General features: G+C 48.1%; 9 protein-coding genes across 11 annotated transcripts; 1 reads left to right on the plus strand and 8 right to left on the minus strand.

Annotated features, from left to right (window-relative positions):
• The first annotated feature begins 46,855 nt into the window (after positions 1-46,855).
• On the plus strand, positions 46,856-50,746 carry LOC109743485 (GDSL esterase/lipase At5g22810). Its single transcript, XM_020302578.4, has 5 exons — positions 46,856-47,147; positions 47,235-47,432; positions 48,193-48,317; positions 48,760-49,228; positions 49,317-50,746. The coding sequence occupies exons 1-5, from the start codon at positions 46,940-46,942 to the stop codon at positions 49,520-49,522; spliced, it is 1,206 nt and encodes a 401-aa protein (XP_020158167.3). The 5' UTR covers positions 46,856-46,939; the 3' UTR covers positions 49,523-50,746.
• LOC109743492 (upstream activation factor subunit spp27) lies at positions 50,548-52,442 on the minus strand. Its single transcript, XM_020302584.4, has 2 exons — positions 52,101-52,442; positions 50,548-50,909 (listed from the first exon to the last, which is right to left on the minus strand). The coding sequence occupies exons 1-2, from the start codon at positions 52,392-52,394 to the stop codon at positions 50,784-50,786; spliced, it is 420 nt and encodes a 139-aa protein (XP_020158173.1). The 5' UTR covers positions 52,395-52,442; the 3' UTR covers positions 50,548-50,783.
• A 2,823-nt stretch (positions 52,443-55,265) lies between these two features.
• Positions 55,266-67,462, minus strand: LOC109743477 (probable protein phosphatase 2C 34). 2 transcript variants are annotated; one of them, XM_020302569.4, is made up of 5 exons: positions 67,413-67,462; positions 57,486-57,903; positions 57,022-57,389; positions 55,930-56,166; positions 55,266-55,821 (listed from the first exon to the last, which is right to left on the minus strand). In XM_020302569.4, the coding sequence occupies exons 2-5, from the start codon at positions 57,742-57,744 to the stop codon at positions 55,567-55,569; spliced, it is 1,119 nt and encodes a 372-aa protein (XP_020158158.1). In that variant the 5' UTR covers positions 57,745-57,903; positions 67,413-67,462; the 3' UTR covers positions 55,266-55,566. The 2 variants fall into 2 exon arrangements, with proteins under 2 accessions (XP_020158158.1, XP_073354328.1); XM_073498227.1 differs by having other exon boundaries at positions 67,392-67,462.
• On the minus strand, positions 66,852-74,394 carry LOC109743493 (protein arginine N-methyltransferase 2). Its single transcript, XM_020302585.3, has 2 exons — positions 73,619-74,394; positions 66,852-67,320 (listed from the first exon to the last, which is right to left on the minus strand). Exons 1-2 carry the CDS (start codon positions 74,325-74,327, stop codon positions 67,007-67,009), a joined length of 1,023 nt encoding a protein of 340 aa, XP_020158174.1. The 5' UTR covers positions 74,328-74,394; the 3' UTR covers positions 66,852-67,006.
• A 10,178-nt stretch (positions 74,395-84,572) lies between these two features.
• Positions 84,573-85,856, minus strand: LOC141023056 (protein FAR1-RELATED SEQUENCE 5-like). Its single transcript, XM_073499362.1, has one exon. It carries the CDS (start codon positions 85,854-85,856, stop codon positions 84,573-84,575), a length of 1,284 nt encoding a protein of 427 aa, XP_073355463.1.
• Positions 85,857-94,180: 8,324 nt separating this feature from the next.
• LOC109743490 (peroxidase 57-like) lies at positions 94,181-97,334 on the minus strand. The gene is made up of 2 exons (XM_020302583.4): positions 95,813-97,334; positions 94,181-95,121 (listed from the first exon to the last, which is right to left on the minus strand). The coding sequence occupies exons 1-2, from the start codon at positions 96,035-96,037 to the stop codon at positions 94,363-94,365; spliced, it is 984 nt and encodes a 327-aa protein (XP_020158172.1). The 5' UTR covers positions 96,038-97,334; the 3' UTR covers positions 94,181-94,362.
• Positions 97,335-104,543: 7,209 nt separating this feature from the next.
• LOC109743488 (peroxidase 57) lies at positions 104,544-106,889 on the minus strand. Its single transcript, XM_020302581.3, has 2 exons — positions 106,622-106,889; positions 104,544-106,470 (listed from the first exon to the last, which is right to left on the minus strand). The coding sequence occupies exons 1-2, from the start codon at positions 106,844-106,846 to the stop codon at positions 105,712-105,714; spliced, it is 984 nt and encodes a 327-aa protein (XP_020158170.1). The 5' UTR covers positions 106,847-106,889; the 3' UTR covers positions 104,544-105,711.
• A 1,705-nt stretch (positions 106,890-108,594) lies between these two features.
• LOC109743469 (uncharacterized) lies at positions 108,595-112,066 on the minus strand. Of its 2 annotated transcripts, none has more exons than XM_040390916.3 (5): positions 111,465-112,066; positions 111,191-111,359; positions 110,212-110,452; positions 109,382-109,645; positions 108,595-108,824 (listed from the first exon to the last, which is right to left on the minus strand). In XM_040390916.3, the coding sequence occupies exons 1-4, from the start codon at positions 111,598-111,600 to the stop codon at positions 109,505-109,507; spliced, it is 687 nt and encodes a 228-aa protein (XP_040246850.1). In that variant the 5' UTR covers positions 111,601-112,066; the 3' UTR covers positions 108,595-108,824; positions 109,382-109,504. The 2 variants fall into 2 exon arrangements, with proteins under 2 accessions (XP_040246850.1, XP_073354329.1); XM_073498228.1 differs by having other exon boundaries at positions 109,387-109,645; positions 111,465-111,828.
• Positions 112,067-116,943: 4,877 nt separating this feature from the next.
• Positions 116,944-118,412, minus strand: LOC109743486 (peroxidase 57). The gene is made up of 2 exons (XM_020302579.3): positions 118,134-118,412; positions 116,944-118,017 (listed from the first exon to the last, which is right to left on the minus strand). Exons 1-2 carry the CDS (start codon positions 118,356-118,358, stop codon positions 117,259-117,261), a joined length of 984 nt encoding a protein of 327 aa, XP_020158168.1. The 5' UTR covers positions 118,359-118,412; the 3' UTR covers positions 116,944-117,258.
• Between the last annotated feature and the right edge of the window lie 23,999 nt (positions 118,413-142,411).

Consider the following 142,411-nt stretch of genomic DNA (forward strand, 5'->3'; position numbering starts at 1 on the left):
CACCGCACCAAGGGCCACGACCTCCAGAACTGCCGACAAGTCGAGCTGCTTGCTGAGAAGTAAAAGGCTGAGTACGAGAGGCGGGACAAGGAGAAGGACCAGGACGGTGCTGAGGGATCTGGCAAGAAGCGTGGCAGCCAAGGAGGCCGCCCCGGCAAGGACAACCAGCAAGAGAGGCCCGCCCGGGGCCGCGACAAGAAACAAGAAGACGATGATCACGACGAGGACAACGAGTCTGGTGAGCAAGGGTTCCAGAAGGCTACGGAGGCCATGTGCGTCAATGGCGGCGCCTCGCTGCATACCTCTCACCGCCAGCTCAAGCAGTGGGCGCGTGAGATTACAGCAGCAGAGCCGTCGTGCGATGCTCAGAAGCCGCTGAAGTGGTCCAGCACGCCCCTCATCTTTGACGCCGAGGACCACCCTGACTGCACTACCGCGGTCGGGTGTTTGCCATTGTTGGTCGCGCCAACGATATGCAACCTCAGGGTGAACAAGATGTTGGTTGACAGCAGGGCCGGCCTGAACCTGATCTCGCCCGTCGTGATCAAAAGGTTGCAAATCCCTGATGGAGACCTCGAAGAAACGGGCATGTTTCAAGGGGTCAATCCGGGGAGGAGCTACCCGAAGGGAAAGGTCACACTGCCTGTGACATTTGGAGGAGAGTTGAACTATAGGACGGAGAGGATCGTCTTCGACGTGGCCGAGATCCCCTTGCCCTACAATGGGATCCTCGGCTGCCCGGCACTAGCCAAGTTCATGGCGGCGTCACACTACGCCTACAACATGCTAAAGATGCCCGGGCCGTTGGCCATCATCTCCGTCCCCTCCGACAAGAAGGACGCGCTGATCTGCGCCAACCAACTCTACTGGAGAGCAGTTGCAGCAGCTGTCGTCAAGGCACCTGCTCCTGCCGCTGAAGGCCCGGGAGGGAAGAAGAAGCCCGGCAAGACCTCTCGCACCCACTCCGGCAAGCGCACCTCCTCGGAGTGTTGTGCTACCATCGAGGACGTGCCAGAGAGCTCTACCGACAAGATCAAGAGATCCAGAGTCGAGCCGTCGCAGACCAAGAAGGTGCCCGTCAGGGAGGATGGCACGGGAGGGGCCTTCACCATAGGCTCCACCCTCGACAGCAAATAGGAAGGCGCGCTCGTCACCTTCCTGCGGGCGAATGTCGACGTGTTTGCGTGGCAAGCATCTGACATCCCCGGTGTTCCCAGGGAGTTGATTGAGCACCACCTTGCTGTCTGCCCCCACGCGCGGCCCGTCAAGCAGAAGGTCAGAAAGCAGGCTCTGGAGAGGCAGGAGTTCATCACAGAGGAGATCAGGAAGCTGGAAGCAGCAGGTTTGGTGAGAGGAGGGCTCCACCCGACGTGGTTGGCCAATCCGGTAGTGGTGCGCAAGGCGAATGGGAAGTGGAGGCTGTGTATTGATTACACAGATATCAATAAGGCTTGTCCTAAGGACCCCTTCCCGTTGTCGCGCATCGACCAGATTGTTGACTCCACAGCCGGGTGTGATCTGTTATCATTCCTCGATGCCTACTCAGGCTACCACCAGATCTTCATGACAAGAGAGGATGAAGAGAGGACAACATTCATCACCCCATGTGGTACGCATTGCTTTTTACGGATGCCTTTCGGGTTGAAGAGTGTTGGCTCAACGTTCGCAAGAGCAGTCCACATTGGTTTTGAACCTCAGCTCCATAGAAATATGGAGGCATACATGGATGACATAGTGGTCAAAGCCAAGGACGGGCCAACTCTTGTGCAAGATCTGGAAGAGACATTTGCCAACTTGTGCAAGATCAACCTCAAGCTGAACCCTGAGAAGTGTGTCTTCGATGTTCCATCCGGCAAGCTTCTCGGGTTCTTTGTGTCGCAGCGCGGGATCGAGGCAAACCCAGACAAGATCAAGGCTATTGAGCAGATTGAGGCGCCCAAGCGGATCAAAGATGTGCGTCGGCTCACCGGCTGCGTTGCCGCCATGAGCCGATTCATCTCCAAGTCCGCCGAGCGCGCCCTTCCCTTCTTCAAAATCTTGAAAAAGGCAGGCCCAATGGAGTGGACTCCAGAAGCCGAGGCAGCATTGCAGGATCTAAAGAAATACCTCTCCTCCACGCCAATACTGGTTGCGCCTAAACCACAAGAGTCGTTGCTGCTGTATCTGGCGGCAACGAATCAAGTGGTCAGCGTCGCGCTGGTGGCATAGAGGGAGGTCAATGAGGATGCAGTGACGGCGGCAGAACCAGTGGATGGCAAGCCCAAAATTCCCCCGGCAGGGCCTGGTGTCGGCAAGGCGAGGCCCCCGGCAGAGTCTGATGCCACCGAGGCAGTGCCCGCACAGTCAAGTGAGGTGGTGCAGAAGAAGAAGATGATGCAGCACCCGGTTTACTTTGTCAGCTCCCTCTTGCAGGAAGCTAGATCGAGGTACTCCGGTGTGCAGAAATTGATCTTCAGCCTCCTTATGGCCTCGAGGAAGCTGCATCATTACTTCCAAGCCCACGAGATCACTGTCGTCACCCGCCTCCCATTGCAACGGATACTGCACAACCCAGATGCGACTGGAAGGATTGTGGAATGGGCCTTGGAGCTATCAAGTTTCGGTTTGAAGTTTGAAAGTACCTCGACAATCCAGAGCAGAGTCTTGGCGGAGTTCATTGCAGAATGGACCTCAACGCCTGACGAAGAAATCCAGGAGACCACTCTCCCCGGCAAGGAAGCAGACCGCGACTGGATCATGTACTTTGATGGGGCTTTCTCGCTGCAAGGCGCTGGTGCCGGTGTGCTGCTCGTCGCGCCCACCGGAGAGCACCTCAAGTACGTGATCCAGATGCACTTCCCCAGGGAGATGTCCACCAACAACACTGTTGAGTACGAGGGATTGCTCGCCGGTCTTAGAATCGCGGCAGACCTCGGGGTTAAGAAGCTCATCGTCAGGGGTGACTCACAGCTTGTTGTTAGGCAGGTCAACAAGGATTACCAGAGCCCATTGATGGAGGCCTACGTAGATGAGGTGAGGAAGCTGGAGGAACGCTTTGACGGTATCCAAGCGGAGCACGTCCCCCGAATGGAGAACGACATCGCCGATTACCTATCAAAGCGTGCTACATTCAAGCTACCTATGGAACTAGGTACCTTTTTACTCCGGTTGACTCAACCATCCGTCGAGCCATCAACGGGGCAGAACAAGCGGAGGAAGTCAGGTCCCGGCAGGTACTTTCCTACCGAGCCCCCTGGGGCCGCCGGCAAGGGTGCTGCCGCGAACGCTGGGCCTGCCCAAGAGCAACTGGCTCCGGCTAGGCGTCAAGCCCTGGCCGTAGAGACAGCCACTCCCATGGCGGAAGAGATGCCTTTGGTCCTTGCCGTCGAGCCCCAGGCTCCGGCATGGGCGCAGCATACCGTCAATTCCTCCAAACAGGGGAGCTTCCTGAGGAGCAGGAAGAAGCGGAAAAAGTAGCCCGTCGGTCTGCCCTGTACCAGTTCGTCGATGACGTCCTGTACAGGAGAAGGCCAAACGGTGTGAAATTGAAGTGCATCCCCCGGGAGGAAGGACTGGAGCTATTGGCGGAGATACACGAAGGCATATGTGGCTCCCACATAGGGTCAAGGGCCCTTGCCGGGAAGGCGTTCCGGCAAGGTTTCTTCTAGCCCACCGCCCTCCAGGATGCGACGGCACTAGTAACCAAGTGTGAAGCGTGTCAGTTCCATTCAAAGAAGCTTCACCAACCAGCTCAAGCCCTTCAAACAATCCCTCTCTCCTGGCCATTCTCGGTCTGGGGGCTCGATATACTGGGCCCTTTCCCCCGCGCTGTCGGGGGCTTTGAGTACTTGTACGTTGCAATCGACAAGTTCACAAAGTGGACGGAAGTGGAAGCAGTTAGAAAGGTGACTGCTCAGTCAGCCATCAAGTTCTTCAAGGGACTGGTCTACCGTTTTGGTGTGCCAAACAGAGTCATCACCGACAATGGCACGCAGTTTACAAGCCACACCTTCATGCAATACATTCAAGACCTCGGTAGCAAGGTCTGTTTTGCTTCCGTGGCACACCCACGGAGCAACGGCCAAGCGGAGAGGGCAAATGCTGAAGTGTTGCTAGGCCTGAGAACGAAGACCTTTGACAAGCTGCACAAGAGTGGAAGGCGCTGGATTGATGAGTTGCCGGCGGTTCTTTGGTCGATCAGGACGACGCCAAATCGAGCCACCGGCCAAACACCTTTTGCCCTGGTATACGGGGCAGAAGCAGTTCTCCCCATAGAACTCATATACGAGTCACCTCGAGTGCTTGCTTATGATGAGCTTGAGCAAGAGCAGTTGCGCCACGATGACGCAATGCTCCTTGAGGAAGATCGTCTTCGGGCGGCTGTGAGAGCAGCGCGCTACCAGCAAGCCTTGCACCGCTACCATAGCCGCAAGGTTCATGCCCGAAGCTTTGAGGAAGGCGACCTTGTTCTTCGGCGCGTTCAGTCGGCCAAGAATTCCAACAAGTTGACGCCAAAGTGGGAAGGCCCTTATCGGGTAATACGAGTCACCAGGCCCGACGCAGTCCGCCTGGAGACCAAAGATGCCGTCCCAGTGAGCAACTCCTGGAACATCGAGCATCTTCGCAAGTTTTACCCATAAGGCGCGGCTTGCCGGGCCTCCCGGCAAGCCACCTTTTGTACAAGCTTTGCCGGCAAGGCATGTGACCCTTTGTACAAAGCCAGGCGCAGACCCTGAGCGTAAATAAATGAAGCGTTGGCGCCCTAAGTCATAGCATGCATGCTAGGTCGAGTCTCTTCCTTGGTTAGGGTTGATAGTGCTCAGCAGGGACTAACCCCTAGGTTAGAGGTCGAGTGCGCGTCTATCTGTTTCTTCTCTGTCCTCCTTTGGTTCGCAGGACACATGAGCACTTCTGCTGAGCTACTTGGAAGAAGGGAAACGGAACGGTGTCCCGACCCCGGCAAACCAGAGTTGCCGGGGGCTGCAAGCACGAGGATCCAACCACGGCAAGACAAGGTTGCCGGGGGCTGCAGATCCAGATAAGTCTTTTATCCTCTGTCATGCATTTCGGAACAGGACAGGGGCATGTGAAACCTCGTTTTTATCTCTAGGCTGTCGTGCTCCCCTTTTTCCTATACCTAAGGATTATTTCCTGGGTCCGGATTTGGTTGTAGCCGCGGCGGCAAGGAGGTAAAATGAGGAGCCTAAAGCCCACTTCATCCCTGCCTCCGCCAAGAGCGTGAGAACGGTCGAGTGGAGTGGGGGACGGCAAGGCCTGTTGCCGGGCGAAAAACGTTTATCTTAAACAATAACAAGGATTCGCTCCTTGTCGTGGGATTTACCCACGAACGAGAAACCCGGCAAGCATCCCTTTTTCATTAAAAACATCCCATACAGGTACACTTCGTACGGAATGAAAAACATGAGCAAGGGGATTACAAGTTCTAAATTTAACAAAGGCCCGCAGGCTTACAAACTAAAGAAGAAGGATAAGATGCATGTAATCCCTTTCTTGTCCCTCTCCTCAGGAGGCAGGTCAAGGAGGCGAGAGGGCAAAAGGGGCACCCAGGCGAGCTACGAGCGGCAGAAAGCACCAAGAGAACACCTCGGTGACCGCCCAGGGGTGGGCCGGTGATGACGGTGTCGGGAAAGGAGCTGGAAGACGAGGCGGCAGGACCGGCAGTACGCGACGAAGGCGTCGGCGCCAGCGTACTCCGAGTTGATGGCCTTGCCGCCCGCCCTCTTCCTCTTCCACAGCCTCCCGACGCCAGCCGCCCAAGGAGACGGCCCCGAGAAGTTCAAGGAGCTGGCCCCACCCCCGGCAAAACCCTTCCGGAGGAGCGGCCAGGTGCAGATGCTGCTGCTGCCGCACCCGCCCAGGCGCGGGGCGTCCGACGCCTAGTCGGACTCATCCCCGTCATCTGCCCCGCTGTCCTCCTCATCACTTTCGCTCGAGGAAGAGCTTCCATCATCGGAATCTCCATCGGAGGAGCTCTCCACGCAGCACTTCAGGCGAGTCCCGAAGTCTCCGAAGACCTTGACGGAGAGCAGGCCGTCCTCCATCAATTTGAAGTAGAGGACGAGCCCCGCCGTCAGGCTGTGGATGCGAGCGAACGTCTTCCACCCACGACGAAGGTACATGACCCGAGGAGCCGGGAAGTCGACGTTGACCCGCGTGCCCCAATTCCCACAACCCCTCATGTGCAATATGAGGGATTGGGGCCGGTCACGCTCCATCTCCTGAGCAAACGGGGTGGGGAGACGGAGACGACTAACGCGAAGGCCGGCGCAGCCTAATGAAGAACTCGCGGGGCTGGTCTCCGACATGGCCTTCCATCGGGAAAGGCACCATTGGCGGGGGCGAAGCCGGCGCGCCGCCCCGTCCTCCTCTTCCCCGAGCACTACGACCTCTGCCCCGGCCTCGCCCATGGCCTCGCCCCCTCCCCCTTCCCCTCACGGCCGGTTCCACCACCAAGGGCTCAGGAGGAGGAGGGATGCGCTGTCGAGCGGCAACCCTCGCCGCCACCGTTGAGGGACCCGGGTTCCCTTTCTCCATGGCGAGTGAAAGGAAGAAGCAGAAGTGTTGAGGATATAGACCTTAGAGTCACCCGCCAGGAGGGGCCGGGTTACTCATAATGGTCATTGCTAGAAGCCCGGCGTCAAGCAAGAAGACGGTGGGCCAAAGATGGGCTTAAGACCCGGATACGGCTTAAGGCCCGTAGTTACAATCATCATTATGGTAGAACTTGTAGGTAAGGAAAGAATAGTTGAGAGTCCGAGCCGGGCACTCTTATGAGCCGGCCGGGACCCTGATAGCTGCGGGACGTCTGCCTCTCTATATAAAGGGACGACCCGGCAGCGGTTTAGGGACAAGAAAGATCTGATCGAGGGCCAGGCATAGCAGTTAAGCTCCCTGGTCATCGAAACCCTAATCAATACCACCTCAACTGGACGTAGGCTTTTACCTTCACCGTAAGGGGCCGAACCAGTATAAACCCTCGTGTTCCTTGTCCCGCTTAACCCCTTCAAGCTTCCTAGCGGCGATGGCTCCACGACTAAGTCCTAGCTCGAGGACATCTGCCGTGACAATTCCACGACAGTTGGCGCCCACCGTGGGGCCAGCGCACGGTGGATTTGAGTTCTTGAAGGGCAACTTCGAAGGGCTCAAGGGATACGCTGTGGGCCGGATGACCAAGAGTGGTCGCGGCAAGCTCTACATCGACGATGCAAACTGGGGCCCCGATGCCGGCTCAATTGAGTACGGGTACCGGGTCCCCTTCGGCGGAATTCATGTTTTCATTGGCAAGATTGGTGAGCCGGGCCCTGAGCCGGATCTCTGCGCCGATCTCATCGAGACGGCTCAGCGTGCACGACCCGCCCGGGCCCGGCCTGCCTTAAAGCATGCTTTTGTGGGATGTATCCATGGAGGACTCTCTGATCGATCTAGATCTGGTGATGAGACGGCCGCCGGCTCTGACGGCGAGTCGACCACCGATGAGTCAAACTCGTTGTATCAACTTCAAGATGGCAGGCTCATGGGTTGTTCCGATGGTGACAGTATTCCGAACCCGTTTGAGCCGCCAAGCCGGGTTGGAATCTTCATGGCCGGTGCGCAGCCTGTTCAGAACCCTGCTGCTGGAGCGGGAAACCCGGTGCCCTCGCCGGCTCAGGTGCTAATGGATCTCACGGACAAGATGACGGCCCTGCTAAACGCCATGGTTGACCCGGCGGATCAAGCTCGGCATGATGCGGAGGTAGCACAGCTAAAGTTAGATCTAGTGAAAGCTAAGGAGGATCTGGCAGCAGAAGGGATCAGGATGGCTGCGGAGAGGGCGGCTCTCGACGCCCAAACCCAGTTGATTCAAGCGCAGTCCTTCCGGCTCACGATGGATCAAAACGCGTCCAATGAGGTCCTGAGAAGGAGGCATCAAAAGGCCCAATCTCGACTCCCTCCGGTTTACGATCCGCGAAACCTCTTCAACACACCAGGTGCAGGGTCTAGTAACCCGCCAGGGGTCATAGTGCCCGGAGCTGGGACCCCTATTCAGCCGCAAGTGATGGGGCCTCCCCAGATGCCCCCTGCCCTGCCTCAGTATGTGCCAATACCACGGGTCATTATGCCAACCCGCTGGAAAACATGGTCGCCGCGGCAGCACGGCTGGCGGCTCTCCCAATTGACGGCGACTCTCCGACGGCTATCGAAACCCGCCGGGTCAGGGAACTCCTTCAGACAGCACTGGCGCAGCAAGAGGCGTACTCCTACAACCGGGACAGGATCCACTCGACCCCTCGTCCAGGCCGGAGCCCGAGTTACAGCAGACACATGGCCTCAGCGACCGGCTCAAGTAACGTCCGACGCCATGACCCGCCCCCTGGCCATGGCCCGGCTCATAACGGAGCCTTTCACGCAGCAGACCAAGACAGAGTGCGACAAGAGGTGGAGCAGGTGCCTCAGTTGACGGCTTACCAGACTCCCCCGGCTTATCCGACGACTTCCGTCGACGTGGGTATCCCCGCCAGGGCTGGGGGTGTCCCTTGTTTAGTGCCAGCTATCCGCAATGAACGTCTGCCCAAGGACTTCAAAGTCCCTAGGAAGGTGCCTAATTACACGGCAGACTTACAACCCGCAGCCTGGATCGAGAGTTATGAGATGACTATGGAACTGCTGGAGGTCAGTGAGGCGGCCATGGCTAAGTACTTCACCACGATGTTAGATGGGACTGCCCGCACTTGGTTGAAAGGGCTACCACCGAATTCCATCGGGTCTTGGGCTGAGTTGAAGGCCCGGTTCATCCAAAACTTCAAGGATACCTGTAGGCAGTCTATGTCAATTGTGGATTTGACTAACTGTAAACAGCAGGAGGGTGAGTCCACGACACACTGGGTTCGCCGGGTCAAGGAGATCATACATTCATCAGATAAGATGGATGCCGGCTCTGCAGTCTTAATGTTGGAGCAGAATTGTCGTTTCGTGCCCCTGAAGATGAAACTCGGGCGGCTTAAGCGTGACTGCAATGATATGGGTACACTGATGGCGGCTCTTGTCAAATACGCCGATTCTGATGGTACCAAGGACCCCGCTTCAGATGATGAAAGGACAGTGAAGGGAAAGAAGAACGGCAATGGCAAGGGTCCTCAGCATAACCCGGGGAACCAAGGAGGAGGCAAGCGCAAGGCCGAGGGCAGCCTAGAGTTTGTAGCCAACGCCAGCTCACAAGGTAATAACCAGCGACGCAAGGGGAGGCCCCCTCCCCGAGGCGGCGGGTCAGGCCCGACGCTGGAGCAATTGTTGAATGAGCCTTGCCCAAGGCATGGCTCTAGAGAGAAGCCAGCAACTCATCTATGGAAGGATTGTGCAATCATGAAGGCCTTTAAGAATTACAATGGCCCGGGCGGCGGCTCAGGCGCCGGCGGCTTTCATGGCCCGGGCGGCGGCTCAAATTCTAATCCTCAGAACGGTCAAGGGGGCTTTAATCAGCAGTCTGGCCAGGGTCATCAACAGCAGCAGGGAGGTTATCAGACCAATCCAAAGCAGCTTAGCGGTGGACAGTATCATGTGTTTACCACCAGTCTGTGTAAGCGAGATCAGAAGCTTCATAAGAGGGTTGTGAATGCTGTTGAGCTGGCGGTCCCACGCTACTTGCGGTGGTCTGAGCAGCCTATAGTATGGAGTAGGGAGGATCACCCTCCCCGGGTGGATAATCCGGGTCACTTGGCCCTGGTGGTGGCTCCTCAGGTGGGAGGATATAAGTTCACTAAGGTGCTCATGGATGGAGGCAGCAGCATCAACATCCTCTATTATGAGACATTTCGTCGTATGGGGTTGATTGATAAGAATCTCAGCCAATCAAACACTATTTTCCATGGTGTGGTACCTGGTAAGTCGGCTTATCCAGTCAGCAAGATCGAGTTGGAAGTGGCCTTTGGAGATGAGAACAACTACAGGGTGGAAAAATTGACCTTTGAGGTGGTCAAGATAAGAAGTCCGTACCATGCCATATTTGGGCGGCCAGCTTACGCCAAGTTCATGCCACGGCCGTGTTACGTATATTTACAGCTCAAGATGCCGGGTCATAATGGGACCATTACGGTTCACGGCAGCCGGAAGGTGGCCTTGGAATGTGAGGAAGGCGATGCAGCTTATGCAGAATCTGTTTGTGCAACAGAAGAGTTGAAATTTTACAAAGACAATGTTGACCCAACTGATATGACCTCTCTGAAAAAGCCGACTACGGAGCAGGAGCCGGCAATGAAATTTAAGTCGGCTGATGAGACTAAACTTGTTGATTTTGTTCCAGGTGATTCATCTCAGCAGTTTAGCATCAGTGCCAATCTGGATCCAAAATAGGAAAGCGCGCTCATCGAGTTCATCCGTGAGAATAGGGACATTTTTGCATGGAATCCGTCTGACATGCCAGGTGTGCCTAGAGAACTCGCTGAGCACACTCTCAATGTTGATCCGAAATTTAAGCCGGTCCGGCAGTTCCTTCGGCGGTTTAATGAAGAGAGAAGGAAAGCTATTGGTGAAGAGGTGGCCCGGCTCTTGGCGGCCGGGTTTATTGTTGAAGTTTTTCACCCAGAATGGTTAGCTAACCCGGTGCTCGTGCTCAAGAAGAATGGCACTTGGCGGATGTGTGTGGACTACACGGACTTAAACAAGGCGTGTCCGGCTGATCCTTTTGCCCTCCCCTGTATTGATCAAATCATTGATGCTACGGCAGGTTGTGCGCGCTTAAGTTTCTTGGATGCTTATTCTAGATATCATCAGATTAAAATGGCAGTTAAGGACCAGGAGAAGACGGCATTCATCACTCCCTTTGGAGCCTTCTTCTATGTGTCTATGCCCTTTGGACTCAAGTGTGCACAGGCGACTTATCAGCGTTGTGTACAGAACTGTCTTCATAACCAGATTGGGCGCAATGTTCATGCTTATGTAGACGATATTGTGGTTAAGTCCATAAAGGAGGAAACCCTGATAGATGATTTAAGGGAAACCTTTGATAATCTCCGGGTTTACAAGATGATGCTTAACCCGGCCAAGTGTGTTTTTGGTGTTCCTGCAGGCAAGCTCTTGGGTTTTTTGGTTTCTGACAGAGGCATTGAAGCTAACCCGGAGAAGATCAAGGCCATCACCTCCCTAGCTAAGCCGGCGTGTATAAATGATGTTCAGCGCTTGGCGGGTCGCATCGCTGCTTTAAGCCGGTTTATAAGCCGTTTGGGTGAGAAGGCCATACCATTATATCAGTTGATGAAGAAAACTGATAACTTTGTCTGGAATGATGCAGCTAATACCGCTTTTGAGGACTTGAAGAAGCGGCTGGCAGAGCCCCCAGTCCTTGCTGCTCCAGTTGACAAGGAGCCTTTATTGCTGTATGTGGCTGCTAATACACGAGCTGTCAGTGTGGCCGTGGTGGTGGAGCGCAAGGAAGAGGGTAAGGAGCATCCGGTTCAGCGGCCGGTTTATTATGTCAGCGAAGTGCTCATCGAGTCCAAACAGCGGTATCCACATTGGCAGAAGCTTGTTTATGGTGTGTTCATGGCGAGACGGAAGCTTAAGCATTATTTCCAGGGTCATCCCATCACTGTGGTCAGTTCTGCCCCTCTTGGTGATATCATTCAAAACAGAGAGGCCATAGGGAGAGTGGCTAAGTGGGCTATAGAGCTCGGACCCCATGGTCTGAAATACGTGCCACGCACTGCTGTTAAATCTCAGGCCTTGGTGGATTTCATCAATGATTGGACAGAGTCACAAGTGCCCGAGCAAAAGCCGGATAACACATACTGGACTATTCACTTTGATGGGTCCAGGCAGTTGGAGGGCTCAGGGGCTGGAGTCGTGTTGGCTTCCCCTAAAGGTGATAAGTTCCATTATGTGCTACAGTTGATGTTTCCTTGCACTAACAACGCGGCTGAGTACGAGGCCTTGCTCCATGGTCTTCGGATGGCTAAGGAGATGAGCTTGAGCCGGGTAAGGTGCTTCGGCGACTCATACTTGGTGGCTCAACAAGTATCAGGAAAGTGGGATTCCAAGGACCCTCTCATGGCGGCTTATCGCCGCGAAGTTGATGCCATTGCTGGGCACTTTCAGGGTTACCAAGTGGAACACATCGATCGCAGGAAGAACGAGGCGGCTGATGCTTTAAGCCGGCTGGGCTCTCAGCGAAAGCCGGTGCCACCTAACACTTTCCTGGATATCCTGTATAACCCTTCTGTTAAGTTGCCTACAGAGGAAGACTTGGTTGTCCCTGACCCGGAGGCACGATTGGTGGCGGCTCTCCATATCATACCGGACTGGACAGTGCCCTATTTGGCTTACATGACCCGGGGAGAGTTGCCTGAGGATGAAACGTTGGCCAGACAAATAAGCCGGCGGTCTAAGTCAATGGTTGTCATCAATGGTGAGTTGCATCGCCGCAGTGTTTTGGGAGCGTTCCAGTGTTGTGTCTCCCCTGAGGAGGGTCAAGAGATCTTGCGTGAGATTCATGAAGGGGATTGTGGCCATCACGCCGGTTCAAAGTCTCTTGTGGCCAAGGCTTTCCATCATGGGTTTTATTGGCTGACGGCTCATGCTGATGCGGAGGACTTGGTCAGTAAATGTGATGGTTGCCAAAGGTTCTCGCGACAGGCTCATGTGCCGGCTCAGGAGCTGAGGATGATCCCAATTACTTGGCCCTTTGCGGTCTGGGGGCTTGATATGGTTGGGCCTTTTAAAAGGTCCAAGGATAAGAAGACCCACCTCTTGGTGGCAGTTGATAAATTTACCAAGTGGGTTGAAGCAGAGCCAGTTAGCAAGTGTGATGCAGCCACGGCGGTTCAGTTTATGAAAAAGGTGATCTTTCGCTTTGGTTTTCCACACAGCATTATAACTGACAATGGCACCAATTTATCCAAAGGCGCCATGGAGGAGTTTTGTCAACGAGAGCATATCCGGCTTGATGTCTCCTCAGTGGCTCATCCTCAATCCAATGGTCAAGCTGAGAGAGCTAATCAGGAGATTCTGAAGGGCATTAAGCCCCGGCTTTTGGTCCCGTTGCAACGGACGCCGGGTTGTTGGGTAGAGGAGTTGCCCTCCGTGTTATGGAGCATCAACACTACTCCTAACAGGTCTACAGGTTTCACGCCTTTCTTCATGGTTTATGGGGCAGAAGCAGTCCTCCCCAGTGACATCCGTCATGACTCACCTCGAGTGGCGGCTTACGTTGAGGCGGATAATGAACAGGCGCGCCAAGATGCTCTTGACTTGTTGGACGAACAGCGTGATGTGGCAGCAGCTCGCTCAGCAATTTACCAACAGGACCTGCGCCGTTATCATAGTCGCCGGGTTAAATCCCGGGTCTTCCAGGAAGGCGATCTGGTGCTCCGGCTCATCCAAGATCAAACAGACGCGCACAAGCTATCCCCGCCTTGGGAAGGGCCCTTTGTGGTCAGCAAGAATTTGCACAACGGGTCATATTACCTCATTGACATTCGGGAGCACAAAGATTCACGTAAGTCGGAGGAAGAGACCCGTCGGCCGTGGAACATAGCTCAGCTTCGGCCTTACTACACTTGAGCCACCGGCTCTCATAATGTACATATTTCTCTAAGCCATGTATATATTATGATAAGCAATAAAGCAGGACCTCTCTCCTTTTTTCTCCTCCGAAAGTGCACGTGTTGTTTTCATTGCACGATTACATGATAACTTGAAGGAGGATCCGGCTTATGATCGTATTCGAATCTAGCCGTAAGCAATAAGGTCACTTGGGGGCTTCCTGTTCAAACATAGGTCGTATTCGAACCAAAGAGAACATAGCTGTCGATACCCATTTGATTGGCAAAGTGCCGAGCTCATTGGGGAATTTTCTTTGATCATATTTGAATCTTAGTTTAAACCCCTTTGAGAACCGACGTGGATCGTATTCGAATCAGCGTCGTTAAACAATTCTTAAAAGTCATTTGGGGGCTTCTGTTCAAACATGGGTCGTATTCGAACCAAAGAGAACATAGCTGTCGGTACCCTCTTGATTGGCATCGCCACACCCACTGGGGGCTATATGATCGTATTCGAATCCTAGCATAAACCCTTTGGGCCGGGTCTCTAGTCGTATTCGAACCGGAAGCCCCTAAGTTCTTCTGCTTTATAGTAAGTTTCTTCTGATTATTTCAAAGTGTACGGCCGGGTCTCACTTTGCCGGCTTAACTTTGGTTTACAGTATTAGTTGAACACAATGGGTGTTATTAAGACAGGTAAACCGGAATTGAGGTACCAACCTTATTACCCGGGTTATCTAAACCGGAAGTATGCTTGCAGGCCGCTAAGTGTGTTATTACGGCTGTATTAAGGATATAATTGAGGACCAGTCTTTTTTGATTCATATTCCGGGTTATATATCTAACACCTATGATTCTCAGGGCGGTAAGGCACCTCGAGGCTTGTGATTTGTCCTTCTATGCAGGATAGTTAAAGGCAACTATTTTGAGCTTAAGGAAAACAAATGATTGATTACGACCCGGAGAAATATAAAGGAGACAACTTCAATAGACTTCAGCATTCAAGGCGTGCACGATGGCACAGCAAAGATAAAGTGTTGGTCCTACTCTATTACAAGACTCATTGAGTCCAAAAGGGTGAGGCATTGTTTGATAAGCCGCCAGCAAAGTTACGATGGTTGCTGGGTTGACGTCTCCGGCTCGTCCCTCTCTTCTCCTCCAGCTGTTCCCAAAGCCTGGAAAGTCAACGACTTCCAGTCGATGCCGCTCAGAGCTTCGAATTGAGCCTCCTCGTCAATTAACCCCGCCGGGTCAATCTCCGGGGCGAAGGTGTGCTGACGAGCCGGCGGGATTAAGCTGAGGGCTTCATAGCGCGGGGTCGGGATCCTCTGATTTTCCGCATTGTAACCCGGCTGGTACTTGGTCAGATCTGTGTCGTTTCCGATGAGAGTGGCCACCGGGCGCACGACCTTCACGTAGGCGGCAAAGTCCCTTTGGTCGAAGGCTGTGCCGTCTTCCTTCAAACTTGGATAGCCGAGGGCGATGTCCGCCGGGTCTAGCTCTGGAAGGAACGCCTTGGCCCGGCTCAGCGCGGCGATCGCTCCGGCTCTTGCGGAGGCCCGTCGCAGCTCTTGGATCCGTTGAGGCAGAACGGCGAGCCGGCGAAGAACTTCCGCCAGGTGAGTCGGCACCTCGTTGGATAGGGCCACCACAGCCAAGGCACGCTGTGACCCGGTGTAGAGTTGCTCCACCAGGGTGTACACGGCCTTCAGCTTGGTTACCACACTCTGGTTGAGGTTGGCACTTCTGGGACCTGTTTAACAGAATCAGATAAGCCGCCGACAAGGATGAGTTATGAGATATAAAGATTCTAAACTTAATGAAAGCCGGTGAGATGACTTACCGAAGATTGCAGCAACCATCTGGGACACTTGGCGCTTTAAGCCGGAGAGTTCGGCGGTCTTCTCGGAGAGAGCCTTCTCCGCCTGTTCAGCCCGGTTCACCAGCGCGGCCTTTTCTTCGGCCCAAGCCTTCCGTTCAGAGTCAAACTCCGTCTTCAGCTTTTCTTGCGCAGCAATGCTGGACACAAATTTGGCGTTTGCTTTCCGGGTCTCCGTCTCTTGCGTCTTCAGACAGGTCTTGAGATCAGCGATGTCAGCCTCAAACTTCTTGCCAGCAGCCTGCATAATTTCCGGGTTATAGCATGAACAGTTATTATGCAAATTTAAAAGTCCCAAGCGTTTTCCTAGCAAAGACACTTGGCACTTGGGGGCTAATGCATATTGAACGTTTCTATCTACAAAATTGCCGGTTCAATTGGATAAGCCGGAACTTAAGTCTACAACATATTCAGTCATAAGTCGTCGACTTGGGGGCTAGCATGGTAAAGGTAACTATGCAGTAAGTAAGAAGACAGAAGAATAATACCTCAGACTTCTGCTGAATCTGGTTCACCATCGCAATCTCTGTATCCCGGCTCTTGTGCACTTGGCTGACGTAGCCAGAGACGAGCTCTCCGATGCTCAGGTTGGTGTAGTCAGTAAGGTCCAGATTAACCCGGCGGGGCTGTAGCAGCTCCCCCTTGGCGGAGCACTTGGCCAACGCAGTAGGTCTCCCCGGCTCAACAAATTCCGTCCGGGTGATTACCACGTCCGGGTCATCTGCTGGTTGAGCCGAGCTGGAGGCCTCCGGGTTAACAGAAGCTTCTGCAGTTGCCTTGTCGATGGGAGCAGTGGCTTCGAGAGCGGAGGCAGCTGGCGGTTCTTGATCTGCTACCTCCGGCTCATGCCGATCCGGCTCTTCGACCGGCTTGGTCTTCTTTGCTCTCTTGGTGAGCTTGGCCTGGGCACTGAAAAGACAGAAGGTTAAGCACAAAAATGTAAGTAAAAGACAAGTACAACATGAGATAATCATCATTACCCAGGCACGGTCTTGAAAGCCGGTAGGCTTGACTGCATAGAGTCGCCGGAAGAGGGGGAAGTTTCCTGATAATTTGAGTTAGAAAAGTTGAGCAGTTGACGTATAACACCCGCCGAAGGATGAAAAGGGTACAAGTTTGAGATCACCTCGGTCCGGCGTTTCCTCGACGCGTCCGGTAAGCCGGAAGAGAGGTCGGCGTCCTTGTTGGTCCGGGTGTTCCGCCGGCTCTCATGAGTCCGTCGCTTCAAAATAAATTGAGGATCTTGATAAGCTAAAGGATGAGAAAAGCTTACTTTCTGGGTTACCCTGCGGATTTTCAGCCTTGGCAAGGGCTCCGAGTCGGAGGAAAGTATCATTACCTCTTCAACCACCGGGTTACTAGCTCCGGTGTCATCCTGTTGATGAACAAGTGTTGGTAAGGCGGACAGAAATAAACAATAAACATAACAAATAGCTTACAGGTTCAGGGGTTACCTCTGACTCGGAGCTGTCGCTTAGTTGCATCAGCTCCGAAGCAGTAGGCCTACTTCCCTTCTTACAGGGAGCGGCTTTCTTGGCGGCTTTCTTCGCTTTCCTGGCCTTCTTGGCCGCCTCATGGTCATATTTGACCCGCCAGAATTTGTCATCAGCCTAAAAAATACAATGATGATGTCTTAAGGATTCAGATGAAGGTTATTCGCAGACGAAGATAAAATGTTCAAATCAGTGGCTTACCGCTGGGGCTGGGTTGGTCTTGCAGAAGGGGGCTAACCCGGTCCTTCCATAATCTGCCAGGCTCTCATTCAAGAGAGCCTTGGTCATATCCTCTGCAACATCTTCAGGAAGATCGTTGCGGCTGTGTCTCTGGGGGTCATCCTTTCGGCCCGTGTACTCGCACATTAAGCCGGGGCGGCGGCTCAATGGGATCACCCGCCAGGAGATCCAGACCCGGACTAGATCGATTCCGTTGAGACCATTGCCCAGGAGAGCCTTGATCTTGTTGATGGTGGGGAGCAGAGGTTGGCGTTCTGCCTGAGTTAACTTGTCAGACAGCGGGTGAGTTGGCTCCAGACGTGAAGGGCGAAAGCCGGGCAGCGGGCTCTCGTCAGCCGGTGACGTGTCTTGGCAATAGAACCACATCAGATTCCAGTCCTTTGGGTGACTCGGCGGCTCGGCATAAGGGAAAAGACAGTCTCTCCGTCTCTGAATGGAGATGCCGCCTAGTTCCAAACTTGGCCCGTTGGCGCACTCGTTCTGGCGGTTCAAGTAGAAAAGCTCTCTGAAGAGCAGCAGACTGGGCTCTTCTCCAAGGTAAACCTCACAGAACACTTGGAAATTGCATATGTTGGACACCGAGTTGGGTCCTATATCTTGTGGCCGCAGGTCAAAGAAGTTCAGCACGTCTCTAAAAAACTTTGAGCCGGGCGGTGCGAAGCCCCGGCTCATGTGATCCGCAAAAATGACCACCTCCCCGTCCCGTGGCTGTGGCCTCTCTTCTGATGGGTCGGGGGCACGGTAGGACATGACGTCCTTCTTGGGCAGGTAGCCTGACTTGACAAAATCTGCTAACGTCTCGTTGGTGACATTGGACCTCATCCAATTGCAAGTGATGGATGCTTTAGGAGCTTTGGGAGGCATGGTGAAAGTCGGCAGCCTATGATAAAAGGAAATGGCCGGTTTAATTATAAGCCGGAGGAAATTGACAGTTCAATGTTAAAGTGGCGGCTTACGGAGGGGACTAATGACATATATCTAAGTGCACCAGGTTATTTAAGCCGCCCAAGGTATTGAGAGTAATTCGATTGTCTACGGCCTTATCACAGATGAGCCGGAAAATTCTATGGCGCATGGTCTCCTTTAAGTCGGAAGGTTCTACGGCGCGTGTTTTCTTTAAGCCAGAAATGTAAACCGCCATGACTCAATGAGTGCAGTTTTTTACTAAGTATGGTGAAAACAGGTTTCACACATTGCGGTAAATATTTTGGATCAAAATGGTCGGGCAAAAGGAAAGTTTCTAGACCTAAAAAACAGACGCAGGGGAGTTCTTGAGCTCGAACGAGGCCTTTATGCAGTGAAAAGAGGTCTACTTGCGTGTAAAATGGGTGCTAAAACATCTACCGCAGTGGTTCTATACAGGGCTAAGATCAAAAAAGGGCAGTAAAAATGAAAACCACCGGAGCTTGTGGGCGACGACGAACATGGACGAACACGGACGAACCCTACTGCAGATCTGTTCTACTGGGTAGCGAGGACTTACCGGTGCTGAAGAAATGCGGAGGTTGCCGCCGTTTGTCTGGACCGAATCAGGGTGATGCAGCGGCCAAGGTTGACGAAGACCGAGGGTGCGGCGGCGGCGGCGGAGCTCGAGCAGCACGGGGGCAGTGAGAGGAAGAAGACGAAGAAGAAGAGTGGTTGAAGGCCCGTCGGGCCGGGCTATTTATAAGGGCGAGCTCATAAGTGGGCGCGAGAAACGAGGAGACCGCGGCGTGGTTATCTCCCACTGAAACGCCTCGATTTTCGGGATGGCAGTAAAGATAAGATCCGTTGTGGATCTGGTGGAGTAAAAAACGGATTTAATGGAAGATGACGTCACGGCGGATTACCCGGAGTCCAGAGGATGACGTCACGCCGGGTTACGACGTTCACACAATTGTAAGCCGGAGATTTTCTGTCGAAAGGATTAAAGATTGACATGAGCCGGCTCAAATCAATCTGGGGCCTAATGTTGAGGATATAGACCTTAGAGTCACCCGCCAGGAGGGGCCGGGTTACTCATAATGGTCATTGCTAGAAGCCCGGCGTCAAGCAAGAAGACGGTGGGCCAAAGATGGGCTTAAGACCCGGATACGGCTTAAGGCCCGTAGTTACAATCATCATTATGGTAGAACTTGTAGCGTGAGGAAAGAATAGTTGAGAGTCCGAGCCGGACACTCTTATGAGCCGGTCGGGACCCTGATAGCTGCGGGACGTCTGCCTCTCTATATAAAGGGACGACCCGGCAGCGGTTTAGGGACAAGAAAGATCTGATCGAGAGCCAGGCATAGCAGTTAAGCTCCCTGGTCATCGAAACCCTAATCAATACCACCTCAACTGGACGTAGGCTTTTACCTTCACCGTAAGGGGCCGAACCAGTATAAACCCTCGTGTTCCTTGTCCCGCTTAACCCCTTCAAGCTTCCTAGCGGCGATGGCTCCACGACTAAGTCCTAGCTCGAGGACATCTGCCGTGACAATTCCACGACAAGAAGCAAGAGGAGATAGATGACAGAAGAATGCGGGACACCATCCCCCTTCCCCCTCTTTATAAAGGGGCGGGGTCGGGGCTCGGCCGCCCCGCTCGGCCAATCCAGCCACCGGAGGCGCAGGGAATCAGGACCGACCCGCTGCCCCAACCAGCGACGGCCCGGTTTCCCGCCTCCACCGCTTGCCACCCCAGGCGCATGAAGGACGTGTGGCCGACGTGCAGAACTGAGGCGACGGGTGAAGCGACATCTCCCCACCACCCCTTGATCGTGGGGAGTGGACGCCTTGAGGACCGCGACCCAGCCCCGTTCAGTATATGAGCCGCGCCTCCACACCTCCCTCTTTTTACGGGGAAGGCGCGAGCCGCCTCTTTACTGCGATATGACGCATGCATGTGGAAACCGCGCCACGCATGCTGCCCACGTCATGCACACCCCTCCACGCCGGGCCACGCGCGCAGGTCGTGGGAAGCGCCACGCGCGAAAAGTCTTACCGCGGTAAAAACCGCCCCGCCTGCCCGTGCACCGTTTTGGGCCTGGCCCAACAACGTGTCGCGCTTATGTGTAGCCCAGGCCCGGGGGCTCCTGTCGGTGTACAAAAAGAGGGGTGCATTTTTGTACCCCTATACTTGTGCACGGGCAGTCGGAGCCGCGCCTACGGTCACGCCAAGCAGAGCAGGGGAGGTGAGCCAAGGTAAGACCAAAGCCCAAGATAAGAAGAGCAATGCCAAGGCCAAGACCACAAAGAGCAGAGGGACGAAGCAGGTTCCCCCAGCAAGACCCTTGCCGGGGCAGCCGCAGCAGCCCCGGCAAGATCCTTGCCGGGGCAGCTCGCCGCACACCAACAGAGCGAGCCACCCTTGAGCCCACGGTCCCCAACGCCATTAGCCACGTGGGGCCAGGGCTCGGGAAGGCACCTCTGTGGTGGCATGCAGATCTTTGTGAAGACATATTCAAGATCAGATGAGGATTAGAAGACGACGATCCTCGGCAAGATCCCTGCCGAGGAAGGCCACCAGACCCCCGGCAAGGCCCTTGCCGGGGACGATAGCGCGCCACGGCAAGACCCTTGCCGGGCCACACGGCAAGACCCTTGCCGGGCCACCCGGCAAGGCCCTCACCAAGGACGCCAGCAGGGCCACCGCCAGGCCCACGCCAACCAAGCTTCCACCACCGTTCACATGCAGTTGCCAGCCCAACCAGCTGGGCGGGCACCTGCATGGCAACATGCAGCTTCCAGGCCAACTCATCGAGCGTCTGCGTGGCGGCATGCAGATCTTTGTGAAGGCTCTACCACCGCGCCACCTCAGCTACCTGCCTGCCTACATGGCACCGCACGCATCGCTGGCCAAGGCGCGTGTCGAAGCGAGGAGGAGCGGCGATGGACGGGACGGGCCTCGCCCCCGTCCCCGATAAAGCAAGGGGACACCTAGGCTACGCATTAAATGCGTCTTGTCCTGTTGAAAGGATCGATATAGTTGACTAGAGGGGGGTGAATAGGCAACTAACAATTTTTAGCTTTTCTTTACCAATTTAAACTTTGCATCAAAGTAGGTTGTCTAGATATGCAACTAAGTGAGCAACCTATATGATGCAATGACAACAAGCACACCAGCAAGCAAGGGATATAACACAAGTAAGCTTGCGAAAGTAAAGGGACGAGATAACCAAGAGTGGAGCCGGTGAAGACGAGGATGTACGTGTGTTACCGAAGTTCCTTCCTTTTGAGGGGAAGTACGTCTCCGTTGGAGCGGTGTGGAGGCACAATGCTCCCCAAGAAGCCACTAGGGCCACCGTATTCTCCTCGCGCCCTCACACAATGCGAGATGTCGTGATTCCACTATTGGTGCCCTTGAAGGCGGCGACTGGACCTTTACAAACAAGGTTGGGGCAATCTCCACAACTTAATTGGAGGCTCCCAACGACACCACAAAGCTTCACCACAATGTACTATGGCTCCGCGGTGACCTCAACCGTCTAGGGTGCTCAAACACCCAAGAGTAACAAGATCCGCTAGGGATTAGTGGGGGGGATCAAATTTCTCTTGGTGGAAGTGTAGATCGGGGCCTTCTCAACCAATCCCGAGCAAATCAACAAGTTTGATTGGCTAGGGAGAGAGATTGGGCGAAAATGGAGCTGGGAGCAACAATGGAGCTTTTGGGGGGAAGAGATAGGTCAACTTTGGGGAAGAAGACCTCCTTATATAGTGGGGGGAATAATCCAACCGTTACCCCCCAAAACAGCCCCGCAGAGGGCGGTACTACCGCAGGAGGCAATGGCACTACCGCTGTGCACAGCGGTACTACCGCTCCCACAGGCGGTACTGTCGTGCAGTTTGGAGGGCAGGAGAGAGAGGGACCCGAGCGGTACTGCTGCGGTGGTAGGGCGGTACTACCGCTCATGAATGGCACTGCCGCTCTACTGCCGCTGCATAGTACCGCACAATCTGACACGAGAATCGACCCCCTCGAATCGACGCGGTAGGGGCCTGGTACCGCAGTGGTACTACGGCAGAGGACCCACCGGTGGTACTACCGCTGCGGAGCGGTACTGCCGCCTGTGACCCCTAAGCGGTACTACCGCTGGGTACCGCGGTACTACCGCTGGGACCAGACAAAGCCCAAAGAAGGGGGAAATAGCTCTCCATTGAAGCGGAAAGGCTCAGAGGGTGTGAAAAGGATGTGTACGTGTTGATTCCACCCTAGCCTTACCAAAACGGACCCCCTCTTGATAGTACGGTGACTCCTACGGAACTAGTCCACCAAAATAGAAGCGAAATAGCTACACCGTCTTAAATGACACTCCGAAGGGAAAGAAATCGTCTCGTGCCAAAGGATGAATCTTTGAAATGCTCAAAGCACACGATTAGTCTGCAAACATGTTGTCATCAATCACCAAAACTACATCTAGAGAGATATGCCTTAACAATCTCCCCCTTTTTGGTGGATTGATGACAAGCAGGGATTTGCAGAAGGATATATCATAAAAGTAAAGATACTTAGAACTACAAATATAGACGGGCTCCCCCTGAATGTGTGCACCTAGTTAGTAGTGCCTTTGGAATGTAAGACACACACATTAGGATCAACACTCCCCCTATATTTTATAGTCCAACAACCTAAGCATAGGAAACATGAGACCAGGTAATATAACAGGATAGACAAGCAACTCATAAGATACCAAAGTACTAGAAAGACATAGATAAAGATAAGGTAGCATATGTCTTACACCATATGTCTGGAACTTAGGTCTCACTGGCACAAAACCAAACAAAGCAAATGGAGAGAAAACACAACGACACTACAAAGAAACGACGGGAAACGACGACACCACAAAGCACAAATCCCTAAGCTCTCTCCCCCTTTGGCATCGAGACACCAAAAGGGCAAAGAGCGACGCTACGGCTCCAGGTGAAAGCAAACTGAGGAGCTCTCTCATCACATCCTGGCAGGGTCATCTGCACTGCCATCCTCAGTCGAAAACTGCTCGGTGTCGGAATCGGTCCACGGACAGTGCTGCTGAATCCACTCCTCTTCCTCAGTGATCTGGCCCTCAGACCCACTGACAACGGTCGCACCCAGCTGACGCATGAGTTCCTTGTGACGCCCCCTGGCCTTCTTCTCAGCCACATGAGTCAAGTACTGACCATGAGACTCCATGCAGAAGAGCTTCTTCATCTTGCGCTTGAGCTTCTTTACCCAAGAGGGCTCTGTCCCAGAAGGATCATAGTCCTCATCGTCATCATCGGCCTCAGCCCCGCCCTCGGTCTCCATGTCAGCAGCAGTAGATGGACCCCCAGATTTAGGGGCTGGGGTGCCCCAATTGTCCTTCTTCCTCAGACGCTTGATCTCATGAGAAACCAATTCTCCAATTTCCAGCATAACCTTGGGATAGACACGTGCCCAGGCCTTCTCAATGAGCAGCATGATGAACGGACCATAGATCGGGCACTTGCGCTCAGAAATGACAGTAAGAAGTTCAGACCACATAACATGAGAAATGTCCAGGGACTCGCCAGTGTTTGCTTCCTTCTCATGCTGGCAGAAGAGAAGCATATCCACGAGATAGGAGTGGACCATATCCAGATTCCTGATGCGAGGGAAGAGGGTCTCTCAAAAGACACGATGAAGGATGTCCAGAAAGGTAGACAGCTCATAGGTTTCCTTCTTAGTCACAGGGTTAACCTTCACAGTGCAGTAGGGCCAGAGGGCTTTCTTGTGAGTGGAGTTGGCATTGCGGTGAGGGCGAAAGCCAACAGGAGTCTCAAGCCCATGATCTTCCACCTCAAGTAACTCCATGAAGGCCTTCCACTTGACAGAAAGCAACTTGCCATTTGTCATCCAGGTCAGAGTCCTTTCTTCATTAGTTCCAAGATGGACAGTAGCATAGAATTGAGCCACCAAATCTGCATCAAAGTCCTTGTTGAACTGCATGATTCTGAGAATGTTTAGCTGAGAACACATCTGAAGAGCTTCACCAAAGTACTCAGGATCCTTTTCCATGGCATCCGTGTCGATGGAGCGAACATCAACATAGAGATTCTTCTTGGCCTTGATCACATCAAAGTAGATGGCAAACTGAAAGCGATTCCAGAACAGGCGGTTGGCAAAATTGGGTTCTTGGGCTTCCGCATAGGGGTTGCGGTGACGCCTTTCCCAGAACTCCTTGGCAGTCAACTCAGTCACAGTCTTGCCCCTTGGCTTCGGCCTGTTGGCAGGTTTCTTCTGGAGTTGAGGCGGAGGTGGCGCACTTGAGGAAGCACCTGCTGACTCAGAGGTGCGGTAGCGCTTTGATGTTGCACGTCCGGGGTTGACACGGCGGACTTGCTGCTCAGGATGTTCATCACCTGGAACCAAACACACGAACAAAAGGACCAACACGAAAGAAAGAGCATAAGCCTCCAAACAAAACAACATGGATCAAACAGTGGTAGGAAAATGATGGAATCGGGCAAGCAGCGGTAGTACCGCTGGCCATAGGCGGCAGTACCGCACAAGCGGTAGTACCGCTCAAGTGGGAGCGGTAGTACCGCTCAAGACTGGGAAACGGCGGTTCCTACTGCCGTGGTCAGATCCAGCACTACCGGACTGCCAAATTCAAAAATACTCCTACCAAAACTTAATCCACACAGTCTAGACGCCTTCTCCAAACTACTCAAGCCGAGATTTAGCCAAAAATCGAGAGATGCAACCACTATTGTCCCAAACACGCTAGATCTGAGAACTAGACAAAAAGAGAGGAGGAACGGGGGCAATACCGGCATCCATGGCAAGAGGACGGGGTGGGGATCGACTCCACCAAAGGGAATGGAGAGGGATGGCCCGGAGACGGCGGCCCGCCGGAGCCATCCCGCGGCGAGGCGACGCTGGAGAGAAGAAGAGGAACGAGGGGGCGGTGCGAATGGGTATGGGAGAGACGAAACCTCCCCCTGCCCCGACATAACCCCCTGGTCCCGCCCCCCAACGGTAGTACCGCTCGGGTGGGCGGTAGTACCGCTTGTCAACATAAGCGGTAGTACCGCGCACCACCAGCAGTAGTACCGCCCAGCGAGACGCAACTACTAGACAAGAAGGGTTGGCTCAAAAGGAACAGAAAAAACAAATGGTAAGAGGAGGAAACTAAGACAAGGCAGAGAGAAAGAAAGGCAAGAGACAACGAGGACCAACCACAAGACACAACCTCTCCAAGGAGAGGGCGGTGGCCGGAGCCATCTATGTTTGAGTCAATTGGTATGGCACCGCGAAGAATTATCCTTGGGCCCATGACCAAAACTCGTCTTTGAAGCACAAGTACCATCAAAAATGGCTAATGTGAAAGAGTTGATCAATTTATGCATAATGGGGGAGGGAGAGTTCATTGAGAGAACAACACTCCCCCTATGTCCATGCCTACACCTAAACAAGATAACAAGTTGAGTATGGTGGGGAGTGCAAGTGTTCAAGCAACATTGCTCGAATCAATGATATTTAGCTCATGCCTTAACTCGCGAAATCTTGCTTCATCCCAAGGCTTCGTGAAAATATCTACAAGGTTATCATGAGTGTTGACATAGTTGAGCTCGATCTCCCCTCACCTAATATGATCCCGGATGAAGTGATACCGAATCTCAATATGCTTCGTCTTGAAGTATTGCACCGGGTTGAGAGAAATCTTGATGGCACTTTCATTGTCACACCAAAGAGGCACTTTGTCACAAATGACACTGTAATCCTTTAAAGTTTGCCTCATCCATAAGAGTTGTGCACAACAACTACCGGCCGCCACATACTCCGCTTCGATGGACGAGAGAGACACACAACTTTGCTTCTTGGAAGACCAACTCACCAAAGAGCAACCAAGGAATTGGCACCCTCCGGAAGTGGACTTCCTATCCACTTTGTCTCCCGCCCAATCGGAGTCCGAATATCCTACAAGCTTGAAGTTTGCTCCTCTGGGGTACCATAAGCCAAAGTTTGGGTTATGAGCCAAATATCGAAAGATTCGCTTGACAGCCACAAAGTGGCTTTCCTTAGGTGCGGCTTGAAACCGTGCACAAATTCCCACACACAACATGATATCCGGTCTAGATGCACAAAGGTAAAGCAAGGATCCAATCATGGAGTGATATACCTTTTGATCCACCGCTTTACCATTGGGATCAATGTCAAGTTGCCACTTGGTGGGCATTGGAGTGGAAGCCGGCTTGACATCATTTAGCTTGAATCTCTTAAGCATGTCTTGAGTGTATTTAGCTTGGTTGATGAAGGTTCCTTCTCTTCTTTGCTTCACTTCGAACCCGAGGAAGAACTTCAACTCTCCCATGGAAGACATCTTGAACTTTGAGGTCATGAGAGTGGCAAATTCCTCATTGAAAGCTTTGTTAGGGGAACCAAAGATAATATCATCAACATATAGTTGGCACACAAATAACTCCCCTTTGACCTTCTTAGTAAAAAGAGTGGGGTCGATTAGCCCAACTTCAAATCCACGATCTTGTAACAACTCGGTAAGGTGGTCATACCACGCACGTGGGGCTTGTTTAAGGCCATAGAGTGCCTTATCGAGTTGATACACATGATCCGGGAAGTAGGGATCCTCGAACCCGGGGGTTGTTTGACATAGACCAACTCATTAATGGGACCATTAAGAAAAGCACTCTTCACATCCATTTGTTGCAACTTAAAGTTATGATGAGAAGCATAGGCTATTAGCATGTGAATGGACTCAAGGCGAGCAACGGGAGCAAAGGTTTCACCGTAGTCGATACCCTCGACTTGGGAGTAGCCTTGTGCCACCAAACGAGTCTTGTTGCGAATGATACTTCCATGAGCATCTTGCTTGTATTTGAATATCCACTTGGTCCCAATGACATTATGGTTCCCCGTTGGCCTTGGCACCAATCTCCACACCTTGTTGTGCTCGAAGTTGTTAAGTTCTTCATGCATTGCATTAAGCCAATCCGGATCCTCGAGCGCTTCATAAACCTTTTGGGGTTCCACACAAGAGACAAATGCATGATGTTCACAATAGTTTGCTAATTGTCTACGAGTGCTTACCCCCTTTTTTAAGCTTCCAAGCACATTCTCCATGATGTGCCCTTTGGTGGTGAGCTTGGAAGCAATCTTGGCGGCACGACGCTCCAATTCCTCCTCGGAAGTGAGATGAGGAGAGGAATTTGATCATCTTGAGCGCCGTCTTGAGCTTGTTCTTGATCTTGAGCTTGCTCTTGATCTTGGACTTGCTCGGTGGTGAGAACTTGACCTTGGGCATCATGTGGTGGTTCACCACCATCTTGAGGGTGATCTTGCCCTTGATCTTGTTCATTTGGTTGAGGGCCTTCACTATGTTCTTCGGAAGCGTGTGGGTCTTGGGTTGGTGATGGTTCCACTCGAGTGGAACATTGTCCTTCTCCTTCAGCCACAAGGGGTTCCTCAATGGGTAGGATATGACCAACACCCCTTCTTCTTATGGCTTGGGGAGGAATTTCATCACCTACATCACAAGTACCACTTTGCTCCACTTGGGAGCCGTTATTCTCATCAAACTCCACGTTACACGTTTCCTCAATAAGTCCCGTGGACTTATTGAGAACACGGTAAGCATGAGAGTTTGTAGCATAACCAACAAATATGCCCTCATAAGCTCTAGCCTCAAATTTAGACAAACGGACACCTTTCTTGAGAATGAAACACTTACACCCGAACACCCGGAGGTACTTGAGGTTGGGCTTGTTGCCGGTGAGTATCTCATATGGAGTCTTGTTCAAGCCTTTGCGGAGGTAGAGACGGTTAGATGCATGACACGTGGTGTTGATGGCTTCGGCCCAAAAGTTGTAGGGAGACTTGAACTCCGCCATCATGGTCCTTGCCGCATCCATCAATGTCTGGTTCTTCCTCTCCGCTACACCATTTTGTTGAGGGGTGTATGGTGCGGAATATTGATGCTTGATCCCCTCATCACTAAGAAACTCATCCAATGTGTAGTTCTTGAACTCGGTGCCGTTGTCACTTCTTATAGTCAAGATCTTTGCATTGTGTTGACATTGGGCTTCATTTGCAAAGTCAATGACGGTTTGTTGGGTCTCGCTCTTCCTCTTGAAGAAGTACACCCAAGTGTATCTTGAATAGTCATCCACAATCACCAAGCAATACTTCCTACCCCCAAGACTATCAAAGGATGGAGGCCCAAAGAAATCCAAATGAAGGAGCTCCAAAGGCCTCTTCGAGTAAATGATTGTCATGGGAGGGTGAGCCTTCTCATGTAGCTTTCCTTTGATACAAGCACTGCAAGCACGATCTTTAGCAAAACTAACATTCGTTAGTCCACGGACATGGTCCCCCTTGAGAAGACTTTGCAAAGATCTCATATTGACATGGGCTAAACGGCGATGCCAAAGCCATCCCACGTCAACTTTTGCCATTAGGCATGTCGCGGTCTTAGTGGGTCGCTCCGAAAAGTTAATCACATATAGACCGTTCTCGACATGCCCAACAAAGGCTACTTTAATATTCTTGCTCCACAAGAGGGCCACGGTATCGATATCAAAGAAAGTGGCAAAGCCCATGATTGCAAGTTGACGAACGGAAAGTAAATTGTATGCAAGGGACTCAACAAGCATGACTTTCTCGATCGTGAGATCATGAGAAATGACAACCTTGCCAAGTCCCAATACCTTAGAAGACGAGGCATTACCCCACTCGACATTGGTGGGCATAGATGAAATCTTGTGCACGTCCACCACCAAGTCCTTGCTTCCGGTCATATGATTTGTAGCTCCACTATCGAGCAACCATGATCCCCCACCGGAAGCAAACACCTACAAGAGATCAATGCTTGGTTTTAGGTACCCATTTTGTAATGGGTCCTTTGATGTTAGTAACAAGGGTCTTAGGAACCCAAATAGACCATTCAATATACTCATGAGGAGAACCAACAAATTTGGCATAAACATGCCCATCACTAGCACGGAATAACACATAAGAAGGGTTAAAGTCGCCGGCTTTGTTGGGAGGGGTGGCATTGCCCTTCTTGACACTGCCACCCTTCGCATTGTTCTTCTTCTCCTTAGAAGCACCCTCTCTCTCCTTCACAAAAGTTTGCTTGAGAGGAGGAGGTCGTTTGGTCTTGTCATTCTTCTTCTTGTTCTTGGGCTTGGGTGCGAACCCAATCCCCTCCTTGGCTACAACTTCCTTTTGATTGCTCAAAAGGTCATTGAGGTTCTTCTCACCTTGTATGCATGACACAAGGCCTTTCTCAAGTTGCTCCTTCAACTTAGCATTCTCCTCAACAAGATGCACATGCTCACAACAAGGGTTAGTAGCATTTGCATTATCAATTAACACCATATGAGGAAAGGTGGCTTTATCCTTGGTTAGCTTCACTTGAAGTTGATCATGAGACTCCTTGAGGCTAGCATGAACACCCTTCAAGACTTTGTGAGCCTTGTCGAGAATGTCAAACTCCTCTTTGAGTCTAGCTAGATCAACCCCAAGCTTTGCCTTCTCAGAGTTTAGCACACGAGAAACAACAAGAGCATGATCAAGATCTTTCTTGAACTTAGCATGATCATCGTTGTGTGACTCCTCAAGAGCCAAACGAAGACCACGCACTTCCTCAAGAGCATTGGAAAGATCCGAGATCTCATCGGCATAGTCACGACTATGCCCCTCCATCCTAGAGATGGTATCTTCGTGAGCCTCAATCATGTCATTGGCTTCACCAAGCTGTTCCAAGAGAGCAACGAAGTGCTTCTTGGATTTACCCTTGAGTGTACTCATAAAGGTCTCAAACTCATTCTCCTCCACATTTGTTCCCTCATGTTCATCAATGCTATCCGTCAAAGAAGGATGATTAATGATGGTAGTTTTGATGTTGGGGGTTACCTTGTTGGTGGCTTTAGCCATGAGGCACTTGGCGGTGATGCTCTCATTGGGTGAGTCGAAGAGAGACACCCGCGGAGTCGTCGCAATGGCAACGGAGGCCATGGAAATTGACTCACCAACTTCATCATCATCATCCTCATTGTACTCTTCTTGTACCACCAAAGCCTTGGGAGGAGTCTTCTTGGTGAAGTTGCTTTTGTTGGGGAAAGACTTGGCCTTGTCCTTTCGGATGAGCTTGCCACCATTGTCTTCCCTCTTCTCATAAGGGCACTCCGCAACAAAGTGGCTCACATTGCCACAATTGAAGCAAGTCCTCACTCGTTGCTTGCCCTTTGCGCCACTTGAATTGTTCTTGTTGAAGTTGGGCCTTGAGTTCTTCTTGCTCCAAAATTGCCTTGAAGCAAGGGCCATGTGTTCATGATAGGCATACTTCGTATCTTCGAGGTTGCTCTCCTCTTCTTCCTCTTCATCCTCTTCCTCCATACTAACCTTGGCCCTTAGAGCAAGGTTGGGCTTCTTTACTCTTTGAGAGCGAAGTATCGCATTGTCGGCGGTCTTGTCCAAGATGCTCATAGCAACGAACTCATCCAACACATCACTTGAGGACAAGGTGTGGAAGTCCGGCCTTTGACGAATGACAGAGGACATGGCTTTGTGGTAGGGCATCATTGCCTTGAGGAATTTGCGCTTGATCCAATTGTCATCCGTGTCCTTACTTCCATGATCTCGGAGAGACACCGCGAGTTTGGTTACCCTCCGATAAAGGTCACGAGGTTCTTTATCTTCTTTCATTGCAAACTCATCGGCTTCATCTTGCACCACTTCATAGTTGGAGCGTTGAATGCTTGCGCTTCCCCGATAGAGGGAAACCACTTGGTGCCAAGCATCTTTGGCCAAGGAGTAGGGCCGGAGATGAGGAAGATCTTCGGGTGGGATTGCTTCTTGGATGATGAAGAGAGCATTCTCATTGAATTGATTGTCCATGGCTTCTCTAGGAGTGAAGTTGCTTTGGTCATGCGGATAGAAACCTTCTTCAATGATTCTCCAAAGGTTAGTGTTCACATGATTTAAATGACGCTTAAAATGATAGACCCAAGAATCAAATTCCACATTCTTCTCAATCTTAGGGGCCGGGCCGGCATGATTCAAATGAGTGGAAGGAAGCGGTCCACCATAGACAAGTGGAGGTTCCACATGGGCAAAGATGTCGGTGCCATTTTTACCACTAGAAGAAGGAGCTTTCTCGCTAGTAGCATCCCCCTTGTCGGAGGTAGCATCCGTCACCTTGTTAGCGGGATCACCCACTTTCAACGGTGTGGTGGAAAGTTTAAGCCCTTCGAGAAATTTATTAAACATGCTTTCGACCTCGGTCGTCATGGAGGTTTTCAATATGTCCAACGCCATATTGAATTCCTCACGAGAGACCGCGGTACCCCCATCTCCCGTAGACGATACCAGATTCGCACCGGAGTGCTCCTCCACACCGTCTACGACGTCAACCATACTCTCCGGATGGTAAAGTCCTTAATAAAGAGACGAGGCTCTGATACCAATTGAAAGGATCGATATAGTTGACTAGAGGGGGGGTGAATAGGCAACTAACAATTTTTAGCTTTTCTTTACCAATTTAAACTTTGCATCAAAGTAGGTTGTCTATATATGCAACTAAGTGAGCAACCTATATGATGCAATGACAACAAGCACACAAGCAAGCAAGAGATTTAACACAATTAAGCTTGCGAAAGTAAAGGGACGAGATAACCAAGAGTGGAGACGGTGAAGACGAGGATGTACGTGTGTTACCGAAGTTCCTTCCTTTTGAGGGGAAGTACGTCTCCGTTGGAGCGGTGTGGAGGCACAATGCTCCCCAAGAAGCCACTAGGGCCACCGTATTCTCCTCACGCCCTCACACAATGCAAGATGCCGTGATTCCACCATTGGTGCCCTTGAAGGCGGCGACCGGACCTTTACAAACAAGGTTGGGGCAATCTCCACAACTTAATTGGAGGCTCCCAACGACACCACAAAGCTTCACCACAATGGACTATGGCTCCGCGGTGACCTCAACCGTCTAGGGTGCTCAACCACCCAAGAGTAACAAGATCCGCTAGGGATTAGTGGGGGGAATCAAATTTCTCTTGGTGGAAGTGTAGATCGGGGCCTTCTCAACCAACCCCGAGCAAATCAACAAGTTTGATTGGCTAGGGAGAGAGATCGGGCGAAAATGGAGCTTGGAGCAACAATGGAGCTTTTGGGGGAAGAGATAGGTCAACTTTGGGGAAGAAGACCTCCTTATATAGTGGGGGGAACAATCCAACCGTTACCCCCCAAAACAGCCCCGCAGAGGGCGGTACTACCGCAGGAGGCAACGGCACTACCGCTATGCACAGCGGTACTACCGCTCCCACAGGTGGTACTGTCGTGCAGTTTGGAGGGCAGGAGAGAGAGGGACCCGAGCGGTACTGCCGCGGTGGTAGGGCGGTACTACCGCTCATGAACGACACTGCCGCTCTACTGCCGCTGCATAGTACCGCACAATCCGACACGAGAATCGACCCCCTCGAATCGACGCGGTAGGGGCCTGGTACCGCAGCGGTACTACGGCTGAGGACCCACCGGCGGTACTACCGCTGCGGAGCGGTACTGCCGCCTGTGACCCCTAAGCGGTACTACCGCTGGGTACCGCGGTACTACCGCTGCGGAGCGGTACTGCCGCCTGTGACCCCTAAGCGGTACTACCGCTGGGTACCGCGGTACTGCCGCCTGTGACCCCTAAGCGGTACTACCGCTGGGTACCGCGGTACTACCGCTGGGACCAGACAAAGCCCGAATAAGGGGGAAAGAGCTCTCCATTGAAGCGGAAAGGCTCAGAGGGTGTGAAAAGGATGTGTACGTGTTGATTCCACCCTAGCCTTACCAAAACGGACCCCCTCTTGATAGTACGGTGACTCCTACGGAACTAGTCCACCAAAATAGAAGCGAAAGAGCTACACCGTCTTGAATGACACTCCGAAGGGAAAGAAATCGTCTCGTGCCAAAGGATGAATCTCTGAAATGCTCAAAGCACACGATTAGTCCGCAAACATGTTGTCATCAATCACCAAAACTACATCTAGAGAGATATGCCTTAACACCTGTAATACGAGCGATAAGCTCAGGGCACTGTACGCCTTTCCACCTCCTGTGTGCCACTGTGGCAGCCCCTTCCGACTATAAAAGGAGGCCCATGGCATACTGGAGAAGGATTCGGCTCTTTCGAACCACGCACTGACCATAGCTAGTTCGAGAGCTCAAGAACTCTCTGAAATACACCCACCAAAGCAGGACTAGGGTTTTACGCATCCTCGCGGCCCGAACTTGGGTAAACGATCCTTGTGCTGTCTACTAGCCCTGCTCTTCTCGCAACCCCGTGCCCCGGCAACCGTAGTAGGGATTCTTGTGATCCCATAGGTGTCGTTCCACACCGACATCGTGCGTCTTCACGATCCGACCGATCCAAGTGCCGAACGCACGGCACCTCCGAGTTCAGCACATGTTCAGCTCGATGACGTCCCACGAACTCACGATCCAGCAGAGTGTTGAGGGAGAGTTTCGTTAGCACGACAGCGTGATGACGGTGATGATGATGCTACCGACGCAGGGCTTCGCCTAAGCACCGCTACGATATGATCGAGGTGGATTATGGTGGAGGGGGCACCGCACACGGCTAAAAGATCAATGATCAACTTTGTGTGTCTTAGGGTGCCCCCCCCCCCCGCCCCCGTATATAAAGGAGCAAGGGGGAGGGCGGCCGGCCTTGGTGCGCCCCAAGGAGAGGAGGGATCCTCCTCCTAGTAGGAGTACGATTCATCCTTTCCTAGTCCTACTAGGAAGGGGGAAGGGGGAAGGAAAGAGAGGGAGAGGGAGAGGGAAAGAGGGGCCGCGCCCCCCTCCCCTAGTCCAATTCGGACTCCCCATGGGAGGGGCGCGCGCCACCTCCTGGGTTGCTGCCCTCTCTCTCCCCTAAGGCCCACTAAGGCCCAATACTTCCCCGGGGGGTTCCGGTAACCCGTCCAGCACTCCGGTTTTCTCCGAAACCACCCGGAACACTTTCGGTGTCCGAATATAGCCGTCCAATATATCAATCTTTATGTCTCGACCATTTCGAGACTCCTCGTCATGTCCATGATCACATCCGGGACTCAGAACTACCTTCGGTACATCAAAACACATAAACTCATAATACCGATCGTCACCGAACGTTAAGCGTGCGGACCCTACAGGTTCGAGAACTATGTAGACATGACCGAGACATGTCTCCGGTCAATAACCAATAGCGGAACCTGGATGCTCATATTGGCTCCCACATATTCTACAAAGATTTTATCGGTCAAACCGCATAACTACATACGTTGTTCCCTTTGTCATCGGTATGTTACTTTCCCGAGATTCGATCGTCGGTATCTCAATACCTAGTTCAATCTCGTTACCGGCAAGTCTCTTTACTCGTTCCGTAATGCATCATCCCGCAACTAACTCATTAGTCACATTGCTTGCAAGGCTTATAGTGATGTGCATTACCGAGAGGGCCCAGAGATACCTCTTCGAAACACGGAGTGACAAATCCTAATCTCGATCTATGCCAACCCAACAAACACCATCGGAGACACATGTAGAGCATCTTTATAATCACCCAGTTACGTTGTGACGTCTGATAGCACACAAGGTGTTCCTACGGTATTCGGGAGTTGCATAATCTCATAGTCTGAGGAACATGTATAAGTCATGAAGAAAGCAGTAGCAATGAAACGGTAACGATCATAATGCTAAGCTAATGAATGGGCCTTGTCCATCACATCATTCTCCTAATGATGTGATCTCGTTCATCAAATGACAACACATGTCTATGGTTAGGAAACATAACCATCTTTGATAAACGGGCTAGTCTAGTAGAGGCGTACTAGGGACACTTATGTTTTGTCTATGTATTCACACATGTACTAAGTTTCCGGTTAGTACAATTCTAGCATGAATAATAAACATTTATCATGAAATAAGGAAATAATTAATAACTTTATTATTGCCTCTAGGGCATATTTCCTTCATTGGGTACTTATGTGTTTTGGCATTTGAAATGTGTACCTTTTGTGCGTTCAGTATGCACCATTCAAAGCCACGTCATCAACTTTCAACCCTTTCTAACATCATTTGCTATTTTTCATGCATTTACTGATTTTTTGAGCTAAATGACCCTGAAATTGAAAAGCACTACAAATGAACTCTGAAAAGGTTGAAAGTTGGCATGGTATCATCATTTCACCCACATATCATGTGCAAAAAAGTAGAGAGGGTTACGGCAAAAACTAGATGCACTTCGTGTACAAAATGGACAATCTCTTTCGAAGTATCAGGGTTTCGGAGGAAAACTCATCTGTTACAAAGGCATTTCAATTTTTTAACTTATTGCAACTCGAGTCTTTTTGTGCGTTCAATATGCATCATTCGAAGCCACGTCATCAATTTTCAACACTTTCTGACTTCATTTGTTATTTTTCATGCATTTACTGATTTTTTGAGCTATATGACCCTAAATTGAAAACACTACAAATGCACTCTGAAAAGGTTCAAAGTCGTCATGGTATCATCATTTCACCCACATCGCATGTGCTAAAAAGTTGAGAGGGTTACGACAAAAACTGGATGCACTTCATGTACAAAATGGACAATCTCTTTCGAAGTATCAGGGTTTCAGAAAAAAAAACTCATCTGTTACAAAGGCACTTCATTTTTTTAAATAACCTAAGTATTACCAAATTGAATATAATGATAAAACACACTAATATTAAACATAAGAAAAAAGAATCACTAAAAAATCTATTTTTAAAGTAAAGTTATTCACAAACTAGTGATTCACACAAATTTCAAATAATTCAAATTTAAACTATTCAAATTTGAAAACTACTGGCACTAATAGAAAGTTTGTAATTTTTTGTACCTAAAGCAAAAAAATTCACAAAGAAACTCTAAATACAACAAAAAACAACTCACAAATGAATAAAAGAAAATAAATAAAGGAAAAAAATAAAAAAGCCCGCCTACTGGGCCACAACGGCCTGCATACGACTAGAAACCCAACCTGTAGTTGCGCCAGGATGCAGGCCCGCAAGGCCAAGTAGGCCCACAGGGTAGACACGCAGTTTAGGCCCAGAAGCCTGCTTTAGAGAAGAGCTCAAAGGAGCAGCTACGACTGGGTTTATAAACCAGTGCGGCTGCCCTTCGCTCAGCGAGGTGGGACTAAACTTTGTGCACCGTGGGGTGGCAGCGCACCCCCTTTAGTACCGGGTCGTGGCTCCAACCGGTACTAAAGGGGGGTCTTTAGTACCGGTCGCAGCCACGACCCGGTACTAAAGGGAGTCGCTTCCCGCCGCTTGGGCTGGCCAAATTTGACTTTTAGTACCGGTTGGTGGCTCCAACCGGTACTAAAGGCCCCTCCTATATAAACAACACTTACGAATTTCGTCAGTTCTCATCTCTTCCTCTGCTTCTTCTCCTCTGCCCCGTCGTCGCTGCCCCCCGTCGAAGCCCAGAACACTTCCGGTGTCCAAATACTATCGTCCTATATATGAATATTTATGTCTCGGCCATCTCGAGACTCCTCGTCATGTCCATGATCTCATCCGGGACTCCGAACAACCTTCAGTACATCAAAACACATAAACTCCTAATACCGATCGTCATCGAACGTTAAGCGTGCGGACCCTACGGGTTCGAGAACTATGTAGACATGACCCAGACTCATCTCCGGTCAATAACCAATAGCGGAAGCTGGATGCTCATATTGGCTCCCACATATTGTACGAAGATCTTTATCGGTCAAACCGCATAACCATATACGTTGTTCCCTTTGTCATCGATATGTTACTCGCCTGAGATTCGATCGTCGGTATCTCAATACCTAGTTCAATCTCATTACCGACAAGTCTCTTTACTCGTTCCGTAATGCATCATCCAGCAACTAATTCATTAGTCACATTGCTTGCAAGGCTTATAGTGATGTGCATTATCGAGAGGGCCCAGAGATAGCTCTCCGACAATCGGAGTGACAAATCCTAATCTCGATCTATGCCAACTCAACAAACACCATCGGAGACACCTGTAGAGCACCTTTATAACCACCCAGTTACGTTGTGACGTTTGGTAGCACACAAAGTGTTCCTCCGGTATTCGGGAGTTGCATAATCTCATAGTCATAGGAACATGTATAAGTCATGAAGAAAGCAATAGCAAAAAACTAAATGATCATCGTGCTAAGCTAATGGATGGGTCAAGTCAATCACATCATTCTCTAATGATGTGATCCCGTTCATCAAATGACAACTCATGTCTATGGCTAGGAAACTTAACCATCTTTGATTAACGAGCTAGTCAAGTAGAGGCATACTAGTGACACTCTGTATGTCTATGTATTCACACATGTACTAAGTTTCCGGTTAATACAATTCTAGCATGAATAATAAACATTTATCATGAAATAAGGAAATAAATAATAACTTTATTATTGCCTCTAGGGCATATTTCCTTCAGTCTCCCACTTGCACTAGAGTCAATAATCTAGTTCACATCGCCATGTGATTTAACACCAATAGTTCAAATCTTTATGTGATTAACACCCATAGTTCACATCGCCATATGACCAACACTCAAAAGGTTTACTAGAGTCAATAATCTAGTTCACATCGCTATGTGATTAACACCCAAGAGCAATAAGGTATGATCATGTTTGCCTGTGAGAGACATTTTTAGTCTACGGGTCTGCAACATTCAGATCCGTATGTATTTTGCAAATTTCTATGTCTACATAAACTCTGCACGGAGCTACTCTAGCTAATTGCTCCCACTTTCAATATGTATCCAGATCGAGACTCAGATTCATCCAGATCGGTGTCAAAGCTTGCATCAACGTAACTCTTTACGACAAACTCTTTATCACCTCCATAACCGAGAAATATTTCCTTAGTCCTCTAAGGATAATTTTGACCAATGTCCAGTGATCTACTCCTAGATCACTATTGTACTCCCTTGCCAAACACAGGGCAGGGTATACAATAGGTCTGGTACATAGCATGGCATACTTTATAGAACCTATGACTAGGGCATAGGGAATGACTTTTCATTCTCTTTCTATTTTCTGACGTGATCGGGTTTTGAGTCTTACTCAACTTCACACCTAGCAACACAGGCAAGAACTCTTTCTTTGACTGTTCCATTTTGAACTACTTCAAAATCTTGTCAATGTATGTACTCATTGAAAAAACTTATCAAGCGTCTTGATCTATCTCTATAGATCTTGATGCTCAATATGTAAGCAGCTTCACCGAGGTCTTTCTTTGAAAAACTCCTTTCAAATACTCCTTTATGCTTTCCAGAAAATTCTACATTATTTCCGATCAATAATATGTCATTCACATATACTTATTAGAAAGGCTGTAGTGCTCCCACTCACTTTTGTAAATACAGGCTTCACCGTAAGTCTGTATAAAACTATATGCTTTAATCAACTTATTAAAGCATATATTCCAACTCCGAGATGCTTGCACTAGTCCATAGATGGATCGCTGGAGCTTGCACATTTTGTTAGCACCTTTAGGATTGATAAAACCTTCTGGTTGCATCATCTACAACTCTACTTTAATAAATCTATTAAGGAATGCAGTTTTGTTATTCATTTGCCAGATTTCATAAAATGCGGCAATTGCTAACATGATTCGGGCAGACTTAAGCATCGCTACGAGTGAGAAAATTTCATCGTAGTCAACACCTTGAACTTGTCGAAAACTTTTCGCGACAATTCGAGCTTTGTAGATAGTAACACTACTATCAGCGTCCGTCTTCCTCTTGAAGATCCATTTATTCTCAATGGCTTGCCGATCATCGGGCAAGTCAACCAAAGTCCATACTTTGTTCTCATACATGGATCCCATCTCAGATTTCATGGCCTTAAACCATTTTGCGGAATCTGGACTCATCATCGCTTCCTCATAGTTCGTAGGTTCGTCATGGTCAAGTAACATGACCTCCAGAACATGATTACCGTACCACTCTGATGTGCACCGTACTCTGGTTGACCTACGAGGTTCGGTAGTAACTTGATCTGAAGTTTCATGATCATCATCATTAATCTTCCTCACTAATTGGTGTAGGCATCACTGGAACTGATTTCTGTGATGAACTATTTTCCAATTCGGGAGAAGGTACAATTACCTCATCAAGTTCTACGTTCCTCCCACTCACTTCTTTCGAGAGAAACTCCTTCTCTAGAAAGGATCCATTCTTAGCAACAAAGATCTTGCCTTCGGATCTGTGATACAAGGTGTACCCAATAGTTTCTTTTTGGGTATCCTATGAAGATTTACTTCTCCGATTTGGGTTCGAGCTTATCAGGTTGAAACTTTTTCACATAAGCATCGCAGTCCCAAATTTTTAAGAAACGACAGCTTAGGTTTCTCGCCAAACCACAGTTCATACGGTGTCATCTCCACGGATTTAGATGGTGCCCTATTTAACGTGAATGTAACTGACTCTAATGCATAACCCCAAAACGATAGTGGTAGATCGGTAAGAGACATCATAGATCACACCATATCTAATAAACTACGGTTATGATGTTCGGACACACCATTACACTATGGTGTTCCAGGTGGCGTGAGTAGTGAAACTATTTCACATTGTTTTAACTGAAGGCCAAACTCGTAACTCAAATATTTTACCTCTGCGATCATATCGTAGAAACTTTTATTTTCTTGTCACGATGATTCTCCACTTCACGCTGAAGTTCTTTGAACTTTTCAAATGTTTCAGACTTGTGTTTCATCAAGTAGATATACCCATATCTGCTCAAATCATCTGTGAAGGTCAGAAAATAACGATAACCGCCGCGAGCCTCAACACTCATCGGACCGCATACATTGGTATGTATTATTTCCAATAAGTCAGTGGCTCGCTCCATTGTTCCGGAGAATGGAGTCTTAGTCATCTTGCCCATGAGGCATGGTTCGCAAGCATCAAGTGATTCCAAAAACCCATCAGCATGGAGTTTCTTCATGCGCTTTACACCAATATGACCTAAACGGCAGTGCCGAAAATATGTTGCACTATCATTATCAACTTTGCATCTTTTGGCATCAATATTATGAATATGTGTATCAACACGATCGAGATCCAACAAACCATTTTCATTGGGTGTATGACCATAGAAGGTTTTATTCATGTAAACAGAACAACAATTATTCTCTAATTTAAATGAATAATCGTATTGCAATAAACATGATCAAATCATATTCATGCTCAACGCAAACACCAAATAACATTTATTTAGGTTCAACACTAATCCCGAAAGTATAGGGAGTGTGCGATGATGATCATATCAATCTTGGAACTACTTCCAACACACATCGTCACTTCACCCTTAACTAGTTTCTGTTCATTCTGCAACTCCCATTTCGAGTTACTACTCTTAGCAACTGAACTAGTATCAAATACTGAGGGGTTGCTATAAACACTAGTAAAGTACAGATCAATAACATATATATCAAATATACCTTTGTTCACTTTGCCATCCTTCTTATCCGCCAAATACTTGGGGTAGTTCCGCTTCCAGTGACTAGTCTCTTTGCAGTAGAAGCACTTAGTCCCAGGCTTAGGTCCAGACTTGGGCTTCTTCACTTGAGCAGTAACTTGCTTGCCGTTCTTCTTGAAGTTCCCCTTCTTCCCTTTGCCCTTTTTCTTGAAACTAGTGGTCTTGTCAACCATCAACACTTGATGTTTTTTCTTGATTTCTACCTTCGTCGATTTCAGCATCGCGAAGAGCTCGGGAATTACCTTCGTCATCCCTTGCATATTATAGTTCATCACGAAGTTCTAGTAACTTGGATATAGTGACTAGAGAACTTTGTCAATTATTATCTTATCTGCAAGATAACTCCCGCTTGATTCAAGCAATTGTAGTACCCAGACAATATGAGCACATGCTCACTAGTTGAGCTATTCTCCTCCATCTTGTAGGCAAAGTACTGTCAGAGGTCTCATACCTCTCGACACGGGCATGAGTATGAAATACCAATTTCAACTCTTGGAACATCTTATATGCTCCATGGCGTTCAAAACATTTTTGAAGTCCCAGTTCTAAGCCGTAAAGCATGGTGCACTAAACTATCAAGTAGTCATCATATCGAGCTTGCCAAACGTTCATAATGTTTGCATCTGCTCCTGCAATTGGTCTATCACCTAGCGGTGCATCAAGGACATAATTCTTCTGTGCAGCAATGAGGATAATTCTCAGATCACGGATCCAATCCGCATCATTGCTACTAACATCTTTCAACTTAGTTTTCTCTAGGAACATAATAAAACAGGGGAGCTAAACGTGAGCTATTGATCTACAACATAGATATGCAAATACTATCACGACTAAGTTCATGATAAATTAAAGTTCAATTAATCATATTACTTAAGAACTCCCACTTAGATAGATATCCCTCTAATTATCTAAGTGATCACGTGATCCAAATCAACTAAACCATGACCGATCATCACGTGAAACGGAGTAGTTTTCAATGGTGAACATCACTATGTTGATCATATCTACTATATGATTCACGCTCGACCTTTCGGTCTCAGTGTTCCGAGGCCATATCTGCATATGCTAGGCTCGTCAAGTTTAACCCGAGTATTTCTGCGTGTGCAAAACTGGCTTGCACCCGTTGTATGTGAACGTAGAGCTTATCACACCCGATCATCACGTGGTGTCTCGGCACGACGAACTTTGGCGACGGTGCATACTCAGGGAGAACACTTGTACCTTGAAATTTAGTGAGAGATCATCTTATAATGCTACCGTCAATCAAAGCAGAATAAGATGTATAAAAGATAAACATCACATGCAATCAATATAAGTGATATGATATGGCCATCATCATCTTGTGCCTTTGATCTCCATCTCCAAAGCACCGTCATGATCACCATCGTCACCGGCGCGACACCTTGATCTCCATCGTAGCATCATTGTCGTCTTGCCAACTATTGTTTCTACGACTATCGCTACCGCTTAGTGATAAAGTAAAAACAATTACAGGGCGATTGCATTGCATGCAATAAAGCGACAACCATATGGCTCCTGCCAGTTGCCGATAACTCCGTTACAAAACATGATCATCTCATACAATAAAATTTAGCATCATGTCTTGACCATATCACATCACAGCATGCCCTGCAAAAACAAGTTAGACGTCCTCTACTTTGTTGTTGCAAGTTTTACGTGGCTGCTATGGGCTGAGCAAGAACCGTTCTTACCTACGCATCAAAACCACAACGATATTTCGTCAAGTTAGTGTTGTTTTAACCTTCACAAGGACCGGGCGTAGCCACACTTGGTTCAACTAAAGTTGGAGAAACTGACACCCGCCAGCCACCTGTGTGCAAAGCACGTCGGTAGAACCAGTCTCGCGTAAGCGTACGCGTAATGTCTGTCCGGGCCGCTTCATCCAACAATACCGCCGAACCAAAGTATGACATGCTGGTAAGCAGTATGACTTGTATCGCCCACAACTCACTTGTGTTTTACTCGTGCATATAACATCTACGCATAAACCTGGCTCGGATGCCACTGTTGGGGGAACGTAGTAATTTCAAAAAAAATCCTACGCACACGCAAGATCATGGTGATGCATAGCAACGAGCGGGAGAGTATTGTCCACGTACCCTCGTAGACCGTAAGCGGAAGCGTTTTATGAACGCGGTTGATGTAGTCGTATGTCTTCACGATCCGACCGATCCAAGTACCGAACGCACGGCACCTCCGAGTTCAGCACACGTTCAGCTCGATGACGTCCCACGAACTCACGATCCAGCAGAGTGTCGAGGGAGAGTTTCGTCAGCACGACGGCGTGATGACAGTGATGATGATGCTACCGACGCAGGGCTTCGCCTAAGCACCGCTACGATATGACCGAGGTGGATTATGGTGGAGGGGGCACCGCACACGGCGTAAAGATCAATGATCAACTTGTGTGTCTTAGGGTTCCCACCCCCCCCCCCCCCCCCGCTCCCGTATATAAAGGAGCAAGGGGGGAGGCCGGCCGGGCTTGGTGCGCCCCGAGGAGAGGAGGAATCCTCCTCCTAGTAGGAGTAGGATTCATCCTTTCCTAGTCCTACTAGGAAGGGGGAAGGAGGAAGGAAAGAGAGGGAGAGGGAGAGGGAAAGAGGGGCCGCGCCCCCCTCCCCTAGTCCAATTCGGACTCCCCATGGGAGGGGGCGCGCCACCTCCTGGGCTGCTGCCCTCTCTCTCCCCTAAGGCCCACTAAGGCCCAATACTTCCCCGGGGGGTTCCGATAACCCCTCCGGCACTTGTTTTCTTCGAAACCACCCGGAACACTTCCGGTGTCCGAATATAGCCGTCCAATATATCAATCTTTATGTCTCAGCCATTTCGAGACTCCTCGTCATGTCCGTGATCACATCCGGGACTCCGAACTACCTTTGGTACATCAAAACACATAAACTCATAATACCGATTGTCACCGAATGTTAAGCGTGCGGAGCCTACGGGTTCGAGAACTATGTAGACATGACCGAGACATGTCTCCGGTCAATAACCAATAGCGGAACCTGGATGCTCATATTGGCTCCCACATATTCTATGAAGATCTTTATCGGTCAAACCGCATAACAACATACGTTGTTCCCTTTGTCATCGATATGTTACTCGTCTGAGATTCGATCATCGGTATCTCAATACCTAGTTCAGTCTCGTTACCGGCAAGTCTCTTTACTCGTTCCGTAATGCATCATCCCGCAACTAATTCATTAGTCACATTGCTTGCAAGGCTTATAGTGATGTGCATTACCGAGAGGGCCCAAAGATACCTCTCCGACAATCGGAGTGACAAATCCTAATCTCGATCTATGCCAACCCAACAAACACCATCGGAGACACCTGTAGAGCACCTTTATAACCACCCAGTTACGTTGTGACGTTTGGTAGCACACAAAGTGTTCCTCCGGTATTCGGGAGTTGCATAATCTCATAGTCATAGGAACATGTATAAGTCATGAAGAAAGCAATAGCAACAAACTAAACGATCATCGTGCTAAGCTAATGGATGGGTCAAGTCAATCACATCATTCTCTCATGATGTGATCCCGTTCATCAAATGACAACTCATGTCTATGGCTAGGAAACTTAACCATCTTTGATTAACGAGCTAGTCAAGTAGAGGCATACTAGTGACACTCTGTATGTCTATGTATTCACACATGTACTAAGTTTCCGGTTAATACAATTCTAGCATGAATAATAAACATTTATCATGAAATAAGGAAATAAATAATAACTTTATTATTGCCTCTAGGGCATATTTCCTTCACCTTCAACGGTAAGAAGTGAGTACAATACTCTCATGGTCTAAGGAGAAAAATTACACGTTAACACTCCATGTTATTAGAATTGAATACAAACGATATTAACTCAATTCATAACACACAATTTTGGGTCGATTCAATATGATCATTCTTCCAACGTCATAATCTCAATATTGTTTTAGGACTATCATTACATTTAATGATATCCTAAGACCCAGAAAACGTGATCATCAACAACACTTGAGCTAGTCAAAGAAGCAAGACTAGGAACGTTTTATTTTACCGTTTATCATTCCACACGTGCATACGAGTTTTCCACTGAACTGCATATTCCAGGATCATAACAGTTAAAGCATAGAATATAAACTCTATAATTATGAATATGAAAATATAATAATACAAATATTATTGCCTCTAGGTCATATTTCCAACATTTGCTCCATCACAACATGACCAATAAGTGCAAGTTCCTACGACCAGGACCTGGAGCGTTGCATGACATAACCAAATATGACGATATGAGACTTGTCACGCTTAGATTCCAGAACACAACACCTGCTATTTTTTCTCAAAATGGAAGTAAAAGATATATCTCAACCATTAATTAAAACATAAAAGAGTTACCCAACAAATTAGAAAAAAAAAAGATTATAAACTTGCTCAGGACAGCTGAATAAGCTCACACCTACAAGCATGCCAACGACTCTCAATTCATGGAGGCACACCACCACAGATGTGGGCTGACGAACACACCCAACATGACACTACTGCCACCCCCAACACGTGTGGGTCTCAACATCGCAAATGAAATCCCATCGAGTCACTACAACTTGAAAGGAACACATCGACAAATTTAACATGCACAACCGAGCCCATGCTTGCATCCTAGAAATCTGAAAAACCATCCATCATGGAACCACCTACACATTCCCTTTAGCACTACCCTTCTTGTTTTTGCTCCTAGAAAATTTCTCATTGAGGATGCCGGGTTGAGTACTAGCACCACCCTTCTTGCATTTGTCCCTGGATGTTTTTTCCTTCAAGAGGTGCCTAATCACCTTTCCAGATTTTGCAAAATCTTATTCAGTGAGAAAATCACAAATCTTGGCGGCAAAGAGGGTCTCGATATTAGGCACAACCACACCAGCCACAACATTATCATCACCCACAAGAACCATCAACCTGATGGGCTTAGGCGAGTGCATGGAACTAGCATCAAGGCAACCCCTCTCTTCGTATGCAGACACTTGACTAAGCATCGGGGTGGTTAGAGAGGGAGCCAAAGCCACAACCGAGGACATGAGCAAGCCCTCCTATAGATGCTCCCCTAATAGTGGTGAAACCAGTTCCTCACACATCCCCTAAAGCTTTGGCATGATCTACATCACCGGAGCCAAGACCACAAGGATGGCCTCGCCCATGGAGGCAACAGACTTGGAGGGTCAGGCAGGCAGTGACAGCGAACTGGCCCTAGCACGAGGGGAGAAGCGGTCGTAGAGCTGCACATCCTTCTCGTCCGCAGAACCAACATTGGGATCTGCCATAGGAGGCGGTGTAGGGGGTTTTGCTTCACATCCGGTGCAAGAGAGCGCCTGCCAAGTGCAACCTCCGCAAGCTCAAGATAGCTTCCAACTTGAAGAGGCCAACCTTGCATAGATTCAGTAACATCACACAGAGGCTGGAGCACCTCTTTCAGTCGAACGAAGCCAAACCTTGCAGTTTAGAGCGTGGCAGCTCGGTCTGGGTTGCAAAACTAGAATGAATGGTCACAAGTGTTGGCACCTAATTAATTCCGAGGCTCTTTTCCTGAAAGAGCTTTGTGACTGGTCGGGTCGTGCGGTCATGGGTTTCATGATTTTGTGAGTAGTCTGTATATGGTATGTTTGTGTCGGTTTTGGCCCGGTTTTCTATTCATTAACCAGACAATTATATTCTGTAACGATGAGGCTGATCCTGCCTCTGTTTTGAAAAGAAAACCCAGTCCAAGCAAAGTTATTGCATGGATTGCTTGTTTCACGCGGGATGAGTGGTTGACTAGTCCAGAAAACAATGTCAAAATAGATACTTAGGATGCAGGTTGAGATTTGAGTTAATCTCAGTCATGCTTAGGTTTTAAGATTCGTGATGCTGACTTTTGAGTTGTAGGTGACAACGCATACAGGGCAAATTTTGGAGCAGCTTCTGTTTATATTAGATGACGACTTTTGGCTTTTATATCCGTTTTTCAGCCTGAATTTAAATGAGAAAAACCCAATGCAAACAGGTAGCTTATGTAGAGAGAAACTAAAATGTTGCACGTGGTTGGCGTCCATTGACTTTTCACTTCGAAGTTACTAGTACTCTGCATGCATTCATGCATCCGTAGTTCTTCCATCGGCTTAGCTGGTTTAACTTGATGCTTACGCACTTTGCTGATAAGAAAAATCCAACTATCGTACACCTCTGACCCTGCCCGCCGTGCTCTCCGGCGCGCCATCAGCTTTACCCAGCATGCATGCTAGCCTATAGAAGGGCACCACCCAGAACATCAACTGAAACCAGCAACGCGCAGACCCACCCTTGCTCAACCGATTAGCTTCGACAAGCTCGCAGCCATGGCGCGGTGGCCAGCCGCCGCCGTGGCGTGTGCGCTCGGGGCGGCCCTCCTGGGCATGCTGGCGGTCACCGCTGACGAGCAAGGTAGCAACAGCAAGTTCACGTGCACGGACACGGAGAAGAAGCGGCCGGGGTGCACGGGCACCTGCCCCGACAGGTGCCCCCAGAGCTGCATCTCGCTCTGCCCCTCGTGCCAGACATATTGCCGTACGTACTCTACTCACCCGCCATTACTTTCATGATGAACTGCTACTGTTCTTGGCCTAGCTTTTAAGGTGCGTCTTGTGCATGCAGCTGACCAAGTGCAACCAGTGCGGCCGGCGCTCTTTGTGTTCGGAGACGGGTTTACGGACGTCGGCAACAACAACTACCTAGAGAACAACGAAGTAGGGAACCCTGTAAGAGCCAATCACTCTTACTATGGCATAGACTTCCCCAATTCCGTGGCCACCGGAAGATTCAGCAACGGATTCAACTTGGCTGACTTCATCGGTATGCTAAGTTGCTAACTTTGATCCCATCACGCTATGTCTATTTTTCATAATTTGCTTACCGTTCAAGACAACTGACATGGCCACATGTGCACTACACAGTTGATCTACTTGTTCTAACATTATTACTCAACCAACAACCATTGTTTGCCAACAGGTTTCCATTTGATATACTCTTATTTTCTCACATAGTATTGTATAGCCTTAATTTGTTTTACTTTCCTGCAAAAGAAATTGTTATACTTTACCGACATGCATGGTGGCTAGCAGTTGAAAAACAGCACTGAAGATATATAGCACAGTATATAACACTGTTTCTATATGTGCTGTCAGCAGCCAAGATGTAACTAAGATATGAAATTTAACCAAACAATTACACTACTACTGAATACCATCTTCATTTCAATTTATAAGGCATATAACTTTTCTCGTCTTATTTCATATGATAGGATGTGTGCATGTGAATTTATCGATGTTTCTTCTTGTTCACTCGAATCCTAGAAATCGCATATTCTGCTGTTCTATGTATATAAGCATGGCTAGTTTCTATTTTCTTTCTTTTGGTTTCATCAGCATTTTTAAGTTTTATGCCGGCACAAAACATGCATTACAGTCTGAACTGAATGGAACAGTATATAGTTTGTAAAAAATCAGGAAGAATATCAATCTTTCTAGAATGAATGGATATATTATCTAAGCTATTCGGTTTTCGAAAGAATATTGATCAACCGGTGGTGGGTATACCTTTGATTAATATGCAGCAAAGGCCATGGGATTCGAGATGAGCCCTCCGCCTTATCTGTCTCTTAATAGTCCCACAAAAATGGATGCCGGTTTTGCTGGAGTCAACTATGCTTCGGCGACTTCTGGGATTTGGAGAGACATCGTAAGTGGACACCTTCATGCTTGCATGTGTATTTGAATTTGCATGCATGTTTGTAGGGATGCATGTGCCTTCATCGTCAACAACATCATAAGCTTTGTATATATCAACTATCACAATCCAGTGTGTTTGAAGGATTAAACTCCTAGCCTGTTAGTGCTTAATCAAACAAACTTTGCTTCGGTAGAAAAGTTTATAGATTTCACTGCAGATTAAAGATGGAGATTAGAAAGTACACCTTCAATAAAAAAGAACAATATAGTCTTTTGGATCTAAATCTATATGCAGCACGTCTGATCTGCAAGCCAATATGACGATAGCCTTTTTAAGTAGCTTTAAGATTCATGCAAACTTTTCGAGGGGGGGGGGGGGGGGGGGTATAAGTTGTTCTTGGGCATCGACTACAATTAGTCACACTGATGTTACTACTAATACCATTTTGCAGGACACCGGACTGGACATCCCACTGATGGACCAAGTGAAGAACTTCGCGGACACGATAGGGCAGATGGGTGCCAACCGTAGCCAGCAAGACCTGAGCAAGATGTTGTCCAATTCCCTCTTCCTCGTCAGCACCGGCACCACTGACCTCTACTCAATCTACAACATCAACAACAATGGGGGCTCAGACACTAAAACCAATGTCCCACACCTCATCTCCTCCTACGGGGACAGCCTCACGGCCCTGTACAACTTGGGCGCGAGGAAGTTCGGTATCATCAACGTTCCGACCTTGTGCACGGCGGTGGTGCGCCATGGCTGCGAGGGCCTCATTACCAGCCTCCGCGTGGAGTTCAACGACGGCATCAAGCCACTCATGGCCGGCCTCGCCTCCAACCTCAGTGGCCTCCGCTACTCCATCGCCGACTTCCACGCCTTCTCGGATGCAGTCAACATGAATCCATCGGCCTACGGTAAAATCTATCAAAGTTGTCGACATTCTTACATGGTCATGCATCTGTCAGTTGAAAATGTTGTTGTGGTTTGTTGATGGATGCACAGGGTTTGTGAACACCGGGGGCGCGTGCTGCCAAGGCTCCTGCGCACCTGGTTCTGGGCTGCCGTGTGCCAACCGCTCGCAGTACTGGTATTGGGACGAGGAGTACCCGACGGAGCAGGCCGCTAAGCTGGCCGCATCTGCGTTTTTCAATGGCACAACCCAATTCACAACACCGATGAACTTCAAGATGTTGATCAACCAAAAGTGATATTTCTTTATGTTTCCGACTTACCGTATCCAGAAATAAAGTGAGTCGTCTATGTGAGACTTATATTGCCATTTGCCATGAGTTCGTAGGTCATCAATTTGACTAACGAAATATATGTTATATGCCACCAAAATTATAAGATATACTTTCGGTTTTGTGAGAAAAAATGATATGCTTTTGATCGTTAGTCAACATTTTTTTTCTTTTGCGGGTAGTTCGCAAATTGAGTATCTAAAAACTAGAGGGAGTACTGGAGTGTATCTGTATATGGACTACGCAAAAGGAACAGGCTCAAGTGTGTGCCGGAATTAGTGTAAGGGCACTGTTGGTGCCTGTGTCTATTTGTACTATTATTAAACAGGGATATAGATACAACTTACCTAAGTATTGTATTGTACAATATCTAATAAATTAAATAATGCCTTGTGTCCACATTTTGTACTGTCTAATAATTCACAAATCGCATGTAGTGAGATCATTCTAGCTGCTGGTGGCAATGGTGCCAGGATGGTGGAAACGCCGAACTGATCGAGGGAAAAAGAAGAAAGGACCGGCAGAGGGTGCGCGCTGGCCCGGAATTAACAGTAAACTTGACGCGCGCATTGATCAGAGCAAAGAGAAAACTGACCGGAGTTGAAGAAGAAGGCCCGGCTATCGACTGCACTCCCAAGCGTCTGTCTACCCTCATACGTAGCTGATGCATCGCATACACTGCAGTGTGCCTTCAACCCAACTACCAGAGCATCCTCCGGTCTCATTTGAGGCGTGGCAGCTCGGCAGACCATGTGGGAAGGGGGCAGGAGGAGGGGGAGGCTGGCACAGCTCCATGGCCATCGTGTCTCTGAATGATCGGCCTCAATGAAACACGGCTGAGGCACCGAACAGCGAACGCAAGCGCAAATTGGACAATCTCTGCCCGTCTGAATATATTGTGTGCTCAGTTTGGTGGATTTGCCAGTCACGAATGGGGCAGTTAACTCTGCATTCCAAGCCCTCACACCAGCCACTGGTGTGCCACGCTTAGATTCCAGACCACACAACTTGCTATTCAAACACAAACCAGTCTGCAAGCATGCGAGCTTAAAGCTGTTAAGATGTTCCAGATTGCTACTGCCAGGGGTAAACTAACATTGTCTGCAGAGAGCTAAAGAACCCTAGAAGTCCGAGCCAACTCGGGCCAACAAGACAAACCTACGCACCCTCAAGACCACCAGAGAGTAGAAACCACCTACGCTAACTCGACTACTCCATGGAAGAGGCTTCACGGAGTCTTGACAAAGTGCGGCGTCAGAAGCTTGGCAATCTCCAGGAACCCAACACGGTCTCTGCCTGCAAACAGGGCTTTCAGCTTCTCATCGCAAACGATGACCTTCTTGTCCTCAGGGTCCTGGAAAATAGCAGGACAGAGTGAGAAGTGCAACTGGAAAATAGCATGTTCGTATGTACATACTTAGTTAAGTCCTTGTATGTTGCTGCAAATCCTACATTTACTGCTAGATTTCACATTTGAGACATCACTTCACACCAATGAATGAAAAGCTCATGCTTCACTCAAATAGTTGTGTGACGAGTAGCTTAATGTGTTTGAACATAAAAGGAGGCAAGTCATCCTCATCAAATCAACCATGCACTCTTCATTCACTGGTCACTATATATATTGTGCAAGCATACCGCCATTCAGTAATTGCACAATGCAAGCAATCCAGCCACATTGAATCTAGAAATTAACTCTGTTCAGCAAGGATGTCAACGTGCTTACAAATGCCACATGAGAAAAACCTCTGTTTCAGACTTATCATCAGTCAGTTTATTACATTGGAAGTATCACAACTCCTTCTCATGGGACCATCTTTCATAGACTCTGCTAAGTACTACTCCCTCCGTCCGGAAAAGCTTGTCCCCAGCTTGTCTCTCAAATGGATGTATCTAGCACTGACTTGGTGCTAGATACATTCATTTGAGGGACAAGCTTTTTCGGATGGAGTACTAATCGATGTGCAACACATACCAGCAAAATGTGGCAGCAAATCATCTGTTCTTACCACAAGCAGATAGAAAGAACACATCAATTTGCACTGGAATCAGACAAGAGCAAGAACATTCCACATGCATCAGCAGAAGAACCCAACGCTGCATATCAGCAAGATAGAAACATGACGGAACGTTCTAAGAAGTAGAGTTACTCCCTCCGATCCAAATTAGTTGTCACTCAAACGGATGTATCTAGCACTGAAATATGTCTAGATACATCCGTTTCAGCGACAACTGATATGGATCAGAGGGAGTACTAAAAATGCAAGCGACGTCCTCGTTATACACCGGGCTTCTACATCTGGCGGACATGGACAGTGAGGCGGCTCTAGAGCAAAACGCCACATTACGCCCGCAACAGTTTTACACCTGTCCTGAACGCAAAATCTCAGATTTGCTCCTGTTCGGCACTAGCAAAACGCCAAGCGATTCCATCTCACGCATTCCTTTCCAACTTGATATCACACATCCAAATCAACTAGTACTACGCCAAACGAACAACCAGGCAACGGGATACCTAGGGTTTGGGGGGTTCGCGTGGGTATACCTGGAGGTTGTTCTGCTTGATGTAGGCCCAGATGCGCTTCATGGCCTCGGTGCGGGGGACCTCGGCGGCGCCCATGAACGCCTGCAGCGCCGGGGACACGGGCCGGGGCATGGTGATGCCGGTCGGCGCCGCCCTCTTCTTCTTGGGGGCCGCCGCGGCCGTGGTAGACTTGGCCGCGGCGCGCACGGCGACGGCGGCGGCGGGAGCCGCGCGGCGCAGGCGCGCGAAGGAGGCCGACGGGCGGAGGAGGGCGAGAGGGGAGAAGACGGTGGTGAGCATGGATGCGGCCGCCATTTGGGGGTTTCTTCTCTTGGGTCGCTTCCGCGTCGGGGTCTCTTTGGATAATGGCTGTGGGGAACAAGGGTTTGGGCTTTTGAGGGTTTAGGGCATCTCCATTTTTATTTTATTTTACAAGAGGGGAATTTAGGGCATCTCCAACGGGCGCCTCTATATCTCGCCTTGAGGAATCCAGCTTCCGACTCGCTGAACGAGCGAACGAGATGGGTCGGCCCACGCGCGCGGCAGGTCACGGCCTATATTTTTTGTACCTTTTTTATACTTTAAAACATTCTAAACAAATATTTGAAAATTTTAATCAAGCATTTAAAAAGATGGTGAGCAAGTGTTTGAAAAATGCTAATCAAGCGTTTAGAAAATGTTAAATGTGTATAGAAAAAATGTTGACCATGTATTCGCAAATTATTAATCTTTTTATTTAAAAACTGTTAATCAAGCACTTAAAAAAAATAAAATGTATACAAAATTGTTGACAATGTATTAAAATATGTTAATATTGTATTTGAAAAAAACCAAAATAACAAAGATAAACAAAAAAAGAAAAAACAGAAACAAAAGAAAAATAAAATGAAAAAAGAAGAATAAAAAAACAGAGAATAAAAAAGAAACGCCTATGCATACGCCTGATCGAAGATCTGGGGTCCCCCCACCCTCCAGCCGCCGGAGCGGACGGCAGAGGTGGAGAGAACCCATAGGCACGTCAACGGTCGCAGTAGGGGAGAAGGGGATCGCCTAGACGTGGGAGAACGGTTTCGCCTCACACCAGGCTATCCATTCTGGACGCCTGGTCTTGCCCGGAGCAGCAACCTGGCTTGTTAATTACATGGTTTAAAAAATGAGGCGTCGGGGGAGAAATTAAATTGCTACTCTGTCGAATTTCGGGTTGTGCAGACCCTTGAGAGGTTCAAACTCTGGGGTGCGTGCGAAGAACTCAACCTCCCCAGTCCGCCTACTCGCCAATCTCACAGCCTAGCTCGTCGCGCTCGAGGGAAAGGGAACACAACAGTTTACCCAGGTTCGGCCCGCCTTGTGGTGTAAAACCCTACTCCTGCTTTGTGGTGGATTGGCCTCGTCGGGCTGAGGATGAACTGTTACAGTGGGAGCACAACCTCAGGAGGCGTGTTCTTGAGCTCAAGTGAGCTGGTGAGTTCGTCAGGGTGGAATGGATCTGATCCCTTCTATGGTGGTGACTAGGTCCTATTTATAGTGGCCTTGGTCCTTTTTCCCAAATGAAGGCGGGAAGGGATCCCACAACGGCCAAATTTAAAGGGAGACAACTAGTCATCTTATCCTGACAAAAGTAGTTTTCTCCTGCCAAAGCCTCTGGTTGTGACGCCGCGGTGGGCTCGGCGATGACCTCCGTCCTGCCGTCCGGCGGTCTTGGTCTTGTTGCACGGGAATGGAAACCTTTGGCTGGTTCCTCGGGACTCCGCGCCTGCGCTTGCTTCTTTAGCACCAAAAAGGAAACCGGTACACTGCGCCCGCTGGCGCCCGCCTAGCCTTGGTCGTCATGGCTCGCGTCATCTGAGCCTCACAAAATGAGCCTTGCATAGGTATCTCCGCTCCTCGGGAGCCAGCCTGAGGAGGCTGCCCCTTGTGGAGGTCTTGGTGTCATCCGCCTCGCGAGGGTCTTGAGTTGCCGATGTTGAAACTGGGCCGTACCAGGCCGTCGATGGAGCCACGCCGTGGGCCGCAGACAGGCAAGTCTGGGTACCCCATTCCCAGAACGCCGACATACTCCCTCTGAAAAGTAATATAAGATCTATAGATCACTACTTTAATGAACTTTTAGAGGGAGTATGTCAGATATAAGTGCGGCTTCTTAGCACTGATCAGGCAAGGTTGTGAACCAGACAAGGTTTTCTTATGCTAGATTGACCAGTCAATTTTTTTCAGGTTAAATTTCCCAGACTGGCCCTAACTGCCGAGAGGGGCTCCATTTCTTACGCTAGAACAACAGCTCTCAAAGGTGCTGTGAATAGCGGGCTACACCGCCGGGTACCATAACTCCATAGAACGCATCAAACTGAACAAGCCACAAGACGATAATATGCATCCCCCGGGGAAGAACCGCAAAGCATGCAGTTCTCGTTATGTGGGAGGTTTGGTCTGGCGAGGCGATCAGCAGTCCGGATCCTTTTCCGGATCACCAACCAGATGGCCATTTTGCAACGAAGGGGAGACCAAGCCTTCGATATTGCGCTCGCCACGGTACAAATGGAGATCCCTTGAAACGAGGGCCTTGCACGCCGATTTGGATGGGAATCAACTAGGAGTAGAAGTTTCCGAATTCCACTTCCAACTACCCTCCTGGGCTGGAACGAGTTGCACCTCACTGATCCGCACAAAGTCTGTCGCTTGGTACGCACCACTGGTCACGTTCTCGTTACAAAGGCATTCGGTACCTTTTGCAACGTGCTCTCGTTACAAAGACATTTGGTAGCTGATGGTGGCACTGTCACGGTGTCACTAGTGTACACGGATAACTCATAACTGGGTGCCGGAATTAGGTCATGGTAAGCACTCAGACCTCTCAATAAAGAAACAACTTTCTTCGACAGTGAGTGGATCACCACGAGAAAAAGCGAGACGACACTAGCTAAGAATTTCCCCTTTTCCCCGAGAGCTCCGACAAGAGGGTCGACAACCGGATAAAGAGCCACACCACGACCGACGATGCAAGTGCAAGTGTGCAACTAGCAGGCCGTTTGCCTTTGATCTACTAAAGCCAAGTGATTCCTGATAAGCAACTGGAATCACCATTCAGCGAACACGAGAACGATCGATCGAAAAGTAGATAGAAAAGATACCCGATTTCGGATTTCCCACCAGCACGGACGAATTCACATGATAAAATTCGGGGTGCCCTTTCTAAATTTCAGTATCATATATGCTGCTACCGTTCTAGTTCACGGGTTAATTAACTGCTGGCTAAGCAGAGATACACAAAAAAGAGAGAGTTAAATCCTGCAATTACATACGAAAAAATCATCTCTTCAGACAAAAGTTCCACGCGCCCGCACTACTTATGTACATTCCGCGCATCTCTTTCGGACGCTGCCACTGCAGCTTGCGGTTTGCAGCTTGCGTTGCTGATCTGCAACCCTACCACCATTTTACCACCCTGATCATATAGTCTGAGCTTCTGCTGCCCGTCTGGTCTGGCCTACTAACCGGAGTCGCGGTAAGCCGAGCTGGAGGAGGAGTAGACGTCGACGGGGGCGCTGGTGCAGTTGCTGCTCGAGTCCACCACCCTGGTCTGACGGCGACCCCGGTGCCGGTCGAGGTACACCACGACGACGCTGATGTCGTCGTGGAAATGGCGCCGCACGCCCCGCTCTATCGTCCTCAGGTCATGCACACTGACCTCTCTCTTCTTCGTGGCCTCCTTCAAGGCAGCCCGCACTAGTCGGTTTGCTATACCCTGCACAAATTAACTTGGCGTTATTTCATTTTGTCGAACAGATGATTCATACGCGGAGCAAAACCCCCACACTAGAATAGCAAATGGTACTGTTACATTGGAACCTACCGTTCTTGGGTTCTTGAAGACAATTTGCACAGCAGCATCATCGCTGAGATGCTCCCAAAGACCGTCCGAGGCAAATATTATGAACTGATCGTTTGGTTTGAGCTTGCGAACATGAATTTGTGGTTCAGCGCTAAGAGCTGGCCTCTTCAACGCAATAACAGGGCCGATCTGCCGAAATAATGGGTCCAGGCTATACTCCGGTTTCTTCAAGTATACATCACCAATGGATCTTGACACCTGATGGTACAACAATCAATTGTTAGCTCATGTTATCCATCTCTCTTTTGCTCTGCTTTGCATTGAACTTCATATCATAGGTTCTCCTAACTCCTAAGAGGACAAACTAACTGATGAGTGATGACAAAAAGGCAAGCATAAGCTAATCACCAAACAATAACAAGTTTATTAGCTTTCCAACAATAGATAGAGTATCTTATCACCAAAAGAGAGAAACTATATATGGACTATGATCACAGGATCACAGGAATCAAGGATACGTTATGATCCCAGCAATCCTGGATAGTTTATGAACCCAGGATACTTTATGATCCCAGCAATCCTGGATAGGTTATGGACCCTGGAATCCAGGGTTGAGTGTGCAATTTCAGTGTTCGCTTTAAAGTGACAAGAGGAAAATTCTTCAGTATGGTCAGCAAGTTTCCAAAAACACAGTGAATATCTTGTTAAATTGGGCTAGTTACCATTTCTGACATAAGGCCTACTTCATCTAACCCCTTACACAAAGCTAAGTAAGCTGAAGATTGAACAAAAGGGGTCAATTTCTTTCCAATTGTTACCTGGAAACCCACTCAAGGTCAATGACATTAGTTAAGTTCCATGATATGGTATCTAATGGCTCTGCACTAGTACTACCAATTAGGGAGCTCTGAATCTGTGATGCAATTTCGTTACAGCTATCCCATATTTCAGTGTGCAAGCAAACTACCAAAAAATCTAAATCAGGCAAACTGGCAGAGGAACCAAAAGCCGCAGATGTTATCAACAATCAGCGATCCTTGCCTCCGATCTCTGACAGAGAAGCACGAAATTAATCAGACGGGGATGGTAGTATCCTCATCACCGGGCTCTCACCTGAATTATCCCCTTGATCCTCCAGGCCCCCCTGGTGTGCACCACGATCTGCGCGTCGTCCGGGTTGTGCGAGGAGACCTCCATCCGGACCTCCTCGGAGGCGACGTTGTGGTCGGTGGAGAGGCGCTCGGCGACGGCCACCCCGCCGCCGACGATGCGGCGGCCGAGGACGGCGCGGGAGTCGCCGAGGTTGGCGACGTAGAGCGTGTCCCCCGCGATGGCCCCGAGCAGGCAGCAGGAGCCGACGGCGGCCATGCGCGGGCGCTTGGGCCAGGCCTGCCGGACCTCGTGCAGGAAGTCCTCCTCCGCCGCGCCGAACGCCCGCCGGATCGCCTCCGCGGTCACGCCCCCCTGCTCCTTGGCGAAGCCTGCCGAGACAAGACAAGACGTGCAGCAAAATCAGCACCGCGCGCGCGACCATACCATACCGAGAAGAAGGGGAAGGAGAAGAGAAGAGGGCGTACGCTGGACGTGGGGGAAGAGGGCGGAGCGGAGGAAGCGGGAGGCGTCGGGGCCGCCATGGCCGTCGTAGACGCCGACGAGCGTGGCGGAGGGGGAGGCGAGCACCTGCGCCTGGTCCTCCATGACGAGGTTGGCCTGCGCGGCGGCCATGGAGAACTCCCCCGCCGCGTGCGGCCGCAGCTCCGTCTGCCAGAGCATGCCGTCCGCCGCCGCGGCGCCCGGCGGCCAGTGCCCGCAGCACCTCGCCACGGCCCTCAACATCCTTCACCACCAACTAGACAAAAATCTCCGGTAGATCCGAGCTCTCCCCCTCGCTCCTCCTCGTAGTCGTCGTCTCGCCTCGCCGCTCGTCTCTCTGAGAACGAATGAAAGAATGGGGACGGGGACGGGAGGAAATGGAAGTGGAATGGGGATGGGGGGCTCGGGCGGGGGAGGGGTCGGGTTAAGTAACGGCGGGACGTGCCGGGGGAAGGGGAAAGCGCGTGGGTGATGGAGAGTGGGAGGAAGGGGGTCTACGGTGGTTATCCTGTGCGGTGTCGCGTCGTAGGATTGGATGGATGGATGGATGGATGGGTTTGACTTGTCGTCCTTCCTTTTTCCGGTGCGTTTTTCTGGAACTTGTTGGTTTCTGACAGGTGGGCTCCTGCGTGCATCACTAATCGACTGACTATCGGTGGTGATAGGTCGTTGCCGCTATCTATCACATTTGAGCCTAATTATGACGGAGGGTCATAAACAATCCTGGCTGCAAACAGCGGCTCGTCACGGCTTGGCCGTTGATGCTCTCCAAGTTTGTAGAGGTGTAGGTCCGGAGACCATGCACGGCACGCAACGGGGGTGTGGGTGTGACCGTGACGAGGTGGCGATCACGGCGCCACGTCCTTGCCACGACGGGAAGAATGACTGGATCGAGGTAGATAAGTACTGGTAGTATAACAGGAATACGGGAAGATTCGGTCAAAAACATAGTAACAAGGAAACGGGAGGCGGTGCAGCATTGAAGAGGGAGCGGCCGGGCAGCAACCTACGTACGTAAAGAGATGATGAAAAGCAACGAACTCCGTTGAAAAGAAGTAACGAGCGGCGAGTGAGAACCCGGGTAGTGTGCAGCAGGCGCCGCACGGAAGCACGGGAATCATAACTTTGTTTGTTTGTTTCTAGAACTAGAAAGCGCACACTACTCTACTTGGAAAAACCATGCCGCGTAGAGGTACACCCTACTTGCAGCTAATAGTATAATCAACGGCCGTGATCGCCGCTCCAGGAGAAAAAACAAAGGTTACGGCTAATAAACAAACCATTAATCGCAGTGAGTGGCCTTTGATTGCGGGACAGCTCTGATAGTGGCCTTCGATAAGTGGACTTTTTGCTGATAGGCGGGTAGTGGTGGCAGATATTTATTCACGTTATTACGTGGCTCCGGACCCCGAGGCCGAGGCAGACAGCGCAGCGCGCCGGTCCTTCCGCAGAGAAAAGCACGGTGCGGCGACGTCACGGCGGACGCGTGACGGGCCCCGTGACGACGGCCACGACAAGCGAACGCCGGTCGACCGGCGGCCCCGTCTCCTCGGTGGACGATGGATTCATCTCATCCACGTCGCGGCGTCGACGATGCTGCTACTCCTCAGCTAAAGAGAGCGCTAGTTGGCCTTGGCGAAGCCGGTCCGTGCACGCTCAGTGTCAGTGGTGTGGTCTTCCTCTCACCGAGCGCAGGAGGTGCGTGGGAACGGAACAGGCCCAAGCGTCCAGCAGTGTCTTGCGCCTGCGGTCGACGGTTTCCGCCCACGGGATCGGAAGAACGACGTGCGCCCGGTCCGTCGCTACGTTCACTGTCGCGGGCAATGTTTCAGAATAATAACAGGGAATGAAAACGACGCTTCCAGAAAGTCCTCGAGGTCGACCATGCTTTTTTTCTTCGCTTTGCTTTGCTGCCGGCGCCCGTGCCACGGGACGGGAGGGCGCTGTCCGGTCCGGTGGCCGTGTCCCCGCCGGCCGCCGTGCCGCTTCGCTTCACACGGGAGAGGCTCGTGCGCGAGTCTGAACGTCGCTCAGTGGACACCGGTGGTAAAGCGGTGCTTTGGAGTACTTGTTAGTCTAGTCTCCAGCTAGCCGGGCAAAGCAGGTGGCTGCTCAGGTTGTTGCCTGCCGCTCTACTCGCCTCTTTTTCTTTATCGATCTGGGTTCAAACCGTAATGGGTCGTTCCATTGGAGTTGCTCTAACGTATTCTCCTGTAAAGGAAATCATTTGAGCACATCACGCTTGGATGCGTCTAGATGCTCTCCAAGGTTTTCTATAGTGGCGCTAGCCTGGAGCTCAGGCAGCGCACGCGACAGCGACGCCGCGAGGTGGCCACGGACAAACGGTGCCACGTGGTCATCCTATACGTACCACGAGGATGATAGGACATGGCTCGATACGGCGTACGTACAGCGACGAAATACGTACGTGCTCACTAGAAGCCGGATCCGGCATTGAATGCACCAGCTGAAAAAGAGCGGCGGGCGAGAAAACAGGCCGGTTGCTTGTTTGACGGACGCGACACGTACGGGAATAAAAGCCGGGAATAATTTCTAACCGTTTGTTTTGCTCAGCTACTTGCACGGTCGAGGCAGCCCAGGAAAGGCTGGCCGTACGCTCGCTCCGCTGATCTTTCGTGGTCTCTCTGTCACCCGAACTCCAGAGTCGTGGTAAGAAAAATCTCTCTGGTCTCTCAAGATGCTCGTTGTAGTACTCCCGCAGAAGAAAAGAGCACTCCTGGATGCTCGGTGATTGACGGCCTACGATTAATCCCAGTAAAAAATTGTTATCACTCCTGGTAATTAAGGTAGATGCTTTCACTGCGGTACAGCTGTGATGATAAGTGGACTTTGAGGCCGCCTGGGCGTGATAGGCGGGCAGTGGCGGCAGATATTTACGTGGCGGAGCCCGGGGCGAGACGTGTCGACCGCTCCAGAAAAAGCGACCGAGGACGGCAACGTGAGAGCGGTGGGCGGCCGCCATGCTCCGAAACCGGCCGCCCGGCCCAGCTCCGAAACCGGCCGCCCAGCCCGGCCCAGCTCTTCCTCGGTGGTGGATTGGACGGATTCACACCGGTTCTTTCCTCGCCCGCCGCACGGGCAGCAACGAGAGCGCAACTTGGCCTCCTCCTCCCGGTGAAATGCCGGAGAAAAGGGTCCACCGGCCGGAGTGGCGGAGCAGCGGCACGGCCATTAACCAACCAACCAACCAACGAGCCCTTTGGGAGCAGTTGGAAAACGACGTGGCCAGAAAGTCGCCGAGGTCGACGGCTCGCTTGCCAGTGCTAGCAGTACTATAGTCGTCTGCCCGTGTCACGAGAGGTGCGCGCCGTGCGCCATGCCGCCCCGCCCACAGGAAAAGGCCAGACCAACCGCGTCCGCCCGCGCTCCTCGCGAGTCCAAGAATGTAGGTGGATCCGTGGATGGTGGCAACGACTGTAGCGCTACTGCTACTTGAGTGACTGACGACCCGCCGGGCAAGCAGGCGCAGGTCGTCACTTTCTCTACGCGGGAAACTCGCGTCCAGAGCGTACGGAGAAAGCCCAGCGGCGGGCGTTCCAAGCGTCGGGTCACGGGAAAACGGCGAGCCACGCGTGATGCGTCTCCGCGTTCCAAGTACAGTAGTAGTTTCAGTGTAGCGTGGCCGCTGCGCTGACCCAACAACACGCACGCTCCGTATAACTGTCTGCAAGCGTCACCGCAGGACCGAACTACACAACGCCCTCAGATTCAAGCCTGGTCGTACCAACCAATCTTATCTGATGCCTCCAGTACTGGATCTGTGGATGTACCTAAAAAACGACGAGAAAAATCCCAGCCACTTTCCACCGGAGTTCTTTCATCGACCACAATCCGCACTCACGCACGCACAGACGCAAGCAAGCTTGACCTGATGATCGTGAACAAACGTACAGCAGCAACATACATCTAGTAGAAGTTCGATTACAGGTAGTAAGAGCAACGCCAACGCGCCGACCTATTTCGTCCGCTGTGTCCGTTTGAGTCGCCGGAGGTGAGCGTGGTGGTGACGTCCACGTCCGCGCCCGTGTCCGTGTCCACCAACCTCAACGCCACGCCGTGCATCATCCTCCGGAGGGCGCGAGGAAACGCCCACGGGAGATGCCAGCCGGTGTGCTCTTCGGCGCCCGCAACCTGTTTGATAGAATGCCAACGGCCGACGACGATGAAACGGCCAACCGTTTCATCATCGAGAACATCATTTTCAAAGGTGGTGCCGCGGCTGCTGGCTTCGCTTGCGGTGCCGCCGCGACTGCCTACGATCCCGATGAGGCCCAAAGCCAAGACGACCGAGTGCCATTCACGCCGGTGACCTATGATCAAGTTGGCATGCATGATGCCTTCATGGAAGATCAGGTCGCCCTGGGCGGCTTCCCGCTCGACCACGAGTTTTTAGAGGACTACGGCCTCGAGGAAGAGGATGAAATGGACATCGACGGGGAGCCTTTTGTTCGAGGATGAGCTCGTCAACCAAGCCGTCGGGGCGAAGTCGAAGCGCAAGAGCAAGCGGACAATGGCATACACGCCGTCCGGGGACAGGCTCCTTTGTGAGTGTTGGAGGGACATTGGGCAAGACCCCAAGGTCGGCGCCGAAGAAAAGGCATCAACCTTTTGGATTCGTGTCCATCGTGAGTTCCATGAACGCAAAAAGTTTGCGCCGTATCAAATGCATAGCAAGCGTGGGTGGGTGTCCCTTTCAAAAGCGATGGTGAGAGATACAACAAGAGTGCAACAAGTTTTGTGCCACCCTTGAGAGCACCAAGGCACGCCGCGTGAGCGTGCATCGACATGGAAGATATGGTATACATGCGGCTCTCTTCGTTTCCATTCCCGTTATGCTTGCACGTCCATTTGGATATCCATTTGCCCATATGCTTGCATCCTATTCATAAGTAGGCATTTCAAACTTTCGAGGCATTCAAGGTCAAACATGACAGCAAGTCCTTCAACCTCTCCCATTGTCGGATGGTCATCAACACGGAGGAGAAGTTCAAGGCGTAATATGCCGCCCTTATGGCGCGTGGTGGGGGGGGGGAGGCAGTTGTGGAGAGGGTTGGGAAGGGCGAAAAGCCATGGCCGCGGGGGGAAACCAACTCCAAGAAGGAGGACAAGCGGGATGCGGCGTCGATTGCCTTGCTTGCAACCGTGGAGGGCATGATGAGCAAAAATGACTCAAGGGAGGAGATGTTGGAAATATGCCCTAGAGGCAATAATAAATAGGTTATTATTATATTTCCTTGTTTATGATAATCGTTTATTATCCATGCTAGAATTGTATTGATAGGAAACTCAGATACATGTGTGGATACATAGACAACACCATGTCCCTAGTAAGCCTCTAGTTGACTAGCTCGTTGATCAATAGATGGTTACGGTTTCCTGACCATGGACATTGGATGTCGTTGATAACGGGATCACATCATTAGGAGAATGATGTGATGGACAAGACCCAATCCTAAGCCTAGCACAAGATCGTGTAGTTCGTTAGCTCAGAGCTTTTCTAATGTCAAGTATCATTTCCTTAGACCATGAGATTGTGCAACTCCCGGATACCGTAGGAATGCTTTGGGTGTACCAAACATCACAACGTAACTGGGTGGCTATAAAGGTGCACTACAGGTATCTCCGAAAGTGACTGTTGGGTTGGCACGAATCGAGACTGGGATTTGTCACTCCGTGTAAACGGAGAGGTATCTCTGGGCCCACTCAGTAGGACATCATCATAATGTGCACAATGTGACCAAGGAGTTGATCACGGGATGATGTGAGTTACGGAACGAGTAAAGAGACTTGCCGGTAACGAGATTGAACAAGGTATAGGGATACCGACGATCGAATCTCGGGCAAGTAACATACCGATAGACAAAGGGAATTGTATACAGGATTGATTGAATCCCCGACATCGTGGTTCATCCGATGAGATCATCGTGGAACATGTGGGAGCCAACATGGGTATCCAGATCCCGCTGTTGGTTATTGGCCGGAGAACGTCTCGGTCATGTCTGCATGATTCCCGAACCCGTAGGGTCTACACGCTTAAGGTTCGATGACGCTAGGGTATAGGGAAAGTATGTACGTGGTTACCGAATGTTGTTCGGAGTCCCGGATGAGATCCCGGACGTCACGAGGAGTTCCGGAATGGTCCGGAGGTAAAGATTTATATATAGGAAGTATGGTTTTGGCCACCGGAAGTGTTCCGGGCATCACCGGTAGTGTACCGGGACCACCGGAGGGGTCCGGAGGTCCACCGGGAGGGGCCACGGGGCCCCGGAGGCATACATGGGCCAAGTGTGAGAAGGGACCAGCCCCTAGGTGGGCTGGGGCGCCTCCCCACCAAGGCCCATGCGCCTGGAGAGAAGAGGGGGCAAACCCTAGGGCAGATGGGCCCTAAAGGCCCATGCCTGGTGCGCCTCCCTCTCCCCCCCACTTGGCCGCCACCCTAGATGGGTTTTGGGGCTGCCGCACCCCTTGGGGTGGAAACCCTAGAGGGGGCGCAGCCCCCTCCCTCTCCCCTATATATAGTTGAGGTATTGGGGGCTGCAAATATATGAGTTTTCCTCTCCCTGGCGCAGCCCTACCTCCTCCTCCTCCTCTCCCGCGGTGCTTGGCGAAGCCCTGCGGGATTGCCACGCTCCTCCATCACCACCACGCCGTCGTGCTGCTGCTGGATGGAGTCTTCCCAAACCTCTCCCCTCTCTCCTTGCTGGATCAAGGCGTGGGAGACGTCATCGGGCTGCACGTGTGTTGAACGCGGAGGCACCGTTCTTCGGTGCTTAGATCGGAATCAACCGCGATCTGAATCGCTACGAGTACGACTCCCTCATCCGCGTTCTTGCAACGCTTCCGCATCGCGATCTACAAGGGTATGTAGATGCACTCCCCTTCCCCTCGTTGCTAGGTTACTCCATAGATTGATCTTGGTGATGCGTAGAAAATTTTGAATTTCTGCTACGTTCCCCAACAGGAGAAGCGTCGATAGGACTAGGAAGAGCAAATGAATGCCTTCATGGAGATCCAAAGGAGGAGGCTTGAGATGAAGGCGGAGAAGCAAGACGTGATGCTTAAGATGGAGGCGGAGAAACAAGCCAAGATGGTCGAGATCGAGGCCGCCAATGCCAAGACCAAGGCGAAAGAAGTGGCGCTCGCTAGCATGATGACGGGGGTGGAGATCATGAAGATGGACCTGAACATCGTGTCGCCGACGAAGAGGCTATAGTTCGAGAAGATGCAGGCAGACATGCTCAAATTCGACGACGAGTGATCTATGGCGGAGAGCGTCATCCCCTTTTTGTATGCCGGCAAGTGTGCTGACATAACCATGGCCGAAATGGCGTGGTCAAATTCCTGCCCCTTTTTGTGTGCTGGCATGTGTGCCGACCGCTGGCAAGTGCGTCAGCATGAAATGTGTTGTGTTTTTTTTGGAGGCTGGCATGTTGTCGACTTGAACTTTGGACGATGGCATGGCCGCTGGCACGATCTACGGCCGCGGCCTTTTAAATTTATGTGCGGACATAAAATGGATCGTATGATTTAGACGCACAACCGACCTAAAATATAAAAAAATGGATGCTGAGCGGGCAGCCGATTCAAATAGACACAAAATAAACAAAACACAAGTTCATTTGAGTCGGCGCTCCGACATACTCTACTAGTACTAGAAAATATCTGAGCGCGCATCACCCTTCTGCATCTAGACGCTTTCCAAGTTTTTATACTCGTATGTATACTTGCTTGGAGACGATCAGACGAGGCAGCGCACGCGACAGCGACATGGACATCTAGAATGTGAGGTGGTGACAAAACAGTGACACGTGGTCATACAATACGGAGTACCACTACGAAGACGATAGGATATGGCTCCAAGCTAAGATGTCGCGGTACGGCGTATAGGCGAGGAGATACTGGAAGGCGGATACGGCATTGAAGGCGCCGGCTGCAAAGAGCGGCGAGTGAGAAAACAGGGAGCTTGCTTGTTTGACGGACGCAACACGTACGGGAAGCCGGGAATAATTTCTAACCCTTTGTTCTGTCCAGCTGCTTGCACGGTCGAGGCAGCGCAGCAAAGGCTGGCCGTACGCTGAGTTCGTGGTCTGTCTGTCACAGATCTCCAGAGTCGTGGTAAGAAAATTCTCTGGTTTCTCAAGATGCTCATTGTACTCCCGCGAAAAAAGAAGGAAAGGTAGATGCTCGGCAATCAACGGTCTACTACGATTCATCCCAGTAGAAAATGTTATCACTCCCGGTAATTAAGCTTTCACTGCGGTACAGCTGTGATGATAAGTGGACTTTGAGGCCGCCTGGGCGTGATAGGCGGGTAGTGGCGGCAGATATTTACGTGGCGAGACGTGTCGACCGCTCCAGAAAAAGCGAGCGAGGACGGCAACGTGAGAGCGGTGGGCGGCCGCCATGCTCCGAAACCGGCCGCCCGGCCCAGCTCCTCCTCGGCGGTGGATTGGACGGGTTCACATCGATTCTTCCTTGCTCTGTCACCGCACGGGCAACAAGAGCGCAACTTGGGCTCCTCCTCCTGGCAAAACGCTGGGAAAAGTGCATCCTCGCTGTTCATCTTCACCCGGCGAAGCACACGAGTGTCTCTGTGATCTGCCGCTACGTGCAACGAACCAGCGGGCCACCGCCCTGGGTGGCGGAGCAGCGGCACGGGTGCCCTGGCCATTAACCAACGAACGAGCCCTTTGGGAGCAGTTGGAGAAGGACGTGGCCGGAAAGTCGACGAGGCCGACGGCTCGCTGGCTACCAGTGGCCCGCCCGGACGGGAGGTGCGCGGCTTGCCAGCGCCACATCTCCCCGCCCACACAGCTCGCAAAAGACCGACGAGGAGGAGACGAGCCGAGTCAAAGGAATGTACTGTAGGTGGGTGGTGCTAGAAATAGTAGTGCCAGCTGACTGGCTGACTTACTCTGACTAGTACTAGCAGCATACTTGGCTCGCCGGGCAAAGCAGGTCGTTTTTGGTTCCGGGATTTGCCTAACCACATCCTCACCGTGTGGCTGGCGTGGCGAAGCAGGTCGCTCGTTGCTTCTGCACGGAGAACCCGCGTCCAGAAGCGCAGGGACAAAAGCCCGGCGTTCCACGGCTGAGGATCACGGAAAAACGGCCGGCGCGTCGCCTTCTGGTTGTCCAAAACTGAATGTCGCGTGCCGTAACTGCCCGCGGGACAGAATCGCAGAATGCTCCGAGACGATGATGAGAGAGATCCCAAGCTAGCTTGCCCATGAAGCGTCCTCGCACAGCTGACGCTTCCGGCAGCACCACAAGACACAAGTGTCACCGGTCAGCAGCAGTTGTACATCCAAAGTGACAAGAAGAATCCATGCCAGGAACCAAATTCTTCCATCGACAGCAATCCACAAGCAGGCAAGCTTGACCTAATCCTCAACAAGCGTACAACAGCGAACAAAAACCTAGTAATAGTACAATCTTAATCGCTAGTAACACAGATTCAGTACCCCATTAGCAGGGACAAATTCTACTCTGATTCAGATTCGGCCTGGCAGACGGGGAGGTGGTAGGTGTCCAGCTGCCAGTACTTCTGCTTCACCCCCTCCCACACCTCCGCCTTGAGGCAGTCCCTGACGGGGAGAGGGACGAACTGCGTCGAGTACCCGAGGCTCGTCAGCTCCATCGCCACCAGCTGGCAGTACACCACGTGGAAGAAGGCGTTGTCGCCGCACAGCCCGTTGAAGTAGGAGTAGACCCCTCCCGGATTCAGCAGCTTGGGTAGGTGCTCGTGGAACTCCCTCATGTCCTCGTAGTACTCCCCGTAGGTGTCGAAGAATATACCTGCGCACGACGAAAAGACGCAGTTAGCAGCATTCAGAAACAGCGGTTCCCTAGATTTTCTTCAGGCTTACAGTGAGAAGCCAATCAAGCACAGAAATTTTAAAATATGACCGCTAAAGTTGTTTTTTTTTTTTTTTTTTACGGAGCTACGGCGGGCTTACGCCAGCCTGAACCATTTTCATTATCATAAGTAAGACTGAGATACAAACACAACGGCTACACAAGTGCAGCACCCAACACACACAAGAAGGAATGAGGTACAACAGAGAAGAACCAGGAAATGAGATAAACAAACAGCCGACACCAAGAATTTAGCACCCATCACCACTCGTAGACCATGAGGAGCGGGAACTCATATTGTTGGATAAGTCGAAAGGAGAATCAACACCGAGAAGACGAAGAGAAGAAGTTGCCCGCTACCGTGCGATCACTCGGCACCTTGAAGAGCTAGGAGAGTCACAGCCACCGTCGAAGGGCTTCTCAATGCCTAGTCACGACGCGGCGGAGAGAGCCACAGACCATGACGAAGGGCAAAGTTCCGCCGAGACAGCCCCGCACCTCCTCTGGGCCACACCACGGCCACCATCACAAATAGAGGGAACCAGAGCACTATGCGAGGCAACCAAACCTCAAACGTCGTCGAAGGGCACCGAAGTCTGAGACCTCACCGCCGCCATGAGCCCCCAAGAGAGAGATCGACCAACAGCACAAGGATGACCAAGGGAAAGGCCGCCGCCACAAATCACTTCCACCACCACCACCAGCACTGAACAGACCAACAACAACCCAGCCACATACCAACAGACCAACCGCACTCAAGCCGAGACTACAAACAAACCACCACGGCTCAATGGCTCCAAAGACAACGCCCCCAAGGGGGCAACGACGTCAAAGACCTCGTCGATGTCCGATCCAAGGATGGAGGATCTAGGCTTTCGCCCGGAGCACATTAGAGGACGCAATGCGGGAGCCTCACAATGACGCCTCCAAGGAGGAAAACGGCGCCCGAGGGCGTCGCCATCATCGATGCCAGCAAGGCCGGCACAAGGCTTTCGCCTGAAGCATCGCACACCGGACCTCTCCGCATACGGTGGCCGCCGAGTCCGGCAAGCATAGGAGCGCGAGACCTCCCATCCCCCTGCAATTCTGCGGCGAGCGTCCTCACCGCTGCTAGCAGGATGCACCTCCATTAACGCAACTGCTCACCTCGAGCACCGGCGCCGACAGGAGCGGAGATCAGGCCTGTCCACCACAGCTCCTCCTCCCCCACCACCATTCCACCCCCAGATCCACCTCCTCAGCCTAGCTCGCCGGACTGGAAGCCAGCCCACACAAGCCAACGAGCCGAGCGCCTCCGACGCTCACCCTGGACGACACCACCGGAGGTCGCCAGCCCGGCATCGCGTTCCTGCAGCCGGAGAGAGCCCCAAGTGTCGCCCCACCCGAGCGCGCAGGGAGCAGACAGCGAGGACCCAGATCTAGTCCACCCGGCCGCCGATGCGCGCCCACCGCTGCACGTCCTTCCAGAACGAGATGGGCAGAGCCGCCGGAGGCCACCAGGACGCCGCCGACGGGAGAAACCGCCAAGGGATGGAAGAACGGCCCCCCCAAATGGAGGCCGATGCGCCTAGGAAGCGACGCAGTCGGGCGGAGAGCGAGCACCCCGCCGCCACCTTCACCGGGCACGCACGGGCTTCGCCGGCGTCCCCTCGGGCGGCGGCGATGCAGGGGAAGGAGGGGTGGAAGGCCCTGGCGGCGGCGGCGACTAGGGTTTCCCCCGTGTCGCCGGAGAGGGCGGCGCGGGGGGGGGGGGGGGGGGGGATCTAAAGTTGTTGTTTGAAAAGTCCATTAGCTTGCCAGACAAGGCATGAACTGCTTGGGCTGTAAATCAGTAAGTCTCTGATTCGAATATTCCCTTCTTTGCGCAGACTCATACTTGTCAGTGACAATGAGATGCTAGGAGACTCTAGTTGGACAAACCAGAAAGAGGTTGCTATCTGGTTAGTTTGTTGAATATTAGTTGCACCCCTCATACCAAACACGAATTTTCAGCTGCTTACAGGTTCCTTTCTCACTGTTCCTTTGATTATATGCCAAAAGATAAGAGGAAGGAAAGCTCAGCTCAGCTTGTGTTGGTCAAAAGACAAGCAGCACATGGTCTGACTTATTCAACACTTGGTCTTAAAGAGATAACGTTGTTACTTCTAGTGCTCAAAATTCAGCAAGTTATCCACAAAATACAGACAACCACGGTTTGAATTATCTCGCGCTAATGTTTGATTTATTTCCATTTCTTATTCAACAGTCAAACCAGTGAACAGATAACACTCCATTCTTTGCACAGATTCATATTTGTCAGTGACAATGGTGTGCTGGACAGACTCTTATTGGACAAACCAGAGACAGGTTGCTATCTAGTTCGTTTGGTGAATAATACTTCTATCCCTGATACCAAACACAAATTTTCAGTTGATTACATGCTCCTTTCTTGCAATTCCTTTGATCATGTCGAAAGATAAAGGAAGGAAAGCGCATCTTTGTGTAGGTAAAAAGGCAAACAACACATGATTTGACTTATTCAACATTTGAATAAAAGAGACATGCTTCTAGTGCTCCCAATTCAGCAAGTTATCCATAAAATGCAGCGATCATGGTTCAAAGAGATAAATTTGTTGCTTCTAGTGCTCACAATTCAGCAAGTGCAAGTTATCCACAAAATACAGCGACCATGCTTTGTATTATCTCAGACTAATATTTTATTTATTTCCATTTCTTTTTCAACACTCAAACCATTGAACAGATAACTAGAAGTAAGATTTACAACCTTCACAAATCACAATATAGCTACTTTGGTTGATGAACAAGGAACTAACTCATTGTATTGTGAATGTGGAACATCTCTGATTCTAACACTCCATTCTTTGCACAGATTCATATTTGTCGGTGACAATGGAGTGCTGACAGACTATTGTTGGACAAACCCGCGACAGGATGCTATCTACTACCTCTTTAACTTTTTGTAACACGTTTTTAGAGTCCATGACAGAGCCAAAAAACGCCTTATATTAAGTTACCGAGGGAGTACTTTGTTTGGTGAATAATACTTGTATCCCTGATACCAACCATGAATTTTCAGTTGCTTACATGCTCCTTTCTTGCTATTTCTTTGATCATGTCAAAAGATAAAGGAAGGAAAGCTCATCTTGTGTAGGTAAAAAGACAAACAGCACATGATTTGACTTATTCAACACTTGATTTAAAGAGATATGCTTCTAATGCTCACAATTCAGCAAGTTATCCATAAAATGCAGCGACCATGGTTTGAAGAGATAAAGTTGTTGCTTCTAGTTGTCACAGTTCAGCAAGTTACCCACAAAATACAGCGACCATGGTTCGAATAATGTCAGACTAATATTTAATTTATTTCCATTTCTTCTTCACCACTCAAACCAGTGAAGATAACTGGGAAGATTTACAACCTTCACAAATCACAATATAGCTACTTCTGTTGATGAACAAGGAACTAACTGCTTGGAGTGTGAATAGGGAAGATCTCTGATTGGAATATTCTATTCTTTGCACATATTTGTCAGTGACAATGAATCCTGAGAGATTCTTGTTGGACAAACCAGAAACAGGTTGCTATCTAGTTCGTTTGTTGAATAGTACTTTTATCCCTCATACCAAACACAAATTTCAGTTGTTTACAGGCTCCTTTCTTGCTATTCCTTTGATTATGTCAAAACATAAAGGAAGAAAAGCTAAGCTTGTGTAGGTAAAAAGACAAACAAGACACCATTTGACTTATTCAACACTTGATTTAAAAAAAAAGTTGTTACTTCTAGTGCTCACTATTCAGCAAGTCATCCATTAAATGCAGCGACAAAAAGTTGTTACTTCTGGTGTAACAATTCAGCAAGTTATCCACAAAATACAGCGACCATGGTTTGAATTATCTCACACTAATATTTGATATATTTCCATTTCTTCTTCAACAGTAAAATCAGTGAACAGATAACTAGGGAGTATGATTCACAGACTTCAGAAATCACAATATAGCTACTGCAATTGATGAACACGGAAGTATAAAAAGGCAGTGTAGAAAAACACACCACACCATCTTGGTAGATACTTCTGTTGCAAGCAACCATGAAATCCAAATTGCCAAAATCCAACTGGTTTGAAATCAAAAGTTTTTAAGCCGCTGTTGTCTTGTTGTTATAACGATGATATAATGTTGTGGAGCGGCTCCAGCCTGAGCCGTCCACCCTTGCAATACATTCGGCATGTGGTGTTGCCATATCGTCCATACAACGTCATGCACGTCGCTAGGGATGAAAACGGTGCGGAAACGGACGGAACTGAGTGCTACCACATTTGTTTTCATATTCTTTTGCAGAAGCGGAGACAAATACAGAAACCCCGGAAATGAATACGGAAACATCACTACCAGTAACGGACACGGAGCGAATATATATCGGACACAAAAACAGAAGTGGGCGTTGACCGGAACTTAAAAACCCCTTCAATCATAGAGAAATACACACAAAAACAAATAAGTTTAATGAATTGTTAACATGGCTACAAAATAATATGTTTATTTTAGCAACTTAGCATAGTATTGTACTAGTACTGGAGAATTCCGTATAGGGAAGTTGAATACATGTGCGGTAGTAGAGGTTGGGCCTCAAATGATCGTGGTTGGGCTACAAACCAGCCATATGCGTATAGTAAAAACAGAAATTCCATATTCACGGAAACGGAAAGTTTTGTTTCCACGTCTGTTTTACCGGAACACCGTTCCGTTTTTGTTTCCGTTTCTGCATAAAAAATTCCATTTCCACTTCCGTTTCTGCATAAAAAATTCCATTTCCACTTCCGTTTTGCAAATTTCGGTTTTCATATTTCCTCTCCGTTTTCATTTTTCCTCCGGAAAAGCGGAAATTTTCCACTCCATTTTCATCCCTACACGTCGCTGTGCCCTGACTACATACTTCCCAAATACTTCTCATTATGACTAACTCTTGTCAGAAACCGAAGTATTAAAACAAGGCTCCATTATGTAACGATTCCGTTCCAGTAATTTTATTCAGCAATAACAAAGTATAGAATAATTACTCTTACATGGTACTCACATGATAAGTTTTGCAAAATTATTTAACTCGGACAGGGCTTCCTCGTGCCACGAACAATTTATTTCCATCAGAATCACCACAGGATAAGTATTTGTGGAAGACATACCATTCTACAAACATTTGTCCGCTTAAACCATCCAGGTACACTATCTACTTATAGAAACCATATGATGAAGAATTACCTACATTGGCTTCTTTTAAAGATTGAAATTTCACCATACACTATAGACTTGCAATTGCAAATTGCCTTATGTTCTAACTAACTTGTACGGCAAACTCACCACGAGCACAAAATAAACACTAGCACACATACACTGGTTGAGGAGCCCTCAAAAGCATGCAAGCTTAACATAAATACTTCCTATAAAATTCCGTAGTGCATTGACACATGATGGGATGAACTAGCATACAGAGTAAACGAAGATTGGCACATTAGTACCATTTGCATAACTTCTCTTCAGAAGCAGAGCTTCTAAAAGAGAAAAATGAGACTTATTCCAACTAACCTTGGCATCTTCAGCTCTTATTACTATGTTTTGTGATAACCAAAGAAACAAATATTCCATAGAAACTCCATCAAAGTCGTAGCTTCCACCTTTGGACAGCTTTTTTAAATAGAAAGGTAAGCGCTCTGCCCAATTCATTGTGATTGGAAAAGGTGAAACAACTTCACAAGTCATAATACAGTATTATGGGGCAATTTATAGAAAAAATTATTTGTCAGAGGTTTGGAGGAAAGCCGAAGCGAAAAGGCCGGATTTGGAGACAAAGACTAGAGAGAAACTTGATGTAACTTATATCAGGGGTATTTGTTATTCATTTGTGTTTTGTTTCCTTTGATCTATTCTACTGTCCTTACTTTATCAACAAAGTCAGTTCCAGCTCTAAAAATCACCACAGAAACTCTATCAACCTGTAGCTGCACCTTAAAAACAACTTCACAATAGTCTGTTCCTGACTAGAAATGCTGAAAAGAATGTGACACATCGAATTTTTTCTTCGAGACCGCATTAACATTGTTATGATGATGAACAAGTGCGGATGGCATGATGCAAGACACCAACAATTTGCAGATTCGCATCTGTCCCCAAACAAGCAAGCAAGCAACAGGATGTTTCAAATGGCAGCAATGAATTTTAGAAAAGTGAATGTTTTTGTCATACCGTCATAAGAACCGAGCTGCGGGATCACATCCTGCCATCGCCCAAAGAGGATCCTGACGTTCTTCTTCTCACCCCACCCGAGCTTGAGCATCCGGGCGTACACCTCCGGGTGGGCCTCGATGATGGTGTGCTCCTCGGGCTCGTACCTCTGTATCGCCTGGTCCACGAGCCCCATCCCGAACCCCACGTTGAGCACCTTGCCGCCGCCGGCGGCGCACACCGCCCGCGCGTGCGCCTCCATCAGCGGACGCTCCCACTCCATCATCACCGCCTTGCTCTCCGCATCCATCACCCGGTCCTCGCTGAACGAAACCCTCGAGTCGAGGTAGGTCTCGGCGGGGACGCCGTCGGAGGAGTTCGCGGGGGCCGCCTGGCGGCGGGCGACGGTGCCGAGGATGAGCTCGGAGCGGAGGGCGTGGTCGAGGAGCAGGTCGTATGTGGCGGGGTCGGATGTAAGGTCACCCGCGGAGAGGCCTTCGGGGGAGAGCGCGTTCCAGGGCGCGCCGGCATCGAGCAGGAGCCGCGCGGCAGCGGCGTGGCCGCCGGTGGCCGCGTGCATGAGCGGCGTCATGCCGGAGGCGTCGAAGTAGGTGGGGTCGGCGCCAGAGGAAATGAGCTCGGCGATAGCATCGTCGTTACCGGCCTCCGCCGCCGCGCACAGGAGCTCCTCTGGGGATTTATCAGACTTGCTGTCCGGCGGCGGCGCCATTCCCCTCGGTGGCGAGCGACCTTCTCTTGTCTTCGCTTTGAGGTTTTGCTCGGTTTTGGACACGGACCTGACGGTCTTTGCCCCTTTCGGCCTTTTTACGAGGTCTGCTATGCATAAGGCCCATTTCATTTACTGGGCTTGTAACGACTGTGTGATGTCCGATCCTTACTGACATCCAGGCGAACACTCGCCATTTATCATTTCTCCTTTTTTCTCATTTCCCTTTTTCAAAGGAAATTTGTGCAAATTGCTTCCGCTCTCGCCAGGAGGCCAACCCCGGCGAAGGCATTCCCTGCCATTGCATGGATCTTGGCGCAAGGCCAATGCCATGTAGATTCTCTATAGGCGTTTGCTGTAAGCCACTTCCTGCCAAACACGCGTTTCTTTTCTCTCCAAAAAATTGCACAGCCAAGGTGGCGGGGTGGACTTTCGACCATTGTGCCACTAAAAATAAAAATGGCATCCTCTTAATAATAAAAATCGTATCCTCTCAATAACAAAAATTTCATCTAATTATTAATAAAAAAATCCATGCACTTAGTAATAAAATTGCCAAGTCATTAATAAAAATTCCATCATCTCAATAATAAGATTTGTTTTTAAATTCGTCGGAAAATCCTGATCTTTTTTCACTTTCTCAAATGAATTTATTATTATTAATAACATGAAATTTTTATTTTTAAAAGGATGACAATTTATTTATTCAGAGGATGATATTTTTATTTTTAAGGACTTAGCAGTTTATTAATGGCATGTCAATTTTATTACTAAGCACATGACATTTATTATTATTAATAATATGACATTTTTATTATTGAGAGGATGAAATTTTTATTACTAAAAGGATGACATTTTGCGAACCAATATGTGGTTGGATGGTTAGGAGGACAATGCAATGCACATTAAGTGAGAGGAGACGTTCCCATCGACTACGAGGCGCCTACGGTGACTTTATTAATCTCAAGATGATATGACGGCTCAGTCTCTCGGAGGTGCTCATAAGTGTGTGTGTGTGTGTGTGTGTGTGTGTGTGCACGCGTGCGTATGTATGAGCGCCTGCGTCTGTATCATGAAAATAAAGAGGTTGGCGTTTTTAGTATTGAGAGGATATCATTTTTATTTCTAATAGCACAACAGTTTTATTGGGGCTTATCCAGATAAATTAGTTTTCTTATCTAGAGGAGGGCAACCTTATAAAGTAGCATGACAATTTTCATTTTTCAGAGCATGGCATTCATAAGTTTATGTCTTCTCCGTTTTCTATAAAAAAATATGGATTTTTTTTTAATTCATAGCACATTTTATCTACATGATGCCAGTTTAAAAGTTCAGCATGGCAATTTTACTTTTCCAGATCACATGCCCTTATTTTTCGTTTTGATCATATTCATTATAAATTTATAAATTAGAGAAATGATAGTTTTATAAAGTAGTATGGCATTTTTTGTAATTCATAGCATGAAATTTTCAAAAATTATGTTTTCTTTGGTTTTCTTTAGAAACACATGTAAATTTATTGATCATAACAATTACAGGTACACTGATTTGGACTTAAAATCCAAGAAAATACAAAGTAATCCCTATGGCTAAGAATTACAATGAAATCTCTTGTAGACATCTTCTTCACGGTAGGAATCTCTGTTTTTGTATAAGGAATGCTTTCTTATCATGGAATTTTTTAAATATAAATACCAATTAACTGGGCCTTTTGGAGAGCTGCTCCCCGGCGAATGTAGTAGGCTGGAGGGACCACATAAAACTAGGGTTTAGAGGTATTTCGGGCTTTGTGTTTGGGCCAAAATTGGAGCCCGAGCCCACCCCACCCATTGGGCTTTAGGTTCGGCCCGTCGGGCCAGGCTAGCCATGCCCAGTTTTAGCCTAAGTCTGACTCGTGCAGCTGCGCTCGTTCGCTGGCGCGAGCGCACGGACTACGGCCGTCCGATGCTCGTTACGGATTGCGCGAAACGTGCGGCGAGTGGTGTGCCCGGCTCCTTTATTCCAGGCGAAACCGCTCCCCCACGCCGCACCCCCCGCTCGTCTTGTTCGAAACCGCCCGCACCCCCCGCAGATTTCATTCGAACTCCTCTCCCTCTCCCTTTCCCCTCCTCTAGCAATGGCGCGGCGAGGCGGGGTGCTGCAGTGGTGGGCGTGGAGTCGCCGGTGCGGGAGGCCGTCCGCGAGCGCCGCGAGTTGCCGGCTGCAGGCGGAGGTAAACCACTATTTCCTCCTCCCCTGCTCCCCTGTTTTTCTCGCTCTGCTCCCGTGTTTGCGCTCCATGGAGTTAGGGTTTAGGTGAGGGGGCGGGCACGAGATTGTCCATGGCGTCCTCGGGCTCCGCGTCGTGAATGCTTTTGGAGGGCGTGGCGTTGCTATGGCGAGGGGAGGGGAGGGGGTGGGTTTGTGCTGGGGGTAGGCGGGATTGAGTCGCTGTAAGGGGATACACGCGACCGAATCCTAGTGACTGGCGCATAGGATTCGTTTTTTCGATGTTGCTTGCTTCTCAAGACGTAGTTGCTCATAATTTCGATGGAGTTGCTTAGATTTTTCCTGTAATTTGTGAGATGGAGGGGCAGGGCAAGGGGATGCATCTGACTGGGGGCAGTTGCTCATTTTTTTGATGGCAGTTGCTTCATAAATTCGATGCTAGTTGCTTAGTTTTTTGCTGCAAATTTTGCGAGGGGGAGGGTCAGGGGATGCATCTTACCTGGTAGTTGTTCATAAATTTGATGCTAGTTGCTTAGATTTTTCCTACAAATTTGCGAGGGGGCGGGTCAGGGGATGCATCTGACTTGGGCAGTTCATGGAGGGGTCAGGGATGCACTATTTTTTTTGGGGGAAATGGTTTTTGTGATTGGTTGATTTTAGTTTTAGTTATTGTCTAGATTTGCAACACCAAGTTGATATCCTTTTTGTAGTGTTCTTTAAATTTACTGTATGAAACATGACGTTGCTTATATCAACCATCGAGCTGCGGTCCTTCATTGCAACTATGAATAGGAGATGAGATATCTCTCATGAATAAGCGGCAAAGCCTGAGTGTTTTTTGATCTTTTTAGCTAATGTGATGAAGATGAACATGTGACTTTTGTTGATGAGTAGTTTTTTTATGTGCTTTATTTTTAGTTGCCACAAAATAATGAGTAGTGCATAGTTATCAATACCAAATTGCTTTTGCAAGCACTAGCAATTCAGTTGTTGAGTTATCTCTGGGTAGGGAATAAATGGAGTTTTGTTCGTCTCCAAATGACAGTGATGTTAGCTCCAAATGCAAGCAGTATCATTTGAGCAGTTGAGTTATAGGGCTTTTGTATCTGGTTGTATCTGTTTTCATGAACATGGTTTTTTTGTGTTTTCTTATACAGAATGGCTCCGAAAAGCAAAAGGCATGCGGGTAGAACTGATGGTGAAAATGATGGAGAAGAAGTGGTAGCTCAACCAGCAAGGAGTAATATTGGACACAAGCGCGGGCGGGCGAATCAGGATCCTGTACGTGGTGGTCGGGCAGGGAAACGGGCCACCAATTCTGCCCGGGGTGGTCGGGCGGGGAAACGGGGCACTGATTCCACCCCTCGTGATGAAGGAGGGAGAAATCCGAAACGTGCGAAGAAAGTTGCGGATGAGGTATTTTTCTTATGAAAAACTTGAAAGGAGGGAGGCATCCTTGAAATATGTAATGCTCAAGTCAGCATGGCATTTTCTTTTTGTATATGCACTCCTATAATTTGATAAGCAGCAGAATAGCAGTGTAGCAGTTGCCTAGTTTAGTACTAACAGTTGCAGTTCATTATGGATCTAGTTGCTTAGTTTAGTACAGTGAGTTGCTCAGCTTAATATAGTGGGTTGCTCATTTTTTAAATTTTGTAATGCAGATTGGTAGCAGTGGGCCACCATCGAGGAACAGGGCATCACCTTCAAGACTTTTTCTCCTAAACAGTGGCCTCGATGATACACAAAAGGATGCCATTGGTGATATAAGCTTTGGGGGTGTGCTTGATATCGGGACAAGAACAATGAAAGGAGATCTTGTGAAGTTTGTGACGAAGTGTTATGATCCAGAGTTGTCGCAGCTTGTTATCCCAGATAGGGGGAAGATCCCAGTTGATGCAGCAAGCGTAGAAAGAATCTGGGGTTTGCCAAGGGGGGCAGGGAAGGTTGCATATGAAGTGGAGCCAGACGTAGTTAGGTTGTTCAATGAGATGTTCGACATCCCGACAGGGCCCGCACCATCAGTGACCGAGTGGTGCAAAATGATAAATGATATGGGAGCTGTTGCGGACGACAAGTTCTTAAGTGCTTGGCTGGTTGTTGTTTATAGCTGTTTTCTTGCACCGACGACCAGCTTGAAGGTGTCACCGCGCGCATACTCAGCTGCGCTGAATCCACGTGAGGTTGTGAATTCAAATGTTTGCCAGTTTGTCGTCGACCAACTTAGGCTTGCTTTCATGGGTTTGGGAGACAAGAAGAATACTATATGCTGCTGCCTTTTCCACCTAGTGGTAAAATGATCCTAGGCCTCCCCCCTTGTTTCTTCGTTTTTCATTTCGCGTTATATGTTTCAAGCTGAAGTTCGATAGGTTTTTTCGCAACTGATATGTGTTCTCTATTTTTTTGAAATAGCTGCTATACCTTGACTCGCTTGACGTGGACTTTAGGACAGTCCATAAGGATTATGTGGATGAGAGGACGGCAACTGTTCTTCCAAGGGTCAAAGCATGGAATGAAGGTCTGATCAAAGCAGTAATTAAGAAGGACAGGATTAGGAAGGGTGTCTATGGAAAGTTACGAGTAAGTGTCACTTTACTGTCTGAACATAATTTTTTGTAGTTGCTTGATTTTTTTATGCAGTTGCCCACCTATAGGGATTGTGTTGCCTAATTTTAGGAAGCCTAGGCCTGGTGATTAAAAGGTCCACAGTTTTAGCAAGCATATGCAGCAATGCAAAACAGGGGGAACTGTGCCAAGATGGAAGTGCCATCATGTTAGTCATGTTAGTATTAGGTGCATCAATTCAAGTCTCGCGAGCTAAACTATCCATAAACATGAGACAAATTCCAGATGCATCTCGCCTCTCTCTCATCAACATGATACCTTTTCTTTAACAAATGGATCATTTGTTACAAATGACTCTTGCTCTCTCTACGCACATGGCACACACATAGTCAAGAATTTTTTTGTAGTTGCTTGATTTTTTTATGCAGTTGCCCACCTATAGGGATTGTGTTGCCTAATTTTAGGAAGCTAGTTGCTTTTTTGAAAGCTAGTCTCATGATAGTTTTTTTACATGGAATTTCACATGGCAATCTTAACATTTTGTCTCCAAGTAGTCATACATGTCCAATTACATTAGTATTTTTAAGCAACAGTTGCCAATAATTTATAGTTTCTGTAGTTGCTCAATTTTTATCGGGGGGTTGCTGTAGGTGCTGTAGGTTTTTTGTGATGTCCATAACTGCAGTTGCCATCAATAGTGCTTGTATTTGCCCTAAGTTAGGGAGGCAGTTGCTCATTCATTTCCTCTTTTTTTGAAATTTGTTTGATCTTTTTTGCTAACTGAGTTTATCATGTACATTTTTTTACAACAAACAGCTCAAACCAGAGTTCTCGAGATGCGCAGAAGATAGTGTTTTTGGGAGCATGGATCACATCCAGAAGTTTGTTGCTGCGAGGCTTCCTCAAAACTACAACATCAATGTATTTTCTTTTGTCACCATGGTTTTGCCCTTTTTCATAAGAAACGGAGTGCTTTTTTCGTTTATCGTTGTTGTTGTATAGACTGCTCATCTTTTCGAGTTTTGTATTTTTGTATTTTTGCAGAAACAAAGGAGGTTGTCAATGCTGGTCCATGATATGTGCTCTGAAATATCAGTCCAAATTTGGAGGTTTGTTCATGGGGTGGGCAAGTTGGAAGAGGAGGAGGTTGAACCAGCAGGCACAAGTGTTTCTAGGGTCGCAAGCATACGTCAATCATCACGGCAGAAAAAGGAAGCAACAAGTCCGAAACAGCAGAAGGTTGCAAAGCAAAAGAATACAATGGGCAGTAGCAGTCAGTGCAAGGAGACACTTTTGGAGTCCGACGACGAGGAGGAGGAATCCGACGAGCAAGAATTTGAATCTTCAGAAGAAGAAGAAGAGGAGGAAGGGAAAGATGAGGACAGTCCTGAAGAGGAGAGTTCGGATAATGACGGGGACAGCAATGACGATGACGACGATGATGATGACTATGATGATGATGCTCCGTCATACAGCAGCCCGCCAGCAGCCACAGAACATGACGATGATGATTCACAGCACACGGACGCTAACAACTCACAGCCGCCCGTTGCTGGTGAAGAAGATGGTGGAGATGAGGAAGACGACGATGAGGATGATGTTGAAGATGAAGAGCAGGACAGGGAGGATGATGATGAAGAGGAACGGGACGAAGAGAAGGAGAGAAATGTGGAAGGGGGCAATGATGAAGAGAATGAACCAGATAAGAAAGAGGGGGAATCGGAGGAGAAACATGATGATGAAAAGAGTGAAGAAGAGGAAGAAGAGGAGGAAGACAGAGAGGATGAAGATGATGATGCGGAGCAAGATGGCGGGGGTGGGAAGAAGGGGGGGTGAAGATAAGGATGATGGCGGGAATGGCGGCAACGCTAGCACCGACCAGCCCAGCAAGGGAGGTGGTGATGATGAGGGAGGTGCACGAAATCCGGGGTGGCGTGGGGGCAGTTGCGACGACGAGGTGCCGCTAAGTACCATCATGGAGAGACTCAAGCGCACTGGCAAGGAAAGAAGTGAGGCAGAGGAAACGATGTCCGTCGAGAGCACACAAGGAAGCATCCAAAGTGCCGACAGTTTTTTTCAGAGCAGCTTTGTTAAGATGGACATGCGGAAGGAGCCTTTTGAGGTTCAGAGTGGGCCTGTCATTTCAGCTGCAGATGTGGTGAGGATTGGAGATACCCAGTACAGACAGAAACAGGTCATTCCCGAGACCCATGATATCCCTCTTTTCCCGATGCTTGCGATGCCAACTGAGGAAAAATTCTTCGTGATGGATTTGTGCCCTGAGACGATGGTAGATGAGTTGGAACTACCAAGTTTTGGCCAAAAAGAGAAGGAAAGAAAGCTTGCCGGAGGAGTTGGAGCGGCTGCCACAAGGAAGGTCAAGAAAGTGAGCCATAAGACAGTTAAGGCCTGTGTTATGTCTCCAAAAGGAAGAGAGGATGCGGCTGTTCAAAGTGCTGCAACTACGACAACTAGCCAGCAAGCTCCGACAGTTCAGAGGCCGACAGATGAAGTGGCAAGTCAGAAAGCAACATCACCAGCAAAAAGCAAGGTTTACCAGAAAAGAGCAGCAAAGAAGCAAAACACAGCAACTGATCATATTCTGCAAGCAACTGAACAGAAAAAACAAGCAACTGCTGAATCAACAAAGACTGAAAACAGGGCAAGTGCTGAATCAGCAAAGAGTGAAAACAGAGCAACTGCTGAATCAGCAAAGACTGAAAACAGAGCAACTGGTGCTACTCTTGAAGCAATTCAGCAAAAAACTCAGGCAACCAGAGTGAGCATGCAGGCAGCAACTGCCCATGAATCAGCAGCCCCTCCCACGCAAAGTACGGTGGCAACTACTGTGCTTGAGGAAGCAACCTCTGAGCAGGAGCAAGCAACCACCCAGGACTCAACAGACAAGCCTCCGGTACTCCCCAACAAGCAAGCATGTTTTGCAAAGGGGAAAGAAATCTCACTGGATGATGTTAGGGACATCAACAAGCTCCTTGAGAAGTGTGTGAGCGCAGGTTCGACGCCACCGCTCTCGAGGAGTAATTCTGCTGGCACCATACCTGTAATACGAACATCAGCTGCCATCAATCTACCAGGAAACAAAGGAGCATGCGATTCAGGTGAAGAAGCACGATTGCTGCAAAGATCAAAGTCTGGGAGAGCTGTGTGGGATGATTACTGTCCAGCTCCACCTTTCGATCTTGGGATAGATGAGCTAGCAGGAATAACAGGCGAGGAGGGCAAGGCAGCAGAGGATAAGGGGGTTGCAAACGCAGCTGCCACCGGTGACATTGAGTGGGGAATTGACTGGGGCAATATGGACTTCGATGAAGTTGTCGAGGGGGCAGTGAAAAATGCTGTAGGTCAGAGTGCGGGGCACATGTCACCTGCCGGTTTCAGCATGCCAACCGAAGTTGCAAAAACTACCGCTGAGGGGGAATCATCTGGCAAAGGTGCAGCCAGCAGCTCGGAAGAACCTGTTCCTGAGAAGCGCGAGAGGAGGATACAGAAAGCTCCACCATCACAGAGGTCACCATATGTGAATGTAGAGATGAGAAGGATTTCACATGCAATGCAGAGACAAACAGAGTGTATGCACTGATTCTGTTGCTTGGAGGAGGAGGAGGAGGGACTAGAAGGACGTCGCAGGGTGATGATACAACGTGTGTGTTTGTTCCAGTAGCCACTTTTTTCCTGCTTTTTTCTTTTTTTGCATGCAATGATCTCTCCTATTGTTATTTTTCTTAACAGAGCCTTTCTGTTTGTTCTACATGCCGCAAATCATAAACTATCGTGGTTACTTCTGCACAATCAAGGAGCTTGCTCAATCAATGAGGAAGGCAGGATGGATGAAGACACATGTCTTCGAGTTAGGGATTGAAGCAATCATGTACAACAGACAGGTGGGGTCCAAGAAAATAATCATGCCTGTTAGGTTTTCGGTAAGAGAAATAAAAACCCACAGTTTTTCCTTTTTTTGTTTTTTGGCACTGAAGTTGTTGCTTTATTATCTGATTCTACATTTCCCCACAGACTTGGCTTCAAAGGCTCGATCTAGATGTGAGGGAGCTGCATGATAGGTTCAAAAAATCAAACCGTTTGGATGAGCAAGACATGGTATGGTCCATGTGTTTTACTAGTTGTCAAACATGATAAAAGGCTCTATTCTGTTTTTTCTTAGATTTTTTTCTAGAAGTTGATGTCAGGAAATCATAGGAGTTGCTTGAAATCACATGATAATTTGCTCATAAAAAGCCAGTGAGTTGCCTGATAAGCCATTTTGCAGAAGCTTCATACACATTGTCAGAAGTTTTTTTGATGTTTTTTTAGTGTTTTGAGAGTTATGCCAGAAGTTGAATAAAATTCTATAGAGTTGCCTAAAAATCATATGAAATGTTGCCCATACAAACATATAGAGTTTCCCAAAAACATATCAGTAGTTGATGTCTTTTTTGGTATGCTAACATGGTTTTTTTCTTGAAGGTTATGATTCCTGTGCTTGAAAATTTAGACCCAGAGAACGCCAATGGTGCACACCACTACTGGGTACTCAACATCAATCTGAGGGACAAAAGGTTCGAAGTGTTTGACTCATGGAGGATGTTAAAGAAAAGCAAGAGGCTGGATGATGTTGTAAGGGCTATTGTAGCTGCAGTTCGTGTGTTGTGGGACAAGTACTATCCAAAACAAGCAAAGACAATGGACTAGTTCCCGCTTGTGGATATCGATGCACCAAAGCAGACTGTATCGTAAGGACCAACCCACATACATACATATCGTTGTTACAAGACGTAGTGTTTTGCTTTTTTTTGCAAGTGCTTTCTTGACATTTGGATTTTTTGCAGCGGTGACTGTAGCATATTCGCATTGATGAACACGTTATTGTGAACGGGACGTGGCTCCCGAACTACGGACAAAGCGACATACCAAACATCAGGAAGAAGATGACCATCTCCATGCTGAAGTGTGACCTGAACAAGATTCCATGGCAGGAGATCCTCAAACCGGCCAACAAGTGAACAAATATATAGGTACATTTTTTTTCCTGATCAATGTGTTCCATTAGAGAATATCAAATGCGAATACTAATGTGTTCCATTACAAAACTCACAAAAGTTTGCCCCAAACCACCTATAACATGTTTGCATAAATCACAAGCGTCCATAGGATTTTGCATGTTTTACGAGTAAGGAATATAAGCACAAATGTCAAGCATCTACCTCCACACAGTCTCCAATTTGTGAATTTAAAGCTAGGAAAACACATAAATTAAAACAAGTCCATGCAAATGATTTCATCGTTTGCTTTTTTCTTGAAGCTGGCAGTTGCTTGATTTCCCTTCTACATTTGCTCAGAAACCAGAGCTCAATTGCTTCATCTACCAGGACACTGTTTGCTCTTTTTTCCTTACTTTCCGCTAGTTTTGCAAGCCCAGGGGGTCATTACCTTCATGTGGTAACGATCACATCAGCTTCCCTAGGCACGTTGCAGCAGTGTGATCGATTGATTCACAAATGCTGCACTTGTTCTTTTTCTTAGGGTGTAGTTCCAGGGCTGATTTGAAGCGCTTGCTGCGGCTGCGCCCTTTCGTGACTGAACGAGGTGGATCCGTAGGAGCAAGGGGGCAGGAGGTTGGTTTGAAGTACTTGGGGCATTAGGGTTTGATGCTTCCCTAGCACGAGCCGCTTCCCGGGCTGCCTTTAGCCTCTTCTTCCTCAGTTTATTCAGCTTAGTAACCTCAGTATCTGCTGCTTTCATGTGCCTCCTATCTGCAGCGGCTGCCTCATCACTAGTCATTGCCTTCTTGGCTAGCTTTGCAAAATCCATTGTCAGAGTCACTTGCCGAACTTGGTTCTCTGACTCAGCGGGCAAGTCATGCGGAGGGCCCTCGTTAGGTGGCGGTGGTGCACTTGGTACTCCATGTTGCGTCCAGCGGCGCTTGATGTAGTGTTCAGGTATCTCATTAACGTCAAGGTGTGTGAAGATTTTCAAGACATGGCAACAAAGCATGCCGTCCCTATGCCACTTGCAACATTCGCAATCGTAGATAGCTGGCTCTGGTCTCACTGTGACTAGGTACTTCCTCGAGCCATACCCTAGGACTTCTTCTGTATTGGGCTCAAGGTAATAGAAGTTGATTCCAGCGGGACGCACATCGTACTGGCCAATCATCTGAAACTCAGTTCTAAACTTCACATAGATGTCCCTAGTGTATGCTTTGTAGGCATGCCTCTCAATGGGGAAACACGACCATCTTTGTGCCTCTAGATGTTCTGTCCGGTAGTCGTTCCCGCCCTCCCTCACGAGTATGTGTACCTGAATTTTCTCATATTGCTTGACGAAGTTGAGAATTGACTTGTGTGGGTTCACATAGCGCTTCAACACAGCATTGAACCCTTCGTTGCATTGCGTTGACTGAAGGAAAGGGAAGAACCTGAATTTGAAGTAACACGACACCCATGTAGCCCGATCTTCATAGAGTTTCTCAAAGTGACCATCCATAAGACCTTCATATTTCAATTGAAGTGCAGCCCATTTCCTTTCAAACTCAGCCGGGGTGAAACTGAAGTCAATGCATTCATTGAAGTCTTTTACCAAATCCGGGTTCCTAGCCAACACGGGGCCAAGCTTCTCTTGTGCTTTCTTCATTATATGCCAACGGCAGCAACGGTGAATCGTTGCCGGGAACTTCCTCTTGATAGATTGTGCCATAGCAACATCTTGGTCCGTGATGATGTTGTCCGGAGCCAAACCATCCATTGCTTCTAGGAAAGCATCAAATAACCAGTCATAACTTGAGGCTAGTTCCTGCCGGACAAATCCACACCCGAGCATTATTGACTGCCCATGTCTGTTGATTCCAATGAAGGGGGCAAACTGTTGGAAATATGCCCTAGAGGCAATAATAAGATGGTTATTATTGTATTTCCTTGTTCATGATAATTGTCTATTGTTCATGCTATAATTGTGTTGTCCGGAAATCGTAATACATGTGTGAACACATAGACCATAACATGTCCCTAGTGAGCCTCTAGTTGACTAGCTCGTTGATCAATAGATGGTTACGGTTTCCTGACCATGGACATTGGATGTCATTGATAACGGGATCACATCATTAGGAGAATGATGTGATGGACAAGACCCAATCCTAAGCATAGCACTAGATCGTGTAGTTCGTTTGCTAAAGCTTTTCTAATGTCAAGTATCCTTTCCTTAGACCATGAGATTGTGCAACTCCCGGATACCGTAAGGGTACTTTGGGTGTGCCAAACGTCACAACGTAACTGGGTGGCTATAAAGGTACACTACGGGTATCCCCGAAATTATCTGTTGGGTTGGCACGAATCAAGACTGGGATTTGTCACTCCGTATGACGGAGAGGTATCTCTGGGCCCACTCGGTAGGACATCATCATAATGAGCTCAATGTGATCAAGGAGTTGTTCACAGGATGATGTGTTACGGGAACGATTAAAGAGACTTGCTGTAACGAGATTGAACAAGGTATCGGTATACCGACGATCGAATCTCGGGCAAGTATCGTACCGATAGACAAAGAGAATTGTATACGGGATTGATTGAATCCTCGACATCATGGTTCATCCGATGAGATTATCGTGGAGCATGTGGGAGCCAACATGGGTATCCAGATCCCGCTGTTGGTTATTGACCGGAGAGTTGTCTCGGTCATGTCTACGTGTCTCCCGAACCCGTAGGGTCTACACACTTAAGGTTCGGTGACGCTAGAGTTGTAGAGATATTAGTATGCGGTTAAGCGAAAGTTGTTCGGAGTCCCGGATGAGATCCCGGACGTCACGAGGAGTTCCGAAATGGTCCGGAGGTAAAGATTTATATATAGGAAGTCCAGTTTCGGCCACCGGGAGAGTTTCGGGGGTCACCGGTATTGTACCGGGACCACCGGAAGGGTCCCAGGGGTCCACCGGGTGGGGCCACCTATCCCGGAGGGCCCCATGGGCTGAAGTGGCATGGGAACCAGCCCCTGGTGGGCTGGTGCGCCCCACCCAAGGGCCCAAGGCGCCTAGGGTTGGAAACCCTAGGGGGCCGTTGCCCCCCGAGGGGCATGCGCCCCCCTGGTTGGAAACCCTAAGGGGGCCGTTGCCCCCCGAGGGGCCTCTGCCCCGGGGGCCGCCGCCCCCTATAGATGGGATCTCCAAGGGGGGCATGCGCCCCCCTAGCCCCTATATATAGTGGAGGGGAGGGAGGGCAGCCGGACCCTAAGCCCTGGCGCCTCCCTCTCCCTCCCGTGACACCTCTTCCTCCTCCAGTAGCGCTTGGTGAAGCCCTGCTGGAATCCCGCTGCTTCCACCACCACGCCGTCGTGCTGCTGGATCTCCATCAACTTCTCCTTCCCCCTTCCTGGATCAAGAAGGAGGAGACGTCTCCGCTTCATACGTGTGTTGAACACGGAGGTGCCGTCCGTTCGGCGCTAGGATCATCGGTGATTTGGATCACGACGAGTACGACTCCATCAATCCCGTTCTCTTGAACGCTTCCACTCGCGATCTACAAGGATATGTAGATGCACTCCTCTCTCTCTCTTGTTGCTAGATGACTCCATAGATTGATCTTGGTGATGCGTAGAAAATTTTAAATTTCTGTTACGATCCCCAACACAAACGACATATTGTACATGTTCGTGAGGTAAGTTGCATCAAATGACACGCAATCATGATAAGCCTCCGCGTATGCTTTCCTTGCCGCACCATCCACCCAAAACAAGTTTTCTGTCCTGCCTTCCGCATCTGTCTTGCATTTAAAGAAAAATCCTGGGTCATTTTCCATCACCTTGCAAAAGTAGTTTAGTGTTTCTTCAATGTCAATGTCTTTAGTTGGGGCGTTGAGCTTCGAACAGTGGTTATGGATGGCTTTAGCTGTGTACGGAACAATCAACTCCGAGCCGTAGTATGATGACATTAACATCATCATTTTTCCTTCCATAAAAAAACAGAAACTTGTTTTTTTCAGGACTAACTAACCACAATGCAGCGAGCAACATGTTTTTTATAGATAACATAAAGTAACAATTATGCATAAGCAGAACAAGAACCAAGCCTGTATCCAACCAAGTTTTGTTTTTTGATGGGTGATGTCTTTTATTTTATTTTCAGAGTTGCACAGAAAATGAACATAGTTGCCTCAGTTTACTTTTCAAGTTGCCAGTTTTCCCCCCTGATCAGGGCTGCCCATGAATCCTAAGCAGCTTATACTAGGATATGAAACAAACCCAAGTAGTTGAGGTAGGAATAGGCAACACCAAGGTGTTTCTGTTTTGGGTCATGATTTTTTTAATTACCAGAGTTGCACAAAAAATGAACATAGTTGCATAAAAAATGAACATAGTTGGCTCAGGTCAAGGTACTTGATGCAGGAATAAGTAACAGTTCTGTAGTAAAAAGACTTAACGCAATGTGAGTTTTGTACCTGCTGTCAAGTTGCAGTCATTTAGGTGAGTCAGTAGTTTTTTCTGTTCCGGCAGGATTCCTTGGTGAGAACGGAGGTATTTCGAAAGCAGTGGCTTCTCAGTCAGTGGATGGTTATGATCTGCAATAAAAGTGATAACCTCCCATCTGTCATCTTTAAGCTTCACCACCATCTTAAGCACGACATTTTGTTTGCTTCACAGTTTCCCGTTTCCTCTTCTTCTTGAAAGTGTGTTCCTCGACATCATCTTCAACATCTTGTTCAGGTGAGCTTGGACATGTAGTGTTTTTGCTCGATGAGGGAACACCCGGGATCCCAACCCTCTCTACTGGTTTGCGGAACTTGTTACAGCAGAATTGCTGTTTTTCCACCACACCTGTGTAGGCCGACCTGTAAGACGTATTTGACTTGATTGAAAAGCCCTCCATCAAAGCATAGCGATTGTAGTGTTCCCTCACATCCTCTAATGTGTCGAAGCGCATGCCAACACAAGGTTGTTGTGGCTGTGATCCAGCTTCTTCATCTTCCAACTCATGTGCCTCATGAACTAAAGCATTAGTAGGAGCAACCATAGGTGGGGGAGAGGTAACACGATTGTCCGGGACATGAGTAGTGTTAGATCCAACATTGGGGTCAGGAGACTCACCAACCTCCTCCTCCAATTGTTGATGTTCCTGTTCACCCCCTGCATGCAAGAAGGGTGCACCCAACTCGACTGAAATGTTGATGGACTCTACGTCAAGCGGTGGTTCATTCAGATCAATCATCATGAACAATCAACCTGCAACAAATTGTGTGTTAGCCCACCACAAAAGCATGCATGACCTTTTATGAACAAACTAGTTGTAGAATATAAAGGAGCAACTATAAACACTTGTTTGGGCAACTATAAAGTTAAACAGAGGCAATTCATATCTTCTTTTTCCTCAAAAGTTTCCTGTTTCTTCTTTGTTTTCTTATATGTGTTATGTTTCTACCAGTATGACACACATATACAACAGCAAAGAGCATGCATGACCTTTTATGAACAAACTAGTTGTAGAATATAAATGAGCAACTATAAACACTTGTTTGGGCAACTATAAAGTTAAACAGAGGCAATTCATATCTTCTTTTTCCTCAAAAGTTTCATGTTTCTTGTTTTCTTATATGTGTTATGTTTCTACCAGTATGACACACATATACAACAGCAAAGATTTGTTTTTACACGACATGCGCTGATTCATTTGTGCCTTTTTTTCAGCAGCAGATTACAACTTTTGACGATTGGAAAGAAACAACCAATGTGCATATCTGACGGAGAGCTTACCAGGAGCAGGAGGCCTATCATTTGGTGTAGTTTATGTCTTTTTTATTTTTTCAGTGAGACCATATGGAATGTAGCAAAGTATCTTAGTGTGGGATTGTTCGAATCTGTTTTTATGACGCGACCTTTGTTTTGTGCGTTTGTCGTTTGTGTCTTCTTTTTAGCGAGAACCATACTGACATAGCAAAAGCTGTGCGTTAACACATGCAAGTTAATACTTTCTACCTCTGTCTATAACTTGAGTTTTTTACGTTCTTGATAGTTCATGCTTTAATGCACAGGGAAGTTGCATGTGTTTTAGTACTAGAGTTGACATGTTCTCACATCTGGTAGAGGCAACTCTAGAATTTCTGAACAGCTACGGTTGCACAGCTCTTTTTTTACCAGAGTTGCTTCAAAAATGAACATAGTTGCTTCAGTTAATTGTTCGAGTTGTCAGGTTACTTTTTTCCTGATCAGGGTTGCTCATGAACCCCAAGCACCTTATAATAGGATAGGAAAGAAAGCCAAGCAGGTTTCGTGTTGCAATGCACCTGCACAAACGCAATGGTCCTGCATTTTCTTTCCCACTAGAGTTGCTCTATTTTTGTACCGGCGTTGCTTTTTTGTATCATAATAGTTGCTCAAGATGCGTACTGGTGTTCCCACTATAGTTGCTTTTTTCACGAGATCAAAAGAACGAACTAAAAACTGGACTAGTTGATGTTCAAGCAGGGGTGGTTGAGTAGGGAAGAGAGAGGAGTCGGGTGGAGGTGGTGCTTACCTTTTTAGGGGCAGGTAGGTCTGTTTTCTCTCTCTCCAGATCTGATTTTTGGAGCAAGGAGGAGGAAGGAGGTGTTCCTGCGTCGGCTTTGTTCTTCAAGACGCCATAGATGGGGCAGATCTTGTTCCGATCTTGTTTAGAGGAGGAAAGGCAGGAGCAAGGAGGAAGAAGGGGACCCGTGCGTGGGCTTGTCCTTCAAGGAAAAGGAGGAGGGGGTTGCGTGAGGCGTCCGCAAGGGGGAGCGTGGGCGGGGGTGCAGGGAGGGGGTGGGGACCGAAGCCTGGGGACGACGGGTGTGAGGAAGCGGGGGCCAGGGGGGACCAGGTGTGATCAGGGCGCGCGCGTGATTCGCGCGGGCTTGGGTTGGTCGGTTTCGCGTGCGGGGGGCTGCTTTCCGTTTCTGGCTGTCTGGTCGCGCGCGCGGGCGACTCCTTCCTTTTCTGGGAAAGCGCTCGGGGCTGCGATCGGGCGCCCGTGCGCCCGCGAGCCACGTCCCAGTTTTAGTTACACCATTCGATTAGAGAGCTTGCTTGCCCACAAAGCAAGTGTGCCAATCTTCATAGTTTGTCACCCCAGTTGAAATATGTGATATCAGACTAGGACTTGCAAAATCTGGTGTTGACAAGCTCAACCGCCTTCGGTAACTGAAATAAAAATGTTAAGAAATCCTAAGCACAACCTTCCAATTGTGACATTTTGGCGGCTCGAGCTTGTATGCCGCGAGACCAATCTTCTAAAGTACACAATATGGCCCGAAGTACTTGAAGCGCAATTTTAGATATAGTTGATTTGCTAGAGACGATCGAGCATACACCTGTAATTGCAGTAACACTTTGTCCCCTAAAAGGCGTGCTTTGTTTATTTTCGATATGCCCGGATCTTCGTCCTTCTTGCACATTGGTCAAATTCCGCTTGATCAATGCTAGATGCGCATCACGTTCCAACAAGAAATTATGACGTAGATGCCAGTACCGTAGGCCAGATCTTGTGCATTCTGCCCCAAGTTCGGGCCATGTCCATACAATGCTTTAAACAATAAGTACCCAAAGATGACTGCTGAATCGATTTATATGAAAAGTCGGTGACAAGTAGCCAATAATTTCAACTTTTTTGCTTCGTCAACAATAAAGAAAGGATAACCATATCCAAACATTGGTTCACGTGTTTTGTTTGTCTATCCATTTAAGGGTGATACGCTATGGTGAACTACAGTTTAGTGTCAAGTGGCTTGAATTCCTCCCACTAGAACGCGCTCGTAAAATCTTATCATGGTGTGATACCAGAGCGTGAGGCATGCCATGGAGTTTGAACACGATAACCACAATGATACCTAAGTGTGAGTCATGCCATGGAGTTTGGTGAAGGGGTCAACCATCACCATGATGACATTGCCCCGTGAACTCAAATCAAATGAATCGAACATGTCTTTGGAATACATAAACCACACAGAGATAAGTTAGTATGAAATCATTATTTTAACACCAGCCATGCACAAATATTGTGTTGTGTCCATGCAATTTTGAGATGGAGTTGAATTGTTTTGCCAATTGAAAGAAATCGCATGGGACTAGTTTATGTCACAACACACAAGTATGATCTAAAAAGGGTGCACAAGTATGTGGTAAACTTTAGCGAATAAATGCATCTCTACATGCGTGATCACAGGGAAAGAATCATTGTAAAATCGCATGATATTGTTGTTCCTATGTACCAACAAAACCGAATGGTTTTGAATGCTCATTTCGTATATGTCTATTTGTGTTGAGAATTCCTCCAAAAACCGCTATGTTGCTACACACCAGAATTGTGACAACTGGAAGGAAGCTTGTGCGACCGCGTGCCATGTCTTTACTAAGGAGCTGGTCTCGAGAGACTAAGGGATTTTCTGCAAATGCGGAATAGAGTGACGGTGTATCTCACATGCGATAGATGCGGACGGACGGTCAGAAATGATTCATGCCAGACACATCATGATTACCAAGTAGGTCTTCTATTTTGTAGAGACATGTGACTAAAATGTATATGTGCCCAACATAAATTATGTTATTGTTGACCTCGATCGTACAACATAACATGTTATGAATTATTCGATAGAACGCAAATCAAATGAGTCGAACATGCGGTCAGAACGAAGTAGATCAAGATGAATCTGACCAAAACCGAAAAGGAGAGAAAAAGTACCACCTATCCGGCCAGAAATAAACACAAAAGGCACAACATTACTTGATGTCTCATCATAAAATGATGATGATCTCATCAGTTGAACTTGTTGCAGACCCTGCGGACCTCTCCCTGTGTGCCGGTAAGCACGTTGACCTTGCCTAGCATGACGAACCCATGTGTAAAGCGTAAGCGGAACTCGTTGGTGTTGTTGGCGAGCTTGTTGACCATCCCGCATGAACTTGTTGCTTGTCGGCCAAGAGCACGCCACAACGCTGTTGCAGCATCTTGTAGAAGTTGTTGTCCACCTTGAGACCCAATTTACGGAATTATATGTTTTAGTTAATGAGAAAATCAAATAGCCGAGATTTGGGATGGTCAAAACTTAAAAAAGGTACCTTTAAGAGGGTTTTTTCCTGATGAATTGATGAAAGTTTGGTTTCATATTATCTTGTCAATGTAGCTCAGTCCATTTCTTTTACTGATTAGATGATCCCTTGATATGGCAGTGTGAAAGTAAAGGGGTCTCGTCTTCTAGATATTTATATGCTATAATGTAGGGGTGGGTGGGGGTGCAACCTGTTCATCTGCCTTTGGTATGATAGATTAAAGTTCCTCCTAAAATTCAAGGGTTCCTCTGATTGTTTTCACGAAACAAGATAATGACCTGTGACAACTTGAGAAAGAGAGGTGTTGCTAAACCCTTAGAACTTATATTTTGCAAAGAGATTTAATTAGCATACCATCTCTTTTTGAATGTGTTGTTGCGAAATGTGGTCAGGCTTTAGATCATTGTTTGATGTTGATATCCTTGATTTTAAATCTTTGGCCAAATATTGGTTGTGCAACAAAAATAATGCACATTTGAATGTAGCATATTCAGTTGTCCTGTGGGGATTGTGGGACTATAGGAATGCCATTGTCTTTAACCGAAGAACTTGGATATATATGAAACAGGTTTGGGGTCTCGTAGCCCAATACCCGAGGGAGTAAACAAGATTGTTCCAGGATCTGAAAGGGAGGGGGGGGGGGGGTGATGTGTGGAAATTCCATGATGTATTGCTGACAAAAGTAGGCACGCTACTGGATTCGCCTACTTTGCTGAGTTTCCAAGAAACTCGTCAGAGCCCAGAATGAACTCAACGATGAGACTCGACTGGACAAGAGTTGACAATCATTAAAATTGTCGAGTTCTTATTATCAGAGATTCGGCGAAGATTTAAGCAAGCATTGTCGTGTTTCAGGACCGTGCATCCTGCCGATCTGCGAAGATTTAAGCAACATTGTCGTGTTCCAGGACCATGCATCGTGCTGATTTGTGAAACATTTCTAGTGTATCTTATAGGCAAAACATCAATTATGTTATTGCTAATCTCGACCGTGCAACATACCATGTTATTAGAAATTATTCAATGGGACGCAAATCAAATGAATCGAACATGCGGCCATAATGAAGTACATCAAGATGAATCCGATCAAAACCACAATAAGAAAAAAGGATGGCAACAATCCGATGACCAAATCCGGAAAAGAAGACAACAAAAGGCACACCATTACTTGATGTCTCATCACAAAATGATGATCCATGATCTCTCATCAGTTGAACTTGGTGCAGACCCTGCGGACCTCTCCCTGTGTGCCGGTAAGCACGTTGACCTCCCCCAGCTTGGCGAGCGCCTGCGGGAAGAGCCAGCGGAAGTGGTCAGTGTTGGCGAGCCTGTCGACCATCCAGCGTGTGGAGCCATCGTTGTAGAGGTTCTGGTCGACCATGAGCGCGCCGCGGCGGCGCTGCAGCATCTTGTAGAAGCTGTTGTCCAGCTTGGACGCGCTGGACCGGTCGTCCAGGAACACGATGTTGTTGTCGGAGGACGCCGTGTTGGGGCACACATATGTCTTATAGGTGGACGCTAGCTCCGGGTCCATGCTCGGGTCCGTTGCACCGGCCTTGCCGCCGTAGCTATAAAGACGGCTCTTCTTGATCATGCTGCAGTGCGTGACGCCAACCGTGTGTGCGCCCAGCAGAACGACCATGTCGTCCGAGCTGAGACCGAGGGTGCGGAAGAAAGCGGCTGCCTGCGGGACCGTGAAATCTTGGCCCGGAAGGTTCACATCAGTGGCTACGGACCGCCGGCGGTCCCTGCGCCCGGTGCGCACCGCATATCCCTGTCCCGTGGACGCATTGACCGCGTCCCTGGTTGCGAGGATCTCGATGTCGGAGCAGGAGACGACGCCAGGGCACCGCTTCTCGAGTTCCGTCTTGATGTTGGTAATGAGGTCGTAGCCCTTCACGCTCAGGTTCGGCTTTGCCGTCTTCTCTGTGCCGGTGCCGTCGATCAGTAGCCCGCCGTCGCAGCCCTACGCATGTATAGTCAAACAGATTAGTTAGTCAATCTAACTATGAAAGTCGAGTAGAATAATAAATGGCGCGCACGTATGAATCAAACAACACATTAGTATATCTACAACTCCCTCAATCTAACTATGAAAGTGGAGTAGAATAATGAATGATGCGCACATATGAATCAAACAACGCATTAGTATCTACAACTCTCTTCAAAAAACGCTCTTATATTATGGAAAAGTTGTGGCTACTCTCGGGTGTAGGTACACCCGAGTTTGCAAAACTTCGAAAAATGTGATAAAACAAGGTCCAAAAAATCTGAAATCTTGAGACAACAAGCTTCATCAAGTGTTTGAACTTTTTGCAAAGTTTCAGCTAAAAACAACATCCGAGGAGCTCTCACCAAAAAAAAAAAAAACAAAATCAATGCTCAGTGCGCAAACTTAGAACATTGATTTTGTTTTTTTTTTTTGCCGAGAGCTCCTCTGATGTTTTTTTTTCGCTGAATTTTTGCAAAAAGCTTGAACATTTGATGAAGTTTCATGTCCCCAAATTGCAGATTTTTTTGACATTGTTTGATCATGTTTTTTTTTCAAACTCGGGTGTACCTACACCCGAGAGTAGAAAAGCTGGTCTCTTATATTAGAGACTAAGAAAGTACCATACTACTATAGCTCATAATTCATAAATCATAATAATACATACATTGACGCCGCACTCGTGGAACAGCAAGCGTAGGAGGTGGGCGACGATGGCGCTGTCCTGAGCGAAGCGGGCCTTGACGATACCCCGGACCACCGCCTCCACGTCGTTGCCGCGGCACTTGCCCGTGTAGAACCCGTTCTGCAGCTGCGCCTGGCTATCGGTGGCAAGCCCAAGCACGGCGATGGCAAGCACCACCACTAGCACTGCTGCCTTTGTGTGCCCCATCGATACCTAGCAAGCTAGCTAGATAATTGCTACTCTTGGTGCTTGAGCTATATATGAGAGGTGTGAGAAGCAATGGGCTTATGTCTATCCTATTTATAGTATAGGTTAGGGGAGGACACGATCTCTTTGAAGTTGTCTGATGTTTAGTCATGGAGATCACGTACCTAGATTCCTTTCTTTCTCAATTAAGCAAGTGGGTATGCGCTAGCTGCTGCTTGCTGTCGAAATTAGTATTCTGGTTTGATTTCTGGAACTTTCGAGGCATCCTAGTTTTTGTTCGCAAAGTATGCGCTAGCTGCTGCTTGCTGCCTCTTTGATAGATAGATAGAAATAGATGACTATATATACGTGCATGCTCTTATTTAGATTTGTTTCGAATTTGGAATCCGAGGCCATGAATTGATATGGCATTCTACTTCCTGGAGCATTTGAGTTATATCCTGGTTGGTGCTTGACCTCGCGTTCAGTCCCATCATTTTATTTAAACAAGCCTCTGTGCCTGCTGAAAGAAAAGTTAGACGATTACAATTTTTGTTCACCAATTTTTATCTTCAACAAATAAGTGTGGCCGTATGCATCGTTCTGATGCAGAGACCGGGGTTACACCCCTTTTCCAAAAAAAAATCTTCAGCAAATAAGTACAGTAAGTATTTTCTCTTCAAGATCCACATCACCTCCATCCTATCTCTAAATTTTCGAATAGCACTTTCCTTTTGGACCTATCCTGGTTTTAAAATCGTGTTCCTTCAGAATTTGGAAGGCCAATTAATTGTATATTGGTATGTAGTTCCACCAATTTCCGGGTCAAATCAAACTAAGACTAGCTGTAATCAAGCTAGATAATTACATGCAGGTGGCATCATTTTAATGCCTTGTGCAACATTTGAATATTATGTTTGAAACATTGACAATGACGAGGGACACACTCTTTTGATTGGTACTCTTAATTAATTACATGTAACTTTCAAGACAGAAAAATAACTCTTTAGTTAGTTCTGTTTTTATAGGGAACACTGTTGTAACGCCCGGATAATTAGGCAACAGTAAAACTCTCCTAATGATGCCATGTCATCTCTGTTTACTGTTGCTAAACTCTCGTTAGTTCAAAACCCGTTCAAAAGTCAAATTCAAAATATGTCAAACAACAAAAGTTTTCAAAAGTTGAAACAAAAATGTTCGGGCAGTGCCAAAAATGGCATAGGTAATTATGGTGTAGAAGACACAATTTTATAAAATACTTAAATGCCCTAAATTAAATAAAACAGAAAAGGAAAAGAAAAAATACAAAAGCAGAAGACAAAAGAAAAAAAGAGAGAAAATGACCCCCCTGGACCAGACGGCCCAGCTCGCAGCCAGGCCGGCCCACCTGGCCCATCCGGCCGACCCGACCTGTTCCCCCGGTCGCTCTCTCCCCTTCCCTGTTTCCCCGACCAGGGTCGGAACAGGGGCGCGTCCCCGCCGGACCCCCTTGCCGGCGTCGAGGAGGGGATAAGATCGCCAGCGCCCCCGCCTCCTCGGGTCCCTCTCCCACTCGCCCCGCTCTCCGCCTCTCCCTCTCCCCTCAGATCCACCACGCTCCCCCTTCGTTCCCCACCGCATCCGAGCGCTGCCATGGCCCCGCCGCCGTAGAAGACGCGACCACCGTCGTCCGTTCGTCGCCCCGGCAAGTCCTGCAGCTCCACCGTCGTCCGCTGCTTCGACCGGTGCACCCCGTTGGAGTCCGGAGCCACCGCAACGCCCACGACGCCGCCGTCTTCCTCCTCTGCTCCGACAAGCTACGCCGCCGCTCTTCACCAACTCCGGCGACACCCCTGCATCTACTAAACCCCCAAGGGCCACCGTGTGTGCCGCTCGGTGAGCCCCCGCTTCCTCCCCTCTCTCGTGCGCCCTAGCTACCTGTCGCCGTAGCTCCCGAACGCTCCGCCGCGGATCTCGTTGCCGACGAGTCTCCGATGACCAAATGGTCACGGGCCCGTGCCGGTTGCACTCACCGCGCCCCGTAGATCGTCCCCAACCTCTCCGTTTGTTCGCTAGCTCGCCCTAGCTCCAATCTTCTCGAGCTCCCGAATGCGTCGCCGCACGCGCTCGTCGCCGGCAGCCGTCCGGTGCCCCCTTTTGTCCCAGGCTTGTGCCGTTGTGCTCGCGCGCGCACGTAGGCCTCGCCCCGCCCTTCTGTTTGCCCAGTAGCGCGCCGCATCGCCGTTGCCGTTGCTCGCCCGAAACACCTCGCCGCCGATGAGCTCGATGCGCCCTTCTCCGGCCACCGCAGCTCGCAAGACCACCACCAACCGACGCGTTGTCGTCTTGCCGTTCTAACGCGCCCGGCCGCGCTCGATTTGGTGCCCCGTAGGGGAATCCCGACGCTCGCCGGTGTTCGGTCGCTGCGCGCGAGCTCGCCGGAGCTACTCCGGCGGCTCCGCTGCGCTGGCACACCGGGGCCCACCCCTGGGTCACTGCCTGTGGGCCTGTGGGCCCCAACTGGCCACGTTGACCGAAGTCAACTGCGCTGATGTGGCAGCTACTGCCACTGACATGCGGGCCCGCATCATTTAAAACATTTTTGTAAATAAATAAAATGCGAATTATTTCATTAATTAAATTTAATTAACTAAATAGTCACTGACTACTGGGCCCCACCCACTAATTAACCCATTTAGTTAGTCTAAACCCCCTGTTAGTGTCCCAGACAATGACATGTAGGTCCCACTGGACCCACCTGTCTGGTTTGACTGGTCAACCGACTAGTTGACCTGCTGACATCACTCTGATGTCATGCCCACATCATCATTCACTGTTCTAAATAATGTTGGATTTAAATAAATAATTAAAGTCAGAAAATGATTAGATCTTTAGAAAATCATATAAAATAATCCGTAACTCGGATGAAAATACTTTCTACATGAAAGTTGCTCAGAACGACGAGACGAATCCGGGTACGCAGCCCGTTCGCCCGCCACACATCCCTAACATATCGAACTCGCAACTTTCCCCCTCCGGTTCATCTGTCCGAAAACGCGAAACACCGGGGATACTTTCTCGGATGTTTCCCCCCTTCGCTGGTATCACCTCTTACCGCGTTAGGGCATACCTGACACCGCTGTTTGCTTTGCCATGCATCTGTTTGCATTGTATTCATTGTTTCTTCCCCCTCTTCTCTCCGGTAGACTACAAGACCGACGCCGCTGCTGGTGCCCCGACTGACTACGCTGTTGACGACCCCTCCTTCTTGCCAGAGCAACCAGGCAAGCCCCCCCTTGATCACCAGATATCGCCTATTCTTTTCTATACTCTTGCATTAGAGTAGTGTAGCATGTTACTGCTTTCCGTTAATCCTATTCTGCTGCATAGCCTGTCTTTGCCACTACTGTTGTTACCTTTACCTGCAATCCTACATGCTTAGTATAGGATGCTAGTTTTCCATCAGTGGCCCTACATTCTTGTCCGTCTGCTGTGCTATACTATCGGGTTGTGATCACTTGGGAGGTGATCACGGGTTTATACTACATACTTTATACATTATACATGTGGTGACTAAAGTCGGGTCGGCTCGTGGAGCACCCGCGAGTGATTCACGGATTGGGGGCTGAAAGGACCTTTGTCCCGACGGCCCTCTGGGTGGATCTTTGTGGCGGAGCGACAGGGCAGGTTGAGACCGCCTAGGTGAGAGGTGGGCCTGGCCCTGGTCGGTGTCCGTGGTTACATCAATTAACACGCTTAATGAGATCTTGGTATTTGATCTGAGTCTGGCCATTTGGTCTATACGCACTAACCAACTACGCGGGAACAGTTATGGGCACTCGACGTCGTGGTATCAGCCGAAGCCTTCGTGACGTCAGCGACTGAGCGGCGCCCGCCGGGTTGGACTGCGTAACGTGACTTCCTTTGAAATGGAGGTTGCTAGGTCTGCTCTCCGGCCGCGTACGCAACGTGCAGGTGTGCAATGAGCGATGGGCCCAGACCCCTGCGCGCATAGGATTTAGACCGGTGTGCTGACCTCTCTGTTGTGCCTAGGTAGGGCTGCGACGTGTTGATCTTCCGCGGCCGGGCATGACCCAGAAAAGTGTGTCCGACCAAATGGGATCGAGTGTGTTGGGTTATGTGGTGCACCCCTGCAGGGAAGTTTATCTATTCGAATAGCCGTGTCCCTCGGTAAAAGGACGACCCGGAGTTGTACCTTGACCTTATGACAACTAGAACCGGATACTTAATAAAACACACCCTTCCAAGTGCCAGATATAACCCGGTGATCGCTCTCTAACAGGGCGACGAGGAGGGGATCGCCGAGTAGGATTATGCTATGCGATGCTACTTGGTGAACTTACCATCTACTCTCTTCTACATGTTGCAAGATGGAGGAGGCCAGAAGCGTAGTCTTCGACATGATTAGCTATCCCCCTCTTATTCTGGCATTCTGCAGTCCAGTCCACCGATATGGCCCTTTACACATATACCCATGCATATGTAGTTTAGATCCTTGCTTGCGAGTACTTTGGATGAGTACTCACGGTTGCTTTTCTCCCTCTTTTCCCCTTTCTATTCCTGGTTGTCACAACCAGATGCTGGAGTCCAGGAGCTAGAGATCCCGAGGATGATTCTACGTGGAGTTCGGCTTCGAGGAGTAGTTAGGAGGATCCCAGGCAGAAGGCCTGCGCCTCTTTCGATCTGTATCCCAGTTTGTGCTAGCCTTCTTAAGGCAAACTTGTTTAACTTATGTCTTTACTCAGATATTGTTGCTTCCGCTGACTCGTCTATGATCGAGCACTTGTATTCGAGCCCTCGAGGCCCCTGGCTTGTATTATGATGCTTGTATGACTTATTTATGTTGTAGAGTTGTGTTGTGATATCTTCCCGTGAGTCCCTGATCTTGATTGTACACATTTGCGTGCATGATTAGTGTACGATTGAATTGGGGGCGTCACAATTGTATTATGTCCATTTCGTCTGTTGGCATGTTCAAACCTCGATCAATATGGATATATATAGTACTATCTCAACCCTATAGTCTAAGAGGGGAAATCATTCGTTCTCCAAATTTTTTTTTACGTAATATTTAGTTTTGTATTTTTAGGGCATCCTCAAATTGGTTGAATGAGCATATATAGAGTACCAATCAAAAAGGCATGTCCCTCATCATTGTGAAGATATAACATCCAAAAGCTGCACAAGGCATTAAGATGGTACCACATGTATGTAATTATCTAGCTTAATTACAGCTAATATTAGTTCGATTTGATCGAGAAATTGGTGGAACTACATACCAATATACAATTGATTGGCCTTCCAAATTCTGAAGGAACACAATTTTAAAACCAGGATTGATCCAAAAGGAAAGTACTATTGGAAATCAGGGCGGCCCTGAGGGAGGGGGGGGGGGCGCCCCGGGCCCCCAAGATCGAGGGGCCCCTCCCCAGGTATACACATGTTAGCTATGGTCCAACATATTTCCGGTCATCAAAAAAATTCTGTGGACTAGACGGCTGGGCCTCAGGCAGCACGATGGAACATACGCACGATGGTCCAACATATTTGCCGCTAGGAAGGGAGCCAACAATCGATTCGGTCGTTCCTAGTTACTACGTGCACGTTAAAAAAAAGGAACTGGTTGATCCTTTCCGATTCTTTCCTTGATTAGTTCTTGCATGTCGATAAAAAAGGAACAGATTGATCCCTTCTTCCATCTCGCATGCAGTTCACGCAGCGATTCCCAATTTCTCAGCGGCCCTTTCCTTCTAAAACAAAATTTCCTCACTAATTCAGATCAACCGCCGATTTCAATTCCCTGCCTCCATGGGGGCCGTCGGAGCCCTGCCTTGCTCTCCGTCCGTCAACGATACGACCATCCGAGGTATATCTTCTATTCATATTGAGGTTCCTAGTCTATTAGATGAATAGCCGACACATCGGTACTGTTCAACAATTGTCAATTGATGCAATTTATTTATTTATTTTCAGCATTGTGTCTTATATATCCTGTCATCCATAAGAAAGTTGTGGATGAATTAGTACAATCACAGAGTGGAAATATTCATAATTTTTTCTAAGAGAGTTGTCATTCCATAGAGGAAGGGCAACCAACTAATGGCAATTAAGAACTTGATCAGCGAGAAGAAAATATTGACACCAACAGCAACGATAACAACGTAAGGTGCTCTGACCTCTGAGTATGTAGGTAATTCATTGGATGTACATGTACAGTCAGCTAGTGATCATGAACAACTAGTTTATGCTACTGATATTTATGAAAAAATTAGGATAATCTTGATAAAAATACAAGAAACATCTTACTTGAGAAAGGGTCTATGAGAGAGGACAGAAAATGCCATACCATCTACATGATGCATGAAGATGTTTTTCATATGGTCATTATCATAGGAAATTAAGAAATGGGGAGGAACATGATAAAAATGAGTAGTTTATTCAAAAGATTAATTTTTATCGCTATTATGTCTACATTAAGGGCCCCGGGTTTTAGTCTCGCGCCGGGCCCCCAAAATCTCAGGACCGGCCCTGTTGGAAATCTAGAGAGAAGATGGAGGCGATGTGGACCTTGAAGAGAAAATACCGTACTTGGTGAAGGTAAACATTGGTAAAGAAAAACTGTAATTTTTGTACATTTCTTTCAGCAGACAAAACGCGAGATCAAGCACCAACCAGAATAACTCGAATGCTCCAGGAAGTCAACGCCAGATGATCAATTCATGGCCTCTGATTCCAAATTCAATACAAATCTAAGTAAGAGCATGTATATACATTACTAGACGGCGGGAACTATTTTAACACCAGTCAATATGAACATTGCGAGGTGTCCCTTCATCATTGGCGTGTAGTTCAAAATTTTGTTTCCCAAATGAAAGAAATTGATTGATGGGATTAGTTTATATTAAAGCTTACACGTATGATCTAAAAAGGGTAGACAAGTTTGTGGTAAAAATTCTCCAACCATTGCATCTATAAATGTGTGCTCATAGGGAAAGAATCTAAATGAAACGCATGATATTGCGGAAATCTGCTGCTAATCATGAGCTCGTCTGCTCATTGATGAACAGTAAAATAAAAATGTGGAACCTTTTTTACATGAAACATGAAAAAAATTCTCTTTGTGTGCAAAGTTTCATGACCATATGACATAGGTGAGGCTCAGGACTAAAAATCAGTGCTCCGAAATCAAAATTTTGAACGTTTCTCAAAACTGAATGGTTTTGTATGATCATCTTATATATGTCTATTTGCATTGAGAATTCCCTCGCCAATTATGATCTGTATAACCACTGTATGTTGCTACACATCAGAATTATCACAACCGGAAGGAAGCTTGTGCGACCGCGCGCTATGTGTCCACTAAGGGGCTGGTCTCGGGAAACCAAAGGATTTTCTGCAAACGTGAAACAGAGTGACGGGTCTCTTGCAACACCACAACCACCAGTCATGTGGTAGATGCAGATGAACAGTCATAAATGACTGATGTGAGAAGCACCATGATTACCAACTAGCTAAGTCTGTTATGCAAATGTCGTCTTATTCAAAACCTCAATCATCACATCCCCTCTCTCCCACTTCACACCTCGGAATGCACTGTTCTTGTAGAGAGAAAGGTGCTTTCCCATCTTCTTAACCTGAAATGAAGGGGTACCCCCGGGAAGAGATCCAGTGGAGACAGCTAGGCCTGTAGCTCAGAGGATTAGAGCATGTGGCTACGAACCACGGTGTCGGGGGTTCGAATCCCTCCTCGCCCACAGCCTACCAAAGAGGGAAGGGCCTTTCCCCCTGAGGGTAGGAAAATCGTGATCGGGATAGCGGATAGTAAAATAAAAATATGGAACCTTTTTTTACATGAAACATGAAAAAAATTCTCTTTGTGTGCAAAGTTTCATGACCATATGACATAGGTGAGGCTTAGGACTAAAAATCAGTGCTCCAAAATCAAAATTTTGAACGTTTCTCAAAGCTTCAAATTTTTCAGAGCTCTCCCCATTTCATATCGTCATGACATTTTGCAGCACATAGACAACTTTTTCATGCCAAAAAATTAACTCCTTTTTATTTTGTTTGCTATTTTTTAAAATTTTAATGTTCATCCATAGGAGCAGATGAGCTCGAGCACCGAAGAACCGTCCTCCGTGATATTGTTCCTATGCACCAACAAAACTGAATGGTTTTGTATGATCATCTTATATATGTCTATTTGCATTGAGAATTCCCTCGCCAATAATGATCTGTAATAAGCGCTGCTATGTTGCTACACATCAAAATTATCACAACCGGAAGGAAGCTTGTGCGACCGCGCGCTGTGTGTCCACTAAGGGGCTGGTCTAGAGAAACCAAAGGATTTTCTGCAAACGTGAAACAGAGTGGCGGGTCTCTTGCAACACCACAACCACCAGTCATGCGGTAGATGCAGATGAACAGTCATAAATGACTGATGTGAGAAGCACCATGATTACCAACTAGCTAAGTCTGTTATGCAAAGATCGTCTTATTCAAAACCTCAATCATCACATCCCCTCTCTCCCACTTCACACCTCGGAATGCACTGTTCTTATAGAGAGAAATGCGCTTCCCCATCTTCTTAACCTGAAATGAAGGGGTACCCCCGGGAAGAGATCCAGTGGAGACAGCTGGGCCTGTAGCTCAGAGGATTAGAGCATGTGGCTACGAACCACGGTGTCGGGGGTTCAAATCCCTCCTCGCCCACAGCCTACCAAAGGGGGAAAGGCCTTTACTTTCCCCCCGAGGGTAGGAAAATCGTGATCGGGATAGCGGACGTAAAGCTATTGAACTTAGGTATGCTCTTTCCTTTTGTCGAAGTGGAATCGCATAACAGAATGTGATGCGATGAGATAGACTGCAATAGAAATAGAAGCAAGGATAGCGAACGGGTTACCTAGTCCTAAGGGTCAAAGCAAGACCTTTAATTCAATTCAAATTCATAACCGTCTCAATAGAATCTTTTCCTTCTTTTTTTGTCTAAATATTAGGTTAAGACCATTCCAAGGCTCCTTTTCGCCATGCATAAACTAAACCAACAACTAAGATAAGCACGAAAATCAAAGCTTTGATAAAAACGAATACGCCCAATACGTCGAGACTCATTGCCCAAGGGTATAGAAAGACGGTTTCCAAATCAAAAACAACAAAAACGAGCGCAAACATATAATAGCGTATTTGGAATTTTACCCAAGCCCCTCCCATGGGTTCCATACCCGATTCATAACTAGAAAGCTTCTCTGGTCCTTCACTAACCGGGGCAAAAAGCCCTGAAATCGAAAATGCCAAAATAGGAATAAGGCTTGCTATTATTAGAAATGTCCAAAATATATCATATTCGTGAAGCAGAAATATAATGTACTATGCGACTAAAATGTACTTCCTCTATACAATATATGTCGTTGAAGCAACTGTAGTTCAACTTCTCCAGCGATATATATTTCGGTACGGAGGGAGTATATATGCATAATATCAATTATGTTGCTGTTGATCTCAATCGTTCATGTTATTAGAAATTATTCAATGGAACTCAAATTAAATGAATTGAACGTGCGGTCACAACAGAGCACATCGAGATGAATCCGACCAAAACCAAAAAAGGAAGAAAAAATTACCACCAATCCGACCGGAAATAAACACAACAGGCACACCATTAATTGATGTCACCTCAGAAAATGATGATGATCTGATCAGTTGAACCTGCTGCAGACCCTGCGGACCTCTCCCTGTGTGCCGGTAAGCACGTTGACCTCCCCCAGCTTGGCGAGAGCCTGCGGGAAGAGCCAGCGGAAGTGGTCAGTGTTGGCGAGCCTGTCGACCATCCAGCGCGTGGAGCCGTCGGTGTAGAGGTTCTGGTCGACCATGAGCGCGCCGCGGCGGCGCTGCAGCATCTTGTAGAAGCTGTTGTCCAGCTTGGACGCGCTGGCCCGGTCGTCTAGGAACACGATGTTGTTGTCGGAGGACGCCGTGTTGGGGCACACATATGTCTTGTAGGTGGACGCTAGCTCCGGGTCCATGCTCGGGTCCGTTGCACCGGCCTTGCCGCCATAGCTATAAAGACGGCTCTTCTTGATCATGCCGCAGTGCGTGACGCCAACCGTGTGTGCGCCCAGCAGAACGACCATGTCGTCCGAGCTGAGACCGAGCGTGCGGAAGAAAGCGGCTGCCTGCGGAACCGTGAAATCTGGCCCCGGAAGTTTCACGTCGGTGGCTATGGACCGCCGGCGGTCCCTGCGCCCGGTGCGCACCGCGTATCCTTGTCCCGTGGACGCATTCACCGCGTCCCTGGTTGCGAGGATCTCGATGTCGGAGCAGGATACGACGCCCGGGCACCGCTTCTCGAGTTCCATCTTGATGGTGGCGATGAGGTCGTAGCCCTTCACGCTCAGGTTCGGGTTTGCCGTCTTTTCTGTGCCGGGGCCGTCGATCAGCAGCCCGCCGTCGCAGCCCTACGCACGCACATAGTCAAACAGATTAGTTAGTCCATCTACTATGTAGAATTCATATGAGTACGTAGAAGAATGAATGGCGCGCACGAATAAATCAAACAGCACATTAGTACATCTATAGCTCATAATTCATAGTCATAATAATACTTACATTGACGCCGCATTCGTGGAACAGCAAGCGTAGGAGGTGGGCGACGATGGCGTTGTCCTGGGAGAAGCGGGCCTTGACGATACCCCGGACCACCGCCTCCACGTCGTTGCCGCGGCACTTGCCCGTGTAGAACCCGTTCTGCAGCTGCGCCTGGCCATCGGTGGCAAGCCCAAGCACAGCGACGGCGAGCACCACCACTAGCACTGCTGCCTTTGTGTGCCCCATCGTTGCCTAGCAAGCTAGATAATTGCTACTCTTGGTGCTTGAGCTATGAGAGGTGTGAGAAGCGAAGGGCTTATGTCGATCCTATTTATAGTATAGGTTAGGGGAGGACACGGTCTCCTTGAAGTTGTCTGATGTTTGGTTGTGGAGATCACGTACCTAGATTCCTTTCTTTCTCAATTAAGCAAGTGGGTATGTGCTAGCTGCTGCTTGCTCTAAATTATTATTGTGGTTTGATTCCGGACCTCTGAAGGCATCCTAAATTTTGTTGGCAAGGATGTCAACCATGACATCCTGTGGTATACGGTGTCTCTTTGATAGATAGATAGATAGATAGATAGATGACTCTTGTATATACATGCTCTTATTTAGATTTGTTTTGAATTTGGAATCCAAGGCCGTGAATTGATCTGGCATTCGACTTTCTGGAGCATTCGAGTTATATTCTGGTTGGTGCTTGACCTCGCGTTTCAGTCCTATCATTTTATTTAGACAAGCCTCTGCGCCTGCTGAAAGAAAAGTATGAAGATTACAATTTTTGTTTACCAATTTTTATCTCCACCAAGTAAGTAGAGTAAGTATTTTCACTTCAAGATCCACATCACCTCCATCCTCTCTCTAAATTTTCCAATAGTACTTTCTGTTTGGACCTATCCTGGTTTTAAAATTGTGTTCCTTCAGAATTTGGAAGGCCAATCAATTGTATATTGGTATATGCAGTTCCAGCAATTTCTGGGTCAAATCAAACTAAGACTAGCTGTAATCAAGCTAGATAATTACATACATGTGGCATCATTTTAATGCCTTGTGCAACTTTTGAATATTATGTTTGAAACATTGACAATGATGAGGGACACACTTTTGATTGGTACTCTTAATTAATTACATCTAACTTTCAAGACCGAAAAATAACTCTTTAGTTAGTTCTGTTTTTGTAGGGGACACTGTCTTATCGTCCATTTCGTGTGTTGGCATGTTCAAACCTCCATCAAAATAGATATATGTAGCACTATCTCAACCCTCTTGTCTAAGAGGGAAAATCATTCATTCTTCAAAAATTGTTTATGTAATTTTTTGTTTTGTTTTTACGGCATCCTCAAATTGGTTGAATGAGCATATATAGAGTACCAATCAAAAGAGCATGCCCCTCATCATAGTCAATGTTTCAAATATAACATTCAAAAGTTGCACAAGGCATTAAAATCACTACAAGAAATATGTCAACTTGTGACCCTCACAATTGGCCGCTGAAAGGTCATAGTTTTTCATTTGCGACCTTTTTTTGACCAAAAACAGAGGGTCAAAAGCTGGCGATCGTAAACTGAAATTAACGATCTTCTGTAAAAGGTCGTTGGTTCTTCGACCAAAATTTTGGTCACTAGCAACCTCCCCAGGCCACGTAGGCATCCAACGTGGCAAGCTGATGTGGCACAAGAATCAGCCCGGTCCAATTCGGTTTTCTACATGGGCCTAGCCCAACAATTCAGCCCATTTATGATTATTTTCCTTTTAATTTTGGTCAGCTACATTGGCCTAGCCCAGCAATTTGGCCTTTTATTTTCTAGGCCTTTGGCATTTTCGCTTCCATTTCTTGTTTGGGCCTTGGCCTTTTTACATTCCATTTTAGACCAGGTCCCACTAGTCAGATCATCCAATTAGGTCCCACTTGTCGGTTTTTCTTTTGTTTGTTTCCCATTTTAAAGGACTCGCTAGTGAAATGGGACCCAAGGGTGTTGTTTAGGCGCCGCACGTCAGTTCACTATATGTGCAATAACCAATAACTTGATTCAAACAGAGCCAATAACACATACAATTTCAAACAACAGCCAAACTAAGTACTTTACAGTCATGGCGGTACAAATCAGGTATTCAACTATAAAATACACCTAATATTAACATGGCCAGCTCCAGGGAGCTAAAACCCATAGTTGGGTGCTGGTTTTCTTCGGGATTCTTCTCCTGGAGCTCTTGTACACCGCATCTGCAGGTTATAAATCAAAAAAGTTAGGAAATCAAGTGAAGTTGTGCATATAACATTCTCCTAACAATGAAAAATAGCTGCTGAAGTTGAGATCTAATAAGAAACCGTGCATATAACATATGCAAACATTTATTGATACCTAGTGTTGACTGTATCTGCATCTAAACTGAATACTGATCCATAGTGTTGACTACATCTGCATCTAAACTGAATACTCTTAACTGAACATAGACAAGTGATATGCTAATCAGGTGTCAGAATGATATCTGATTCAACAAGGTTAACCAAATTTCCCACATAGTTTTGGGGAAATTCTATTTATCTACAGTGATTGGCAGCTATGGATGGCAATGTGACAGTACAGACAGACTTGTGGCTGCTCATTTGTAGTCAGGTAACTATGGCAGTGACGCAAATAGACTTGTGGCTGCTCATTCACTAGCTATGGCAATGACGCAAACAGACTTGTGGCTACTCATTCACATTCACAGCAACACTTCATCATTCATCTACAAGCAACTATTGACCATCATATCAGACGGGATAGGAAGGGTCACCTGACATATTGAACTCGATGCTGCAGAAGGCCGATGATGTGGTGGCACAGAGCAGGCCCTTTGTGGCTGGCTAGATGCGCCCCTCCTCCTCCTGCTCCTCGAGCAGGACAAGGACGGCGGCCGCTAGGCTCGTTGAGATCGGGATGCTGGGGGAGGCGAGCATGCCCGTGAGGTACTCCATGGCGCCGGGCGCATCATGTGCGGCAGGATGCCGATCGCCAGGTTGACCGCGATCACGAACAGCAGCGTCACCAGCGCCGCCGCCTGCACGCATTCCAGCCATGTTGACAGTGTCAGAAACTCGAGTACATCTGGTACTGTCCTAATGGTAAGAACCAAATGGTGCAGCAACACGGATGAGCATATCCTATTACACAAACAGATCCTATCACGGACAGCGCAATGCATCTGCCAGGCCATTGGACATCATAACATGAGTAATGTTAGCTGAGCCATGGTGGTATAAGAGCAACAGGGAAGCATATACTACATAACAAAAGCAGAGTAGCCTTTTTTCTTGTGGTTGCCAAGACGCATCCATCCCTATTATATTTCTAATCGCCACATGATGTTAGGTGAAAATGATGCAGTGGCATCTAACATGGAGCATATTCTTTACACAAACTGGGTCAACATGTAGAGGGTAAGAGCAACCTATGTGCCAAGGAACTGGACATGACATGACATGAGCAATTCCATGAGAAGTACATGCACAGGACCAAACATGTTTGCTCTGGTTGAAATGAACTGAACTGAACTGAACTAAACACGGCAGAAAAATTGAAAAACAAATGATGACGCGAGGGGGCCAGGTTCTTGTTCTCGCTCACCATTGACGGTAGCACTTGATGCACATGTCGTGGCTGCAGTTGTGCAGCACGACCCTGCTGTTGAGCTCCATGCAGATCCTGCACTCCTCCTCTATCTCGGCGTCGATCTCGGAGACGGGCCTCTTGCTGTCCTCCGGCTCGTCTCTCCTCCTGTACCTCTCCGAGCACGCCGCCCTCTGCCTCCGGTCGTCGGAGTCGCTCATCCCGTGCTCCAGTTGCATGAGGGAGGGGAATATCACGGCTGCAGATGGACAGAGGATGGGCATTAGTAATATCACAGGTCGAATCTCCAAGCCGACACACTGACAGCGTGAACATCTGCTGTTCTTGTCAGTTGTTTACAGAGTGTTTACCGACTCTAAAGGCAAAAATGGCAAGCATCATGTGTACAGCACCAGCAGCAAAATCCCAGAAACAAACCTATCTCAGAATGCAAACTTGATCCAAATCCATGCCAAACTGAATCTACCAAGCCTGACAACATCAACATGACTCGATTGTTTCCAGCTATTGCAAGGCACGCCAGAAAACTTCCTTTAATATTCTTAGGAGTTCTAAGGACTTAAAGGATAAAGTAACAAATTCTTGGTTTAAAGCCTCAATTAATATGAAGTTCAGAAACTGCCGAAATAAGATAAACAAAGCAGTTTACAGTCAATCAATCTTTACAGCAAAGACATCAGTCTGCCTGCCAATTTCGCGACTAAATTCACGAATGTTTCAGTTTGCCAGTTAACCACTAGAATCCATTCATTTAGCCAGGAGAACCTGCAACCTCAAGGTTCTATACACACACACACACACACACATGGTTCCTATCGCCTTCATGCTTCAGACTATTATCCAGCACAGACCAAATAGAGCCAAAAACAACCCCATCGGCCAAGCACACAAAGAAACTACGAACTCCTCACATCTCCACATCAAAACAAGTAGAGCGAGTGAAAAATGTTACAGAGGTGGGCATCAAAGCAAGAACCAGTGAGGGGCGATGCAGGGCTCCGGCGGCGCGGTCAACGGGCAGGAGAGGCCGGATTTGCCAGGTGGGGGGAGGAGGTCCACGCGACGAGGCTGGTCAGAGGCTTCGGTGGCCAGAGGAAGCGGGTCCGAGCGGCGAGATCCTGGACAGACTCCGTCCATGGCGTTGGCTGTCATAACGAGAAAAGGACAGAGAGAGCGGGAGGTTAGCTAGGGAAGAGAAGAAAGGGAGCACGGGAAAAGGAGAAGGCAAGGGAGAGGCTTGGCTCACTTGCCTGGGACTCTTGCCGCCGGCAGGCACGCGCGGTGGAGCTGTTGGTCCTGTGGTGCTGCGATGAAGACGGAGGGCGACGAGAACGAGTGGAGGCACGCACGGGAGGAGCTCGGGAGGGCGCCATGGGTCTTGTGCATGCTCGAGCAGCGAGCTCCTCTCGCTCGGACGCGGGCGTAGAAGATGGAGCTCGGGCTCCTGGTCGCTGCTCGGGAGGCGCGAAGTAGAGGAGGCCGGTGCCTCGCGGGCTGTGTGGGGACGAGGAGGCGTCGGGGTGCGCTGCTGGGGAAGGAGCACGGGCGGCGGGAGTGCTGCTGCGGGCATGGATGGATGGTTGGATCGATGGAGGCCGGTGGTTGCAGGTGGCCTCATTCCCGACGAGATCGAGCGGGGATGTGGCCATGGACGTGCGGTTTGGTTGGGTGGGGGAAGGGGAGGGGCGTGCGGGAGGCCATGGACGGCGGCCAGCTCCGCTGGAGGGAGGTGCCAGCGGCGATCTGGAAGGGAGGAGGCAGCTCTCTCTCTCCCTCTCTCTCCGTCGGGCGAGACAGCGAGGAGATGGATGGATGTGGGAAAGAAAGGAGGCAGGGGGTGGATGGAAAATGAGGGTTTCGGGGTTGGTGTGGAAGGGTTGAGGACAGCCGTTGGATCCACGAGCATCCGACGGCGTATGATGCACGATCTGCGTGAAACATCTACGGACCAATCAGAATGCAGTATGATGCTATGACCATCTAAATTGGTCATAGTTGTCTAAAAATAATATGTTAAAATCATGTCAGCTATGTTATGACCTGAGAAATTCAAAAAGAAAATAGAAAACCTTCTCATTGTGTCACCACAATGTGAACGAGTTTTCAGAAAAAATAACAAACATGAAAAAAGATAAATATCTTTAAAAAGGTGTAGTGAGAAATGAGTTTTTTGCAAAAAAAACATTTTTCATTTTTCGAGAGCCCAAAATGAGTTTTTTTATGAAGGACCTACCATATATTTGTTGCAAAATTGGACCTAATCAATTTTATAAAATACTAGGCCATATATAATGCACAATTGACAAAATGGTTGGGTGCCAAAAGTTTTGATCCACCTCTGGTGAAAAAGACAAATTCCCGCCAATTCAGCTGGAAGCGGGTCAAATTTGAACTGCAGGTGCCTCATAGTTTGCTCTCTATTTTTTCCAAAAATCATTTCTAGTTACATAAGTACCTATTTAATCAGAGAAACACCAAAAAAATTCCAAGATTCAACCACTAGCTAGGAACGGTCATTCCCGCCATTTTGATCGCATTTTGAAATGGGCATAAAAAACTCAAAAAAAAATCAAAAAATTGGGAAACCTTCGCATTGTGTCATTATATGTGGCCAAGTTCCCAGGAAAAATAACAAACTTGTAATACAAAAATTATTTTAAAAAAGTGTTCTCAGAAACGAGCTATCACGTGTGGAGATCAATGGCTTTAAAGCCAAATGATTAATCTTATGGCCATATTCAATGCATAGTTTGTTCAAATGATCTCATATTGTGCACAAGGGTGCATATTGGAATGACAAACAATGTTGCCTAAGGAAGTTTTCATTTTCTTTAGACGAAAAAACCATTTTCCATTTTTCGAGTGCCCAAAAGGAGGTTTTTTTTGTGAAGGACCTCCAAAATAATTGTTGCAAAATTAGACCAAATCATTTTTCTAAAATACTAGGACATATTTAATGCACAATTGACAAAATAGTTGGGTGTAAAAAGTTTTGATCCACCTCTCGTGAAAAAGACAAATTTCGCCGATTCAGGTGGAAGCGGGTCAAATTTGAACTGTAGCTACCTTGTAGTTTGCTCTTTATTTTTTCCAAAAATCATTTCTAGGTACATAAGTATCTATTTAATCAGAGAAACACCAAAAAATTCCAAGATTCAACCACTAGCTAGGAACGGTCATTCCCGCCGTTTTGACCGCATTTTGAAACGGGCATAAAAAATTCAAAAAAATCAAAAAATTGGGAAACCTTCGCATTGTGTCATTATATGTGGCCAAGTTCCCTGGAAAAATAACAAACTTGTAATACGGCAATTATTTTAAAAAAGTGTTCTCAGAAACGAGCTATCACGTGTGGAGATCAATGGCTTTAAAGCCAAATGATCAATCTTATGGCCATATTCATGGCATAGTTTGTTCAAATGATCTCATATTGTGCACAAGGGTGCATATTGGAATGGAAAACAATGTTTCCTAAGGAAGTTTTCATTTTCTTTAGACGAAAAAACATTTTCCATTTTTCGAGTGCCCAAAAGGAGGTTTTTTTGTGAAGGACCTCCAAAATAATTGTTGCAAAATTGGACCAAATTATTTTTCTAAAATACTAGGACATATTTAATTCACAATTGACAAAATGGTTGGGTGTAAAAAGTTTTGATCCACCTCTCGTGAAAAAGACAAATTTCCGCCGATTCAGGTGGAAGCGGGTCAAATTTGAACTGTAGCTACCTTGTAGTTTGCTCTTTATTTTTTTCCAAAAATCATTTCTAGGTACATAAGTATCTATTTAATCAGAGAAACACCAAAAAAATTCCAAGATTCAACCACTAGCTAGGAACGGTCATTCCCGCCGTTTTGACCGCATTTTGAAACGGGCATAAAAAATTCAAAAAAAAATTCAAAAAATTGGGAAACCTTCGCATTGTGTCATTATATGTGGCCAAGTTTTCAGGAAAAATAACAAACTTGTAATACGGCAATTATTTTAAAAAAGTGTTCTCAGAAACGAGCTATCACGTGTGGAGATCAAATGGCTTTCAAGCCAAATGATCAATCTTATGGCCACATTCATGGCATAGTTTTTAAAAATGATCTCATATTGTGCACAAGGGTGCATATTGGAATGGCAAACAATGTTGCCTAAGGAAGTTTTCATTTTCTTTGGACGAAAAAACCATTTTCCATTTTTCGAGTGCCCAAAAGGAGGTTCTTTTGTGAAGGACCTCTGAAATAATTGTTGCAAAATTGGACAAAATCATTTTTCTAAAATACTAGGACATATTTAATGCACAATTGATAAAATGGTTGGGTGTGAAAAGTTTTGATCCACCTCTCGTGAAAAAGACAAATTTCTGCCGATTCAGTTGGAAGCGGGTCAAATTTGAACTGCAGCTGCCTCATAGTTTGCTATTTATTTTTTCCAAAAATCATTTCTAGTTACATAAGTACCTATTTAATCAGAAATACATGGTTTGGTGGCGATACGTCAAGGTTTGAGCAGTGGCCAAGGGCCCCAACTCTAGAGCGCGTAAACTCGCATGCCCGTGGCGTGGTAGCCGCGTGACCGTGTCATTGCCATGTGTTCTGGGCGGCCTAGGCATGTCTAGTGGGTTGGGCACTCCCCAGGTAGGTGCTAGGAAGAAAATTACAAGATAAGATTCTCACGAGGAGACCGATCGATGCTCAAACATGAATTAGCAGCCAAGTGTTTGATTAGCAGTACGGGAAATGTACATGGCTAATGGGCGTGAGTTTTGGCTAAGGATGATCAGTTACTAAGAAGACCATCTTCACAAATTTTCAGCTCAAAAGGAGGAGCCTAGGTGGTACTTGCTTTGCAAAGTACCACACTGGACATAAATACGAAATAATGAATGGATTGAGCTGGCCTTTGGTGGAGGATGGTTATTTGGGCATAGGAAAGCACTGTAGAAAATGGATACTATTTGGACATGCCAAAGTGGTACTTCCTTCACAAAGTGTTGTTCTGAACAGAATAGGAAAATGAATATTGTTGAATTATTTTTGAACTAGGCATGGAAGGTTTTTTTACATATTTGACGAAGATATGACCCAAAGAATTTATGAGATTTTTTGGGGAATTTTAGGAATGACAGAAATATAGGTTGCTTCACAACCTGGGGCAAAAATTGCCACATGGACATGACACATAGGCAAAACTGATGAGGTGGCGCTTAGTCATAGCAACCCACCACAATTTACAAGGTTATGACCATCTATATTCGTCGTGATCAGCTAGAAATAAGGCAGCGGACCAGTGCTATCTGCTTTATGACCATTTCGTGTAAGGAAATTACGACCTTTTTGACAAAAATGGTCGTTATAGTTTAGGGTTTGGAGCCCCCCGAACAGCTTTTGACCAATTGGTCTGAAATGGTCATAGATCTATGACCAATTCTTCCAGGGTCACTGACAGAAGGTCACACTTGCATGTAATTATCTAGCTTGATTACAGCAAGTCTTAGTTTGATTTGACCCAGAAATTGGTGGAACTACATACAAATATACAATTGATTGGCCTTCCAAATTCTGAAGGAACACAATTTTAAAACCACGATAGATCCAAAAGGAAAGTACTGTTGAAAATCTAGAGAGAAGATGGAGGCGATGTGGATCTTGAAGAGAAAATACCGTACTACTTATTTGGTGAAGGTAAACATTGGTAAAGAAAAACTGTAATTTTCGTACTTTTCTTTCAACAGACCAAAACGCGAGGTCAAGCACCAACCAGAATAACTCGAATGCTCCAGGAAGTCGAACACCAGATCAATTCATGGCCTCAGATTCCAAATTCAATACAAATCTAAGTAAGAGCATGTATATACATTACTAGAAGGCGGGATCTATTTTAACACCAGTCATATACGAACATTGCGAGGTGTCCATTCACCATTGGCGTGTAGTTCAAAATTATGTTTCCCAATTGAAAGAAATCACTTGATGGGACTAGTTTACATTAAAGCATACACACATATCTAAAAAGGGTAGACAAGTCTGTGGTAAAAATTAGCCAACCGTTGCATCTATAAATGTGTGCTCATAGGGAAAGATTCGAAATGAATTTGCATCATATTGTGGAAAGCCGCTGCTAATCATGAGCTCATCTGCTCATTGATGAGTAGTAAAATAAAAATATGATTTTTTTTTACAGAAACATGAACAAATTCTCTATGTGCGTGCAAAGTTTCATGACCATATGGCATAGGCGAAGATCGGGACAAAAATCAGTGCTCCAAAATCGAAATTTTGAACATTTCTCAAAGCTTCAATTTTTTAGAGCTCTCCCCATTTCATATCGTCATGACATTTTGCAGGCACATAGACAACTTGTTCAACTTTCATGCCAAAAAAATTAACTTCTTTTCATTTTGTTTGCTATTTTTAAAAATTTCACTGTTCATCCATAGGAGCAGATGAGCTCGAGCACTGAAAAACCGACCGTACCAACAAAACTGAATGGTTTGTATGGTCATCTTTTATATGTCAATTTGCATTGAGAATTCCCTCACCAATTATGGTCTGTAATAACCGCTGCTATGTTGCTACACATCAGAATTATCACATCGGAAGGAAGCTTGTGCGACCGCGCGCTGTGTGTCCACTAAGGGGCTGGTCTCGAGAGACCAAAGGATTTTCTGCAAATGTGAAACATAGTGACGGGTCTCTTGCAACACCACAACTACCAGTCATATGGTAGATGCAGATGAACGGTCATAAATGATTGATGTCAGAATCACCATGATTACCAACTAGCTAAGTCTTTTATATAGTAGACATATGCGACTGAAATGTATATATATGCATAATATCAATTATGTGCTGTAGATCTCAGTCGTTCATGTGATTAGAAATTATTCAATGGAACACAAATTAAATGAATCGAACGTGCGGTCAGAACGGAGTACATCAAGATGAATCCGGCCAAAACCAAAAACGAGAAGAAAAAAATACCACCAATCAGACCGGAAATAAACACAAAAGGCACACCATTAATTGATGTCTCCTCAGAAAATGATGATGATCTCATCAGTTGAACTTGCTGCAGACCCTGCGGACCTCTCCCTGTGTGCCGGTAAGCACCTTGACCTCCCCCAGCTTGACGAGGGCCTGCGGGAAGAGCCAGGTGAAGTGGTCGGTGTTGGCGAGCCTGTCGACCATCCACCGCGTGGAGCTGTCGTTGTAGAGGTTCTGGTCGACCATGAGCACGCCACGGCGCTGCTGCAGCATCTTGTAGAAGCTGTTGTCCACCTTGGACGCGCTGGACCGGTCGTCTAGGTACAGGATGGTGTTGTCGGACGACGCCGTATCGGGGCACGGATACCTCTTGTATGTGGCCGCGGTGTTGGGGTCCATGCTCGGGTCTGTTGCTCCGGCCTTGCCGCCGTAGCTGTACAGACGGCTCCTCTTGATCATGCTGCAGTGTGTGACGCCGACCGTGTGCGCGCCCAGCAGAACGACCATGTCGTCCGAGGTGAGACCGAGGTTGCGGAAGAAAGCGGCTGCTTTGGGGACCGTATCATCTGGCCCGGGAAGATTCACGTCGGTGGCTACGGACCGGCGGCTGTCCCTGCGCCCGGTGCGCACCGCGTATCTTCGCCCCGTGGACGCAGCGACCGCGTCCCTGGTTGCGAGCACCTCGATGTCGGAGCAGGATACGACGCCGGGGCACCGCTTCTCGAGCTCCGTCTTGATGGCGGTGATGAGCTCGTAGCCCTTGACGCTCAGGTTCGGCCTTGCCGTCTTCTCTGTGCCGGTGCCGTCGACCAACAGCCCACCGTCGCAGCCCTACGCAGGTATGGTCGAAGACAAACACGTTAGTCGATCTTGGACTGTGGAGGTAGAAGAAATCATGGCGCGCACGTAGGAGTATGAACCAAACACATTAGTATATATATACATACATTGACGCCGCACTCGTGGAACAGCAGGCGTAGGAGGTGGGCGACAATGTCGCTGTTGCTGGCGAAGCGGGCCTTGACGATACCCTGGACGACCGCCTCCACGTCGTTGCCGCGGCACTTGCCCGTGTAGAACCCGTTCTGCAGCTGCGCCTGGCCGTCGGTGGCAAGCCCAAGCACGGCGACGGCGAGCACCACCACTAGCACGGCTGCCCTTGTGTGCCCCATCCCGACCTAGCTAGCTAATTGCTAGGTGCGAGTGATCGATTAAGCTCTTGGTGCTTGGGCTATGGAGGTGTGAGAAGCAAATGGCTCGTTTCCCTCCTATTTATAGTATAGGTTAGTGGATGACACGGTCTCCTTGTAGTTGTCCGACGTTTGGTCATGGAGATCACGTATGCCTTGATTCCGTTCTTTCTCAAATCTCAACTAAGCAAGTTGGCATGTGCTAGCTGTGCCTGCTCGAATGATTGTGATTTGTTAACGTTTTCAGATCTTTCGAAGCATTCTAATTTTCGCTGGCAAGAATGCCAACCACGACATCCGACGTGGTATGCTGCCTCTTTGCTAAATGACTCATGTACATATGCTTATTTAGATTTGGCGTGTGCAGAGTGTAGCTTACCACCATGACGAACGTCCTCGTTTGGTGTTGAATTGTGGATGGTCAGTACAGTTGTTTGAGCTGTTACGACGCACTCTTCAAGGGAGCGGTGGACTGAGCTCGTAGAGAAACTCGAGCAGAGTCGTCAAAATTGTTGCCTTCAAATCGATTTGGAGGCTGCTCCTTTTTTTTAGGGTACATACCCTACGTGTAGACTCAGAATCGCTAAAAAGGACAACCTTCAAATTTTACAACGTGTGGTATCCACTCGTGAGTGGGATATAATTTTTATCTTCGTTTTGTGCTGCGAATCCCACCAATGTATATCTCACCTCGAGCGGATCTGCCCCACCCTCCTCCCCGGCAAAGTCCTCCACCTCCTCCCCGACGAACTCCTCCGCCCTCTCCTCGATGAGCCCTTCCCGGTGAGGTACACCTTCCTGGCCGAGCTCCTCCATGGCCTACCGTGCGTTAACCGCCTACCGGTTACGGAACACACCAGCGCATACTGGGTGCTAGTGGCCCCACATGGAAGCAGCCTCCGCTATCGGGTCCTCTCCTCGGGCTTCGAACATGTAGCGAGGGAGAAGGGGGCGACTTGGTGCAGGTGTCCGATACGCCAGAGGTGAGTGGCATCATGAAGGCCGTGGCTGTCGACGAGCCTGCAACGGGGAAGAGGCACGCAACAGCGGAAGAACTCAAATTTTGGTGGTGGTAAAGCTAAGTTTCCAACATGGCACTTGATTTCCATCGGTTGCGCTTGATTCCACAGCTTTCGATGGTGGGGTGGTTTAGGCAAATTTACCTCCTTACATGTCTAGAAAACCGTAAGTGCATCCAGTGCCTTGTTTTACCGAGTGTACACATATCTTAAGTCCCTAGGGATTTGGTTTAACCGAAGGTTTACGACGCCTTATTGAGGAAATATTGACGTCTTCATAATGCCCGATTATGATTTGGAAGCCGAGGAGCAACTTTTATTTGCTAGTTTCTTTAACTATCTATTGAGTTGATAGGGCAAACCATACTATTAGGGGGGTGTCAAAAGTGAACCAAAATTGAATTTTTTTTGTGCGCTCAGTCATAACCCTTCCTACTCAAAGACTGAAGATTTGGAAATCTCCTTCCTGGCGAGCCTACTAGCTCTAGTGACTAAATCAAATGCTTCTGAAGAATAGAGGAGTTTGCCATGTCACTTGGGTTAGAGCATCCCTAGGAGGCTTAAAAATCGCCGTCTAGGGGTGAGCCGGCGCTAAAATCGGCGCTGGGGGCGATTGAGTTCCCAGCCGCCGCCCCCAGGTCGCCCCCAGGCGCCGATATCGGCCCATTTTTGGCGCAAATGTGCCCGCTTTTCGGCCCACTTTCGGCGAAAATCGGCCCGATATCGGCTTAAATCGGCCCATATTCACCGTGGTTCAGCGCAAATTCAACAAAAATATTTTTTTATCACATAGTTCATCACACAAAATCAATAGAAATCAAATAGTTCAATACAAATTTTATAGTTCAACAAATAAAAACTCATATTTAATCACACGTCGAGCTAAGCGTTGCCCTTGAGCCTCCATAGGTGCTCCACCAGATCCTGCTGCAGTTGTTGATGCACATGTGGGTCTCGGATCTCCTGACGCATATTGAGGAAGGCAGTCCAAGTTGCCGGTAGCTGATGATCAACTTGCGCAAGAGGACCCTGCCTGTAGTATGGTTCAGTGCCAAACACTGGCTCTTCCTGCTCGCTCTCAATGATCATGTTGTGCAAGATGACACAGCAAGTCATGATCTCCCATATATGATCTTTCGAACAAGTCTGAGCGGGGTACCGGACAACAGCAAATCAAGATTGGAGCACACCAAATGCCCGCTCGACATCCTTCCTGCAAGCCTCCTGAACCTTCACAAAGTGGGAGTTCTTGCCTCCTGGCACAGGGTTTGAGATAGTCTTCACAAATGTAGACCATCTCGGATAGATGCCATCAGCTAGGTAGTACCCCTTGTTGTAGTGCCGCCCATTGACCTCGAAGTTCACCGGAGGAGAATGACCTTCAACAAGCTTGGCAAAGACAGGGGAGCACTGCAGCACGTTGATGTCATTGTGAGTTCCTGGCATACCAAAGAAGGAGTGCCAAATCCAGAGGTCCTGTGTGGCCACTGCCTCAAGTACCACACTGCAACCGTCTTTGGCGCCTTTGTACACCCCCTGCCAAGCAAATGGACAGTTCTTCCATTTCCAATGCATGCAGTCGGTGCTTTCAAGCATCCCAGGAAATCCTCTTGATGCATTCTGTGCTAGAATCCGAGCAGTGTCTTCAGCATTGGGTGATCGCAAGTATTGCGGTCCAAACACTGCCACCACTGCACTGCAGAACTTGTAGAAACACTCAATGGTCATGGACTCGGCCATGCGCCCGTAGTCGTTGAGTGAATCACCGGGAGCTCCGTATGCAAGCATCCTCATAGCTGTCGTGCACTTCTGGATTGAGGTGAATCCAAGTTTGTCGGTGCAATCCTTCTTGCACTTGAAGTAGCTGTCGAACTCCCGGATGGAATTCACAATCCTGAGGAAAAGCTTTCGGCTCATCCGATAACGGCGCCGAAATACTTTGTCGCCGTGCAATGGAGCGTCGGCGAAGTAGTCGGAGTAGAGCATGCAATAGCCTTCCAGACGATGCCGGTTCTTTGCTTTCAGCCGCCCCGGCGCCGAGCCTCCTCGCCGCGGCTTCTCATTGCTCGCGAGCAGACCGGCGAGGGCAGCGAGGACCATGAGATGCTCCTCGCCCTGGACGTCGGCATCGGCTTCCTCCTCCAGCAACGCCGCGAGCGCCTCCTCGTCGTCCGAGTCCATCGGCCGAGCACGCAAATCGCCGAACACCCGGCGGGCGCGGTGGGCGCAGAGCCACCGGTATGCCGCCCTGCGTGGCCGGAGCGCCGGAAAACTCGCCCGAAAGGTGGTGGAGAGGTTGCCGCGGCGAAACCTTCTCTCTTTTCCGGCGGGGAATGGCCTATCTAGCGGTGTTGGGCGGTGGGCGGCGTCGGGATCGGCGGAGTGGTGGCCGAGCGCGCGGGGGTGGGGGCGAATTTGGACGATTGCCTTGACTTTTCGCCTGACAGTGTGGCCCAGGCGTGTTTTCCCCTTCCGCGAGAGCCCACGAGCCCCCCCCCCCCCAGTGCGCTGGGTTCGACCTGGGATCGCCGGGCCCAAAAACGGGCTGAGCTGGTGGATTTGGCGTCTTGGGGGCGCGACTGGGGGGGTTTTCGGCGCCGGCGCGGAAAAAGTCGCCCTAGGGGGCCTGTTGGGGCGCGGCTGGAGATGCTCGTAGTTTCCTCGCCAAGGAGTTGGGAAACTTGTCGTTGAAGTTTCCACGGGTTTTTCAGAACCCATTCGCTGGCAATTCGAATTTTGAACTGTTGTGCCAGCTATCGGTAGCCCGTTGATGGGAGTACACTGGAACTGCTAGACAGTACTCTGGCTATAAATAACCCTACCCCCGCCTAGACCAAGTGGTTGCTCAAGTTCTGTTCTGCCCATGCTACATAGAGCATCCCTCTCCATTTTCTTGGCCAGTCCTAAGTGTGGGAAACCACCTGACCCAAGATCTGAGTTGTGATTGAGCATCACTGAATAAGTAGTGGTGTCGATCTCTTGATTTTTTTTAATCTAGAGGACTTGGCATTCCTTATATGATTAGGCATCATTCTGCGAGCATCCAAAGTGTGGATTCGCTGAAAAAACAAGTTTTTATCGGTCTGAAGATCACAACAAGATCTACCCGGAGTGATTGAGCGAGTTCGGAGTAACTTACCTCAAAGAGAACAAGGTGAGGACTTGTGTGTCCTCAAAGGAGTGTCCTCAGCCTCTCCAACCAAGACTTGGAATTTTTGTTAACAGTTTGAACTTGTGTAAAAAAATCATCATGCCTTCGCAAATCATACAGTTCTTTTTCCTCATACCCTTTACATTTTGTACTACGTTGTTTTTGGGGGATTTCTTCACTCCTGTTGGTCTTGGTCGTTTTTTTGTCCTACATTGTGGCCGTTATGAAGATTTTGTATGTATGTTTATCTGTCTGTTCTAACTCTATTTAGTCGTGTTTTGCTTGTTCTATGTGAAGGTTTGTGTCTACACGATCTAGTTCAGTTCCTTAGTAATTTCTATGCTCTGGCATATCACTCTTCTAGCATGTTTAAGTCTTCACTGCTTATTTCATACTTAGTTACTTCCATGTATGACATCTTATACGTCCATTTTACATCGCTATTTCTTAGTATAAAATGCTCATTTTATAATCATGTTTTATACATTATGGCATCATTCTTATACAAATTTTCTCTTTCTTTTTGCAAGTTTCCAATACGATGGGGGGCAGGGGTTGGAAAACTATCAGAAAGGATCAAAAGATTGTCAAATGAAGAAAAATATTATTTTTTCCCCGTGGAGCCAAAAAAACTGCAGAAATTTCTTATTGCCAATGTGCATGAAGAGATAGAGCCAGGGGTCCATGCCCATGCCTGGGGGAGGCCTATGGGGCCCACACTAGCACATGCCTTGGGGTTCTCCACTAGAGTGTGTAGGGCCCATAGGGAACCCCTGTCATATACTCCCCTGGAACCCTTAACCTGAATATTCCACGACTTTACACCGTCGGGCGTATAGAGAGCACCGTTCTCTCTCTGAAGGCCTGATTCTGCCGAGTATCCATCTCCTCCGGCAGGGGGGATTCAAAGCCATCGTCGTCAAACACTCAAGGCATCATACAGATCATCTTCATCCTCATCTACAACACTAACCCCATCTCCATCTTCGTTCAAACCTATGAATAATTGTTATAGATCCTTTGTTGTAATCACTTCGTGATGCTAATTGCTGCTTAGTAGTTGATGCTAGAAGAATTATTGGGGAAAGTTTTATATGTTCAGATTGTTATTCAGACCATTACTGCCATCGATCATGTTCATTATGATGTCTTGTGAATAATCCATTACATTTTTTAGGACTCAGGAGAAACCCCTGTTGTTGGTAACCATATGAAGTTGCATACAGTTTAATGTTTCAATTTATGTTGTGGTGTAATTATTTGGTGGTGATGTGAGAACGTCGATTTCATGTCACTTTTCACCTATATGCGTGAGGAGGAGAGCATTATGTAATTAGTTTATCTAGGAGGGGTGATCAGAGTGACAGATATTATTCTACCCTAAGTTTTAGAGGAGTTGGCGATTCTATTAGATTTGCTCTTAGAAGCTAAAACAGAAGACCTACCACCCCGGGGTTAATTTCTTCATGTGGTTGTCTTACCAGGATCGTTGATGGAAGCCGGGCGACTTGCATGTCAGGGCCTTTTGCATATGCACCTAGTTACGCGTTATGCAACCAGCTAGAACAAGGCGATAACCCACCTCCTCAACGCGTGCCTTTTCGCGCACAGTGCATCATGAAGTGCCCTCCTGGATCGACATCCCCCCTGTAGCGGGGGAGGGCTTCTTGGACTGATGGCAGTTGAGCTGTGATTCCACCCAATCCTCGGCCCGGACGGGCACATTCTTAGCTATAATGTTGGTGGCATGGAGCATTTGAAAGGTTCGCAATTCGATCATACTCAACACCATTAAGACAGATGTCACTCAATGGGTGATGGTGGGTGCGAGGGGTTTGGCGGCTTTGCTTCCGATGACAACGATGTTGGGTTAATTATCCTTTTGCCCTCAGTGGTGTCAGTGTGCTTAGTTTTGCCCTCAGATGCGAATTGTGCTCAGTTTTGCCCCTAGTCCGTGCGCACCGACTCGTTCCGTGAACTCTGCCGTCTCCGTCAGGTCAACGTTTTGACTCGGCCCTTACAGGTGGGACTAGGCGGCAGAGATGGCCAATTCTATTCACATCGTTGCACGCGTGGCTTGTGGGACCCAGCAGAGAGCCGTTGAGCAGAGAGTCGTTGCGGGTGTGCTATATAAGCGGGCGACACACAGCGGCGGTGACCACGGCGAGAGAGAGAGAGCACGACGGTGACCATGGCGAGAGAGAGAGAGAGAGCACGGCGGTGGGAAGCTAGTTGTGGAGGGCGCGGTGGCGTTGAGATCCCCTTCGGCTCCGAGCTCCATGTCTTCCTCAAGCTCCCGCGCCACCTCGCGGATACAGAGCCGGGCGCGTGTGGACATGCCTGTCTTCGTCTGTCCGCGGTGCCGGGTGGGCGTTGTTCGGAGGGTTTCTCACACATCGAGGAACCAGAATCGTCTGTTCTACGTGTGCAGCGAGAATGGGGTAAGAATCGGGGCAATTGCACCATTTTCCTGGTCGGGATCTTTGAGCAATGGGTTGATCTGTTTGGTGTTCATGCAGGTGACATGCTTCTTTCTTTGGGTCGATGCTCTGGCCAAGACTCTGATGAATGAACTGCAAGAAGAGCATGAAGAATGGTTGTGCATGTTGCCACGAACGGCAGTGGCCGCAGCACGAGCTCCGGAAGAAGAGATGGAGGGCGAAGCACGCACTGACAGAGAGCTAGCCGTTGGAGCTTAGGATGTTGAAGAAGAAGGTTAGGAAGCTTGAAGATCAAGCACTACCAATACCCATTTGCAAATACTTTTGGGCATTTGTAGGTATGGTAATCGCACTGGTTGTAACGTTGAAAATGTATAGAAAGGCACGAATTATGGAGGAATTTGTAATCTTGAAATTGTATGAGAAATTCACCTAGTTTAAATGTTGGTCAAAGTTGTTTAAATGTTGAAAAAAAAGAAAAAGTGACCAACATTTAAATATGTTGAAAAAAAGGAGAAGAAATGAGGAATTCAGAAACTTTTGATCAATGAAATGCAGCTCTCTGCTCTGCCTTTCTGTCAAAAAAAAAGGTTGCTCTTGGGCCAAATTCAGAGCGTAGAGCCAAGTGCAGGCTAGACTAATGGGTCAACTACATCCAATTAGGCCCATTTGGGGTTCTCTTGCGTGTTTTTCTGTTTTATGTTCTGATTTAATTTAGGCAGTAAATCATAATGCTGAAACTTTTTGTGAAAACTAATTGAATTATTTCAGAGCCAAACAATTAAGGTTAGAATTTTTTTGGAGCTGTTAAATATTTAATAGCAATTTAATTACTCCAATTCAAATACACCGTGTTCGATCAGTTTTTGTGCACCATTGCATAAAATAATATTTTATTTTAATGAGTTTTAATGCAGGCTATATAAGCAAAGACAAGTTATAATGCAAAGGGGAAAATTTATTGGCATGGCATGTACCCACTCACGTACATGCACATGCAAGAAATATGGTGCAACAAATGTGTGTATGCACGTGTCCGGCCACATGCACGTAGGCTAGCTAGCTGATATACATTCTTATGTATTCTTGTATTCATATACCGGCGAGCTTGCATACGTACTTAAATACAACATGTGTATATGCCATTTATACACGTATTCGGGTATACACGACCGGCCGGCAAGCGTCTGGAATACCCGTATTAAGCAGGTAGTCAATATGCGATTGACTTATAAGGCTTGCTTTGGTCTTGAAGGAAAAAACGATGCATGTTTGCAAAGGAATTGGTACGTCGGCAGCTTTCACGCATATATGGAATTATTTTATTTTACTTGTGCAGGCGTGTGGGATAAGAAGAGCAATGTTTTAGAAAGAAAATTTTAAGAAGGAAAGCTTCGACCGGCTTGGCAATCAAGAAATCAGATCGTTTGTTTCCTGCCTAATTGGTGGCCGACCCTAGCCTATATAAAGCTAGCACAGGAGGAGGCAGAAGAAGGCAGCAGAACCTCACGCCCGTAGACGACGGAGACGAGGCACGAAGCATCAGGAGAAAGCCACGCAGCGGACGCTCCTGCGGCAGCGGTGGCACACAAGCCAGCAAAGATGCGGTGATGACGGCAACGACGACGCGGAGACACACACTGATAGCAGCGATGAGCGCGCCTGGATTGCCTCCGACTGAAGTCCGGCTGCCCGCAAGCAAACCGGCGCCTGCGGGGATGGAGAACAGGGAGCAGAGCAAGCCCCACTAATTTATTATACTTCTTGTCTTTCATCCTACAGGCGTTACAGCAATCCAAGGAGGATCTCACGCAGCCGAAGCCAAGAAAGACACAACGCACATACCAAGACTCGGGAGGACTTGAAGATGGTGGTCGCTGTGTGCAGGTTGCAAGCAGCACGCGCTTGAAGGTGGCGGGCGGTGCCCGTACCTAAGGAGATCAAGACGCGCTGTGCACCCAGGAGTACGCGCCTGCGGGGGCACAAAGTAAAGACGCGCCCGTCGCGGCGGCGTCTAGGGAGGAAGGAGAAAAGGGGGGAGGAGCTAGCTAGCATAGCCGACACAACAACGAACGCAGCCGAGGAGACGACGGCGCGTCCACGGCCGCGCGTTCGCAAACCAGGCAATAGATGTGATGATCCCAGAGACGCCGGCCACAGCGGCGGCCTGCCAACGGCGAGGATGCTGGCTCCCGAGGAGATTATGAAACGGGAGTTGATCAAGTCCCACTGACTAATTTTATTTGTTATTGTGTATTTCATCTATCAGATGTCGCACATCCATCCAAGGACCAGCATCGAGCAAAGGAGACCATGCGACAAAGAACTACGCGAAGAACCATGCAGAAGACGTGTTGGCTCTTGCGGCAGCGTCGAGGAGAAAAAAGAGAACACATAGAAGAAGACGCGCTCGTGCCAGCGGCGTCGAGGATGAGACACGCCCGTGGCGGCAGCATCGTGGATATCATATGAAAGACAAACATGTGTATTCGTCGGCCGTGGAAATACGTGCGGGGGAAGAGAAGCACATAACCATACACTATCTTTTTCTTCTATGAGCTATCATCTATTTTGCAGGATATCTAAAGACGCCCCTGGAGCAAAACACAACCCACGCAAGAGGCTCATGGGAGGCACAGGAGGAGGAGAGGGCTACGTACGGGAGAAGGAGACGCGCCCGTGGCGACGACGTCCAAAGAACTCAGGCGGCAAACACAACCAGGCGCGGCGGGCGGCGTTTGTACGTGACGAGACCAGCATGGGCTGTGCACTGAGGAGAAGGTGTCCATGGCAGCGGACGCATCCATGGCAGCGGCGTGTGCCAAAGTCACAATAATCTTTCTTTTTCTATGTGTTCTCATTTATTTTGCATAGGGTCCGAGCAGCAGCAGCAGGAGGTGACGGCACGTGCGACATGTGCGCCCGAGGCGGGAGAAGGGCAAAGGCTTCACGTAGCAAACGCACTCGGCGGAGTGACGACTTGCAAGTCCAACACACGCCCAGGAGGGAGATGCGCCTGTGGAGGACACGCCCATGGTGAAGGTGCGTGCGCCAAGGAGGAGTGCGGTGGCGCCCTGGTACACACGCCCTCGACCGATATACCGGCAGCGATGACGATGGAGCGTTATCACACCCTCTTCTCTCTCGACGGTACAATGGAGGTGAAGGACGACCGCCCAGCGGTGGTGGCGCGGTTGAGCTCGGGAACTTGCGGCACTTCAACGGTACTATCATCATCTTCATCAAGATCACCAAGGCGATGAGGCTGCTCTTGTACTTCACCGCACCAAGACGTTGAAGACGACGGCATAGTAGCGGTGCTGCCGGCGCGCAGCCCGTTGGACTCCTTTGTGGTGGCTGCCCTTGGTGACGAGGCTGCCGACCTTCAATCAAGCCGGCGCCAGGAAGAACAGAGGTGTGGAGCTCGTCAAGACAACGTCTGTCACCTTCGCCATCAAGCTGGAGCCATGGAGGACGGCGTCGTGGAGCTAGGGACACCGCAGATATCCAATTCGTCAAGATGGTTCCGTGGAGGATGGTGACACGAGCTCACCAAGATGACGCCCATCATCAACATCATCAAGCGGGTGTCGCGGTGGACAGAGCCGTGGAGCTCGCGGGACGACACCACCGATGTCTACCTCATCAAGACGGAGCTCGCCAACGACAGAGCCCAACCACGCCCTTCTAGAAAGTCACCTTACCCGGCCTTGTGAGGCAGCGCCCTTGTCTTGGCGGACCACCGAATACGGCGTCTGACCAAGACGAGGTGCACCCTTCATGGCATAAAGGTTTCGGCGTACATGTAGTATGATCCTAGTCTCGGCAGACCACCGAATACGGCATCTAGCTGAGATAGGGCATCAATCACCCCCCTCCATGTCATCTTTCTTTGACCCGGTGATGTGTTTCCCTTGTCTTGGCGGACCACCGAATACGGCGTCCAGCCGAGACGAGGTGCACTCTTCATGGTTTACAGGCCTCGGCGTACAGGCGGTGTGCTCCTTGTCTTAGCAGACCACCGAATACGGCATCTAGCTGAGACGAGGTATCAACCACGCCCCTCTAGGACGCCACCTTTCTTCAGCACCACAATGTTTTGCCTTTGTCTAGATGGACCACCGAATACGGCGTCCACCGAGACAAGGTGTACCCTTCATTGCACACAGGTCTCATCGTCGTACGGGTGGTGTGATCCTTGTCTAAATAGACCACCGAATACGGCATCTAGCTGAGACGGGGTATCAACCACGCCCCTCCATGATGTTACTTTTCTTCGGCCCTACGGCATGATCCTTGTTTTGGCAGACCACCGAATATGGCGTCTAGCCAAGACGAGGCATCCACCATGCCCCTCTAAGACGTTACCTCTCACGGCCTTGTGAGGCGGAGTCTTTGTCTCCGCAGACTGCCGTAACCTCGGCGTCTAGCCGAGGCGAGACGCCAACCACACCGGCCATGCCGATGCGAGTGTGCGTTGGTTTCACACCGACGCCGGTCTTCACAAAAGAATAGTCCCACGAGGCGAACCCCTTGCTTACCCCGATGAAGCCGCTACATTGTCAAGAAGTCCGAGCAGAGCAGGACCCATGCAACTCCAACACCGACTACATCAACGCTGTCAATACCGATGAGGCGCGACGGCGAGGGCAAATGTGGCTAGCATAAAGCCATGTTTTGAGCGGCACATGTACCGACGAGGACACGGGCTTTGCCGCCGCCCACACCACACACACATCATCATCATCATCATCATCATGCATGGACAACGGGAAGCGAAGATGACCACACGGCTTAATCGGAGGTATCTCGCAGAGCAACCCGCGGGAGTAATTAGCCGGGAGCTTTTCGAGGCCCCAGGAACCAGGAGACCGCACATCGCCATAGTCAGGCAGGCCGCGCTAGTAGGCCACGGAGCGCAATCATTTCTTTTCTATGGGATCTTGTAATTTTGTTCATCCAAAAAGATAAATGAAATACTTGTTTCCCGTACGTTTTCGTTGTGTACTACGGTACACTGGCACGCCCGCATTTTCTTTTCCGCGGCGCATGAGAGAAATCCACACTCCTCTTCCCTTCTCACGGAGTGCATTAAGATTTTTCTCGTGTCAAACACACTGTGATTTAAATGAAAGACCAAAATGTCATGGAAAATGTGCCTCAGCTCTGAACATTTTTAAGGGCATTACACTGAGAAAAAAATAATTTGTCTAAAAAAATGAAGGGTGGAAAATGCACAAAAAATTGGTGCGGCTGGGGACTCGAACCTAGGACCGCGTGGGTTTGTGGTGTTTAGGGTTGCGCTTGTAACCGCTAGGACGGATGGAAAGACTGACATGGGTAGGGAAGGAAGGTACACATAGTGAGACCGTGAATGTTTGCACACGCGTGAGAGTGGTTTCCCTTTGTTTTGCACTGAAATTTTGGAGGGTTGGAAGGTTGAAAACGTATGTTTGCACTGCCACATGATTTTGGTTAGAGTGGCACTTGGTTTAGGGTTAGAGTGGCACTTGGTTTAGGATTTAAAGGGAATAAATTTGCATGTTAGTTCATGACTTGTTTTTTTTAATTAAAGAGAGGGCTTCTCACCCCCTCCAATTTTCATTAATGAAAACCACAAGTTCTCGAACTTCATGACTTGGTTTAGGAAAGAAATGATATGTTTGGGCACAGACATTTTTTAACACACATAATAAACCCTAATAACTTAGATAAGATGCAACACACTGTACCCTTACATTAAGCAATAATAATAAGTTCACGGACACATGACAAAACATGACATGACACGACACGACATAGAAAAGCAACAAAATAAAAACGAAACATGACGAGCTTGACTCCGGGCTTGAACATCTTCATCTTGACCTCCTTCTTCCACCTTGGCCGCGCGCCCCTTCAACACCGTCTTCATCTTCACACCTCCTCCTCCTCGTTGTAGGGAAGGGAGTGCATCTGGCCTGGAGTGGGGAAGATGCTCTCGTAGTTGGTGTAGATGTTGTACAAGGTGAAGAAGATGGCCTCGCAGCCGCACCAAAAGACTTGGCCGAGGAGCTCGCACGCGTCAAACGGGTTGGTGAAGGTGGCCGTGAGCAGTAGGAGGATGTCGTCGCGGTCACGAACCTCGTTGAGGGTGAACATCCTAGGCGAGCCCCGTGGGAGGTGGGCATTTTTGGGGAACGTAGCAGAAATTCAAAATTTTCTACGCATCACCAAGATCAATATATGGAGTAATCTAGCAACGAGGGGAAGGGGAGTGCATCTACATACCCTTGTAGATCGCGAGCGGAAGCGTTCAAGAGAACGGGGTTGATGGATTCGTACTCGTCGTGATCCAAATCACCGATGATCCTAGCGCCGAACGGACGGCACCTCCGCGTTCAACACACGTACGGAGCAGCGACGTCTCCTCCTTCTTGATCCAACAAGGGGGGAGGAGAGGTTGATGGAGATCCAGCAGCACGACGGCGTGGTGGTGGAAGTAGCGGGATTCCAACAGGGCTTCGCCAAGCGCTGCGGGAGGAGGGAGGTGTGTCACGGGAGGGAGAGGGAGGCGCCAGGGCTTAGATATTGCTGCCCTCCCTTCCCCCCACTATATATAGGGCCAAGGGAGAGGGGGGCGCAGCCTTGGCCCTTCCTCCAAGGAAGGGTGCGGCCAGGGAGGAGTCCTTCCCCCCCAAGGCACCTCGGAGGTGCCTTCCCCCTTTAGGACTCTCCCTTTTCCTTATCTCTTGGCGCATGGGCCTCTTGGGGCTGGTGCCCTTGGCCCATATAGGCCAAGGCGCACCCCCTACAGCCCATGTGGCCCCCCGGGGCTGGTGGACCCCCTTGGTGGACCCCCGGACCCCTTTCGGCACTCCCGGTACAATACCGATAAAGTGCGAAACTTTTCCGGCGACCAAAATAAGACTTCCCATATATAAATCTTTACCTCCGGACCATTCCGGAACTCCTCGTGACGTCCGGGATCTCATCCGGGACTCCGAACAACTTTCGGGTTACCGCATACTAATATCTCTATAACCCTAGCGTCACCGGACCTTAAGTGTGTAGACCCTACGGGTTCGGGAACCATGCAGACATGACCGAGACGTTCTCCGGCCAATAACCAACAGCGGGATCTGGATACCCATGTTGGCTCCCACATGTTCCACGATGATCTCATCGGATGAACCACGATGTCGAGGATTCAATCAATCCCGTATACAATTCCCTTTGTCAATCGGTATGTTACTTGCCCGAGATTCGATCGTCGGTATCCCGATACCTTGTTCAATCTCGTTACCGGCAAGTCTCTTTACTCGTTCCGTAACTCACATCATCCCGTGATCAACTCCTTGGTCACATTGTGCACATTATGATGATGTCCTACCGAGTGGGCCCAGAGATACCTTTCCGTTTACATGGAGTGACAAATCCCAGTCTCGATTCGTGCCAACCCAACAGACACTTTCGGAGATACCTGTAGTGCACCTTTATAGCCACCCAGTTACGTTGTGATGTTTGGTACACCCAAAGCATTCCTACGGTATCTGGGAGTTGCACAATCTCATGGTCTAAGGAAGTGATACTTGACATTAGAAAAGCTCTTAGCAAACGAACTACACGATCTTGTGCTAGGCTTAGGATTGGGGTCTTGTCCATCACATCATTCTCCTAATGATGTGATCCCGTTATCAACGACATCCAATGTCCATGGTCAGGAAACCGTAACCATCTATTGATCAACGAGCTAGTCAGCTAGAGGCTTACTAGGGACATGGTGTTGTCTATGTATCCACACATGTATCTGAGTTTCCTATCAATACAATTCTAGCATGGATAATAAACGATTATCATGAACAAGGAAATATAATAAAAACCTATTTATTATTGCCTCTAGGGCATATTTCCAACAGTCTCCCACTTGCACTAGAGTCAATAATCTAGTTCACATCACCATGTGATTAACACTCACAGGTCACATCACCATGTGACCAACACCCAAGAGTTTACTAGAGTCAACAATCCAGTTCACATCACTATGTGATTAACACTCAATGAGTTTTGGTTTGATCATGTTATGCTTGTGAGAGAGGTTATTAGTCAACGGGTCTGAACCTTTCAGAACCGTGTGTGCTTTACGAATATCTATGTCATCTTGTGGATGCTACCACGCGCTACTTGGAGCCATTTCAAATAACTGCTCTACTATACGAATCCGGTTTACTACTCAGAGTCATCCGGATTAGTGTCAAAGTTCGCATCGACGTAACCCTTTACGACGAACCCCTTTTCACCTCCATAATCGAGAAAATTCCTTAGTCCACTAGATACTAAGGACAAGTTCGACCGCTGTCATGTGATCCATTCCCGGATCACTATTGTACCCCTTGACCAACTCATGGCAAGGCACACTTCATGTGCGGTACACAGCATAGCATACTGTAGAGCCTACGTCTGAAGCATAGGGGACGACTTTTGTCCTTTCTCTCTCTTCTGCTGTGGTCAGGTCTTGAGTCTTACTCAATACTCACACCTTGTAACACAGCCAAGAACTCCTTCTTTGCTGATCTATTTTGAACTCTTTCAAAAACATGTCAAGGTGTGCGTTCTTTGAAAGTATCATCAGGTGTCTTGATCTATCTCTATAGATCTTGATGCCCAATATGTAAGCAGCTTTATCCAGGTCTTCCTTTGAAAAACTCCTTTCAAACATCCCTTTATGCTTTCCAGAAATTTTACATCATTTCGGATCAACAATATGTCATTCACATATACTTATCAGAAATGTTGTAGCGCTCCCACTCACTTTATTGTAAATACAAGTTTCTAACAAACTTTGTATAAACCCAAAAACTTTGATCACTCCATCAAAGCGTATATTCTGACTCCGAGATGCTTGCTCTAGTCCATGGAAGGATCGCTGGAGCTAGCATACCTTTTAGCATCCTTAGGATCGACAAAAACTTTCTGATTGTATCACATACAACCTTTCCTTACGAAAACTGGTAAGGAAACTTGTTTTGACATCCATCTGCCAGATTTCATAAATGCAGCTAATGCTAACATGATTCCGACGGACTTAAGCATCGCTACGGATGAGAAAATCTCATCGTAGTCAACTCCTTGAACTTGTGGAAATACTCTTTGCCACAAGTCGAGCTTCATAGACGGTAACATTACCGTCCATGTCCGTCTTCTTCTTAAAGATCCATTTATCTCGGATTTCATGGCTTCTAACCATTTGTCAGAATATGGGCCCACCATCGCTTCTCCATAGCTCGTAGGTTCAGTATTGTCCAACAATATGATATCTCAGACAGGATCACGTACCACTCTGAAGTAGCACGCATCCTCGTCGTCCTACGAGGTTTGGTAGTGACTTGATCCGAAGTTTCATGATCACTATCATAAGCTTCCACTTCAATTGGTGTAGGTGCCACAGGAACAACTTCCTGTGCCCTGCTACACACTAGTTGAAGTGACGGTTCAATAACCTTATCAAGTCTCCACCATCCTCCCACTCAATTCTTTCGAGAGAAACTTTTCCTCGAGAAAGGACCCGTTTCTAGAAGCAATTACTTTTGCTTCCAGATCTGAAATAGGAGGTATACCCAACTGTTTTGGGTTTTCTATGAAGATGCATTTATCCGCTTTGGGTTCGAGCTTATCAGCCTGAAACTTTTTCACATAAGCATCGCAGCCCCAAACTTTTAAGAAACGACAACTTAGGTTTCTCTAAACGGTGTCGTCTCAACGGAATTGCGTGGTGCCCCTTTTAAAGTGAATGCGGTTGTCTCTAATGCCTAACCCATAAACGATAGTGGTAATTCGATAAGAGACATCATGGTATGCACCATATCCAATAGGGTGCAGCTATGATGTCCGGACACACCATCACACTATGGTGTTCCAGGCGGTATTAATTGTGAAACACTTTCCACAATGTCTTAATTGTGTGCCAAACTCGTAACTCAGATACTCATCTCTATGATCATATCACAGACATTTTATCCTCTTGTCACGACGATCTTCAACTTCACTCTGAAATTACTTGAACCTTTCAATAATTCAGACTTGTGTTTCATCAAGTAAATACACTCAGCATCTACTCAAATCATCTGTGAAGTAAGAACATAACGATATCCACTGCATGCCTCAGCACTCATTGGACTGCATACATCAAAATGTATTACTTCCAATAAGTTGCTCTCTTGTTCCATCTTACTGAAAACGAGGCCTTTCAGTCATCTTGCCCATGTGGTATGATTTGCATGTCTCAAGTGATTCAAAATCAAGTGAGTCCAAACGATCCATCTGCATGGAGTTTCTTCATGCATATATACCAATAGACATGGTTCGCATGTCTCAATCTTTTCAAAAACGACTGAGTCCAAAGATCCATCTACATGGAGCTTCTTCATGCGTTCTATACCAATATGACTCAAATGGCAGTGCCACAAATATGTGGTACTATCATTACTATTTTATATCTTTTGGCACGAACATGTGTATCACTGCGATTGAGATTCATTTTAGGGGCAAGACCATTGAAGGTATTATTCAAATAAACAGAGTAACCATTATTCTCCTTAAATGAATAACCGTATTGTGATAAACATAATCCAATCATGTTTATGCTCAACGCAAACACCAAATAACAATTATTTAGGTTTAACACCAATCTCGATGGTAGAGGGAGCATGCGATGCTTGATCACATCAACCTTGGAAACACTTCCAACACATATCGTCATCTCACCTTTAGCTAGTCTCCATTTATTCCGCATCTTTTATTTCGAGTTACTAACTCTTAGCAACCGAACCGGTATCTAATACCCTGGTGCTGCTAGGAGTACTAGTAAAGTACACATTCATATAATGTATATCCAATATACTTCTGTCGACCTTGCCTGCCTTCTCATCTACCAAGTATCTAGGGTAGTTCTGCTTCAGTGACCGTTCCCCTCATTACAGAAGCACTTAGTCTCGGGTTTGGGTTCAACCTTGGGATTCTTCACTAGAGCAGCAAACGACTTGCTGTTTCATGAAGTATCCCTTTTGCCCTTGCCCTTCTTAAACTAGTGGTTTTACTAACCATCAACAATTGATGCTCCTTCTTGATTTCTACTCTCGCGGTGTCAAACATCGCGAATAGCTCAAGGATCATCATAACTATCCCTGATATGTTATAGTTCATCACGAAGCTCTACTAGCTTGGTGGCAGTGACTATGGAGAACTATCACTATCTCATCTGGGAGATTAACTCCCACTCGATTCAAGCGATTGTGGTACTCAGACAATCTGAGCACATGCTCAACGATTGAGCTTTTCTCCCTTAGTTTGCAGGCTTAAGAAACTTGTCAGAGGTCTCATACCTCTTGACGTGGGCACTAGTCCGAAATCCCAATTTCAGTCTTCGGAACATCTCATATGTTCTGCAACGTTTCAAAAACGTCTCTTGTGCCACAATTCTAAACTGTTAGCATTACGCATTGAACTATCACGTAGTCATCAAAACGTGTATGTCAGATGTTTCGCAACATCTATAGACGATGCTGAGGTTCAGCACACCGAGCGGTGCATTAAGGACATAAGCCTTCTGTGCAGCAATGAGGACAATCCTCAGTTTACGGACCCAGTCCGCATAATTGCTACTACCAACTTTCAACTAAATTTTTCTCTAGGAACATATCTTAAACAGTAGAACTAAAGCGTATGACATAATTTGCAAAGACCTTTTGACTATGTTCATGATAATGAAGTTCATCTGATTAATGAACTCCCACTCAGATAGACATCCCTCTAGTCATCTAAGTGATACATGATCCGAGTCAAACTAGGCTGTGTCCGATCATCACGTGAGACGGACTAGTCATCATCGGTGAACATCTCCATGTTGATCGTATCTACTATACGACTCATGTTCGATCTTTCGATCTCTTGTGTTCCGAGGCCATGTCTGTACATGCTAGGCTCGTCAAGTCAACCTAAGTGTTTCGCATGTGTTCCGAGGCCATGTCTGTACATGCTAGGCTCGTCAACACCCGTTGTATCCGAACGTTAGAATCTATCACACCCGATCATCACGTGGTGCTTCGGAACAACGAACCTTCGCAACGGTGCACAGTTAGGGGGAACACGTCTCTTGAAATTTTAGTGAGGGATCATCTTATTTAAGCTACCGTCGTTCTAAGCAAATAAGATGCATAACATGATAAACATCACATGCAATCAAATAGTGACATGATATGGCCAATATCATTTTGCTCCTTTGATCTCCATCTTCGGGGCACCATGATCATCTTTGTCACCGGCATGACACCATGATCTCCATCATCATGATCTCCATCATTGTGTCTTCATGAAGTTGTCACGCCAACGATTACTTCTACTTCTATGGCTAACGCGCTTAGCAATAAAGTAAAGTAATTTACATGGCGTTATTCAATGACACGCAGGTCATACAAAAAATAAAGACAACTCCTATGGCTCCTGCCGGTTGTCATACTCATCGACATGCAAGTCGTGATTCCTATTACAAGAATATGATCAATCTCATACATCACATATATCATTCATCACATCTTCTGGCCATATCACATCACAAGGCACATGCTGCAAAAACAAGTTAGACGTCCTCTAATTGTTGTTGCAAGTTTTTACGTGGCTTGTATAGGTTTCTAGCAAGAACGATTCTTACCTACGTAAGACCACAACGTGATATGCCAATTTCTATTTACCCTTCATAAGGACCCTTTTCATCGAATCCGTTCCGACTAAAGTGGGAGAGACAGACACCCGCTAGCCACCTTATGCAACTAGTGCATGTCAGTCGGTGGAACCTGTCTCACGTAAGCGTACGTGTAAGGTCGGTCCGGGCCGCTTCATCCCACAATGCCGCCGAAACAAGATAAGACTAGTAGCGGCAAGAAGAATTGGCAACATCTACGCCCACAACTACTTTGTGTTCTACTCGTGCATAGAAACTACGCATAGACCTAGCTCATGATGCCACTGTTGGGGAACGTAGCAGAAATTCAAAATTTTCTACGCATCACCAAGATCAATCTATGGAGTAATCTAGCAACGAGGGGAAGGGGAGTGCATCTACATACCCTTGTAGATCGCGAGCGGAAGCGTTCAAGAGAACGGGGTTGATGGATTCGTACTCGTCGTGATCCAAATCACCGATGATCCTAGCGCCGAACGGACGGCACCTCCGCGTTCAACACACGTACGGAGCAGCGACGTCTCCTCCTTCTTGATCCAGCAAGGGGGGAGGAGAGGTTGATGGAGATCCAGCAGCACGACGACGTGGTGGTGGAAGTAGCGGGATTCCAACAGGGCTTCGCCAAGCGCTGCGGGAGGAGGGAGGTGTGTCACGGGAGGGAGAGGGAGGCGCCAAGGCTTAGATATTGCTGCCCTCCCTTCCCCCCACTATATATAGGGCCAAGGGAGAGGGGGGCGCAGCCTTGGCCCTTCCTCCAAGGAAGGGTGCGGCCAGGGAGGAGTCCTTCCCCCCCAAGGCACCTCGGAGGTGCCTTCCCCCTTTAGGACTCTCCCTTTTCCTTATCTCTTGGCGCATGGGCCTCTTGGGGCTGGTGCCCTTGGCCCATATAGGCCAAGGCGCACCCCCTACAGCCCATGTGGCCCCCCGGGGCTGGTGGACCCCCGGACCCCTTTCGGCACTCCCGGTACAATACCGATAAAGTGCGAAACTTTTCCGGCGACCAAAATAAGACTTCCCATATATAAATCTTTACCTCCGGACCATTCCGGAACTCCTCGTGACGTCCGGGATCTCATCCGGGACTCCGAACAACTTTCGGGTTACCGCATACTAATATCTCTATAACCCTAGCGTCACCGAACCTTAAGTGTGTAGACCCTACGGGTTCGGGAACCATGCAGACATGACCGAGACGTTCTCCGGCCAATAACCAACAGCGGGATCTGGATACCCATGTTGGCTCCCACATGTTCCACGATGATCTCATCGGATGAACCACGATGTCGAGGATTCAATCAATCCCGTATACAATTCCCTTTGTCAATCGGTATGTTACTTGCCCGAGATTCGATCGTCGGTATCCCGATACCTTGTTCAATCTCGTTACCGGCAAGTCTCTTTACTCGTTCCGTAACTCACATCATCCCGTGATCAACTCCTTGGTCACATTGTGCACATTATGATGATGTCCTACCGAGTGGGCCCAGAGATACCTTTCCGTTTACACGGAGTGACAAATCCCAGTCTCGATTCGTGCCAACCCAACAGACACTTTCGGAGATACCTGTAGTGCACCTTTATAGCCACCCAGTTACGTTGTGACGTTTGGTACACCCAAAGCATTCCTACGGTATCTGGGAGTTGCACAATCTCATGGTCTAAGGAAGTGATACTTGACATTAGAAAAGCTCTTAGCAAACGAACTACACGATCTTGTGCTAGGCTTAGGATTGGGGTCTTGTCCATCACATCATTCTCCTAATGATGTGATCCCGTTATCAACGACATCCAATGTCCATGGTCAGGAAACCGTAACCATCTATTGATCAACGAGCTAGTCAGCTAGAGGCTTACTAGGGACATGGTGTTGTCTATGTATCCACACATGTATCTGAGTTTCCTATCAATACAATTCTAGCATGGATAATAAACGATTATCATGAACAAGGAAATATAATAAAAACCTATTTATTATTGCCTCTAGGGCATATTTCCAACAGTCTCCCACTTGCACTAGAGTCAATAATCTAGTTCACATCACCATGTGATTAACACTCACAGGTCACATCACCATGTGACCAACACCCAAGAGTTTACTAGAGTCAACAATCCAGTTCACATCACTATGTGATTAACACTCAATGAGTTTTGGTTTGATCATGTTATGCTTGTGAGAGAGGTTATTAGTCAACGGGTCTGAACCTTTCAGAACCGTGTGTGCTTTACGAATATCTATGTCATCTTGTGGATGCTACCACGCGCTACTTGGAGCCATTTCAAATAACTGCTCTACTATACGAATCCGGTTTACTACTCAGAGTCATCCGGATTAGTGTCAAAGTTCGCATCGACGTAACCCTTTACGACGAACCCCTTTTCACCTCCATAATCGAGAAAATTCCTTAGTCCACTAGATACTAAGGACAAGTTCGACCGCTGTCATGTGATCCATTCCCGGATCACTATTGTACCCCTTGACCAACTCATGGCAAGGCACACTTCATGTGCGGTACACAGCATAGCATACTGTAGAGCCTACGTCTGAAGCATAGGGGACGACTTTTGTCCTTTCTCTCTCTTCTGCTGTGGTCAGGTCTTGAGTCTTACTCAATACTCACACCTTGTAACACAGCCAAGAACTCCTTCTTTGCTGATCTATTTTGAACTCTTTCAAAAACATGTCAAGGTGTGCGTTCTTTGAAAGTATCATCAGGTGTCTTGATCTATCTCTATAGATCTTGATGCCCAATATGTAAGCAGCTTTATCCAGGTCTTCCTTTGAAAAACTCCTTTCAAACATCCCTTTATGCTTTCCAGAAATTTTACATCATTTCGGATCAACAATATGTCATTCACATATACTTATCAGAAATGTTGTAGCGCTCCCACTCACTTTATTGTAAATACAAGTTTCTAACAAACTTTGTATAAACCCAAAAACTTTGATCACTCCATCAAAGCGTATATTCTGACTCCGAGATGCTTGCTCTAGTCCATGGAAGGATCGCTGGAGCTAGCATACCTTTTAGCATCCTTAGGATCGACAAAAACTTTCTGATTGTATCACATACAACCTTTCCTTACGAAAACTGGTAAGGAAACTTGTTTTGACATCCATCTGCCAGATTTCATAAATGCAGCTAATGCTAACATGATTCCGACGGACTTAAGCATCGCTACGGATGAGAAAATCTCATCGTAGTCAACTCCTTGAACTTGTGGAAATACTCTTTGCCACAAGTCGAGCTTCATAGACGGTAACATTACCGTCCATGTCCGTCTTCTTCTTAAAGATCCATTTATCTCGGATTTCATGGCTTCTAACCATTTGTCGGAATATGGGCCCACCATCGCTTCTCAATAGCTCGTAGGTTCAGTATTGTCCAACAACATGATATCTCAGACAGGATCACGTACCACTCTGAAGTAGCACGCATCCTCGTCGTCCTACGAGGTTTGGTAGTGACTTGATCCGAAGTTTCATGATCACTATCATAAGCTTCCACTTCAATTGGTGTAGGTGCCACAGGAACAACTTCCTGTGCCCTGCTACACACTAGTTGAAGTGACGGTTCAATAACCTTATCAAGTCTCCACCATCCTCCCACTCAATTCTTTCGAGAGAAACTTTTCCTCGAGAAAGGACCCGTTTCTAGAAGCAATTACTTTTGCTTCCAGATCTGAAATAGGAGGTATACCCAACTGTTTTGGGTTTTCTATGAAGATGCATTTATCCGCTTTGGGTTCGAGCTTATCAGCCTGAAACTTTTTCACATAAGCATCGCAGCCCCAAACTTTTAAGAAACGACAACTTAGGTTTCTCTAAACGGTGTCGTCTCAACGGAATTGCGTGGTGCCCCTTTTAAAGTGAATGTGGTTGTCTCTAATGCCTAACCCATAAACGATAGTGGTAATTCGATAAGAGATATCATGGTATGCACCATATCCAATAGGGTGCAGCTATGATGTCCGGACACACCATCACACTATGGTGTTCCAGGCGGTATTAATTGTGAAACACTTTCCACAATGTCTTAATTGTGTGCCAAACTCGTAACTCAGATACTCATCTCTATGATCATATCACAGACATTTTATCGTCTTGTCACGATGATCTTCAACTTCACTCTGAAATTACTTGAACCTTTCAATAATTCAGACTTGTGTTTCATCAAGTAAATACACTCAGCATCTACTCAAATCATGTGTGAAGTAAGAACATAACGATATCCACTGCATGCCTCAGCACTCATTGGACTGCATACATCAAAATGTATTACTTCCAATAAGTTGCTCTCTTGTTCCATCTTACTGAAAACGAGGCCTTTCAGTCATCTTGCCCATGTGGTATGATTTGCATGTCTCAAGTGATTCAAAATCAAGTGAGTCCAAACGATCCATCTGCATGGAGTTTCTTCATGCATATATACCAATAGACATGGTTCGCATGTCTCAATCTTTTCAAAAACGACTGAGTCCAAAGATCCATCTACATGGAGCTTCTTCATGCGTTCTATACCAATATGACTCAAATGGCAGTGCCACAAGTATGTAGTACTATCATTACTATTTTATATCTTTTGGCACGAACATGTGTATCACTGCGATCGAGATTCATTTTAGGGGCAAGACCATTGAAGGTATTATTCAAATAAACAGAGTAACCATTATTCTCCTTAAATGAATAACCGTATTGCGATAAACATAAT

Source organism: Aegilops tauschii, chromosome 5, assembly GCF_002575655.3.
Source record: "Aegilops tauschii subsp. strangulata cultivar AL8/78 chromosome 5, Aet v6.0, whole genome shotgun sequence".
Classification (NCBI taxonomy): Eukaryota; Viridiplantae; Streptophyta; class Magnoliopsida; order Poales; family Poaceae; genus Aegilops; species Aegilops tauschii.

Excerpts from the sequence above, each read along its gene's own strand:
- LOC109743485 (XM_020302578.4), top strand. The coding sequence starts at position 46,940 with ATGGCGCGGTGGCCAGCCGCCGCCGTGGCGTGTGCGCTCGGGGCGGCC. Across the intron at positions 47,148-47,234 it reads CTCGTGCCAGACATATTGCC|CTGACCAAGTGCAACCAGTG; the intron begins GTACGTACTCTA and ends TTGTGCATGCAG. Across the intron at positions 49,229-49,316 it reads CATGAATCCATCGGCCTACG|GGTTTGTGAACACCGGGGGC; the intron begins GTAAAATCTATC and ends ATGGATGCACAG.
- LOC109743492 (XM_020302584.4), bottom strand. The coding sequence starts at position 52,394 with ATGGCGGCCGCATCCATGCTCACCACCGTCTTCTCCCCTCTCGCCCTC. Across the intron at positions 50,910-52,100 it reads TCAAGCAGAACAACCTCCAG|GACCCTGAGGACAAGAAGGT; the intron begins GTATACCCACGC and ends GCTATTTTCCAG.
- LOC109743477 (XM_020302569.4), bottom strand. The coding sequence starts at position 57,744 with ATGTTGAGGGCCGTGGCGAGGTGCTGCGGGCACTGGCCGCCGGGCGCC. Across the intron at positions 57,390-57,485 it reads CCTCTTCCCCCACGTCCAGC|GCTTCGCCAAGGAGCAGGGG; the intron begins GTACGCCCTCTT and ends TTGTCTCGGCAG. Across the intron at positions 55,822-55,929 it reads TCTTCAAGAACCCAAGAACG|GGTATAGCAAACCGACTAGT; the intron begins GTAGGTTCCAAT and ends TAATTTGTGCAG.
- LOC109743493 (XM_020302585.3), bottom strand. The coding sequence starts at position 74,327 with ATGGCGCCGCCGCCGGACAGCAAGTCTGATAAATCCCCAGAGGAGCTC. Across the intron at positions 67,321-73,618 it reads GCAGCTCGGTTCTTATGACG|GTATATTCTTCGACACCTAC; the intron begins GTATGACAAAAA and ends CGTCGTGCGCAG.
- LOC141023056 (XM_073499362.1), bottom strand. The coding sequence starts at position 85,856 with ATGGATGGTTTGGCTCCGGACAACATCATCACGGACCAAGATGTTGCT.
- LOC109743490 (XM_020302583.4), bottom strand. The coding sequence starts at position 96,037 with ATGGGGCACACAAAGGCAGCAGTGCTAGTGGTGGTGCTTGCCATCGCC. Across the intron at positions 95,122-95,812 it reads TCCACGAGTGCGGCGTCAAT|GGCTGCGACGGCGGGCTACT; the intron begins GTATGTATTATT and ends ATACATGCGTAG.
- LOC109743488 (XM_020302581.3), bottom strand. The coding sequence starts at position 106,846 with ATGGGGCACACAAAGGCAGCAGTGCTAGTGGTGGTGCTCGCCGTCGCT. Across the intron at positions 106,471-106,621 it reads TCCACGAATGCGGCGTCAAT|GGCTGCGACGGCGGGCTGCT; the intron begins GTAAGTATTATT and ends GTGCGTGCGTAG.
- LOC109743469 (XM_040390916.3), bottom strand. The coding sequence starts at position 111,600 with ATGCACAAGACCCATGGCGCCCTCCCGAGCTCCTCCCGTGCGTGCCTC. Across the intron at positions 110,453-111,190 it reads CCCTGCATCGCCCCTCACTG|CCGTGATATTCCCCTCCCTC; the intron begins GTTCTTGCTTTG and ends GTCCATCTGCAG. Across the intron at positions 109,646-110,211 it reads ATCAAGTGCTACCGTCAATG|GCGGCGGCGCTGGTGACGCT; the intron begins GTGAGCGAGAAC and ends GAATGCGTGCAG.
- LOC109743486 (XM_020302579.3), bottom strand. The coding sequence starts at position 118,358 with ATGGGGCACACAAGGGCAGCCGTGCTAGTGGTGGTGCTCGCCGTCGCC. Across the intron at positions 118,018-118,133 it reads TCCACGAGTGCGGCGTCAAT|GGCTGCGACGGTGGGCTGTT; the intron begins GTATGTATATAT and ends ATACCTGCGTAG.